The following is a 144,179-nucleotide window of genomic DNA, read 5'->3' on the forward strand; positions in this document are numbered from 1 at the left end:
CAAAAACTTGTGTGCAACAATTTTGTCTAGCCAAATCCTGGTTGATATGCCAGGGAGCAGCTGAATCACAGCTGCATTCCATTATAGTCAATGGGGTCCAGTGGGCCTGTGGCACTATCTGGCTATGCAAGATCCAGACTGCTGGATTTCTTCGACACATGTGAAAGTGGCCCAAGGCTGCTGCAGGAGCTCAGGTGGCAGTTCTGCATTACAAAACCCCCTGCCCTGCAAGAAAAAAAAAGTTCCTGTATATGAACAGAGAGACAGCTTTTTTTTTTCAAAACCTCAAGTTTCTACCTAGGTTTATTGCCAGCACAGTACCCCAACCGCATACTGCTGCACATTTTTTTTCAGTGCAAGCACATTTTATCCAGGCTATTAAATGTGTTGCATCATAGCAAAAGCATTTTACGGAATTAATGTCATTTTTATATTCGTGTTTTGAGTGTTTAGTTCAAAGACCTTTCACTGCAAAAACTGCATTGTTATATCCATCTTATCTAATGCACTACTGCATCAGATCGTGTATTTCACAGACATTCTAATCCCCTAGTGACCACCCATACGCGTTTTTACGGTGGTCAACAAGGCGCCTTAGACTAGGCCACAGGAGTGCCGATCCGGGCTGTTTAACACTTTATATACCAAAGGAAATGGCGCCCGCCTTATGTAAAGTGCTGACAGAAGGACTCTGTCTCCCATCGGCACCCCGCAAATGTGATCGTGGGGTGCCGATGTGTGTGAAGGCTGCATGTCAGAATAGCATTGCCATTAAAATGCAATGCACTATAGGGATAGTGATCTGCATTTTAAAAGCAATCAAAAAGCTGTCTGTTATAGTCCCCTTGTGGGACTATTAAGTGGTAAAAAAAAAAAGTTCAACTCCGTAAATAAAAAAAATATAAAAAAAATACAGAATTGATCATTTATTCTTAGTTGCCATCAAAAAAACATAATAACAAGCGATCAAAAAGAGCCATTTACTACAAAATTATACCAATGAAAAATACAAGTCGTTCCACAAAAGTCAAGCCCTCACACAACTCAATAGACAGAAAAAAAAAAAAAAAAAGTTATGGGTCTTGGGAAGTGTTGGGGCAAAAACCTCAATGCCAGATGGACGGTGGACTCCAAATTAGAAGTTATGAGTACTCAGAGAAATTGATAACAGGCGCAGTGTTGTGTATCAAGTGTTCCAACTCTATTGAAAGTAATTATTAGCGATTTACCGTTTTGTTTTTTTTTGGATCATTTCCAAAGTGGGAGACATACAGATGTAGCAGGGTTAGCACTCAAGCTCTTAACTCAAATTTCTTAACTCATCGCGTTATCTTGAGATAAAAGCCATTGAAAAGTAATTGAAGGTGTTTGCTTAACGCATTTAGTTTAGACAACACATCTCATAAATCATAATTGTTAACTCTACTACATCCATAATAAGGCATTTACATCATAACTCATTAAATCACAATCTGAGATAAGCATTTCTTGGCTATGCACCTGAAGTGACTCCTTAATCTTTAATGTGGGTGTTTGTAATGGTCTCGTCCTGCTAATTATTGTACAAATTCCTCAAAGGGACAAAGTTGGAGGGGCTAGGAGCGACCTGGAAGTCAAAGTAATCTTACACAGAGAAATTCACAGTTTATATCATAGATTCTACACCCATAGACGTAAGGCTTATAACATAAAATGGCTGTACAAGGCACAACATGGAGTCTCAACCCTCACAATTCCCCCATTTTGAGATATTCACTCATTGCGGGTGACAGATACACATACTTCAGCTGGACAATCCCCTTGTTGCTGGTTTTCCCAGATTCTGCATATCTGTATCTGCGTCAGGAATCATCTCAACATGTCTCATAGTCTCTTCTACTTCTGTTCTTGTTACACACTCTGTTTAAGCACATCAATGTGAGCTTAACTTCAATGTAGATGAGCGCAATAATCAACAAAATCTGTATTATTCCCTGTATTATGCCCATGAGCCACTCACTCGCTGGGTTCAAGAAAGAAAAAGTATCTGACCACCAAGAATCTTTATCCGCACTATGCTCATATAGACATTTATCTCTCATCTCTTTCATTTTTCCAATACCTGCCCTTATTTGTAGGTTACCCTGTGGATCTACCTGTTTCCTGCATGTCTTTCTGAATTTTCAGCTTTATTGTCCCATTCACGCGTTCGATAAGGCCGCTGCTTTGTAGGTGGTATGCCGTATGGAAGGCTTGGGTCACCCCTAAGGCTTGCATAATCTCTCTCATCACTTCACCTGTAAAGTAGAGTTGAGCGGACACCTGGATGTTTGGGTTCGGCCGAACTTCACTAAAAAGTTGAGTTCGGGACCCGAACCCAAACCCCATTGAAGACAAAAAAAGTCATGGAAAGGGCTAGAGGGCTGCATATGGCATAAAAATGTGGTTAAGAGCATGGCAACTGCTCTGCAAACAAATGTGGATAGGGAAATGACTTAAAAGAACATAAAATACATAAAAATAAACAATAATAATCTTGGGAGCTGTGGATGTGGCGATGTAGGTGGAAGCGGCAGTGGAGGAGGTAGCCAACATTGGTTTTTGGTTTAAATTAGTTTTTTGTTTTGTTTAAATTAGGGTACACCCAAAAACATTGGGAAATATAACCTGTGATAATCCCCTCCAGCCATGCTAAACAAACATTCAGACAGTACACTGGCTGCAGGGCAGGCCAGCACCTCCAAGGCGTAAAGGGCAAGCTCAGGCCATGTGCCCAATTTGGAGACCAAGAAGTTGAAGAGGGTAAACCCATCAGTCAGTACGTGTAGGCGCTTGGACACATACTACTCCACCATGTTGGTGAAATGCTGCCTCCTGCTAAGATGTTCCATATCAGCTGGTGGTGCTGGTTGTTGTGGCATGCTGACAAAGCTTTTCCACATTTCGGCCAAGCTAACCCTGCCTTCTGAGGTGCTGGTGGTGCCCCAGCTGCGTTGGCGACCTCCTCCTCGTTCTTCCACTGTGCCCCCGCTGTCAGGTGTGCGCTTGTACTCGCGCATCTTACGATCACGCTCCAGTGACGGAATTAAGGACGGTACGTTGTCCTTGTAACAGGGATCCAGCAGCCACCCAGTAATAAGCACAAGTTAGAATGTGGGCAACTCGGCGGTTGTTGCGGAGACACTGCAGCATGTAATCGCTCATGTGTGCCAGGCTGCCCAGAGGCAACGACAAGCTATCCTCTGTGGGAGGTGTATCGTCTGTGTCCTCCGTATCCCCCCAGCAATGCACCAGTGATGTCCATGAGCTTGTTTGGGTGCCACCCTGCTGTGAACACAGTTCCTCCTCCAGAACTGTGCCCTGGCTGGACAATTGTGTACATGGCATTTGTGGGTACAGGATCCCACCCTCGGAGCCACTTGTGAATGATTGGCCTGAAACGATCACTCTTCCTCCCTCTGTGCCACATCCTCTTCCATCATCGCCCGTGCATGCTACAGCTGAAACTCCAATATCGTCTGCTGCTCGCACAGTCTGGCCAGCATGTGCAAGGTGGAGTTCCACCTTGTGGGCACGTCGCATATGAGGCGGTGAGCGGGAAGGCCAAAGTTACGCTGCAGCGCTGACAGGCAAGCAGCAGCAGGGTGAGGACACCAAAAGCGCGCACAGGTGGCCCGCACTTTCTGCAGCAGCTCTGACATATCGGGGTAATTTTAAAGGAACCTATGCACCACCAAATTCAGCACATGTGCCAATCAAGGGATGTGCGTCAAACTGGCTAGGCCCAGAGCTGCTACGAGATTTCGCCCATTATAGCACACCACCAAGCCGGGCTTGAGGCTCACTGGCACCAACCACTCATCGGTCTGTTGTTCCATTGCAAGTCCACATCTCCTGCGTGGTGTGGGATTTGTCCTCCAAACAGATAAGTTTTATAACTGCCTGCTGTCATTTACCCCTGACTGTGTTGAAGGTGTTACGCTGACCAGATGAGGAGGCGGTAGAGGATGAGGAAGCGGAGTAGGAAGCAACAGGAGGCAAAGAGAAGCGCCCTGCAATCCTCGGTGTTGGAAGGACATGCGCCAAACTGCTATCCGCCTCAAGCCCAGCCGCCACTGCATTTATTCAGTGTGCTGTTAAGAAGATATAACGTCCCTGACTGTGCTTACTGGTCCACGTATCCGTAGTTAGGTGGACCTTGCCACAGATTGTGTTGTAGTGCACACCAGACTTTGTCCCCCACTTGATTGTGCAGGGAAGGGATGGCTCGCCTGGAAAAGTAGTGGCAGCTGGGCACGACGTATTGTGGTACAGCCACACTCTCCGTCTCCACCAGACGGAATGACAGCATTTCAAAGGCCAGTAATATTGAATTGCTCGCATTCAGGGCCAGGGATTGTGGGTGGGTAGGGGGGTATTCCTCTTTCGCTCCAGTGTTTGGGAGATAGAAAGTTGAACGCTTCCATGGGACATTGTGGAGATGCTTGGTGACCCAGGTGATGGCATGCTGGCAGATCCTCTGTTGGCGGGGTGGCAGATGCCACTGTCACTCCAGAGGTGGATGAAGAGGCCGAGACAGCAGCAGAAGAGGAAGCAGGAGGAGCCAGAGGTTCTTGAGGTTTCTACTCCACTGCAGCTTGTGCATTGCACTTAGATGCCTGGCCATGCAGGTTGTGCTCAGGTTAAAATCGTTTATGCCTCAATTCAGGCTCGTATCTTGTCGTCAGCGCATTGTCTGAAAAACTGCCACACCAGGGAACTCCTTGGGTTTGGTGTGCTCTGACCCTTGCTGCGGTGGGCAGTAGCAGACATACTGTCTAGGGGATGGCTGCTCCGCTTTTGCACCCTGCTCCCTCTTCTGCTGTGCTGGTGGCTCTGTGCGACCACCACCTCTTCCTCCGAACTACACAGGTCACTCGCATGACCTTGATTCCATGTAGGGTCGAGGACCTCATCGTCCTCCGGATCATCTTCCACCCAGTCGTCACCCCTGCCTCCTTGTCGGTCTGCACACTTTCGAAAGCCCCAGCAGTTGGCACCTGTGTTTCGTCATCATCCGAGACGTACTGCGGTGGTCCTCCCATGAATTCATCCAGAAACATAAGTGGTTGGGCATCGGTGCACTCAATCTCTTCCACTTCTGGGGCAGTGTTATGTGGATGGCCCTGTGAAACCCTGCTAGCAGAGTCATCAAAAAGCACAAGAGACTGCTCCATGACTTGGGGCTCAGACTGCTTGGCTGATTTGCAAGGGGGTGAGGTGAAGGACTGATGGACATGGGCTGCAGATGCCAACTCTGATCTTTCAGCAGGAGACAATGTGAAGGAACTGGAGGCACTGTCAGCAACCCAATCTACTATCGCCTGTACTTATTTTAGCCTCACTATTCGTAGAGCCGCATTCTGCCCTACCAAATAACGCTGAAGGTTCTGTCGCCTACTCGCACCTGAGGAAGGTGTTTCACTTGTGCATGTAGCTGGCACAGATCGACCACGCCCTCTCCCTGCAACAGGAGCTCCACCAGCAGCACCACGACCGGGGCCACGTCCCATATTTGACGCTCTCCTTATTCTTTGCTTTCACCCACCATACTAACAGATGGTTTATGTCAGGCAACAATGTAACCGCCAATAGTGAACAATTAAGTTCACTGAGAGTAAGGCAGTGCCGGTGTCATAAAGAGGAAAAATTTCTTGAGGTCAAACAACAGTGTGCCAGGCGAATTTTATACAATTACTTGACGGTCACAATTTTTTTAAATTTGTCAACCAACAATGTAATTGCAGCATTGACTGGTTGTATTTGACTGTGACAAATGCAGCAAAGGCCCCAGATGTAGGGTCTTGCCCAAAATGGGTGTTTTTTTTTTTTTAAACCAGAATATAACAGCAGTATCTAACACTAGTATTTGACTGTGACAAATGGAGCAAAGGCCCCACATGTAGGGTCTTGAAAAAAATTGGGTGTTTGTTTAAATATAACTGCAGTATTTAAACTTTGTATTTGACTATCACAAATGCAAATATGCTTTACTGGTACACTGAACTTGCATAAAATGGCCGCCGTTGACCACCTAACTAACAGACGGATAAAAGTTATTTTTCTGTGTCACTGGGTCCAGAGCAGGGTAAAAAAAAATGTGTTTTTTTTTTAACCAACAATATAACTGCATTATTTAAACTTTGTATTTGACTGTCACAAATGCAACAAAGGCCGCATATGTATTATCTTGCCCAAAAATTGATGTTTTTTTAAAACCAGAATATAACAGCGGTATATCACGCTTGTATTGGACTGTCAGAAATACAACAAAGGCAACAAATGTATTATCTTGCCCAAAATTTGTGTTTTTTTAATACGAGAATATAACAGCACTATTTAACGCTTGTATTTCACTGTGACAAATGCAGCAAAGGCCCCAGATGTAGGGTCTTGCAAAAAATGGGTGTTTTTTAAACCCAGAATATAATTGCAGTATTTCAAGCTTGTATTTTACTGTGACAAATGCAGCAAAGGTCCCAGATGTAGAGTCTTGCCCAAAATGGTTGTTTTTTTTTAAACCAGAATATAAAAGCAGTATCTAACGCTAGTATTGGACTGTGACAAATGCAGCAAAGGCCCCAGATGTAGAGTCTTGCAAAAAATGTGTTTTTTTTTTAAAACTTAGAATATAATTGCAGTATTTCAAGCATGTATTTCATAAGAAAAAGATAGGAGGCAGCGCCTTGTGTGTAGAAGCTTATGGGTACTTATAGTAAAAATACACTGATTGTGGTTACCAGATGGGGTTGTGATAAGTCACGACGACTATGAATCGCCTTGCTGGATTAATTCCGTCCAGCGTGCGGGAAAGTCTGCGTCTGCTGCCAAGGTCTATGCCCTTTTCCGTTGATAACGGTTTTGGGGATAAGGAAGGATGCGGATGAGAGGGAATTCAGACCTTTCCGAACGGCGCTGATGCAGAAAGACTCAGGACCAGGATGGTACCGGGGAAGGTAATCTTTATTCAAAGTGCTGTCATTGCTGTCAACGCATTTCAGGGGCGAACGGCCCACTTCATCAGGACAATAAAACTTCCATAAACAAACAAATCATTTGCCACTGTTCTATTTATGCACTCTGTTTGAGCATGATGTGTTCGGACAATAAGGGACGGGAGGGGGGGGGGGGGGGGGGGGGTTGGGGCGGGAAAGCATGGGGAGTGTCTAGGATACGGTAACCTCCTTCCAGTTGGTTGTCAGCCAATCGCAGGGTTTGTGTTTGTTAGAATGCCTAACGAGTAAAATAAAAAAAGAAGAAACAGTAAGGCCCCTTTCACACAAGTGAGTTTTCCACACGGGTGCAATGCGTGAGGTGAACGCACTGCACCCGCACTGAATCCGGACCCATTCATTTCTATGGGGCTGTGCACACAAGCAGTGATTTTCACGCATCACTTGTGCGTTGCGTGAAAATCGCAGCATGTTCTATATTCTGCGTTTTTCACGCAATGCAGGCCCCATAGAAGTGAATGGGGCCGCGTGAAAATCGCACGTATCCACAAGCAAGTGCGGATGCGGTGCGATTTTCACGCACGGTTGCTAGGGGACGATCGAGATGGGGACCCGATCATTATTATTTTCCCTTATAACATGGTTATAAGGGAAAATAATAGCATTCTTAATACAGAATGCATAGTACAATAGGGCTGGAGGGGTCAAAAAAAATAATATAACTCACCTTAATCCACTTAATCGCGTAGCCCGGCTTATCTTCTGTCTTCATCTTTGCTCTGCACAGGAAAAGGACCTCTGAGGACGTCACTGTGCTAATCACATGGTCCGTCACATGATCCATCACCATGGTAAAAGATCATGTGATGGACCATGTGATGAGCACAGTGACGTCATCAAAGGTCCTATTCCTCAAAGAAGAAGACAGAAGAGATGCCGGCTGCGCGAACAAGTGGATTAAGGTGAGTTAAATTATTATTATTTTTTTTTACCCCTCCAGCCCTATTGTACTATGCATTCTTTATTCAGAATGCTATTATTTTCCCTTATAACCATGTTATAAGGGGAAATAATACAATCTACACAACACCTAAGCCAAACCTGAACTTCTGTGAAGAAGTTTGGGTCTGGGTACCACATTCAGTTTTTTATCACTCACGTGCAAAACACATTGCGCGATAAAAAATGAACAACGGAACGCAATCGCAGTCAAAACTGACTGCAATTGGGTACCTACTCGTGCGGGTTTGCCGCATAGCATCCAGACCTTATCCGGACATGCTCGTCTGCAAGGGGCCTAACAGAAAAACATTTAAACCTAATCACACAATATAACACCTCAAATAAAGCTATTCGTGCAACTTTAGCAAAGCATTAGCACATTCTGAGACAGAACCCCCATTATAAAAAATATCTCCCTAAAAAACGTGTGATCATCTACAGGATAGACCCTACAATAAGAAGCACTTTAGCCCCCAGTAAGCCGAAACAGCATACCAAAATAGGTAATAAAACAATAAAAGTACCAGCGGGCAGCTTCAAATGTGGTGTAAAACGCTGCCTTTGCTGTAATATGATTACACATAACAGTAAAACCTTCAGCTCAACAAAAAACTATGCCATCTTCACAATAAAACAAAGTCTAACCTGTCAAAGCAGCTATGTTATATATTTAATCGAATGGGCCTCCAGTATGTGGGCCGCACAACACAGGCCTTGCACTGCAGGGTTAATCAGCATAAACACAGTATACAAAAACTATGCCTCAAACATACTATCTCGAGACACTGCTCAACCACACCTGAAAAAAAAAAAACACGCAGTAAAAATGACCCTAATTCACGATATACCAGACAATCCATACAACAGGTTTAGCAGCCTCCAGAGAAGAGAGGTATATTGGATTTACCAACTGGACACTTTGACTCCATACGGATTAAATGAGATCAGTGAGACTGTACTGTAATTCATGCTACTATATAGAATCTGCCCCCCCCCCCCCAACATGCCTGTAGACAGATATATTAAGTACTCGACTTCTCTAACATGTAGAAAAAATACAAACATACCATATAGACACAACTAATACTGCAGGCTAAAATCTGTGTAAAATCTTTAGGGCAATCTATGCCCAACCCCAATAAAAACGTCCATTTACAGCACATATAAAAACCCTATTGTATCTGGCATATAATAAATAAAAAACTAGGGATATCACCACAACTGTCAAAAAGTAAATTCTCTAGTGCAACACCAAAAATAATACTAGAGTCCCACAGACCAAATAGAAAGGTAAAGGAATTCTCGAAACCGGGCTGAAGTTTCTATGCCCTAACTCTAGTAACTTCATATAGACCAAAATTTGGAATTTTAATTGCTATTATTTATGCATTTATCTATTGGCACCATATTGCGACCCATGTATACTTAAGATGAGACTAATACTATGTGTAACCTATTTAATACCCTAGAACAGTGATGCCCAACCTACAGCCCACGGGCCAAAATCGGCCCGCGAAGCTATGTCATACGGCCCGTGCAGTGACCGAAGGCAGAGCTTGTGGCGCTGTCAGCTATACAGGAGGTGCAGTGCCACTGGCATCAGGCAGCAAACTATGAGTGAGAGCGCATCTCGGCCGGCCATTACCGCTGGCTAGATCCAGTGCTCCTCTCTAGTCCTCCTGAAAACGGCTATGTGCCTTGTAGTGAATAGAAGTGACCACCAGTGTTGTGTGTCAGTGTGTGTGCAAATATACACTGTAGCTGAGCTGAACCTACTGCTGCTTCAGTAAAAAAAAAAACTAAAAAAAACTGTACAGTATCTATGGACACCACACACTCTGCAGGTTTTAGTCCAATCTGGATTCTGAGTTCCGCAGGTTCTGCAAACCCATCCCACCAGTCCCTGTGCAGGGGCCGTGGGAGAAGCATGTGCCCTTAGAGGATTTTTCCGTTTCCTCTTCAGGGGGTTTGTAGTACAACTTTCCCCTGAAAACTTGTGGCTTCCAACCTTCGTTTTCTATCTCTCTTGCTACCTTAATACAGATGCTAACTACATCTTCACATGCATGATCCCTAATCCACCCATTGTGGGTGTGCTTGAACCTTTCCCAAACCTCTAAATCGAGGTTTCCATGCTCCATACCTGCTTTTTCCAACACTTTGTCAACTTTCTTTAACCCATCTTTGCAATCTCTCTTTTCTACCAGTTGTTTAGCTGTCTCATAATCTTCGGGAACGCTGTTCTGGTATCCCATGGTCTATTCCTGAATCTGTGCTTACTAGGCGGAACCTAGGCGTCTATTTTCTCCACAAAAGCTTCCCCACCCTATGCTCAGGTGTACTTCTGTGCTACTTTAAAGCCAAAGCCTCTCTGAACTTCTGGCCCTTTCCCCTAGCTTCGTGCCAGATTCTACACACACAAAAAACAATGACAAATACGTAGACAGTTACTCCTAAAACAATCCCAAGCAATTCCCAGCTAAAATCCTGGTGTGAATCCATCCACCATTCATGCGTTCTTTTGCTAGCCCTTTACCAGGGTCGCAGATTCTTAAACATAAACTAAGCATGACTGTAAAGTTACCTTATACTCTGCCAGATCGTCGAACAAGACAAATGCCAGACAGGGAAGTACAGACTACTTGTAAGAAAAAGCTCTTACATCAGCGCTGATTTTATTCTGTTTGTCCCGGTGTGGCACGTCCAGGCGTCGGGGGTCTCAGCAGGAAGGACTTAGTCATGCCCCACATTGGGGACCAAGTTTCTGTTGGGGCAAAACTCCCAATGCCTGATGGGCGGTGGACTCCAAATTAGAAGTTATGAGTACTCCGAGAAATTGATAACAGGCGCAGTGCTGTGTATCAAGTGTTCCAACTTTATTGAAAGTAAGCAGAGATTATTTACCTTTTTCGGGATCATTTCCAAAGTGGGAGACATAATTTAGCATTCACATCATAACTCATTAAATCACAATCCGAAATAGGCATTTCTTGGCTATACGCCGGAAGAGTCTCCTTAATGTTACATGTGGGTGTTCGTCACGGACTCATCCTGCTAATAATTGTACAAATTCCTCAAAGGGACAAAGTTGGAGGGGCTATTGAGTGACCTTGAAATCACAGTAATATTACACAGAGAAATTCCCAGTTTATATCACACAAAGGTTTAAGGCTTATAACATAAAATGGGTGTATAAGGCACAACATAGAGTCTCAACCCTCACAGAAGCGGCAATGCAAAAAAAAAATATAATATGCCTGGCCATCAAGTGGACACTCGAGTCTCTCCGCTATTATCTGTTTCGGAGAAAGTTCCGTCTAGTGACCGACCACTACCCTCTCAAGTGGATGAGCGAAGCCAAAGAGAGGAATGCTCGGGTCACCAGGTGTTTTTTGTCTCTACAGAACTTTAAGTTTTCCGTGGAACATAAGGCAGGCAGGTTACAGGGAAATGCAGATGCCCTGTCCCAGATAAACTGTATGGCAGGTGTTCACCCCCTCAGGGTTGAACAAAGGGGGGAGGTATGTAGGAATGCGCAAGAGGCCGTCATTGACGGAAGATATGTGTCAACGAGGTTCCTGGCTTCTTGTCAGCGGCAGATAGTGCTGACTGTCACTATTGGTTATTTAGTGTGGCTGTAAAGCTGATCCGGGCCGGCTCTTACTGGGAGCAGCCAAAGTGCAGGGTGGGTGGCTGTTCCCCACTTTCCAGGCTGGGTTTTGGTTTGGGATGTAAAAACCCGGCCAGCACTCTCAGTGAAGCTGTGGAGACTCTGTGGTTTTGGGATCTGCATGAGGTGTGCCGTGCTAAAGGGCCGAGAACCGCATTGTTGAAAAACATGCCCCCTAAAGCCTGCTGTGGATGGCTGATGAAAAACTGCTAACAAGGTGAACGTTTGTGTTCTGTGGGCTTTCCATGGTGAACATACACCAACACTGTGAACTGTTATTTTGCTTTGCCTTCTGTGTGAATAAACACTGAACTATTTAAGTCAAAGACTTTGTGATTGCCTCTATACTGCGTCCGCTAAGCTGCCTATCAGAACGAATCCCCAAACGGGTTAATATTAAAATGTCATTGTTCAACCAGTGATATTAAACACATAAAGGCTCGTTCACACAACCGTATGGCTCTTTCAGTGTTTTGCGGGCCATTTTTACTGGATCCATTTTTCAGTTTTTTTGCCTCAGCAGTGTTTCTGGTTCCGTTCCGTTTTTCCGTATGGCATATTCAGTATACAGTAATTACATAGAAAAAATTGGGCTGGGCATAACATTTTGAATAGATGGTTCCGCCAAAACTGAACGGATACGGAAGACATACAGAGTACATTCCGTATGTGTTCCGTTTTTTTTTTGCAGGACCCATTGAATTGAATGGAGCCATGGAACGTGATTTGCGGGCAATAATAGGACACGTTCTGTCTTTGAACGGAAATATGGAAACTGAATGCATACCATACATTCCATTTATTTTTTATTTTTTGTGCGAATCCATTTAAATGAATGGTTCCGTATACAGAACTAAAAAAAAGGACCGTATACGGAACGCTAAAAAAAACGTTTGTATGATCGAGCTCTAAGGGAGACTGGCTTAGTTGGCCCATAGCAACCAATCAGATTCCACCTTTCATTTTCTAAAGCTGTGAAAAACGAAAGGTGGAATCTGATTGGTTGCTATGTGCAACTAAGCCAGTTCTACTTCAAACCAGATTAATAAATCTACCCCATGTTTTGCCTTAAACATTGTATTATTCCTGCAAGTAGAGTTGTAAGTACCAGTGTGCAGTGTGTTTGTAGGGGGGGGGGGGGGGGTCATTTAATTACAGAAAACTCACTTACAATTTTGTCAGTACCACTTAATAATATTTTAGAAAACCCATGGACTTTTATTTATAGGAAATCCTTGACTTTTCATTTATAGGTCTCATAAAGAAATTATCAGCAAAAAGGAAAAAAGTGCAAAATGAAAGACCCCTTCCTCATCCTCCCAGAGTCAGAATATGGGTATTAACAGCAGTACACTGCAAGAATTTGGTGCACTACAATGGTAAATGCAATTCACAATATATGGCTAAACCCTCACTCTGAGAGACCTTGACGAGGTCCTCAGGCTCTGGTATGTTCTTGATATATTGGCGAAAGTCAAATTTTTAATATCAGAGTGAGGGTTTAGCCATATATTGTCAATTGCATTGACCTTTGTAGTGCACCAAATTCTTGCAGTGTTATATTTTATATAATCAATCACACCCACACATTTAGCTATCCTGTATAGGATGTTCTTGTGGCACATGTGGTCCGCTGCAGGCATCCTCCATTGTAAGCATTTTTGCTGGGGATTGTTGTTAGCAATTGATCACATGGGCAGGATCTGCTCCTCCAGTTATAAATGTGCAACAGCATTTGGTGTTTTGAGCATTTCTCTGCCTTTTGAGACCACTTTGCTTTTTTAGTTTGTTTGTATATTAACAGCAGTACCAGCATCAGCCATCCAGCCAGTAGCAGTACTAATAGCCCACAGTTCTTCCTGCCTTCCAAAAGGCACAAAATTATTATTGAGAACAAATAGCATGACATTGTGGACTGGGTGGCTCTTTCTTCCTCTCAGTAACAGCCGGATGATGTGGTGTTTACCCTTGGGTCGGACACTGTGCCATGGAGTCAGGGGTCACAGTATTTGTACTGCCCCTCCTACTTCACCAGGCAGGTTACCTAAATCTTGCCCCAGATATCTAAATAATATGTAATACCTCAAATCTAACTTTTATTGATCCATCTAAAACCTACATATTGAGCTATGAGCGACCAAGTTTTAAAAATCGCAATTGCCTGTGCTCAGTAATGATACCAATGAAAAGCTACAGGACTGAGTGGTGTGCACAAATCAACCCAGTGTTTTTTACCACTGTCTGAAATACTGACGTTAGTTCTATTCACTGACCCTATTGTACAAATAAGCACCAGACACTAGACCACTAAAACAAATTAGCTGTCCCCCAACATTTCGCCAGCAACCCAGCTTCATCTGTTTGGCTAAGCAGAAAGAGCTGGCGGATGGGGCTGATCTGGCTGGCCAGGCGGATGGGGCTGATCTGGCTGGCCAGGCGGATGGGGCTGATCTGGCTGGCCAGGCGGATGGGGCTGATCTGGCTGGCCAGGCGGATGGGGCTGATCTGGCTGGCCAGGCGGATGGGGCTGATCTGGCTGGCCAGGCGGATGGGGCTGATCCGGCTGGCTAGGCGGATGGGGCTGATCTGGCTGGCCAGGCGGGTGGGGCTGATCTGGCTGGCCAGGCGGGTGGGACTGATTTGGCTGGCTAGGCAGGTGGGATTGATCTGGCTGGCTAGTCTAAAATAAATAAATTGGTCTACGTATTCATAAAATAATCACTGAAACCATTTTATGAATATATAAAGCTATTTATTATTTTAATTTATTTTACAGTTATTATATAGTGATTATAAACTTAATGTATGTGGTACCCTGTTAGGGTTAATAATGAGAATTACATACATTCTTTTATTTCAATAATACGTGGGTAAAATACTGTTTTTTATGCTATAATAAATCATTATTTTAGTGTTTTACACTAACATCTAAGTGTGTTTAGTCTTTTAATATTCTAATGTTTTATAGCAAGTTACTAACCATTAACCAAAGGGTCAAAATGGCCAGATTTCCATTTTTTTATTGCTTCTCTTACCCCAATTTTTTTTATAAAATGTGATCAAAAAGTCCTGCACACTCCAAAATGGTATCAATAAAAACTACAGATTTTCCCACAAAAAAATTAGCCCCACACAGCTCAGTAGATATAACTATAAAAAAGGTTATGGGGGGGTCAGAATATTTATTTTTTACACTATTTAGACATAAAAAACCTATACATTTGTGATATCATTGTAATCGTACTGACCCAGAGAATGAAGTGTACAAGTCAGTTTTGCCGCAAACAGAACACCAAGGGAACAAAACCCAATTCCAATACATTTGGAGTTTTTTTTCCTGCTTCCCACTACATTGTATGCCATATTAAATGGCGGCATTAGAAAGTACAACTTGTCCCTCAAACAATAAGCCCTTATACAGCTATGTGAACGGAAAGATAAAAAAAACATTATGGTTCAAAGAATATAAAAATTAAAATGAAAAAATGAAAAAAAAAAAAAGTATCCTAAGGGTTAAAGTAGTGTTTTTTTATGTCAATCAATTCAAGACACGCCCCCTTATTTTAGTGTGCCGCGGAATCCATCATCTGAATAAAGTAACCCGTTTTAATACTTTTGCATGTACATACCTTTTACTAAGTTGAGCAGCGGATCCTTTTTCTTTACTTCTTTTTCATTGAAAGAGGTAAATTTTGGGGTACATGTAGAGAGAGGGAAATTTCTTAGATATGTGGAGAATGGATTTAGGAAACATACTGGCCACAAGGAGTGTAATTTCTTCACCACATCTTGTTCTTGTGAAGGGGTTCATCACTGGTTCTTCTCTACGATAAATGTTTTTAAAAATATGTTTACATTTAAACAACTGTATTTAAAACGTACGGTGGATCTTAGGTCTTTAAAGATGGCAACTGCTTTGGCGCAGAGCAAGCACCATAGCCACCGGGCACCTGCTGTTTCCCACAGCAGATACCCAGTTCTAATCACTGTGATCGGCAGTAATGCTGATCGTGGACATTCAACCACTCAGATGCCATGGTCTAAAAGGCAAAAATCCTAGATGCACGTGGTTTCCAGGCACGGGTAATTCCATTACTTTATACAAATTGCAATCTAATTGAATGTTGGGGTCCACATGGGGGCCTAAAAAAAGTAACAAAAAGGTTAAAAAAAAAAATCAAACCATTCCCCCTTTCCCTAAAATAAAATAAAAAAAAAAACATCATGGGCATCGCCGTGTCTGAAAATCTGCACTAATAAAATGAAAAAATGTATGGTGAATAGCATAACAGAAGAAAAAAAAACAATATGTCAGATTTTATGTTTTTTCATTGCTTCACCTCCCTTTTTTAATGATTACAAAGTCATACACACCCTACAATTACTAACTATATCATTACAAACTACAGATCATCCTGCAAAAAATGAGCCCTCACATAGCTCTGTGGACCTTACCATAAAAAAGTTATGGGGATCAGAATTTGGAATGAAAAGAAAAAAAAAAAAAAATCCAAAGTTTTTATTTTTTTTTCAGTATTAAAACACAAGAAACACTATATAACTGTGGTATTGTTGTAATTGTACTTACCCAGAGACTAAAGGGAACAGGGCAGTTTTACCACACAGAAAACAGTTTAAACACAAAACCCATAAAACTGTGGCAGAATAGCTTTTTTCCCAATTCCACCACATGTTTTTCCAGCTTCCCACTACATCATTTGCAATATTTAATGGTGGCATTAGAAAGTCACGCAAAAAAAAAAAAAAAAGCCCTCATACGGCTATTTGATTGGAAAAATAAAAAAAATATGGTTCTGGGAAGGCAGGGAGTAAAAAACATAAACAGAAAATCGCGATATCAGGGAGGGTTTAACCCCTTAAGGACCTCTGCTATATATGTATGGCTGAAGTCTGGCCCCTAAACATAGCGCCAGCTCACATGTGCAGCAGGCACCATAGCCGCCGGGTTTCTGCTATATTAAATAACAGAGACCCGTGGCACATGCATGAGATCAGCCATAATCTGATCAGCCCGGAAGTGGAAGTTGCGTGCTTCCGCTTCGGTAACAGCATTCCCTGACTCAGATCGAGGAATCTGTTACATCTCTGAAGTAGCCCAAAGCCTCAAGCAGGCTTCGGTATCTATTTCAGGAATATGTCAATACAGGCCACTAGGTGGCAGCATTGTATTGTTATAGTGCAAATAAAGTTCTCAATGATGGCTATATAGCCATCAATGAACACAATGGACAATCTAATGATTGCCAGTTATTGTAAATTAGTATATCAGGCCGAAAAAATACATTTGTCCATCCAGTTCGGCCTGTTATCCTGCAAGTTGATCCAGAGGAAGGCAAACAAAACAAAAACTGTGTGGTTTAAGCCAATTTTCCCCACTTAAGGAAAAAAAATTCCTTCCTGACTCCAATCAGAATAACTCCCTGGATCAACGACCCCTCTCTAGTAGCTATATCCTGTAATATTATTACACTACAGAAATACATCCAGGCCCCTCTTGAACTCTTTTAGTGAGCTCACCATCAGCACCTCCTCAGGCAGAGAGCTTCCATAGTCTCACTGCTCTTACCGTAAAGAATCCTCTTCTATGTTTGTGTACAAACCTTCTTTCCTCCAGACGCAGAGGATCTCCCCTCGTCACAGTCACAGTCCTGGGGATAAATAGAGGATGGGATAGATCTCTGTACTGACCCCTGATATATTTATACATAGTTATTAGATCTCCCCTCAGCCGTCTTTTTTCTAAAGTGAATAACCCTAATGTTGATAATCTTTCAGGGTACTATAATCCCCCCATTCCAGTTATTACTTTATATACAAGTAATTAGAGAGGGCTCACCTATAAGCTCAAGAATGGAAATGGGTGCACCTACCAAAAGGATTCACCCAATCCTCAAAAAACAGTAATAAAATTAGAACAGAGAATGGTAGGGCACACCAATATTCGGTACTACACAGATGATTATACAAATGTTTTATTAGTGATATACACTGTTAAATGAACTTGCATACAATATAAAATATAACACTCCTAAAATTACTGGACTAAAATACATTCATATACTAAAATACTAAAAGACCATTGAATACATTCAAACCCAATAAAATCGAGTAATATTGGATAATTGCATAATTTAGTTGTATGGTATAAATAATGTCCTTCCAGATGGGTGCTTATCACCCAATCAATACCCCAAAAGTGGAATTGGGGCTACACCTGTTTCTAAAGTCCTTTTGATTGAGGGCTTTTTTAATAGTCACTGCTGCTGTTGCGACTCAATGGTCGTTATATATGTTATCGATACACTCTTGCTGCTCAATAGTACAAAAAGAGCCGAAGCAATTATACTCACAATTGTAACGTAGTATTGTCGGCTTTAGTTAATCACAGGTGGCGTCCCACGTGTGGTAAATGATACTTGTACAAATTGCAGCAAATAGGAGTGATGCGGTTTTGGGATCCTTGATATTGTTCATATAGCCGTACTGTGTTTGGAGATCAGTCGGTGATGTATACCTTCTATCTTTGGATGCTTTACAGAAGTGGACTCTGCCACGAGGCCGACTCTCCAAACAAACAGATATCCGGCTTGCCTTGAATTTTTCAAGTTGAGAAATCAGCGATCCCTTTTTTTTTCTTTATGTTTCCTTTTTCTTTTAGCGCTTTTAGGTCCTCCGGTATAGTACTTTATTCCATGGGGAAGTTACCAAACATGTTTCGGAGTTAACTACGACTCCTTCATCAGTGGCTGAACTGCCCATGGAAAAGGGCAGTTCAGCCACTGAAGAAGGAGTCGTAGTTAACTCCGAAACATGTTTGGTAACTTCCCCATGGAATAAAGTACTATACCGGAGGACCTAAAAGCGCTAAAAGAAAAAGAAAAAGGAAACATAAAGAAAAAAAAGGGATCGCTGATTTCTCAACTTGAAAAATTCAAGGCAAGCCGGATATCTGTTTGTTTGGAGAGTCGGCCTCGTGGCAGAGTCCACTTCTGTAAAGCATCCAAAGATAGAAGGTATACATCACCGACTGATCTCCAAACACAGTACGGCTATATGAACAATATCAAGGATCCCAAAACCGCATCACTCCTATTTGCTGCAATTTGTACAAGTATCATTTACCACACGTGGGACGCCACCTGTGATTAACTAAAGCCGACAATACTACGTTACAATTGTGAGTATAATTGCTTCGGCTCTTTTTGTACTATCTAGCAGCAAGAGTGTATCGATAACATATATAACGACCATTGAGTCGCAACAGCAGCAGTGACTATTAAAAAAGCCCTCAATCAAAAGGACTTTAGAAACAGGTGTAGCCCCAATTCCACTTTTGGGGTATTGATTGGGTGATAAGCACCCATCTGGAAGGACATTATTTATACCATACAACTAAATTATGCAATTATCCAATATTACTCGATTTTATTGGGTTTGAATGTATTCAATGGTCTTTTAGTATTTTAGTATATGAATGTATTTTAGTCCAGTAATTTTAGGAGTGTTATATTTTATATTGTATGCAAGTTCATTTAACAGTGTATATCACTAATAAAACATTTGTATAATCATCTGTGTAGTACCGAATATTGGTGTGCCCTACCATTCTCTGTTCTAATTTTATTACAGTTATTACTTTAGTTGCCCTCCTCTGGACCCTCTCCAGCTCTGCTATGTCTGCCTTCTTCACAGGAGCCCAGAACTGTACACAGTACTCCATGTGTGGTCTGACTAGCGATTTGTAAAGTAGTAGGGTTATGTTCTCATCACAGGCATCTATGCCCCTTTTGATGCAATCCATTATCTTATTGGCCTTGGCAGCAGCTGCCTGACACTGGATTTTACAGCTTAGTTTGCTGTTCACAAAAATTTCTAGATCCTTTTCCATGTCAGTGTTACCCAGTGCTTTACCATTTAGTATGTACGGGTGACTTGCATTTTTCCTTCCCATGTGCATAACCTTACATTTTTCAGTGTTAAACCTTATCTGCCACTTATCTGCCCAAGCCTCCAATCTATCCAGATCCCTCTGTAACAGTATACTGTCCTCTTCCGTGTCAATTACATTACACAGTTGAGTTTCACCTGCAAAGTTTTACTGTGCAAGCCTTCAACAAGATAATTAATAAATATATTGAAGAGAACAGGGCCCAATACTGACCCCTGATGTACTCCGCTAGTGACAGTGACCCAATCTGAGTGTGTACAGTTAATAACCACCCTCTGTTTTCTATCACTGAGCCAGTTACTTACCCACATACAGACATGTTTTCTCAGTCCAAGCATTCTCATTTTATATACTAACCTTTTATGCGGTAAAGTGTCAAATGCTTTGGAGAAGTCCAGATATATGACATCCATTGATTTGCCGTTGTCAAGTCTAGAAGTTACCTCCTCATGACCGATCCCTCATGAAGCCATGCTGATATGGCGTTATTTGCATTGACATACTCCAAGATAGCATCTCTTAGAAAACCTTCAAACAGTTTACCCACGACAGATGTTAAACTTACCGGCCTATAGTTTCCAGGCTCTTTTTTTGGACCCTTTTTTAAAATTGGGACTACATTTGCTATGCACCAATCCTGTGAAACACTCCCTGTCAGTATAGAGTTCTTAAATCTCAGAAAAAAGGGTCTGGCTATGACATTACTTAATTATTTTAGGATACGGGGGTATATGCCATCTGGTCCTGGCGATTTGTCTATTTTGATCTTTTTAAGATGCTGTTGTACTTCTTTCTGGGTCCGACAGGGCACTTTTAGTTTTTAAAACATTTTTATTGTAAATACGTCTGTAGCGATACAGGTTAGTTTACAATACAAAAGCATACTGTATAGAGATTTGGTTTTCGAGACATGTTAAATATACATATATATCATATTCACACATACATTTTTCTTACAAGCACCAGAAAGACAACACACCGTTTGACAATCCCGGTGTTTGTGACAGATCACCCTATCTGTACCACTAATAATTGAGTCTTCCACTACCAGCACCTGTCTGCCCTGCCCTGCACTCCTGGTCCCCTGCGTACTGGAGCTCATCTTCCCCTGACTGGCAGAGGAAGTGTCCGGCTGCAGCAGTGCTCTCCCTAAACTGACATCCCCCTCATCTGCCAACCGTGCAAACTTGTTGAGGTGTGTCAGATCAGGGCTAGCCTCCCTGGCACTTTTCCCTCTACCCCGCTTTCTAATTGTTACCTAGCTAGCTACCTCACTTTACTGAGCCTCCTCGCTAACATCCTCCCCCACATCTACCCCATCGAGTACTTGCTCAATGAGCAGCAAACTCTTTTCCAAATTGTCAACACTTCTCAGTGTTGAAATTCACCCGTTTAAATACTCGATGTGCGATTCTAAACGGGCAATTTGCTCACATTTTGAACAAAGATATGCACCCTTGGAACGGATGTTCCAGGACTGCATACATTAGACAAGATGTGCACTGGACTGCACTGTCAATAATGGAACACATGGGGCGTGGCCTGACTGCCGATGTAGGAAGACGCATGGCGTAGAGCTCCTGGGAAGAATCCTGATTTTCATGTCTGCTCACCTCCTGCCTAACTCCAGAGACAGCCGACAGCACACCGAAGCTTCCCTGGACGCTGGGGTGAATCCCGGTATTATCATGACCCGGCAGAAGCAGAGGGAAAAGGAGGGTAGAGACGGCGGCACGGACACTCCGTCCAAACAAGATGGCGCCGCACAAGCTGCGAAGCTCACTGATGTGGCGGTAAAGCTTGAGAGGTTCGCCCGCACCCCGGCCGCTGCGGCTACTGATCCGGAGCCTGAGGCTGAAGTGTCTGATGAGGTGAGGGGAGCGGAGCCTCCGGAGGCAGCCACTTATGCCTCGATTGTAAAACAGAAAGGGGGTCCAGTATTGCTACCGGAGACGGAGCCTGTCCCTGAACCTACCATTGCGGACGTATACAAAATGGTAGCGCAGTGCAGCGCAGCTCTCACATCACTGAATGCTAATATGGGAGGCCTCAAGGAGGAAGTTTTATTAATCCGCCAAGATATGCGGCAATTTAAGGAGAGAGTGGGAGAACTCGAGGGTCGCGTCAGCGATATGGAAGATCAGTTGCCACCTGTTAAGAGAGACTTGCAGCGAGTTATTCATAATGTGTCATTACTGATAGCCAAGTCTGATGATATGGAAAATCGTCTGAGGCGCAATAATGTGCGCTTTATTGGGATACCGGAACGCACTGAAGGTTCGGATCCGGTTTCGTATATGGAAAAGTGGCTGGTGGACACTATTGGCAAAGAAAAGCTATCCCCACTTTTTGCAATAGAGCGGGCCCACAGGGTGCCGTTTCGGCCTCCACCTCCGGGAGCGCCTCCAAGACCTCTCCTGATTAAAGTTCTGCACTACAGGGACCGTGATGCCATTCTTAAAGCTGCCAGGGATACTCCTGACATCCAGATTGCTGGTAGCAGAGTCCTGATGTTTCCGGATTTTTCTGCAGAAATTCAGAAAAGGAGGGCGAAATTTCTGGACGTAAAGAGGCGTCTGAGGCTTTTGCAATGGCCTTACTCCATGTTATACCCGGCTAAACTTCGGGTTGTGGCGCATGGGTCCACGCACATGTTTGAGGATCCGGTTGAAGCGTGTCAATGGCTGGACATTCATGAGAAGGATCAGCGTGGCAACAATACCTGAGGACTTGGTGATATTATTGATAGAACTTTTTCTATTATAATGTTTACTTACTGATAGTTTTTACTGCCAGTTATAAATGTATGGTACTCTGTTGTTTCCGTATATGATAGGGCGGCTATATATCCTGACTTAAAGTCGGTTGTTTTTTCTACTCTGTTTAGGTAATTATAGGGCAGGGTAGGAGGATGAGTAGTTTGTTCTTATAGTTATCCAGGCTGATGCGTCACTAAGTGATAGGAAACTACACTTCTGTATTCTTGTGCATATACCACTAACCGTGGCAGTTAGGTTCACTTTGTGTATGTATGGTGTACCCCTATACATCAGATTTATAACTTACAATATGTTTACGAATGTTGGGGGGGAGGGTGGGATTCTGGGAGCAGGCTCTATTCTTACATTTACCTCAGAGTCGAGGTTAATATGGATCTATCGGCACTGGTTCTTGTATCTGATTTTATATGCTCGCGATGTCTTCTGTTAACATAGTAGCCTGGAATGTGCGGGGCATGTCACAAGCTTCTAAGCGTGCAGCAATATTTCATGCCCTGAGGGATGTACAACCAGCTATTGTTTGTTTGTCTGAGACCCATTTAAATGTTGATAGGACGCACTTGGCGCATAGAGCGTGGGTAGGTTATGAATGTCACTCTACTCACTCCACACATGCTAGGGGGGTTACCATCCTGGTTCATAGATCTATACCATTTACTGTGTTTGACTCATATATTGATGATGGTGGGAGGTTTGTGTGTCTGAGTTGTAGTATTTTTCAATTCAGGATTGTTTTGGCGGCGGTGTATGTTCCCCCCCCATATTCAGCTGAAGTTATGAAGCTGATTATCTCCTTCAAGTCTAAGTTCCCATCAATTCCGCTGCTGGCAATAGGGGATTTTAATATGTATCTTAATGGCTCCTTGGATAAATTCCATAATGGGCTGGGAACATGCTCCGCTGCTTCTACTTCTCTGGCACGGTTGTTGTCAGAGGTGGATCTATGTGATATATGGAGAACTTTGTATCCTACACAACGTCAATTTTCCTGTCATTCCACCACACATGGTTCCTTGTCCAGAATAGACTTGGCTATTGGATCCTTATCTTTAGTGACCCTGACAAAGAAAATTTTGTATCTACCTCGTAGCATATCTGACCATTCTCCATTATTGATAACTCTGGAAGTGGGTCCCCAGACACATGCTGTAAGACCTATATGGCGCTTGAACCCATTCTGGTTGTCAATAGTGGATACTGGTACTGTGATATCCGGGGCTGTGGCTGATTTTTTGTCTATTAATGTGGGCTCGGCGTCGCTAGATGTGGTGTGGGATGCTATGAAGGCATATGTGAGGGGGCTCTACATTAAACATATCAGCGTTAAAAAATCTAAAAGTCGTGCTCTGGACAAGGAACTCTCGGATCGGGTTACGCATTTAGAGGCCGATTATGTTGCACGGCCCACGGTAGCTGGGGAGCTGCGATGGAAGGAAGCCCAGAATCTTCTGAAGGAACATATACAGGCTAGAGCGGAGGATAAAAGGTTGTTTACGACCCAAAGATATTTCGCTGAAGGTGAAAGTGCAGGTCATTTGTTAGCTGTGATTTCTAGGGCTCAGCAGGGTCCTTCCTCTATCACCTCACTTAGGGGAGGGAATGGACAAATGGTGGTGGGAAATGAGAACATTCTGGAAGAGTTCTATGTACACTTTAAAGAGGTTTATAGGTCCAGGCTGGTCGCCACTGATTCCTGTAGGTCTAGATATTTGGAGGGCATTGAAATGCCTGTCCTGTCTGAGGAAAATAGGGCGCTCCTTGAGGAGGATATTACGTTGGAGGAATTGGAAGAGGCACTAAAGTCTTTGCCTAATGAGAAGGCACCGGGTGGAGACGGTCTCCCTGGGGAATTCTATAAAAAACATGGAGAACTGCTACTTCCGCACCTGCTTGCAGTATTTAAGTATGCTTTTGGTAGTGGTATTTTGCCTTCCTCCATGAGAGAGGCTATAGTTGTAGTAATACCCAAACCGGGTAAGGATCCAGCTTTGGTAGATTCATATAGGCCCATTTCTCTCCTGACGGTTGATGTTAAACTCTTGGCAAAAATTCTAGCTAATCGATTAAACAGAGTTATTCACACCATTATTCATGATGACCAGTCCGGTTTTATGCCTGGTAAATCCACGGCTTTAAATCTTAGGAGGCTATTCCTGAACCTCCAGTTGGAGGGTAGGGATGTGTCGGATAACAGGGCCGCGGTGGTCTCTCTTGATGCTGCCAAGGCTTTTGACAGTGTTGAGTGGGATTACTTGTGGGCGGTCATGGCTAAGATGGGCTTCGGAATGGATTTTATGAAGTGGGTTAAACTTTTGTACTGTGAACCCAGGGCTAGAGTTCGAGTTAATAGGCATTTATCGTCAACTATTGCTTTGGAGAGGGGGACAAGACAGGGCTGTCCGCTGTCTCCGTTATTATTTGCGATAGCCATTGAACCCTTAGCTTGTATCCTGCGTTCTACTTCTTCGGTGGGTGGGTTATTGCGGGGCTCAATGGAGGAGCGAGTATCGTTATATGCGGATGATACATTGATATATGTGAATGATCTGGAAAAGTATATGGATGCAGTAATACAGTCATGTGAAAAAATTAGGACACCCTTTGAAAGCATGTGGTTTTTTGTAACATTTTGAATAAAAGGTTATTTCATCTCCGTTTCAACAATACAGAGAGATTAAAGTAATCCAACTAAACAAAGAAAACTGAAGAAAAGTCTTTTCAAGATCTTCTGTAAATGTCATTCTACAAAAATGCCTATTCTAACTGAGGAAAAAGATAGGACACCCTCACATGTATTCCCTCTTAAATTGGCTCAGATCTCACACAGGTATATCACACCAGGTGCACATAATTAGTAGATCGTTACTCTGCATGTTGAATGAGGCTTGCCCTATTTAAACCTCAGACATTTAGTTTGGTGTGCTCCTGACTGTTGAAGTGAGAGTGAGCACCATGGTGAGAGCAAAAGAGCTGTCAGAGGACTTCAGAAAAAAGATTGTAGCAGCCTATGAGTCTGGGAAGGGATTTAAAAAGATCTCAAAAGATTTTGAAATCAGCCATTCCACTGTCCGGAAGATAGTCTACAAGTGGAGGGCTTTCAAAACAACTGCCAACATGCCCAGGACTGGTCGCCCCAGCAAGTTCACCCCAAGAGCAGACCGCAAGATGCTAAAAGAGGTCTCCAAAAACCCTAAAGTGTCATCTCGAGAACTACAGCAGGCTCTGGCTACTGTTGATGTAGAAGTACATGCCTCTACAATCAGAAAGAGACTGTACAAGTTTAACTTGCATGGGAGGTGTGCAAGGAGGAAACCTTTGCTTTCCAAGAGAAACATCGAGGCCAGACTGACATTTGCCAGAGATAAAGTTGACAAAGACCAGGACTTCTGGAATAATGTTCTTTGGACAGATGAGTCCAAAATTGAATTATTTGGACACAACAGCAGAGGACATGTTTGGCGTAAACCAAACACAGCATTCCAAGAAAAGAACCTCATACCAACTGTGAAGCATGGAGGTGGAAGTGTCATGGTTTGGGGCTGCTTTGCTGCAGCAGGACCTGGTCAGCTCACCATCATAGAATCCACGATGAATTCTACTGTGTATCAGAAGGTGCTTGAAGAACATGTGAGACCATCAGTTAGAAAATTAAAGCTGAAGCGGAACTGGACCATGCAACATGACAATGACCCAAAACATACTAGTAAATCAACCAAAGATTGGCTGAAAAAGAAGAAATGGAGAGTCCTGGAATGGCCAAGTCAAAGTCCAGATTTGAATCCCATTGAGATGCTGTGGGGTGACTTGAAAAGGGCTGTACGTGCAAGAAACCCCTCAAACATCTCACAGCTGAAAAAGTTCTGCATTGAGGAGTGGGGTAAAATTTCCTCAGACCGATGTCGAAGACTGGTAGATGGCTACAAGAACCGTCTCACTGCAGTTATTTCAGCCAAAGGAGGTAACACTCGCTATTAGGGGCAAGGGTGTCCTATCTTTTTCCTCAGTTAGAATAGGCATTTTTGTAGAATGACATTTACAGAAGATCTTGAAAAGACTTTTCTTCAGTTTTCTTTGTTTAGTTGGATTACTTTAATCTCTCTGTATTGTTGAAACGGAGATGAAATAACCTTTTATTAAAAATGTTACAAAAAACCACATGCTTTCAAAGGGTGTCCTAATTTTTTCACATGACTGTATCTGTGGTGTCTCAGTTTGGCGACCAGTCTGGATTACTAGTAAACTGGGATAAGTCAGTGATTCTTCCAGTATCCTCTCAAGTACCGTCACGCACTGCTGCCTTCTCCGGACTTAAGGTGGTGCAATCCTTTAAGTATCTTGGGGTAACAGTGTCCATGAACCCTGCAGATTATATTACCAGTAACCTCCTACCCTTGTTGGAGAAATTTAAAAATAAGATCACAGTGTGGCATAAACTGCCTTTGTCAGTGATAGGAAGGGGAAATTTGTTGAAAATGATCCTTATGCCGCAATTGCTTTATGTCCTGCACAACTCCCCTGTTTGGATTCCCGTGCATTACTTTCACAAAATCTTACGATTGTTTAGTTTTTTTTCTGTGGAAAAGTAATAGGGGAAGGATAAAGTATGAAACGCTACAGAGGAACAAAGATGCAGGGGGACTTGCTCTGCCCAACCCTTTACTTTATTTTCTATCGGCCCAGTTGCAGCATTTTAAAGGGTGGGGAGTGGGGGGTAGCCCAGGCATGAAGAGTGGACGATTGATGGAGTGGGCATCGAATAGATCTCCCCCGTTGACGGCCATTGAAGGTAGGGTAAAGGAAGATGTAGGGCGTATCCCAATACTAGTGCTCATGAGGAAAGTCTGGTGTAAAACCAAACATATCTTGGGATTAGAGGGATATGTCAATATCTCGCCTATTTGGAGGAACCCAGCACTGTCAGAGTTGGAAGGTCTAACTGGGTTTTCTGGGTGGAATAACAAGGGAGTATGGAATTTGGGCCATATCTTCTCAGGTGGGGTATTAAAGCAATATCAACAGCTATGCTCGGAGTTTGGGCTTCCTTCCTCGCAGTTCTATAGATATCTTCAGCTCAGGCATGCACTAGATGCTCAGGCTAAAGTGGCCCCAATAGTATTTATGTCCACTCATGCGCTGAACACAGTGGTGGCTGCTGGTTCGGTGAAAGGGGCAATCTCCGTGATGTATCAGGCCTTACTAGAGGATTTTCTTAAAGGATACCCGCTAAAATGTAGACAGCAATGGGAAAGAGATTTGGGTGGGCTTACAGATGTGCAATGGTCAGAGGTAGTAGCGCTTACTCCCAATCTATCTCTCAGTGAGGCGGCACGTCTCTCCCAGCTGTATCTAGTGCACAGAGTATATAGGACTCCGGTATTTCTACATAAAGTGGGTTGCAGGGATAGTCCCAATTGTCCGAAATGTGGTAGCGCCGAAGCTGATCTTCTGCATATGTTATGGTCATGCCCTTCACTGACCTCTTATTGGAGATCAATACTACATCTTGTTAATAAGGTACATAGTACTAAATTTAAAATGGATCCAAAAATTTGTATTCTGGGAATACTGCCAGAGGAAAATTTGCAGTCTACAGTAGCTATGGGAATAGAAAGGATGCTTTATCAGGCGAGGAAGACTATTGCAGCAAAATGGATACAGGGGATACCCCCGGAAGTACCGGAATATGTTGCTAGAATGAATGTGGTAGTGCGTCTTGAGAGGGGTGTATACCAGAAAAGAAAATGCTTGACTAAATTTGAGGCTATCTGGGGTAGCTGGATAGATAGGTCGGGATGCTGTAGTCCTTGGCTAGCATTGACGAGGAGTGCTCTGAGTGCCCGGTAAGGCTGATCTGGGGAAGTGACTGTGTACAATCTGGTGATAGGTGGAATGTGTGGTGTACGATTGTTGGTGTCTGATGTGTGATGTGTGACCGTGGACTGAGTGCCATAACTGTATGGGAGTTTACTTACTTGGGGCTCATTGCTTGTAATGTATATTGAGATCAATCGAACAGGTGCCGATATGATGAGGAGAAAAGGAATTTGGAGGTAGTTATGCTCTTATTGCAATGATGTCCTGCTCTTGGAAAGATTGGGAGGGGAGGGGGGGGGGCTGTTTATAGGGATGTTTGTTGAGGGAGAAAACAAATAGATAAATAAAGGTCTAGATCTATTGTGTAAATTCCTACGATGTCTTACGGTCATAGGATGTATATTATGTACAATGTGCATGTGTAATATTTTGTACTTTTACCCTTTGTACCTGATGTCTTTTTGATGATTGGATATTTGATTTGACTGTCATTTGATGATGAAAAAGAAAAATTCATAATAAAAAATTATCTGATTCAAAAAAATAATGGAACACATACTAAGTGGGGATTACGCAAGAAAATAGAAAAATACAATATAATGCAGTGATAAGAATCTAACTTACTGTAGTCCCCTCCTAAGGCTACTTTCACATTTGCGTTCAGAGCGGATCCGTCTGAGACGGATCCACTCATAAAATGCAGACGACGGATCCGTTCAGAACGGATCCGTCTGCATTACATTGTAAAAAAAATTCTAAGTGTGAAAGTAGCCGCAGACGGATCAGTCCAGACTTTACATTGAAAGTCAATGGGGGACGGATCCGTTTGAAAATTGAGCCATATTGTGTCAAATTAAAACGGATCCGTCCCCATTGACTTACATTGTAAGTCTGGACGGATCCGTTTGCCTCCTCACAGCCAGGCGGACAGGTGTCTGCCTGCTGAGCGGAGCCCAAACGCTGCCAGACTGATGCATTCTGAGCGGATCCGCATCCACTCAGAATGCATTAGGGCTGGACGGATGCGTTCGGGGCCGCTTGTGAGAGCCTTCAAACGGAACTCACAAGCGGAGCCCCGAACGCAAATGTGAAAGTAGCCTAAAGTCACTTAATACAAACACACACTTAAAATCAAACACGTGAATGCTCACAAACTTGCGTTATTTGCCTGCTTGTATAAATGCAGCTCTCAAACCAGCCTGCTTTTTTTTCCTCTGCATTGTCACCTAAGGTGACCTAAAAAAAAGGTGAAAAAAGTAAAAAATTGTTTTTTACAAATAAAAATAAAAAACCTAAAAGTTCAAATCATCCCCCTTTCCTTAAAATAAAAATACTTAACCAATAAAAAAAAAAATATCATGGGCATCGCCAAGTGCGAAAATGCCCATACAATTAAAATATAACAATATTAATGGCATATGGCAAATGGCGTAACGGGAACAGCCAATTTGCCATTTTTCTTTTTATAAAAAGTGATCAAAAAGCCGCACACACTTCAAATTGGTATCACTAAAAAGAACAGATCGTCCCACAAAAAATGACTCACACAGCCCTTTACACATAACTACAAAAAAGTTATAGAGGTCAGAATATGGTTATAAAAAAATCCCACAAAGAAAGGTTTACATTTGTTTTTAGTATTAAAACGCAAGACAAATTATACAAGTGTGGTATCGTTGTAACCGTACTGACCTGGAGAATTAAGATAACAATAAAAAATAAAAAAACTGTGTTTTTTCCCAACTCTACCCTATTTGGAATTTTTTTTCCCGCTTCCTACTACATGGTATGCAACCATAAATGGGGCCAGGCGGAGAGTGAAAAACGAAAACATAAAAATGGAAAATCTCAGGGTCCTTAAAGGGAACCTGTCACCTAGATTTTGTGTACAGAGCTGAGGACATGGGTTGCAGATGGCCGCTAGCACATCCGCAATATCCAGTCCCCATAGCTCTGTGTGCTTTTATTGCGTAAAAAAAACGATTTGATACATATGTAAATTAACATAAAAGAGTCATATCTTAGGCCTCGTTCACACTTCAGTGTTTGGTCAGTGATTTGTGAGCCAAAACCAGGTGCGGCTCTAAACACAGAACAGGAGCAGATCTTTCCCTTCTACCTCATGTCTGTGGAGGCTCCACTTCTGGTTTTGGCTCACAAATCACTGATGGAAATCACTGACCAAACACTGAAGTGTGAACGAGGCCTTACTTGTGTGACCAGAGAAGAGTCATATTTTCAAGCTCTGACTCATCTCAGGTTAATTTGCATATGTATAAAATCGTTTTTTTACACAATAAAAGCACACAGAGCTATGGGGACTGGGTATTGCGGATGTGCTAGCGGTCATCTAGCAACCCATGTCCTCAGCTCTATACCCAAAATCCAGGTAATAGGTTCCCTTTAAGGGGTTATACAGATTAGTCACACCCTATTATGTAAGTCTTGCCCTCTAATGGCCACTTCCATTTTCACCTCCGCCTGCTCAGCATGTATCACCTTGTGAAGGGCTTTCCCATATTGACATCTCTGCCATATACAAGGTTTCCTGAGAAATACTGCTGCTTTATTTGCATCTCAATGATTTTTTCACCCCACCAAACCTAGATAAAAGGTTTCTGATCCTTGGCCAGGCTTTCACATGAGAGTCCTGATAATGCTCTCATCCTTGGAGCTCACTGATCATACTGTACTGGTTAGTAGGTATATACTGTGACTAGTATAACCAGTGGGTGGCAGCATAATCAAAGGCAATGATACTCCTGCTCACACAAGCCTCCAGTGGGGACAAGAATCCTCTGGAGGAAGTGAGTAAAGCAAGCAAAGGGACAATGGCCTATGGAGGACACTCTCACTCCCCCTCACACATGCGCGCTCACCCCAGTGTTGTGAATGAGCGGGGAGAAAGCCATGGACAAACATGGCATGGCGGGTGGATTATTTCCCTGAGAACAGGATTGTGACTATTGAAATTTAATGTGCCAAATCCTTCTTTAGGGCTCATGCACACGACCGCGTTTTTTGTCCGCCACCAATCTGCATTTTTAGTGGGTCGATGTGGACCCGTTCACTTCAATGGGGTTGCAAAAGATGCAGACAGCATGCCATGTGCTGGTCCGCATCCATATGTCCGTTTTGTGGTCCCACAAAAACATAGAACATTTCCTATTTTTGTCCGTTTTACGGACAAGGATAGGACTGTTCTATAAATGGCAGGATGTTTGGTTCCGCAAAATGTGGAATGCACATGGCCGGTATCTGTGTTAAAAACAGTTATGACCATGTGCATAAGCCCTTTCTCCGACATTTACTGCTGAGGGAGTCAGGAGGGCCTCATACATATTAGGCTAAGTTCACACTTCAGTTGTTTGATCAGTTATTTCCAACAGCTAGGCCTCATGCACACGACCGTGCAGTTTTTTGCAGTCCGCAAAAAACGGAAGCCACCCGTGTGCCTTCTGCAATTTGACGAATGGAACGGGTGGCCCATTGTAGACATGCCTATTCTTGTCCGCAAAACGGACAAGAATAGGGCATGCTATATTTTTTTTGCGGGGCCTCGGAACGGAGCAATGGATGCGGACAGCACACTGAGTGCTGTCCGCATCTTTTGCAGCCCCATTGAAGGGAATGGGTCCGCATCCGAGCCGCATAAACTGCAGCTCGGATGCGGACCATAACTACAGTTGTGTGCATGAGGCCTTATTCTGAGACAAAACCAGGTGTGGTTCTAAACACAGAACAGGGGCAGATCTTTCCCTTAGGATAGGTCATTAATATCAGATCGGCAGGGGGTCCAACACCAGAGAACCCCTGCCAATCAGCTGTATGAGTGCGTACGTGCTGTCTCCCTTACTGTCCACTGCTGCTGTCTATAGTCTTTGCAATAGACAGCAGCGGTGAGCAGGAAGAGACGAGAGACGTACGCACTCATACAGCTGATTGGCGGGGGTTCCCTGGTGTTGGACCCTCTGCCGATCTGATATCAATGACCTATCAGGAGGAGCTCAGTTCAGTCATTGTTGTGCCCCTGTTTATAATTTTTAAAGATTCTCTAGGTACTGGTACAGTGCCTAGTGATTGGCGCAAGGCAAATGTGGTGCCCATATTCAAAAAAGGATCTAGGTCCTCCACAGGTAATTATAGACCTATAGGCTTGGAAAGTATAGTTTGTAATTGGATTAAAAACTGGCTGAAGGACCGTGTCCAGAGAGTTGTGGTCAATGATTCCTATTCAGAAAGGTCCCGGGTTATAAGCGGTGTACCCCAAGGTTCAGTGCTGGGCCCTTTATTATTTAATTTATTTATTAATGATATCGAGGACAGGCTTAATAGCACCATCTCTATTTTTGCAGATGACACTAAGCTGTTTAGTACTGTGCAGTCTATGGAAGATGTCCATAAACTACAAGCTGACTTGCATCAACTTGGCAAATGAGGTTCAATGTGGATCAATGTAAAGTTATGCATCTTGGTAGTAATAATCTGTGTGCTTCATATGTCCTAGGACTCGGTGATGTAACACTGGGGGAGTCACTTATAGAGAAGGATTTGGGTGTCCTTGTAAATCATAGATTATATAACAGCACACAATGTAAATCAGCTGCTTCTAAGGCCACCAGGATATTGTCATGCATTAAACGAGGCATGGACTCGCTGGGCAGGGATGTAATATTACCACTTTACAAAGCGTTGGTGCAGCCTAATCTGGAATATGCAGTTCAGTTCTGGGCACCAGTCCATAGAAAGGACTCACTGCAGCTGGAAAAAGTACAGAGGGGAGCAATTAAACTGATAAGGGGCATGGAGGGTCTTGGTTATGAAGAAAGAGTAAAAGAATTGCATTTATTTAGTCTTGAGAAGAGATGTCTAAGGGGGGGGGCATGATTAACCTATACAAATGGGCCATACAAAAAATACAGAGAAAAACTGTTCCATATAAAATGCCCTCAAAAGACAAGGGGGCACTGCCTCCAACTGGAGAAGAAAAAGTTCAGTCTCCGGAAGCATCAAAGCTTCTCTACTGTGAGAACTGTGAATCTGTGGGATAGTCTACCTCAGGACGTGGTCACAGCAGGAACAGTGGACAGTTTTAAAAAGGGTTTAGATGAATTCTTAAAAGTAAATAACACTAAGGTCTCTTGCACACGACCGTGGTTTGGTTCTGCTTCCGAGCCGCATTTTTTGTGCGGACCCATTCACTTCAACAGGGCTGCAAAAAATACCGGTGTTTCTATACCACCCTGGTCACGTTCCTGAAACGGGGGCGTGGTGAGGAGAGGGCAGGTCTGGCATATTTATCTTAGCGATTTTCTCAACAGAAAGGATTATTATCCACAATATGGACTATGATAACAGGTTCCAAAATAGGATCCACAAAAACCACTGATGAGTGCATGGCCCCACAGAAATTAATGCATACCTCCCAAATGTCCCTTTTTTGGACCCATGTCCCTCTTTGATTCTTAACCACCTCCCATCTGCCCATAGACTATAAACGTTCGGGAGGTGGTTCTCTATTTCTGAATGGACGTTCCAGAATGTCCATTCAGAAACTGCAGCTCCATGCTAATCGTGCAGCTGCTGATCGGGTTGCCCGCTGACAGCAGGGCAACCCAGAGAGAAGGCAGGGACAGTGCCCAGATGTCCCTGCCTTCTGGATCGCTGCATACACAGCGCTCACCGAGCGCTGTGTATGCAGAGCAGGAAGCACTAGGCACTTCCTGTTCCAGCCCGGCGGTCATGTGATCGCCGGGACCGGAGAGTGCAGGAGCTGTGTGAGGTCTTTCAGAGACCTCGATCAGCCCTGCTCTGAGGCTGTACAGCGCTGTATTGCACTGTACAGCCTCTCTGGGGGGGTGCATTTCTCCTGTAACTGGGGCTACTATGTCAGCCCCAGTTACAGGAGAAATCAACAATGAAAAAAAATAATAAGTGAAGTAAATGTCCCCCAGAGGTGTTGTATGGCCTTATGGTGGACGAAAAGTGTCAAATATAAAATAAATAAAAAAGTGTTAAAAAAAAAATGGCTTCACATGTAAAAAAAAAAGTATTCCCCAAGTAAGGAATAAAAAAAAAGTTAAAAATAGAAAAAATAAAATAAAATAGACATATTTGGTATTGCCGCATCCGTTAAGGTCGGCTCTATAAAATATCACATGATCGACCCAGTCCGATAAACACCATAAAAAATTAATAAAAAATAACTGTCAAAAAAAGTCATTTTTCTCACCTTACATCACAAAAAGTGCAACACCAAGTGATCAAAAAGGTGTATGTCCAACGAAATGGTACCAATAAAACCGTCACCTCATCCCGCAAAAAATTAGACCCTACATAAGAAAATATCTCAAAAAATAAAAAAAACTATAGCTCTCAGAACATGGACACATTAAAACATAATTTAAAAAAAAAATGCTATTATTGTGTAAAACTTAAATAAATAAGAAAAAGTATACATATTAGGTATCACCACATCTGTAACGATCTGCTCTATAAAAATGTCACTTGACCGAACCCCTCAGGTGAACGCTGTAAAAATAAATAAATAAAAACTGCTAAAACAACCAATTTTTTGGTCACCTTGCCCCATAAAGTGTTATAATGAATGATCAAAAAATCATATGTACCCAAAAATAGTACCAATAAAACTGGTACCTTTTCCCCTAGTTTCCAAAATGAGGTCACTTCTTGGGAGTTTCTACTGTAAGGGTGCATCAGGGGGGCTTCAAATGGGATATGGCATCTAAAAACCATGTGGAGTTCCTTTTCTTCTGCGCCCTGACGTATGCCCATACAGCAGTTTATGACCACATGCGGGGTGTTTCTGTAAACCGCAGAATCTGGGTAATAAATATTGAGTTTTGTTTGGCTGTTAACCCTCAATGTGTTAAAGAAAAAATTGGATTAAAATAGTAAATCTGCCAAAAAAGTGAAATTTAAAAATTTGATCTCCATTTTCCTTTAATTCTTGTGGAACGCCTAAAGTGTTAACAAAGTTTGTAAAATCGGTTTTAAGTAACTTGAGGGGTGTAGTTTCTACAATGGGGTCATTTATGGGGGTATCCACTATGTAGGCCCCACAACGTGACTTCAGACCTGAACTGGTCCTTAAAAAGTGGGTTTTGGCAATTTTCTTAAAAATTTGAAGAATTGCTTCTAAACTTCTAAGCCTTCTAACGTCCTAAAAAAATAAAATGACATTTCCAAAATGATGCCAACATAAAGTAGACATATGGGGAATGTTAAGTAATAAATATTTTATGAGGTATCACTTTCTGTTTTAAAAGCAAAGAAATTGAAATTTAGAAAATTTGGGGTAAATTTGGGGTTTTTTCATAAATATAGGTGAAATATATTGACTCAAATTTATGACTATCATGAAGTACAATGTGTCTTGAGAGAACAATCTCTGAATGACTTGGATAAGTAAAGGTGTTCCAAAGTTATTACCACATAAAGTTAGATATGTCAGATTTGCAAAAATTAGGCCTGGTCAGGAAGGGGGGGTAGCGCAGAAGGGAAGTGGTTAAATGTCCCTCTTTTTGACCTGGGGAATTAGTGCATAAATTTGCATTAGGCCTCTTTCACACTTGCGTTGTCCGGATCCGGCGTGTACTCCACTTGCCGGAATTACACGCCGGATCCGGAAAAACGCAAGTGAACTGAAAGCATTTTAAGATGGATCCGTCTTCAAAATGCTTTCAGTGTTACTATGGCAGCCAGGACGCTATTAAAGTCCTGGTTGCCATAGTAGGAGGGGGGACCGGTATACTTACAGTCCGCGCGGCTCCCGGGGCGCTCCAGAATGACGTCAGAGCGCCTCATGCGCAGGGATGACGTGCCATGCGATCACGTGATCCATGCACTTGGGGCGCTCTGACGTCACTCTGGAGCGCCCTGGGAGCCGCACGGACGGTAAGTATACTGCTCCCCCGCTCCCCACTACACTTTACCATGGCTGCCAGGACTTTAGCGTCCCGGCAGCCATGGTAACCATTGAGAAAAAGCTAAACGTCGGATCCGGCAATGCGCCGAAACGACGTTTTAGCTTAAGGCCGGATCCGGATCAATGCCTTTCAATGGGCATTAATTCCGGATCCGGCCTTGCGGCAAGTCTTCAGGATTTTTGGCCGGAGCAAAAAGCGCAGCATGCTGCGGTATTTTCTCCGGCCAAAAAACGTTCCGGTCCGGAACTGAAGACTTCCTAATGCATCCTGAACGGATTTCTCTCCATTCAGAATGCATTAGGATAAAACTGATCAGGATTCTTCCGGCATAGAGCCCCGACGACGGAACTCTATGCCGGAAGAAAAGAACGCAGGTGTGAAAGAGCCCTTAATAAATTTACTAAATTGTCCTTACTATACTATCTGCATGGTTTCTACCTGTATATTAGGCTATCACTTCATTATTTGGTGCAATTTGGACCTTAAATTATCTATAATGCCATTAATTACGTGATAATATTTAAATTTATATTAAAGAGCAAGAGGAAAAAAATTGTCCCAGGGGCTCCACATACTGTAAAAAAATAAAGGAACTTACACTCACCTAACCTGATCCCCAGCTAATGCAGTTTTGACAGTCAGTAATTATGCTTTGGGCAGAGTTAGGCCTCTTTCACACTACCGTATTTTTTTTTTCCGTTTTGCGTGCCGTTTTTTGCGTTCCGTATACGGAACCATTCATTTCAATGGGTCCGCAAAAAAAAATTGAATGTACTCCGTATGCGTTCTGTTTCCGCATCTCCGTTCCGTGCAAAGATAGAACATGTCCTATATTTGGCCGCAAATAATGTTCCGTGGCTCAATTAAAGTCAATGGGTCCGCAAAAGAAATGGAATGCATCCGGAAATGCATCCGTATCCGTTCCGTCTTTTGCGGAACCATCTATTGAAAATGTTATGCCCAGCCCAATTTGTTCTATGTAATTACTGTATACGCCATACGGAAAAAAGGAACCGAAACGGAAACAAAAAAACGGAACAACGGATCTGTGAAAAACGGACCGCAAAACACTGAAATAGCCATTCGGTAGTGTGAAAGAGGCCTTAGAAGTATGGCCTAGTATGAAAACAGGGCCTTGATGCGCGCCGCACATGTTGTCCCTCTTTGGGTACTTTCACACTAGCGTTATTCTCTTCCGGTATTGAGTTCTGTCCTAGGAGCTCAATAACGGAAGAAAAAATGCTTCAGTTTTATCCTAATGCATTCTGAATGGAAAGCAATCCGTTCAGTATGCATCAATTCAGTCCCTCTTACGGTATTTACCACAACACTTGCCGAAACACATTCATTTCCATTGAAATACATTAATGCCGGATTCGGTACCTAGTGTTCTGGCAAAACGGATCCGGTTTCCTGGTCTGCGCATACGCAGACCTTTAAAAATGCTAAAAAATAAATAAATACCAGATTTGTTTTTTTCAGATGACACCGGAGAGACGGATCCGGAATTTCAATGCATTTGTCAGACGGATCCGCACCTGGAACCGTTTACAAATGATATCTATTTGCAACGGAACTGCCTGCGGATCCTCACAACGCAAGTGTGAAAGTTGGGAGGTATGTGAACGGGTTAAGAAAACCCTACATAACACACTCGTTACGAATACAGTCGTGTACACGAAGCCTGAAATGTTGTTCACATTCAGGTTTGTTCACATTTCAGCATAGCATGCATGCGTTTTTCTGCGCGCGCTCACCCGACTATACCTAGTACTCAGGAGAAAACGAAATGAAACTTCGACAGCCCAGAGCCTGACTCCTCCCACACATGTGACAGGTCACATGATCATGACATCACCAAAGGTCCTTGAGCTCAGCAGGATCTAGCATCTACGGTAAGTTTTGGGAAGCTGGGCCGGTGAGTACAAGACAGGTGTAGACCCCGGAGTATGCTGTGCCCTTTGTGAATCCGGTACAGGGGAGGCGTATACCTGTACAATGGCTGGCCGCCGGGCGGGACGTGAGCAGCCAGTGCCAGTTTCTGGAATACTGTTTGTTACAGTCACCCCTTAGACGTTATGGTTTGTTCTATAAAGGCAAGGACTTTGAAGTATGGACTGATCCAAAAAAGCGCTATATGGGGGAGGCTAATAACTGGGTTTCTAAGTAATGATAGCACTTTAGTGTGAAGCCTGGATCTAGTAAGTGTAGCTAGCCACAGGCAGGGTGGCAGTGTGACCAGTGTTAGGGCGCTGCTTGTAAAGCTTGTGCTCTGTTATAACGATGTTTCTTTGTTTAACTACCAAGTGCTTGCTGCTTTCTCATGGCCTGTATATCTTCACACCCCAGGGCAGTGATCTGTAACCTGTGGCTCCAAAACTACAACTCCCAGTGTGCCCTAAGGGCTGGTGTCTGGGACTTGTAGTGTCACAACACCTGGATGGCCTCAGGTCCCTGATCACTGCAGTTTTGTCAGTGTGTAATATGTGTATTGTATCCATAAAGTGACACAAATATGGCCTCAAAAGGGAGTGTATTGGACTCCGTTCAGACCTGGTATTTATGCCATCCTCTACAAGCCCAGCGTAGAGATCTCTGCCATCCAGATGCATACAAGACCCACTGATGCTTCTCCCATGCCCATTGTGCCTAATGGGGACAATGATTGAACTGGATTATGAGTGTTGAAGGGGTTCTCCGGGCTTTGGTCAAAATCCTCCTGGGTGCGGACCTGTCTCGGGAACATAGTCTCCTGAGGACTGGATGCAGGCTCTTCCACTCAGGTCAGCACCAGATGTAGTCCTGAGTCTTCCTGTTCAGCTGCATGTACAGCAGAGGTCAGCAACCTCCGGCACTCCAGGTGTTGTGGAACTACATCTCCCATTATGCACACTCACTTGGCTGTTGTCTAAACTTTCACACAAGTGGAAGGAGCATGCTGGGAGTGCCGATGGTTGCTGATCCCGGATTTACAGTATGCAGGAACACATCTGGTCGGGACCCAGCTGCCAGTCCCGGTGGTCACGTGAGCACACTATTTTTCCCCAAACCCCTTTTAAGTAGTAGTCCGGCCTAGAAGCTGAAAATTCCTGTGGTCCTAACGTGTGGCCCATAACAAAACAAAAAACCACACACCAGGAAGTGGCCTTGTCCCGTGACCACTGCAGTGAGTTCCAGTCCTTAGTGGTCACCAGTGATGGCCAGTTTGCAATGTTCGCCAGCGAACACATGCGGGCTGCCATCTTAACTCACAAGTCCGGCGATGCACAGGTAAGCCCTTACCTGTGCCGCGAGCAGGTCTGAAACCAATGCGGTCACTGGGAGTGGGCAGTTCCGAGAACAGCCCGATGAAGGCCCCCGGCGGCTGTTCTCGGAACTGCCTGCTCCCGGTGACCGCATTTGTTTCAGACCTGCTCGCGGCACAGGTAAGGGCTTACCTGTGCATCGCCGGACTTGTTAGTTAAGATGGCAGCCCGCATGTGTTCGCTGGCGAACACTGCAAACTGGCCATCACTGGTGGTCACACCTGCTTGAACGCTATGGCGCTGTGACCTATCATTCAAGCAGATGTGGCCACTGAGGACCAAACGAGCCACACGTTAGGACCATGAGGATTGTTGGCTCCTAGGCTGGACAACTCCTTTCAAGCCTCATGCACATGACCGTGTCCATGTTTCCATCAGATACTTTCCATGTGCGCTGTGCATTTTTCTCACTCCCATCAATATAACTGACTGTTCTCATGTGCGATACGGGCCAGAATAATATATGAAGCGGATGTACGGATCTTTTTTTTTTTTTTTTTTGTGGACCCATAAATAAACGTGTGTTATCCGCAAACAATGTAGATGCAAAATACGGTCTTGTGCATGAGGCCTAGAGCTCGTATAAGATCCAGTCCTGAAGTAGGAGTGAAATAAAAACAAACAATATAAAGAATTTTTTTTAAAAGCTATCACACTGCTCAATCACCAGAACAGATAAAACGTAAAAAAATGAATATACACAGAGTGCATATGAAGTATGGGGGCGCCAAAGAAATGCCAATCCTAGGTGTGTTAGCTAGTGAAGAATTACAATAAATCCCCTTCCTCAGGAGCAAGATATACAAGCTTCTACATCTTTCTCCTGAGGAAGGGGATTTATTTACATCCCCGAAACGCGTCGAGCTCATTTTAATTGGAATAAAGTAACCTTCTGATGCTACATCCTGTGAGGTCCCTGTTTTACCACTCTGGGATAAGGAATCCATTACATCTGTCAAGCCATCTCGGTAAGGGTACGAGTGTATTGAGTTTATCTCGTACTTCGCTCCCTGGTAAAGTAAGTGGTTAATATACCATTTCAAAACCAGTTTATCTAGCTCACTCAGAAGTAGGTAGATTTTATCTTTTACTTTGTAATTCTTCACTAGCTAATACACCTAGGATTGGCATTTCTTTGGTGCCCCCCACACTTCATATGCCCTCTGTGTATATTCCTTTAAGTTTTATCTAGCTCTATATTGACAGTTCACCCGTTTGGCGCAGCCTTAGGCCGCATTTACACATACGTGGATTTTCACGGACCACAGTCTGTGAAAACCCGGCCTGCCACCCTGCTGAGTGCACAAGCGCACGGCGTCCTTGGTTGCTATGACACCGTGCGCTTCGTGCCGCCACCACTACATCAACTAGTTCTTTCTATAGTTGTGCTGAGCTGCAGAATGAAGTTAAAGGGGTTGTCCTATCTTTGTATTTATGGCTTATCTAAAGGACGTGTGTGAGTCCCACCACTGGGATATGCCATGAATGTCCAGATGGGCATACCCCTTTATCATATCATTTATATTGTACAGTGAAGTCCCCAAGATTAGGCTACTTCTGCCCCCCCCCCCCAAAAAAAATGGCTTTTTGGAAGACAGAAAAAGTTATGGCCCCTTGGAATACGATGATGGGGGGGGGGAACATAAAACACTGTGGTGCCCTGAGGGCCAAAACAGGCCTTGTTCACATTTCCGTGTCTATTTCATGTCTGTGAAAAAATCAGGCCGTGTGACACCCATTAGGATCCGTGTGTCCATTTTTTACCCTCTGTGTGTCATCCATATTTCACGGATGCTGCTCATCTGAAAATCAATTTCCAGAGCATCTCCTATCGGTGGTCAGTGAAAAACGGACACGACAAGGATGCTATTGTAGAATTCAATAGGTGTGTTTGGTCCACATCACGGACCAAAGTAGTGCATGTCTCTGTTATTTTTTATTTTTTTACTGACCCGCAATCAGTAATAAAATACTGATATGTGCACAGACATATTAAAATAAATGGGTACGTGTGCTGTCCGCATTTTCCACATCAGTGGAAATGTGAATGAGGCCTTCGAGGGGATTCTCTGATAGAAGAGTATAGCGTGCTCATAAAAACAATACCTTTATTATACATTATTGGGTAAATGGAGCAGAAAACTGCTCATATAGTGATCAAGACTTAACACTGTTTGGTTTAACCCTGGGTTCACACCTGAGCGTTTTACAGCGCGTTCCTACGCGCTGTAAAACGCACAACAAGGAGAAACCAATGCTTCCCTATGGGAATGGTTCTCACCTGGGCATTTTACAGCGCGTACGATCGCGCTGTAAAACGCCCGACGCTCAAAAAAGTTCTTGAGCTTCTTTGGGGCGTTTTGTCGCGCGTTCCCGTACATAGACTTTTGTGTGTTCGCTTGTCTCTGTATGCGCGATTGTAAACGCCAGTACAATCGCGCATACAGAGCGCTCCATCGCGAACGCTCAGGTGTGAACCCAGGGTTAGTCTTTTTTTTCAAAAAAACTCCTACTCAGATTAGGATGCCACAACACAACACGGCCACATCAGCTCCCTCCTATTATTATTCAAACAAGACAGTGGGATTATCCTGCGCAGCTATCCACCTACTGACAGGATTTAATATCCTCACACTCCCACTGATCAGCAATAGGAGCTAAGTATCAGATATTTATACCTCTTATATCATTTTTTGTATTATTCTTTTCTTTTGCCCTACAAAATAGGGTTTGTCTATCACCCCCTGATGATCTGCCGGGCGCAGATGAAACGCGTCGGGGTCCGTTTCATTAATATTTATTTTTCCAACCTGTTATTATCTATATAGGTAGGGTCTTTTTAGGTTAACTATAGTCATAGGTACGGGGACAGGGTATCTCTACCTTCTGGGGATATCCCTGGGCTGAGGGCCTAGGTTGTCAGGGATATCTAGGGAGAGTGAATCCCCTCCCGCCTGATACCCCTCATTACCTGTCCATGGATCTAATACCTGGTTGACTGTAGATTTCCTTCTATCAGGTTACTTAATAGTGTTGTGGCATCCTAATCTGAGTAGGAGTTTTTTGAAAAAAAGACTTAAACCAAACAGTGTTAAGTCTTGATCACTATATGAGCAGTTTTCTGCTCCATTTACCCAATAATGTATAATAAAGGTATTGTTTTTATGAGCACGCTATACTCTTCTAGATACGCTTAATACTAAAGACGTGTTGACTGTCGATTATATCATACTTATTTTCTTTTCTGAACGGAATTCTCTGATAGTTTGTAAAATTAAAAAAGATATATATATATATATATATATATATATATAATATATATATATATATAATGAGGCAGCACTTCCAGCTTTTGGTGATAGGGCAACGACCAAACTTTATTCCCAGCAACGTTTCGGCCTACTCAATGAGGCCTTTGTCAAGCTATACAACAGTGCTTACTATGGGGTATATATACCCACAATTCATTACAAACTCAGTGCAATCAGTGAAAACACATGTTAACAATAAGATCACATGATCAGCAAACATCACATCATCACATGACTTTCTGTGTGTACTACTTATTCACATCAAAATAGTAATATATATATATATTACTACCGCCACTCCAATCCCTGCTTGGCCTGCAGCGGCCCAGTGGGCCAGCGACTGTAGGAACTGCATATGTAACGTAATCAGTTATTTTGCTGATGAGATAGACTTCAGGTTCGGATACTTTTTAGGCCTCTTGCACACGACTGTATGGCTTTTTCAGTATTTTGCAATCCGCAAAAAATTCAGATGACGTCCGTGTGCATTCTGTTTTTTGCGGAAGGGAACAACTGGTCCCTGATAGAACAGTACTATCCTTATCCGTTATGTGGACAATAATAAGACATGTTCTATCTTTGAACAGAAATACAGAAACGGAAGGCATACGGAGTACCTTCCGTTTATTTTGGGGCGGATCCATTGAAATGAATGGTTCTGTATATGGAACGCAAAAAAAAACTGAACGGAAACAGAAAAAAAACGTTTGTGTGCAAGAGGCCTGAGGCCTCTTGCACACAAACTTTTTAGTTCAGTTTTTTTAGGCCTAAGGCCTCTCCCACACAAAATTTTTTATTTTTTTATTTACGTCCCGTTTTTTGTGTTCCGTATACGGACCCATTCATTTCAAAGCCATACGGTCGTGTGCAAAAGGGCTTAAAGAGAGACTGTTAGGCTACATGCACACGAACGTATTTTGTTTCCTTGTCCGGTCCTTTTTTTTTTTTTTGTTTGTTTTTTGGCGGATAGGATGCGGACCAATTCATTTCAATCCGTGTGCTGTCCGCATCAGTATGTCCGTTCCGTAGCTCTGCAAAAAAAAATAGAACATGTCCTATTCTTGTCCGTTTTAGGCATTGTTACAATGGATCTTCAAAAAACAATAACATACGGATGACATCCGTTTTTTATTTGCGGACCGCAAAACACATATGGTTATGTGCATGTAGCCTTAACTGAACTAGAGCTATACTTCAAAGGAAGGTTTATATCTTATAAAATAATAATAGGTAGTATATACATATAGCAATATAATCTAATATATAAAGCTGATTGTATGTATGTGTGTATGTCCGCTAAAGGAATCTGCACCGTCGCATTTACAATCACGAAATTTGGCACACGGGTACATCAGGTGTCGGAAAGGTTCTAAAATAAATTGAGTATAGCCCAGTCCATGGGTTTTAACTCAGTCTGTGACAATTGAAGCCGATGATGGAGTATGTTTTAAAGCTTTTTTTGTGTTCTTTACGTCCCACCACACGCTTCAGGTGGATGAAATAAAACCAACAATTTGGACTATTGTCGGTCCGGCACCTCTTTAAAATAACCATTGCCGAATAAAACCACTGAGATCCTCTGCTAAAGCAAAATCCATTTTTCTAAACCCTATACCTTACATAGTTGTCTGTATATTAAGAAATATACACATATTCTCAACTCAACATATAATCAACTGGTAATAATTCTTCAAGCAAAAACAAACCGATATATTTAGCAATTTACACTTCATAGTGGTCATCTTCATTCTTCACACACTAAACAAACAATGGCAAACAATTGTCTTCCAATAGACTTGGATGGCCTTTGTCATGTTCCTTTTTAGTTCCTTTTTTTAAGTTTTAGTTCTAATCAGAACATAATGTGGTGTAAGAGAAAAACACATTTTCTTTACTATAAACCTTTCAACCACTAACATCAGTCTAATCAGATGTCCGTAATTATTATAAGCTGTTTGTTTATATTTTTTAGACGGCTGGGCAGATGCTTTCACCTAGCAGTGTTCCCGGTGATGTCGCCGGCACTGATGGGCGGACTTTAGCACTGCCCTAGCCGTTTTACAGACTAGGGCAGCGCTAAAGCCCGCCCAATAGTGTCGGTGACGTCACCGGGCTCACTGCTAAGCAGAAGCCTCCCCCTAGCATTCTTTGTGGAGAGCCCGGGACGTTACCGGATCTCCAGAAAAAAGCCTTTGCTGTGCGTGATTCAGCACACGGCAAAGGAGTGCTCATATCAGAGGGGCTGCCTGGGTGAAAACGGGGATATGTCCGGGTCCAGCTCTGAACCCGAACAACGCCTTTTACTTTATATAATACAAAATGTAGTCCAAATGATCAGAAACTACATCTTCACGCTTTATCAGTGTGGGACCAGACTGGCATGTAATATATTTTGCTAAGTATCCAAAAAACACTAGATATGACTGGTATACAGTTATAGCCAGAGAACCGTTGCAGAGGAATTGCTGATAATAGCTGAGTAAAATGGGACATCACAGCACAATGGAATTTTTAGTGAGTTTGAGCACGGGCATCCGTTTTCACGGACGATGGGTGTGTTTGGTCCACATCACGGACTGAAGCTGTGTATGCCTCAGTTTTGTTTCAGTGGAAAACCACTGATTTCTGAATAAGCATATTCAAGTCAATGGGGTAAACTTCAAAAAAAAAACTGGGGTAATGGAAAACCCAAAGCAACCAGATTCTACATTTCATTTTCCAACAGAGCGCTGAAAAATGAAAGGTGGAATCTGATTGGTTGCTTTGGGTTTTCCTTTACACCAGTTCTGAGAAATCTCCCCCAGTGTATCCATGTGCTGTCCATGGACGGCACTCATCCAGACTAAACTGACGTGTAATAGAGGCCTTAGACACGTAGGACAGACCACGGTTTTGGCAGTACTTATTTTTGAGTTTCAAGGTGTATGATGCCTTCCTGTGCTTGGTCGTGACTTCTTTTACTGCACGACAGGCCTGTCCGGGGTTGTGTGAAGGAGGAGAAGCATGTAAATGCATGTACTGTGCGTTGACATTTTGTGTGTTGCCAGTATTATGAGTGCTTTGTTATTGTTTTTCGGCAATGATTAACTGAGCGGTAGGCCGAGGCACGGCACAAACATTTACTTTAGCTATTGCTGACCTGTGAGGAATGCTACTGGGCTCTAGCACTGAGCTGCATGTTTCCTTTAGGTGCACCCGTATACCAGCATGCACGTACATGAAAGGAACACGCACACACCTAGAAATAATGAACATGGGGTCTCCGCACATATCCCCTTGGAATCATAAAAAGGCTTCATACACTTGATCCTATTACAGCTCCATTCCGCTGCTCTATGGTCCAGACATGTCTGTAATTGTATTCCCCATCCTACATTGTGGATCATCGCAGTCTGGGGGGGCTCGTAGGCAGTCTCTTCAGTCAGTTCTGCTAGTGTCAGACTGTGCAAAGACTAGGAGAACGGTAAAACATTTCTAGGAGAAGTAATAGAGGAACCGATGAACCAGCTTTATGAGCAAAGTATTTGCTGTATCGGGCAAGGCAGGTACTAATGTTATCTTATGCAGATTTCCACACCTGTGTAACACTGTACCTTTTGTTTCTGGGTTTTCCACAGTCAGAGGCAGATCATGGCCATAATCTGGACCCCCCTCCCCCACCTTCCTGCACTTCAAGTTAGGCTACTTTCACACTAGCGTTATTCTTTTCCGGCATAGAGTTCCGTCCTTAGGGCTCTATACTGGAAAAGAACTGATCAGGCATATCCCCATGCATTCTGAATGGAGAGCAATCCGTTCAGGATGTCTTCAGTTCAGTCTTTTTGCCTTTTCAGGATGGAGATAATACCGCAGCATGCTGCGGTACTATCTCCATCCAAAATTCCGGTACACAAGCCGGATCCAGGATTTTTTTCCCATTGACCTGCATTAATGCCGGATCCGGCCCCGAGTGTTCCAGAAAAACGGATCTGTTTTACGGTCTGTGCATGCTTAGACTGCAGAAAAAGTGCAAAAAAATAAATGCTGACTCAGTTTTTCCGGATGACACTGGAGAGACAGATCCGGCATTTCAATGCATTTGTATCCGCATCCTGATCCGTCTGACAAATGCCTTCAGTTTGGATACGTTTTGAAGGATCCAGCGACGGAACTGCCTGCCGGAATCCTCTGCCGCAAGTGTGAAAGTAGCCTTAACTGAACAAATAAAAAGCATAGTCGACATTGCCTACCTATTCAGTTGTGGTGTGAACAGAGCCTTTCATTCAATATGCATAATGGATCAGCCTCACATTTTGGCTTTTATCAAGCCTTTATAAAAAAAATTACACATTTGGGTCTGAATTCACACTTGTGATTATTATTATTTTGTGTGGTGCTGTGAATCTGCTACGTGTTTTTTTTTTTTTTTAAGCAGTCTGTGGACGAGATTAAAGGGACACTCCTTGTCTCTGCATGAGCTTACGTCTACAAAATTATACCGGAAGAGTTATAACTCATCATCATACCGTGCACTCCTGCAAAACCAGCAGTGTCCATAACGGGAATGGCACACGGAGCGTGATTCCTGCACAGGGACCCGCTCGTTCACATTTCTGTCAAGCAGGTCCGGCACTCTCCGGCAGAGAACAACCTGCCAGATTTTGCCAGATCCGACATTGCCGCATTCTCTAGTTCACCGCTGGATCCTTATTGACTGTAATGAGGTCCGGCAGTGATCCGGCCACTGTCATATATGGCGGATCTCGGCAGGACAAAAACCGTTGCACACACATTTTTTTTTTTTTGTACATTTGACAGCTGCCGTTTGTGCAGGATCTGCTTGACGAAGATGTGAACGAGGCCTAAAGTGTGATGCTCTAAGCCACTCATGCCCATAATGATGGGCGGATTGAGAAAGTCAAGTGAAGCTGACATTAAGAGCCTGGACAGGAAGTAGAATACGTGGCGTTACGTCCAGAAAACCATAAAAAAAATTTGAGGATTTACACATAGGCTGTTAATATGTAATAAAAAAATGTTTATGGGGTGTCCCTTTAAGTAAAATCTCATCACTTTGCTGTAAAATGCTGTGGATTTTCCTCACAAAATTATGCAACAAAAAATCTGCGGTGTATTTGCTACGTGTGAACATGCCATTAGCGTTCGACTACAGTGTGCAACATTTTTGTGTTTCGACAACAAACAAAATTTTCATGCGTGGCTACTTACGAGACTCTGCTGACGGCCATTGCAATCGATCGTTCTTGCTAGTTTTTCAAACGGCAGTTGGATGACATCGTCGACTCCTGAAAAGTCTTCTCTCATGTGTATGGCCAGCAGAAGTGCTGCGTGTTTGCATCAGATTCTAAAAGGTGAAGCCTGCAGCGAAAATCCGCAGCACAAACTGATTCCGCAGAGCACTTCAAACTATGTGCAGGTTTCATTGCAGAAAAGTTACACTGTGTGGACGCTCTCTAAGCCTGGGATGCCCAACCTGCGGCCCTCCAGCTGTTGCAAAACTGGTAGTTGTAGTTTTGCAACCGCTGGAGGGCTGCAGGTTGGGCATCGCTGCTCTAAGCTAAAGACTGGACACCTGATTCTGCAATACTGAAAGATTCTGATGAAAGCATCTGCTGCCTTTGGTCTGTCCTCATTATAAGCTTAGGTGCGTTCAGGGTACGGCCACACCTTCAGGTTGTTTTATGCATATTTTTTTTCCAAAATCAGGTGTGGATAATAAAAGGAGAGAAATTAAAAAGGACAAATAGTTTATTTGAATCAATAGGACTCTCTTGACCTCAGCAGAGGAGAGCCTATGGGTAAGGCTACTTTCACACTGCCGTTTAGGGGTCCGCCTGTGAGATCAGTTTCAAGGATCTCACAAGCGGGCCCCAAACGGATCAGTGCAGCCCCAATGCATTCTGAATGGATAAGGATCCGTTCAGAATGCATCAGTTTGGCTCCGTTCCGCCTCCATTCCGCTCTGGAGGCGGACACATTGGTGTCCACCTGGCGGTGCGGAGCCAAACGGATCTGTCCTGGGTTACAATGGAAGTCAATGGGGACGGATCCGTTTACATTGACAATATATTGCTGCAATTGTAAACGGATCCGTTCCCCATTGACTTTCAATGTAAAGTCAGGACAGATCCGTCTGCGTACACTTAGATTTTTTTTTTTTTAACTAAGTGTATGCAGACGGATCCGTACCGAACGGATCCATCTTTTGCATTTATAGGTACGGATCCGCACCTAACGCAGGTGTGAAAGTAGCCTACGTTTGGCATGCATTATGTTTCCCAGGAGTGATTAGAGCTGGGGCCTACCGATATTTGCTCTGGTGTTCATATTTCTATACACAAATATTCCCTCATTACTGTAGCCTAATGATGGCAGCGTTCCAGTGTATGAGCTCTGTGTTGAGCAACGCAGACAGTGTGGTAATATCGTGCTCGGTTCTCTCTTGTCTTCTCAGCGTGTGACAATTTAATTTGTAACCTGTCTAAGGAAAGTATAACTTTAGGCCAAATTTCTCCTTTACAGCAGATATGGCTATGACTGAGCAGACTCCATGTTTCCCTATGAGCAACCACACAAAGGAGCGTGTTACCATGACCAAGATGACGCTGGAAAACTTCTACAGTAACCTCATCGCCCAGCATGAAGAGCGAGAGCTCCGGTATGTGGTGCATTCAGCCTATGTATGTGTGATGTGATAAATCGGTCCTTATATGTAACAATAATTAAAGGGGTTTTCTGGGACTTTAAAGGGCATCTGTCAGTAGATTTCTGCCTAGGACACTGGCTAACCTTTGCATGTGCGCTTGGCAGCTGAAGGCATCTGTGTTGGTCCCATGTTCATATGTGTCATATTGCTGAGAAAAATAATGTTTTACTATATACAAATGAGCGTTTGGGAGCAACAGGGGCGTTACCATTACTCCTAGAGGCTCCGCTGTCTCTGCAACTGCCAGGCCTTTTGTACTTTCATTGGCAGGACCAGGCAGTGAAAATGTCATCAGGTCTGGCCCTGACTTCTCCTAAAGTCAATTAAAGTGCAGAGCGTGTGGAAATTGCACAGAGAGCAGAGCCTCTAGGTCTAACGGCAACACCCCCATTGCTCTTAGAGGTTCATTTGCATATATTAAAACATAATTGTTTTCAGCAATGCGGACACATATGAACATGGGACCAGCACGGATGCCTTCAGCTGCCAACAGGTCATCCGGTTTTATAGCTACACATCTGGTGATACATGCCTTTTAATACTGATAGCCTCTTATTAGGGCAGTCCAGTGTGAGATTGGTGAGGGTCTGACTCCCGGAATCCCCACTGATCAGCAGAATGGAAGGGTAGCTTCACTCTAGTTTGGTCACCACAACCAACTTTTTTTTTTTTTTTTTTGTATGTCGACCTCGCTGTGCTTGTTTTTTTTGCAGAACAAGTTGTACTTTTTAATGGCACCATTGAATGAACTATATTGCAAAAAAATATATATATATTTTGTGTGGTGGAATGGAAAAAAATACACACTATTCTGCCATTTTGGGGGGTAGGTTAGTTTTTATGGCATTCACTATCCGGTAGAAGTGGCATGCTGATTTTATTCTATGGGTCAGTACAATTACGGTGATACCACATTTATGTCGTTTTTGATTACTACTAATATATTAAAAAACTTTTTTTTTTTTTTACAAAATAAAGTTCCAGGCTGCAGTAGCAACCGCTCAGCGCCCACAGTTTTATGAGATGGGGAGGCTGCAGCATCTAGGGAGTTAGGCCCCTGTCTCAAGCGTGACGGATTAGGTCCGGATGCGTTCAGGGTGCGGTCAGTGAAACTCGCACCATTTTGCAAGCAAGTTCAGTCTGTTTTGTCTGCGATTGTGTTCAGTTGTTCAGTTTTTTCCGCTCGGGTGCAATGCGTTTTGATGCGTTCTTCACACACTTGGTTGCGGATGCAATGCTTTTTTCATGCAGCCCCATTCACTTCTATGGGTCCAGGGCTGAATATAGAACATGCTGTGATTTTCACGCAACGCAGAAGAGATGCGTGAAAAACAACGCTCATGTACACAGACCCATTGAAATGAATGGGTCAGGATTCAGTGTGAGTGCAATGTGTTCACGTCACGCATTGCACCCACGCGGAAAACTCGCTCATGTGAAAAGGGCCTTAATGACCAGGATCAGGGTTCTCTCCAATCCTAGTCGTTGGTGTTAGCCGGCACCTGAGGCCTTTCCATATTTCTCTTGGGCTTTCCCACTGTACAGCAGATGTCGCCATGGTTTAACCCCTTAAAGGGGTTGTCCGAGTTATTTTTTTGTTCTTTGTATGTTTCTAACTAATCAAATGTAACAGCTTTACCATGCACTTACTGCATCTGTAGTTGCTCCTTTCTCAGATTTCACTCCCTGCTCTGATAATGTTTCGTGCACAAAGCCTGAGAGAGCAGTAATGAGTCTATACACCAGAAGTCGCCGTGCTGGCCACGCCCCCCTGCACTGCCTCATTGCTCTCTCCCTGGATTCTTAACCCCTTTCAGGAGCACAGACTCATGGCTCAAGGCTTTACTGAGTAGCTGCAAGCAGTGAGGAGACAAATGCTGGGCACAGGAGCTGACAGATGAGTTCTGCAGAGCATTGCACAACAGTTAGGGGGAAGATCCTGTGTGTATCAGCACTGTCATTATACAGCTGGGACCTGTAGTCCTACACATACAACATGCTGCTGAGTATCCCAGTAGTCAGACATGTCACTCAGGGCAGACTTATTCACTCCCTTTGCAGGGGCAGAGGTTGTTGTTATTGCAGGTAAAGAGAGGGCTAGAAGAGAACCAGAGAAATGAGGAAATAGATTTTATTTTATTTTATTTTTTTACCTAAAACTTGCTTAGCTCAGTTATATATTGCTGCCTATCAGATTTACAGTGCTATAAAAAAAAAAAAATCATAACTCAGACAACCCCTTTTTTCTTCCTTTTTTTTTTTTTTTCTTCTTTTCATTTTTGAATTTTCCACCCCACATTCCTGTAGCCATAACTTTTTAACCCCTTAACCTAGGGGTGTCAAACTCAAATACACAGTGGGCCAAAATGTAAAACTTGAACAAAGTCGCGGGCCAGCATTGAACAAATTAACCTTTTAACATGGACCCAAACAAGATTTGCTGTAACATTGAATATGGAACAAGCATATTCATTTATTAAATAAGATTTAAATAATAATAAATAATAATAATTTTTAAAATAACAATAATAAAATCAATCAACCATTCAAGCCCATGTCTTGGAGTAGCAAGAAAAAGTGCATAAAGAAAACATTCACTATTGCTCAGTTTGCTGCACACTGATCTAATCTGATGTGCCCAAGCCAGATACCTGGCATCTCTTCTTGGATGATAGTTCATCAATGTCTGGGCTCAGGCTTTGAGCTGAGGAAATCCTCAGTATCGAGCGAAGGTGTTCATCAGTCAGACGTCTCCTGTGAGATGTTTTGGTCATCTTCATCGAGGAGAAAAGTTGCTCACATAGATAAGTGCTGCCGAACATGGAGAGCATCTGAGCAGCTTGGTTCACCTGCACAGTTCTCTTCCTGCATCTTCTCCCGGACCCTGCCCACCAGTCCACTTGTTTTACCGCACATCGCTGGCGCACCATCTGTCGTTAGTCCCACGAGTTTATCCCACCACAGCTTTATTTCAGTTACGCATTTGGAAACCTCCTCAAAGATTTCCTTTCCTGTGGTTGTGCCATGCATTGATTTGAATCCCAATAGCTCCTCCGTAACACAGATATTTGAGTCCCCTCCACGGATGAAGACTGACAGCTGAGCAGTATCAGATGCGTCGCTGCTCTCATCCACAGCAAGGGAGAATGCAACGAAATCTTTTCCCTTTTCCAAAAGCTGGTCATACAGATTGGTGGCAAGATCACATGTGCGATCAGCTACTGTGTTTCTGCTCAGGCTCACTTTGAAAAGGCTTGCTTTTTCTCTGGGCACACGATGTCACAGACTTTCAACATGCACTTTTTCACAAACTCTCCCTCATTAAAGGGCCGGGCTGATTTTGCGATCTCTACTGCTACACTATAACTAGCTTTTACAGCAGCCTCACTTTGTGATGTGGCTTTTTTGAACATATTCTGTTGTGAAACCAAACTTCTTTTCATCTCCTCCACTTTCTGTCTCTTTTGAGTCATGTCCAGGTCCTTGTACTTGTCATGGTGTTTTGTTTCATAGTGTCGTCGAATGTTGTACTCCTTAGTTATAGCCACGTTGACTCCACAAATCAGACAAACAGGTCTGTCTTTTACATATGTAAACAGATATTCTGTCTCCCACCTGTCCAGAAAGTTCCTGTTGTCTGCCTTTTCTTTTTGCCATTTTTGGGAAGGGGTTTCACAGTGACAGTTGTAGCTTGAGATCGCTATGACTTCTGTCACACAGGAGAGGGCGTTTCTGGGACCTGTCCTTATTGACGCGCAAGGCATTATGGGATTTGTAGTATTAGCGATGAATGAATGCGCTGTATAATACCGGCGGGCTAGCTCTAGTAGTCATTTGGTATAGCCTCACTGGCCAAATATAATTACACTGCGATCCCATGTAACAGGCCCCAAAGGGGGCTAATGGTTATAAAAAAAATAATAATATATACTATATACCGTATTTTCCGCTTTATAAGACGCACCCCAGATTTTAGAGGAGAATAAGAAAAAAATATTTTTCCTAAGATCATACCCCCATAAATATCAGGACATCACATCAGAACACCAGATCAGGACATTATATCAGACCCCCATAACAGCCCTCCATGTCATACCCCCATCAGACCTCAAATCAGCCCTTTATTTCTGACCCCATCAGACCTCAGAATAAAATAAAAAGCTCCTCTTCATCTCCGGCAGAAGTCGTGCTCCCCTGTCTTCTCCGGCCCGCGCTGCACTGTCACCTGACAGCGTGCCGCATCAGGTCATAGTGGGCGCACTACGTCCTGATGCTGTATAGGGTCAGGACAGTGCAGCGCTGGCCCCAGCAAAGAAGACCAGTGATGGTGAGTACCGGAACCACTTGCAGCGCTTCTTCCCAGCTCCTGGCACCTAATGCATACCAGTGAGCGCTTTGCATAATGGAAGCACTCACTGGTATTCACTTTCTAAGACGCACAGCCATTTTCCTCCCACTTTTTTTGGGGGGGGGGGTGCGTCTAATACAGCGAAAAATGCGTTATATTAAAAGTTGAAATCACCCCCCCTTTCCCAATTTTACATATAAAATATATAAACAATAAAAAAAAAAAATATTAGGTATCGCCGCATCCAAAAATGTCTGAACCATTAAAAAATGTTTTTTTTTAAACGCTGTAACGGGAAAAAAACGTGATTTGCCTTTTTTATTTTTTTCATCCTGTCCCACCCAAAAATTTAATAACAGTGATCAAAAAGTCTTACATACTACAAAAATTGTACCAATAAAAACTACAGTTTGTTACGCAAAAAACACACCCTCATACAGCTCTGTAGACCGAAATATAGAAAAGTTATGGTTGTCAGAATATGGTGATGCAAAGATGATTTTGATTTTTTTTTCCAAAGGTTTTTATTGTTTTAAAAGTAGTAAAACCAAAAAAAAAACTATTCAAGTTTGGTATTGCCGCATTTGTATTTAGCCGCAGAATAAGGACGTCCGGTCATTTTTAGTACATTGTGAACGCTCTGATGTCAAAACCCCAAAAACCTTGCCGGAATGCATTTTTTTTCTTTTCAATTTTGCCCCACACAGATTTTTTTTCCCATTTTCTAATACAAGACATGGTAAATTAAATGGTGGCATTAAAAATGCATCGGTCCTGCAAAAAATAAACCCTCATATAACTATGTGAACGGAATAATAAAAAATTTATGTCTATTGGAAAATGGGGAGGAAAAATCTAAAAAGCATTTTTTAATGGCACCATTTAATTTACCATGTCTTGTATTGGAAAAAAAAAATTAGGTTTTGAAAAAAATGCTATATGAATTTTAATTGTGTAAACTGCTCCTAAAGGCCGCTTTACACTGGCCAAGCATTGGCCAGATAATCGCTAATGAACGTTCCTACGAGCAATCTGCCTGTTTAAAGGGGCCACGGAAATCTCATTCAGTCAGTAATAAGATTGTTTATGTGGTCTAATTCGGCTTTTGCCGGCAGAAGATCGTGCTATCTTAAAGGGAGTCTTTCAGCTCCATATTGCCATATAAAGGTGAAACTCGAAAAATTAGAATATCGTGCAAAAGTCCATTTATTTCAGTAATGCAAATTTAAAAGTAATTCCATTAATAAAGCTTAAAATTAGAATTTTGTGAAAAGGCTCAATATTCTAGGCTCAAAGTCTCACACTCTAGTCAGCTAATTAATCTATATCCCCTGAGCAAAGGGGACCTCAAAATTGTGACTTTGGGGTTTCATAAGCTGTAAGCCATAATCATCCAAATTATAACAGATAAAGAGGCTTGGAACATCTTGCTTTGCATGTACTGAGTCTATCTCATGTTAGTTTCATCTTTTAAGCTGCATTACTGAAATAAATGAACTTTGCACGATATTCTAATTTTTCGAGTTTCACCTGTACAGTGCTTACATTGTCCTATAGCACACCTATACATGAATGTTATGGTACCTTTTGTCTTTTTCTTTACACTTGCTGAAGCTGCAAAAACAAAGTTTAATTCATATGCAATTGAGCACTCGAAAGTGCCCAGGGTTAGGGCCCAGGCTGCTCTGCCTTTTTTCATTGTTTCCCTGCCCCAGCCTCTGCCCGCCCTCATATTCCCCTGCCGAGATCCCGCGCCTGCACACTGCCTCACATTTGCATATGAATTGAACTTCCTGCTGGTGCAAGTGTAAAGAAAAAGACAAAGGTACCATTACATTCATGTATAGATGTGCTACAGGACAATGTAAGCGCTGTATATGGCCATATGGAGGTGACAGACTCCCTTTAACAGCCTCTGCTGTCGGCAAACAATGATTGTGTATGGGGATGAGCTGGGAGAAATAAGTCATAGTTATGTTCTGCTGACACTAGCACATCAGCCAGCTACATAACGATTTTTTTGATGACCGATACCCTTTAAATCCAGGCAGCAATAAAACCGCTGTGTTGCGAGTGAATGGGGTGTTAGGCTAGTTTCGCATCTGCGGCAACAATTACAGCAGCCTGCCTCTGGATCTAGCACGGCTGGATGCAACCAGAATGCCCGCCGTCCACATTAACTATAAATGGGTCCAGCGGAGATTAGGCCGCGATCCAGCAGAAAATGCTGAGATTTGGCCAGACGGAAATTGCTGCAAGCTGCAGTTTGTGTTTGGCTGATTCCCGACATTCTCTGCCGGAAACTGGGGTCCGGATCACAATTCTGCAGACGTTAAAGTAACCTAGCATACCCTATTCAAGTCTGGGTAGACTATTGACCATGCTATAGTTTTTGTTTGTTTTTTAATCCTCTGCATGTTCATTCATGTGGATTCTGTACAGAGAAGCAATCCCTGAAAATACAATACTCTACACCAGGGATCAGCAACCTTCGGCACTCCAGCTGCTGTGAAACTACAACTCCCAGCATGCAAACATGCTCAGCTGTTCTCACAACTCCCATAGAAGTGAAGGGAGCATTCTGGGAGTTGTAGTTTCAGAACATCTGGAGTGCCGGAGGTTGCTGATCCCTGCTCTACACTGATCTTTCTTGTGTCAAAATAGGGATAAACACTCCAGAGATGGCATTTAATTCATTGTGGCCTGAGAAACTTCATAGGGGCATTGATGGTACTTTTCAGCAGAAGTATGATTGTATTGTGGGAAACGGCTTTGTGTTCATGGCCACCACCCAAACAGTTGGATTGTCTGATCGTGGCCACATCTTTGTGTATGGACTTTTAGCGCCTGTCTCTTTTGCATTAGCCGATGTGAAGTACTTAAAATAGGCCCCAGAGAATGCCGCAGTGCGGGTCTCTGGGGCCGATTTCTTCTGGATTTTTGCTGTTGATTACAGCCTTGCATACTTTGGGATCTGTAATGGAAATTTTCCGCCATGTCTGAACAGTACAATTCTGTCTCGAAAAATCCACCATGGAATTCGTGGCAGAAATCCGAGGCTGACCCATGTATTTAAAATTTTTCAGTAGGGCTTGCTAAGCATAGCCCCATTAACACTAGCTAAGCCAGTTTTTCCACCTGTTTCTGCATGGCACAAACTTCTTGTTGACAAAAATGGGAGGTGGATTTCCTCAATTAAAGGGGTTTTCTCACTTCAGCAAATAGCATTTATCATGTAGGCAAAGTTAATACAAGGCACTTGGGGCCGATGCGCAAGTAACCTATGATGCTGTGCGATCCCGTGCGCACAATGTATGCAGCTCCGGGACATATGGCCCGCTCACGGACCGTATGTCTCGGAGGGCATACGGTCGTGTGCATGAGCCCTTACTAATGTATTGTTATTATCCATTTTGCTTCCTTTGTGGCTTGATTTTTCTGTTACATTATACACTTCTCATTTCCATGGTTACGACCACCCTGCAATCCAGCAGCGGTGGTCGCGCTAGCACCCTATAGGAAAAAGCGTCAGCCTCTCTGGTGGCTTGGACTGTGGGAGTTCACATGGTTGTGCGTGCGCAGCAGCTCCTCTCCCAGGCACCTCATGTCTGCGCTGCAGTGGTTGCCATAACCGCTGGAAACGAGCTGTGTATAATGCGATGGGAATTTTTTTTATCAAGCCAGCAATATAAATTATAACAATACATTAGTAAGTGCCTGGTATTAATTTTGCCTGCATGATAAATGCTATTTACTGAAGTGAGACAGCCCCTTTAAATCGCACTGAAATCTGCATGGAATATCCGCCATGGAAACCTACCTTACTGCCTTGCTGACTGTTATCGGAAGGATTGGATTTCTGCAAGTTATGCCGTTTGTGACTTATTTTATCTTAGGTGAAATATTATTTTGTAAATTGTCTTCTCAAACTGTGGGACAAAGTTTCTGCACCGGTTTTTTACGCTACTATTGCTTCTGTTTTTAGACAGAAGAGGCTAGAAAAAGTCATGGAGGAAGAAGGCCTCCGAGATGAAGAGGTAAATGTATAGCAACAGCATTGACTTCATTATAACTGACTGTGATAAAATCTGTATCCCAGAAACAGTGACCCGCATGGCAAAAGGGTCTTCTCACTGTGATAAAAATCATCATGCTCGTCTCTCTGCATTAAAATTCATCCAGTTCTCAGACTGCATTTGTCAACACATGTTTAGACTTAAGTTGTGTCCACTCACAACTAACTTTTTTGCATCTAAAATAAAAAAAATGAAGCAAATTTGCAAATAATATGATTAAAAAAAACTGCTTTTTATTTTTCTACAGTATCTATGTGGTGGTCCGATCCTGCTGTCACACTCCTGTGTCATCTCTCCCCTACTTACTAGCATAGATTTGGTAAATTGGCTAGAAGTAAGGTATGGATGGGAGAGTATGACTGACTGCAGAATCAGACTTTTAATTGAGATTATTTGCACTATTTTAAAAACCAAAACCTTTCTTGCACTTTTGATATACACAAATAATACCAGAAATACAAAAATATAAAAAATTGTTAAATTTATTTCCCATTTATATAGAGAAAGTTAATACAAGGCACTTACTAATGTATTGTTATTATCCATATTGCTTCCTTTGCTGGCTATACACGGCTCGTATCCAGGAGTTACGCCCACCCTGCAAACCAGCAGTGGTGGCCATGCTTGCACACTATAACAAAAAAAAAAACTACCAGCCTATGTTCATTCCTATGGCCCCGGCCAGCACTTTTTTCTATAGTTTGCAAGCACGGCCACCACTCATGGATAGCAGGGTGGTCATAACCATGGAAAAGAGCAGTGTATAATGTGATGGGAAAATAAACCCAGACAGCAAAGGAAGCAATATGGACAATCACAATACATTAGTAATATTAACCTTTACACTATTATATGATAAATGGCATTTGCTGAAGTGAGACTACCCCTTTAAGTTAGAAATTAAAACGGAGCCTGAAGCTGGTCATTGAGACATTTATCAGTAGATTGTTTTTGCACACAGATTATTCTGGTAACATCTAGTCTTGGGGTAAATTTATCATGAAGGGAATTCAGTTCGTTTTGCAGGAGCCTTTATTGCTGTAATTTCCGCCAAATTGATGAAATGTTGCACAAGGTTTGATATATTTGGTGGATCTTTAAGTCTAACACTTCTGTCTTGATGGTAATGCATGTTTTACTCCTGCCTTTCCAATAGTAAGATGACGACAGTCTTTGCGACTTTAAAAATTAGCAGTTGATAAATCTGGCATTCGTTCCATGCTTTGGGGACTGCAATTTGCGGTCCATAATGCACGGGCAACCTCCGTGCGGCCGCCGGGACAGATCCAGACCCATTCAACTTGAATGTGTCGGCATCCGTCCGTTCCGCAAAAATATAGAGCAAGTTCTGTATTTTTGCGGGACGGAAGTACAGAACGGAACCCACAAAAGCACTCCGTAGTGTTCCGTTCCGTGCTTCAGTTCCGCATCTCTGGATTTGCGGACCCATTCAAGTTGATGGGTCCGCATCCGTGATGCGGAATGCACATGGAATGGTGCTCGTGTATTGCGCATCCGCAGTACGGCAACAGTACACCTAAGTTCACGTGCAGGAGGCCTAAAACCGACGAGGCACCATGCCTGCTGTCCCAGTCACTTCTCAAAAGGGAGTGAGTGGAGTAACAATGCATAATGTTGATGCAGACAAGTCCAAAAACCTGTTCTGCAACTTTTTAAAGCCAGAATTGTAAAGCGCGGGGCTTGACAAATTTCCCCCTTAATTTTTTGTGTTTGGCTACACAGATTGTCGGCAGATATTGCCAAATTTTGCTTGATCTGCAGATTGCTATCTCCTGTATGGCTGCCCATGCACATTAGGCCGAATGCACATGGCTGTGTTCCACGGCCGAGTGCGGGCCGTGAAAACCCTGCCGGGATTCCTGCTGACTGCTGGAGCGCACAGCGTCATGGGTTGCTATGACGCCGTGCACTTCATGCAGCCGCTGCTGGACAGTAATACACTAGTAGTGTATTACTGTACAGGAGCGGCTGCTTGAAGCGCACGGCGTCATAGCAAACCATGACGCCATGCGCTCCAGCAGTCAGCAGGAATCCCGGCAGGGTTTTCACGGCCCGCTCTCGGCCGCAAACACGGCCGTGTGCATTCGGCCTTAGATAGCTGTTGGCCAAATGTCCCTTCAGCCGCCAGCTCTCTCTCTTTCATCCCCTCCATGCATGTCCAACTTGGCCGTGTCCTGAATGGAGAGAAGTAAAATGGCTGCTGCCAGACACCTTTGGCAGCTGCTTGCCCCCCCCTCCCCTCTAGAACCGATTCTCATCACCCCCGCTATTGTGTGATTAGATGTGCCACCGCTCATCTCGCCACCTCGGAACATATGCAACCTACAGAAAATTTCAGCAAATTTCTGCAACTCTCCCATTCATCTGAATCGAGTTTGCAGAAATCTGCACACATGCTGCAGAAACAACCTTTCGGGCACAGAAATGTTTCTGCCACATATGAGTACTGTGCCAAGGAGAGAGCGGTGATGACATGTATGTAATTTACTGTCACACAGAGAAGTACATGAGGGTACAGAGAGAGCTTGTGGCGATTGTAGCGCGTGCAGACAGACAGCTATCTCTTTCTACACCGCGTATATTAGTTTATAGCTGCCACACCTTTCTAAGAGTATGAGGAAATGAAGGCATCAGATGTTATGCAATGCTGGCACACGCTTCCTCTGTGCCCTCAGAAGTGTGCCACAGACCAACTCCTTTTCATCCCTAGAATATTCTTTCAGACGGAGTGTATTGCATAAATGGCATTTGCTATGTCGCAAAAAAAAAAGTTGTAAATGACATAGCAACAGCAAAAGATTGAAACTTGCCATCCATTCAGAATATTTGTGTATTTTGGTACTGGAGATGAGGTGGTGATTATTTCAAGAGATGACTGGTTGTGTCAGAGGTCATCCTTTGCCTGTTGATGACGTGCTGTGCTCTTTTATGGGGGTAATCCCACCTCACCATTCATGGCTGAGTTTGGAATACCCATTTTATGCAGAGGCCAGGTTGGCTGGAGTTACAGAGACAGCTGAGTGAATGGGAGCTACAGAAACCGAGTAGCACAACCTGCTCAGCTGCCCCCGTTCCTCAGAGGGAAGGCTAACAATCACTGATGGGACTGCCTTCTTTTAGAGGGAAGGCTAATAATCACTGATAGGAGCGGCTCCTCATAGAGGGAAGGCTAATAATCACTGATAGGAGCGGCTCCTCATAGAGGGAAGGCTAATAATCACTGATAGGACCGGCTCCTCATAGAGGGAAGGCTATCAATCGCTGATAGGACCGGCTCCTCATAGAAGGAAGGCATTCAATCACTGATAGGACTGCCTTCTTTTAGAGGGAAGGCTAATAATCACTGATAGGAGCGGCTCCTCATAGAGGGAAGGCTAATAATCACTGATAGGAGCGGCTCCTCATAGAGGGAAGGCTATCAATCACTGATAGGACCGGCTCCTCATAGAAGGAAGGCATTCAATCACTGATAGGACTGCCTTCTTTTAGAGGGAAGGCTAATAATCACTGATAGGAGCGGCTCCTCATAGAGGGAAGGCTAATAATCACTGATAGGAGCGGCTCCTCATAGAGGGAAGGCTATCAATCACTGATAGGACCGGCTCCTCATAGAAGGAAGGCATTCAATCACTGATAGGACTGCCTTCTTTTAGAGGGAAGGCTAATAATCACTGATAGGAGCGGCTCCTCATAGAGGGAAGGCTAATAATCACTGATAGGAGCGGCTCCTCATAGAGGGAAGGCTATCAATCACTGATAGGACCGGCTCCTCATAGAAGGAAGGCATTCAATCACTGATAGGACTGCCTTCTTTTAGAGGGAAGGCTAATAATCACTGATAGGAGCGGCTCCTCATAGAGGGAAGGCTAATAATCACTGATAGGAGCGGCTTCTCATAGAGGGAAGGCTATCAATCACTGATAGGACCGCCTCCTCAGAGGGAAGGCTAACAATCACTGATATGACTGCCTCCTCCTAGAAGGAAGGCATTCAATCACTGATAGGACTGCCTCCTTTTAGAGGGAAGGCTAATAATCATTGATAGGACTGGCTCCTCATAGAGGGAAGGCTATCAAACAGAGCGACGGGCTATGAATAAGTCATAAGAAGATAAATGCAGGCTGCATAAGACAAACTCTTGACAATCTTTAACACAATTACAAACATGAATTTTATCACATTCAATTGGATATAGAAAATACATTTAAGGTATACATAGCCTATAATAGTGATGGCGAACCTATGGCACGGGTGCCAGAGGTGGCACTCGGAGCCCTCTCTGTGGGCACCCACACCCTGGAAAACATCTATGGTGTACCAATATGCCTTAGACTTCTCCTGTCAGTCATCAGCACAGGGCACACTATGATTGGCACAGGAAGCACCTTGAATGTAGGCCGGCTATTATAGATAAATTATAAAGTACATGGAAGATATACTATATTGGACTGTAGTATTCAAGGTAAATTGCCGTGTTGGCACTTTGCGATAAATAAGTGGGTTTATGTTGTAGTTTGGGCACTCGGTCTGTAAAAGGTTCCCCATCACTGGCCTATAACCTGTTCTAGGTTCATATGAAAGGTTCTAATGTCACTGAAGCAAATGTTTGGCTTTGTCCCTGTAATTTGCTGAAATTTTTTTTATGGTTTGGTAAACCACAGCCCCATAAAATACAAATACCTTCTGTGTGCACTAATTTTTCAGTCCTAAATAAAAATGACTATTTTGATCCACAATGCATACCAGGGGCGGACTGGGAACTTAAAGTGGCCCTGGAAAAAATATGAAAAGTGGCCCGTTTTGTAGTTGGGTTCAAATTGATGGAAAGCAGGGCCAGCAATACCATTATTATCTATGGTCAATCCACCTCTGATGCATACAAGAATAGGACATGCCCTGTAATTTGCTGAAATGCCGCATGAATCCACAAAAAACAGATGTGTGCAAAGTCCCATAGAAATGAATGGGTCAGTGTGCCATCCACCAAAAATGCGGATAGCACGTGGATCAATTATGGTTATGTGCATGAAGCCTTATTGAGCCAATTTAGTATCATTTTGTATTTTTCATTAAAAAAAAAAAAAATAAATTCAGTTGCAGGTTTTTTACAACCCAGACTCTCTCTCCAGTGCTAGTTATCAGACATTCTGTTAACAATTAGCATGCCTAGAAAATCGTCCTAGGAATTCTAATTATTGGAAAATAAATGAGTACAGTCTTCTCGGCAGCAATTACCACGAAAAATGAAAGTGTACTATTCCAAGAGGGTATTGGCGCGGAGTTTTTGTTTATCCATAATTCAGTACCATTAAAAGTTGCTGTATATTTACTGCCGATAACTCGACAATATCTCGTCCTTTGAGATCAGTAATGCCTTTCCCAATATACTGACCTCGCACAGGTTTAGGATCAGATCGCTTCATTAGTACAAACTGTGCGACTCCTGCACACTGTGCACTGTACCTAATTATGTATCTGCTTAGGTAGATCAGACCATCTAACGTTGGTAAGCATGGGACTAATTTTACCCTGATGAGTTCTCAATAAATAAAAAAAATAAAAAATCTGAACTGCATACATGAAGACAATAACATGACATTTCTGGATCCAAACAAGCAAATTTATTAAAAATTTTTTTTTGTGATATATCTGCACCAAAATGTACAGATCCAGCGTTATCCCCTCTAGGCCATGTCTGATGCTTCTAAGCCATGGTCAGGACATACCTGGTTTGCTGTTCAATAATCAGCATGTCTGAGAAATTTTTCCTTTGACTATTCAATTGAATTTAGAATTTACATTGGCCGCCTTTTCAGCCAAAACTAGTGAGAGGTAACACTTTCCCTCCTGGCTTTGGCCCCTTTAGAAACAAACTGCACCAAACCCCTCTATGAAAATCTGGCTTTAAAGGGGGTTTACAGGTTGTAACAATGAGTTTTAGATTTCGTATACCGTATTTTTCGCCCTATAGGACGCACCGGCCCATAAGACGCACCTAGGTTTTTGGGAGGAAAATAAGAAAAAAAATATTTTTTACCAAAAGGTGTGCTGTGTGTTTGGTGGGTTTGGAACTAATGGTGGTCCGTGGATGGCACTATTACTGGGGATCTGTGGATGACTGACACTGTTATGGGGGAGGGGATCTGTGAATGACTGACACTGTTATGGGGGGGGGGGGGATCTGTGGATGACGGACACTGTTATGGGGGGGGGGGAGATCTGTCGTTGATGGTCACTGTTATGGGGGGGATCTGTGGCTTGCACTGTTACGGGGGGGGGGGATCTGTGGCTGGCACTGTTGTATATGTGCCATCCACAGACCCCCAGCCCATAACAGTGGCCGGCGCGTCTCACTGACGTCACAACATGGCCAGCGCGTCTCACTGACATCACTTGCCTGCGCCGCCTGCTTCATTCATAAAGTAGGCGGCGCAGGCACGTGACAAGAGTTACGCTGCCGCCCGCCCGGCCTGCATGAATTCAACAGCAGCGATTAGGATGTAAGGTAGTAATAGGAGTGAGGGGGCATGTTTGATAATTATTAATTGAATATGACATCGTATATTAGTATACCAGAGCGGCGGGGCGGTGCTATACTACACTGACTGCACCGCCCCGCCGCTATTGCCAGCCCCCAGACCCTCCTCCCAGTCCCTCCCCGAGTCCCCGCTCGCTCCTACATCGCTGCCAGCGATGTAAAACTGCAAGCATTCGCCCCATAAGACGCAGGGGCATTTCTCCCCCATTTTGGGGGAAGAAAAAGTGCGTCTTATGGGGCGAAAAATACGGTAATGTGAAAATAAAAAATGTGTAATCTACTCCTCTTAGGCTACTTTCACATACAGTACAGACCAAAAGTTTGGACACACCTTCTCATTCAAGTTGTAGATTCACAGTGAAGGCATCAAAACTATGAATTAACACATGTGGAATTATATACATAACAAAAAGGTGTGAAACAACTGAAAATATGTCATATTCTAGGTTCTTCAAAGTAGCCATCTTTTGCTTCGATTAGTGCTTTGCACACTCTTGGCATTCTCTTGATGAGCTTCAAGAGGTAGTCACCTGAAATGGTTTTCACTTCACAGGTGTGCCCTGTCAGGTTTAATAAGTGGGATTTCTTGCCTTATAAATGGGGTTGGGACCATCAGTTGCGTTGTGGAGAAGTCAGGTGGATACACAGCTGATAGTCCTACTGAATAGACTGTATTATGGCAAGAAAACAGCAGCTAAGTAAAGAAAAACGAGTGGCCATCATTTCTTTAAGAAATGAAGGTCAGTCAGTCCGAAAAATTGGGAAAACTTTGAAAGTGTCCCCAAGTGCAGTCACAAAAACCATCAAGCGCTACAAAGAAACTGGCTCACATGCGGACTGCCCCAGGAAAGGAAGACCAAGAGTCACCTCTGCTGCGGAGGATAAGTTCATCCGAGTCACCAGCCTCAGGAATCGCAGGTTAACAGCAGCTCAGATTAGAGACCAGGTCAATGCCACACAGAGTTCTAGCAGCAGACACATCTCTAGAACAACTGTTAAGAGGAGACTGTGTGAATCAGGCCTTCATGGCAGAATATCTGCTAGGAAACCACTGCTAAGGACAGACAACAAGCAGAAGAGACTTGTTTGGGCTAAAGAACACAAGGAATGGACATTAGACCAGTGGAAATCTGTGCTTTGGTTTCATAGTCATGAAAATAAAGAAAACTCTTTGAATGAGAAGGTGTGTCCAAACTTTTGGTCTGTACTGTATGTGTTTAAACTGTCCGACAGGCTGTTCTGTCAGAGTTCATCGTATCCGCATAGCTGGATAGGGCCATAACACTGCCAGACCCCATTGACTAGAAGGGGACCTGGCAGGCCTGTTTCTGGCACTAGTGCAAGCACCTTTTATTTTTTTTTATATTTTTTTTTATATTTTTTTTTGTCCAATCCCGACACTCATGCTGGAAACCGGCCAGATCACCATGTCCAGTTCTAATCAATGGGGTCTGGCAGCCCTATCTGGCAATGTTGAAATACGGTGGGACGCAGCGGAGATCCAGCCTGCTTCCGGCATTACTGCAGGAATCACCTGGACAGAAAACTGTGCTTTTACTAGTTTTTGTCCAGTCAAATACCGTCAGGTCCCGCAAACAGGCCAAATCGCCTCCAGGTCTCATTCTACTCAATGGGGTCTGGTCGTGCTCCGGCCCTATCTGGCTATGTTGGATAAAGTGAACTCCGGCAGGCTGTTTCTCTGCCGGATAGTTTATATGCATATGTGAAAGTAGCCTTATTTAGCTATTCCATTCCTGTACCACTTTTTGACATCAGTCCCTTGGTTCCAAAACAAGGAACAGTTTTGTAGACTACTTTTCACTAGCTAACATATTTTTATTGCATACAAAACTAGAAAAAGATGCGAAGGTCGGCACATGCTCGAAAAGAAACAGAGTTTCTACGACTGAAGAGAACACGCTTGGGATTAGAGGATTTTGAATCCTTGAAAGTAATAGGAAGAGGAGCTTTTGGGGAGGTAAGAAGACAAAATGTATTGCTTTCAGTTATTAGTATAACACATATAGAAATATGAACTGATGGAGAAAATTAGTGTGAATCCTAAAAGAATCTAAGTGACTTTTTTTTCTTGTAGGTCAGACTGGTTCAGAAGAAAGACACTGGTCATGTGTATGCAATGAAGATTTTGAGGAAATCCGATATGCTGGAGAAAGAACAGGTAAGCAGAAGCATCCTGTGTAGCTTATTTTAGTTGGATACTAGAGAGAGGTTGTTGATCCAGGGAGTTATTCTGATTGTCGGGAAGGAATTTTTTTCCCCCCTCAAATGGGAAAAAATTGGCTTGTACCTCAGGTTTTTTTTTTGTTTGTTTTTTTTGCGCCTTCCTCTGGGTCAACTTGCAGGATAACGGGCCGAACTGGATGGACAAATGTCTTTTTTCGGCCTTATATGCTATGTTACTAAATCTGGAGATAAATACACTGCCTGCCCCAAAAAAGGCAAGTCGCCACCAGGATTTAACTAAGCAAATAGTTATAAGCCTCCTATTGGATAATTACTGCATGGACGATTATCTTTCAGCTGGCAATAAGTTATTTAACCCCAACTGGTGCAATGAGTTGCTTCTCATCTCTTAAACAACCATGTCTGTTTGAGAAGGGTCAAATTATTGGCATGCATCAAGCAGAGAAAACATCTAAGGAGATTGCAGAAACTACAAAAATTGGGTTAAGAACTGTCCAATGCATTATTAAAAATTGGAAGGATAGTGGGGACCCATCGTATTCAAGGAAGAAATCTGGCGGGGAAAAAATCCTGAATGATCGTGTAATCAAATCGAAGAAAAACAGCATTTCCACACGCACAATGTGAAGGGAACTCAAGGGAAGAAGAGAGGCAGATGAAGCGATGCACCCATCATGCCTAGTTCCTACTGTACAAGCCTGTGGGGGCAGTGTTATGATCTGGGGTTGCTGCAGTTGGTCAGGTCTAGGTTCAGCAACAGTATGTGCTCCAAGAATGAGGTCAGCTGACTACCTGAACATAGTGTATGACCAGGTTATTCCATCAATGGATTTTTTCTTCCCTGACGGCACGGGCATATTCCAAGATGACAATGCCAGGATTTATCGGGCTCAAATTGTGAAAGAGTGGTTCAGGGAGCAGGATACATAATTTTCACACATGGATTGGCCACCACAGAGTCTAGACCTTTAACCCCATTTGATAATCTATTTATTTTTTTATTATTTTTTTGGACAGGCAGTGTAGTTATCTATGACTGGGGCTGCAGCTATCGACTATTTTTGTAATTGAATATTTTATCAATAAATCGAGTACTCTAATAACAAAAAACTAATTAAAACAATGTTTTTCTTTATAAAAACTCATCAGCTGACTTCAGCACTTTACAGACATTATCATCACTTGCTGTAGTATGTCTACAGAGTATGGAAGGAAACCAGATTATCTGGAGTAGACCCAGACAAGCATGGGGAGAGCATGCAGATCTTGTCTGAACCTAGGACCCCAGGGCTGCAAGGCACTAGTGCGAACTACTGAGCAACCGTGCTGTTCATAAAAGTCATATCTCTGGAGGTCTAGCATGGGATCTGTAGTGATGTTAAGAAAGAGTTAGTCTTGGGTTGTTTTCAGAGAAAAGATCGCTATTCATACTCCTAATCATGTCCCACACCCCAATCGAATTGTCATTATTTCTTACTGCAAACAATGATTGACTTGCAGGACCCTTCCCTGATAAAATCTTTTTTTAGAACATTGTGGGACCTTTTATTAAGTGATTTGTGGCATAAAAAGTCATAAATTTATGGTCTTGACTTTTCTTTCCCCTTAGTGAAAAAAGTGGGCAGGGGTTATCCGAGAGGGGCATAGCTGCCATTTTTCCATGAGATTTACCAATCCTAAGAACAGAAAGTGTTACAAATTGTAGTGCAAATTGGCCCCTGTCTTTTTAAGAGCCAGATTTATTAAGCGTGTGCCATTGTCCACTGACACTGTAGCTCGGTGAAGCTTATCTGTGACCGTCCAACTGTGGTAATGAAAAACGATTGTCAAATGAATGGGTGACCAAGTGAGGGGAGTACACCTCTGTCCCCCACTATGATGTCCACATAGCCCCCTTGAAGCTGATTAATTCTTCTTTAGTGGATGATTGTGCAACTTGTGCCAATGTTAAAAGTTCTTTATTACCGTGATGATGAAATTGCCTTTCTGTACTCCGTTATGTCTTCTCTAGTATGTCTTTGAAGGCTGCAGTTAATTCTTCCTCAAAGCGATAGAGATGTGTTGGAAGGGAGTGGGTTAAAAGGAAGTAGGGAAATGGGTGTAGCAGTTTAACTATGATGATTTCAGAGTCTGCACCACAACACAAAACCATTTACCGTTTTCTAAAGCACAATGAGATTCAGCACAGAGGGAAGGAGCCCCTTCTCTACATCTCTAAGTTTCTAACCAATACTGGTTATTTTTGGGGTTCTTTTTTTCACCCACAATATTTTCTTGTATTGTATCACACCAGTGTAATGCAAGGCATACATAGCTCCTCACATTTATGCATTGCAATACTGCAGTGCATATACCATGCAGGTTTTTTTCAATGGATACCCCACTAACCCATTCATTTCTCTGGGGTCATGCACACATCTACATTTTTCACAATTGCAAAACTCCTATTTGTGAACTACATTAGCCCTTTCTATTGATGGGCGTGGGTTTGTTTTTTGCGGACCCAAAATCTGATGTGGCCATGGGCATGAGGTCTATTAATGTGTTATACCTTAGTTTTCTGACATATGATATTTCTTCTTTGTCCTTACTAATTTATTCTGCAGATTAGGGTTTGCACCAGGTATCGAATTATCAATACCCAATCGATTCAATACCGGGATTTGCCATTTACCGATACTAGGCTGCACTACTGTGCTGCCTAGTATCAGAGAACATGGAGCACGCTGCTCTCAGTGTGCACTATGTTCCCTCAGCAGCACAGTGGAGAAGGAGTCACACTCTCCCCCTCACCCCTGTGCCGCTGCCACCAATGACAGGAGAGAGGGGCGGAGGAGAGGAGGCGCTGTGTCCACTGCGCCACCAATGAAGAGAAGTAACTCATTAATACAAATACAGGAGGTGGGTGTCAGCTTCAGAAACACAGCCGGCACCTGACCTCTATGACAAGGAGCTGCAATCAGCGGCAGTTAACCCCCTCAGGTGCGGCACCTGAGGAGTTAACTGCTGCTGAGCGCAGCTCCTTGTCATAGAGGTTGGGTGCCGGCTATGTGTTGCCGCCGGCACCCGCCTCCTGTACTTGTATTTAATGGTTTCAAAACATTGGTGGCACAATGCGCCCCCAACCCCCCCAGTATTAAAATCATTGGTGGTGCAGTGGCAGTTGTGATCGGAGCCCCAGCAGTGTAATCCTGGGGCTCCGATCGGTTTCCATGGCAGCGAGGACGCTACTGAAACCTTGACTGCCATGATAATCTCCCTGCTGTTGTGTGTACTATGAACAGGGCAGCAAGGAGAGTGTGAAGTCCCATTCACCCTGATCTGTATTAGGATGAATAGGACAAGGGATTAAAAGTAAAAAAATATATGTATAAGGCTACTTTCACACTAGCGTTCGGCTGTCCGCTCGTGAGCTCCGTTTGAAGGGGCTCACGAGCGGACCCGAACTCTTCCGTCCAGCCCTGATGCAGTCTGAATGGATGCGGATCCGCTCAGACTGCATCAGTCTGGCGGCGTTCAGCCTCCGCTCCGCACGGACAGGCGGACAGCTGAACGCTGCTTGCAGCGTTCGGGTGTCCGCCTGGCCGTGCGGAGGCGTGCGGATCCGTCCAGACTTACAATGTAAGTCAATGGGGACGGATCCGTTTGAAGATGCCACAATATGGCTCAATCTTCAAGCGGATCCGTCCCCCATTGACTTTACATTGAAAGTCTGGACGGATCCGTCCGAGGCTATTTTCACACTTAGCTTTTATATGCCAATATAATGCAGACGGATCCGTTCTGAACGGAGCCTCCGTTTGCATTATTATGATCGGATCCGTTCAGAACGGATCCGATCGAACGCTAGTGTGAAAGTAGCCTAAATCACCCCCTTTCCTACTTTTACATATAATATATAAACAATAAATAAACAAACACATTACATGTCGCCACGTCCGAAAAGTTCAAACTATCAAAATATTAAAAAATATCTCCTATGCGGTGAACGCCGTAACAGAAGAAAAAAAAAAAAAAAAGCGCGATTCACATTATCCCCCCAAAAATCAGGATAGGACTGTTCTATTATGGGCCGAACGTCCCATAAAATGCGTAACTGCTTTTTTGGTGATTTATTCTTTTGCATGGTATCGAGTATTCGATATCAAAATTTTGGTATCGTGACAACCCTACCTGGATCGATAAGATACCAGGATTTGCCATTTACAGATACTAGACTGCACTACTGCGCAGCCTAGTATCAGAGAACATGGCATGCTCTGCTCTCAGTGCGCACTATGTTCTCCTCGGCTGCACAGTGGAGAAGGAGGGAGTCCCTCCCTTCCCACTGTGCCGCTCCCACCAATGAGAAGAGAGAGGGGAGGATAACTAACCACCTATTAATTCAAACATAGGCGGCGTGTGTCGGCGGCAGTATTACATACCCAACACCCCGCCTCTCTGACAAGGCGATGCGATCCGCGGCAATTAACCCCTCAGGTGCCGCACCTGAGAGGTTAATTGACAGGAATTGCAGCGCCTTGTCAGAGAGGCCGGGTATGTGATGCTGCCGCTTGCATCAGACGCCTATATTTGCATTAAAAGGTTAGTTATCGTCATTGGTGGCGCAGTGCGCCCCCTCTAACCCCAATATTATACATTTTATAATCATTGGTGACCCCCCCCCCCCCCCCCCCAGTATTAAAATGACTGGTGGCAGTGACTATGGGGTACCCCCCATCCTCATTGGTGGGGAAGTCGTCGTGGTAGCTTCCGATCGGAGCCCCAGCATTGTAATTGTGGGGCTTCCATCGGTTACCATGGCAGCCAGAACACTACTGAAGCCTTCCATGGCTGCCATGGTAAGCTTCCTGCTGCCGTGTGCACAAAGCACAGGGAGAGTGTGAAGTCCTATTCACCCTAATAGATCTCTAATAGGACAAGAGATTAAAAGATCCTAGGTTCTAGCCCCCAAGAGGGCTAATAGTTATTAAATAAAAAGTAAAAAAAAAAAAAGTTTAAATCACCCCCTTTCCCAATTTTACATATAAAATATATAAACCATAAATAAACATATTACATATCGCCACGTCCAAAAAAGTCCAAACTATAAAAATATTACAAAATATCTCCTATGCGGTGAACGCCATAACAGAAAGAAGAAAAAAAATGTGCAATTTGATTATTTTTTTTTTGTCACTTTGACCCCCCAAAAATAGGATAGGTTTGTTTTATTTTGGGCTGGACGTTCCATAAAATGCGTAATGCTCACGGCTTTTTTTTTTTTTTTTTATTTCCACGTGGTATCTAGTTTCGCAATACTTATGGTATCAAAATCTAATAAAAATTTTGGTATCATGACAACCCTACTGCAGATACAGAGGGAACATACTCTAGGCATGCCATGCTGATGTTCTTGATCAAATTCGATTTCAGGACCCAAGGCAACAGTGCTCATCACTGAGCCACCACACCGCCTTGTTATCAATATTCCTAAATTACTGTATGCTGTGCAGGAACATGCAATGCCTCCTGGAAATCAGGCTTATTTCATGACTGCAACGTTTGCTGATATACTCAGATTTGGAATCTGCTCCATAATCTTTATCTAATCCGATTCCAGATATTGGTGTGGTGGAATCTGCTCCATAATCTTTATCTAATCCGATTCCAGATATTGGTGTGGTGGAATCTGCTCCATAATCTTTATCTGATCCAACACTTGATACTCTGATTTGGTTCAGCACTGGTCCAACCAAGTGCACGGGGTAGGGTAGTCTGATGAATAAGAGACAGCAGAAAGGTGAAAAAGGAGGGCACATGGTAATTTACCTTGAGCATGTTCTGTGAAATGTTGTGGAGAACCACAGGGTTTTAATTTATACCATTTTTAGGCTGTAGTAGTCATGTAGGCTACACAGTGTACAAAATGTCTTACAATCTTTAAAGGGTAACTGTCATATTTTTTTATTTCCTAGTTTATTAGAGCTAGGCATGTATATCTGAGTTAGTCTGTCAATGATTGCCAAAAGGTCTGTAATTACCTTATAATAACAGCTTTCATTAGTATCTCCCGTCCCTTTCCACTGCTCCCTTAAAAGACCATTGCTATGGCTTGTCTGTCTCCGGCTAAGAAGATAGGAAGACGGAGGGGCGGTCCTTCACACTGCATGCCTGCATTAGGCTTCAGAGTGAGGAGGCGTGTCTCTCAGTAATCCAATCTGATTGGCTGGCAGGGAGCTGCTGGCTACAGCAAGAATGTATGGGAAGTGAGGGAAAGCAGTTTTGGCCTCAGAGAACTGGCAGAGGAGCCATCTTGAGAAAGTCCTCATATTGTAAATGTTTAAACAGCCGTAACTAAGGTAAAAACTCAAGGAAAACAGTGGTATGTGGAAAAACTAAAGATTTCTTTATGCATAATGCTGCTGCAGCATTAACGTATGCTAAAATTGATTTGTTTTGATGAAAACATGACAGTTAACCTTTAAGAATGAGACCTGCAAGTCCGCCTTTTCAGTATGGTGCCAGCGGAGGACCCGTTATGGTGAAACAAGACTTCCATCCAAAGTCATGGCACACAACAGAATGTATGAGTTTACGTCATCTTTTACTTAATTTGTGTCAAGTGCATCCAGAAAAAATTCTGGCAATTAGTCAGCAAGTAGAAGAAAGATATCAAGTTGACAACTTTCTAAACACTAGAGATTTTGTTCCCTCTAGATCTTCTTCAACATTATGTCTTGTGGCTTCCTGCCAGTACAAGCTAACATGTAGTCTTACAGGGAGCCACAAGTTATACCCTTGAGGAGGGTACATTTTAGGTATTTGTAAGCATATCTTTCAATCCTCTGAGTACATCTTGAGCCACGTCTCCTGCCAGAAATTACAGCAGGGGACACATCAGAGAGGGCAAGTAGACCTGGTGCCTTTGCATTCATACACTGCTGGGAGGCTCTCCTAGTGATCTTTACAGTACAATTGCCTAGACATCCAGACTGCTCTGTCTGCTACATGTCGCTCCTTCACCTTTATACTTCTGGCTGGAGATGCAACCAAACGCCTTCCTGTCATCAGAATCAACCCTACTTCTTTAGGCATACTGCCTGGTAGGGTTGATCCCAATGATTAAAATTATACATATTCTTGTGAAAACATGTTGCGGTGTTCCTGAGAAAAGAGACTTTTGTTCTTCATGCAAATCCGGAACAGGGTCCGTACAGGAAGCTGAGGTGCACAGAGGGTCTAAGCCCCGCCCCTCAGTGCACTAAAGCCCTCATTTGTATACAGCTGGCACCCGCTGTGTATGGAGTGGTTTCAGCTTGTGAGCTTGCGCCTTAAATACCCTGTGCCTGTATGCCATATATATCTGTCCTAGCACAGAGGAGTTGAAAGCATTGTCTGAGATAATTTTGAAACCGTGGACAAGCTTTGGAATAGTTTAAAGTAAAAAAAAATAGGTTATATTCACCCTTTTCTCCATTGCCATTCTATGTGGTACCGGTCTAGTCCTCCTGCCACTGCTGGATTAGAAAACTGCCTTGAGGAAGTGTTGGTATATGTCTTCAGCAGTGACATGTACCTGCAGGTCACAGTGTCATACTGCTACAACATATAAACAAGCAGCGGCGGGGTACCAGACCAGTACGGTAGTAGAGAATGGCCCTGGAGAAAGTGGTGAGTACGGCTTATTTTCAGATATTGTAGGGCTTGTTTGAGATTTTTAATTACCTCAGACAATCCTTTTAATTAAGTCTGGTAATATTAGTAACCATAGTCCCCATACAGACAATTGAACTTCTCCTAGGATAATTATCTGTTCTGTACCTTTTCTATGTCTGTTTTACCTCTTAGCTATGTGAAATCACTAAACATTCAGATCTGAATACTTTGCTGGACCAAACATTCCCTCTTTATTTCCTTCTATATTTTACTTTTCACATACAGACTTCTCTACTGAGGGACTTCTTGGGTAGTTCCGTTTCTTGCAGTACTCTGTCTCCCTTTTCTGTAAAATGTAATGTAGTGTAGTGTGGGCCAAGGGCAGCAGAATGGATGCGTAGTTTCTCACCAGACAGAGGATACAGATGTATACAGTTCAACTTCTCCAGATCACCACCTCTTTCATAAGACAACTCCTGTGGCTGCCCATGATGAAGTTAGCTGAAAATCTATACTGGCTATAAGGGATGAGCGAATCGACTTCGGATGAAACATCCGAAGTCGATTTGCATAAAACTTTAAATACTGTACGGTGCAAGCGCTCCGTACAGTATTAGACTGTATTGGCTCCTAAGAGCTGAAGTTATTACTTTGCGAAATGGTAACGCCCATCTGGATCCTCTTTGTAAACTGCTAGTAATTCATTCATAACGCTTTTAGTTGGTATAAATAAAGGAATGGTACAACACAGAGTCATAGGAACTTCTGCTACAAGAATCACCTGGGGAATGCAAGTTGTTACTAAAACAGACATTGCAGTAGAGGTTACAAGTCCTCTTTAAATTAAAGGGGTTATCCCACAAAGATAATAACAGATGGTGGGGACCAGTCTGCTGGGAACTCCTGTGATTTCAAAAATAAGGAATCCTCTTGTCCCCTCCACGAATGGGATGTATTTCAGCTGCCCCCCAAAAGTAAATACCCTTCACTTATTTTGTTAACAGATGTTAAACAGTTTTCATGAGATAACCCCTTTAAGGTTTTCAGCTGTACACAGTATGTAGCTGTTCAGAATGGAGCATGCCATCAAAGCAACATTGTCTAGGATTAGTCCTCCGGATGTCTTGCCAAGATAACACAGTAATCAGGAAGTCCATTGCTCAAGCACTTTTAGCAAAGTCATTTTTTTGTTCTCACAGTTCAACTGTCTAATAACCCTGAACCCGATGAAACCGCTGCCTCTCGCTTTTCTACCATATTGGCAAAAATGTATTAACGACAGGTGTAGTTAATACATAAAATGCATAAAAAAGTCACAAAGGAAAAAAAAATCCCTCCCTTTGTGGCTCCCCCTTTCGTTTTCTTCCAGTTTTGTCTTGTGTGCAATTACAGCTAAGAAACTAACTGACGGTAAGAGCAATACCTGCAGCCGGAGCCCCCCTCCGCTCTGAAGTATGACATAAAGACCAAGGGGCGGGCTGAAAAGAAGGCCTCATCAGCTCAACCGCTTACCGTTTAAAAATGGAGGGTATCAGCAGGAAATTAGCCAGGGATTCTACAAGGCTTTATTTCAGGGACATGCAGAAAATCCTGCAGACTAACAAACGGGGCGGGGGGGCAAGTTTGTTTTCTTACTGTTTTCATTAATTACAAGGTTGAGTTCCTGTAAAGAGGATTTCCACCATGACATGCTCTTATGGCCGTTTACGTATCTCTTCATTTAATGGAGTGTGACCATGCATTTTTCATTTTTTTTCTCCCTGCGCTCTGGATCGGAGTCGGGAGGGACATTGTGTCCACCAAATGGTCACCTCGTTTTCCATCTACATCATCTACCCTTCATTCCTGAGTTGAGGAACAGAAATAGAAATAGTTTATGCTCTTCTTTACATTACAATGTACTATGAAAGTCTTGCTTATCTAGGGCAGCAAATGATAAAGGTAGTGGACTTTGTGGTACTTTGTACTTTGTTTTTTTGACCTAACTTGCAACAATATGATATACAGGATTGTATTTTTGTGCTTTAAAGTGGACCTGTCACCAGTTATGTAAAACTGACTACTTGCCCTAAAGGGGTTATTCAATACTATAAACTGCCCCCTCCCCTTAGGCCGGCCCCCCTTTCCACGGAATATACTTAACTCACTCCCTTTGCCGCTCCTGGTCCCCACACCGCTGCTCTTTCTCCCCATCCGTACGCCAATGAAAACATCTGGTGTCTGGGGGGGGGGTGGGAAGCAGCCAAAGGCAGGCGGGGTGATGCTAGGGACGCTAGTTTGATAAATATCCCCTAATGAGTCTCTTATCATTTTTTTTTTTGCATTAACATGTTAATTTTTCTTAGTGTGAGCTGCTTGATTTTCTTTTTTTTTTATTATTTTTAGTTGTCTATCAGATATAGTTGATCACGGATTTCTGTAATTGGACACCTTTTTGTTAAAAAAAAATAATAATTCTATTTTAGTTTTTTAAGTTAAGAAAAATCACCTGAAACAAAGGACGTTACATAAGAACATATTCTAAACACTTAGGCTTCGTTCACATCAGCGTTCAGCTTTTCCATTCTTCTGCTCAGTTTAGGAGTAGGAGAACGGAAAAGACGGATTCGGCACATAACGGAGCCGAATGGAACCTAAGGACCCCATAGACTATAATGGGATCCGTTAGGTTTTCGCTCAGAAGATGATTTTTGAAGCGGAGACAAAAGTCCTGCATGCACAAATTTTGTCTCCGGTTTCCGCTCAGAAGAAAATTTGGGAGCGGAGACAAAATTTGTGCATGCAGGACTTTTGACTCCGCTTCAAAAATCATCCTCTGAGCGAAAACCTAACGGATCCCATTATAGTCTATGGGGTCCTTAGGTTCCATTCGGCTCCGTTATGTGCCGAATCCGTCTTTTCCGTTCTCCTACTCCTAAACGGAGCAGAAGAACGGAAAAGCTGAACGCTGATGTGAACGAAGCCTTAAGGCAGACTGCAGGATCTGTTAGCTAACCCTATCTTAGGCCCCGTGTACACGGCCGTATGCATTTTGTGGTCCGCAAACCCCTAGTAATGAGTGGGTTCGCGTGCGGTCTGCAAAAAAAGTTTTTATTTGAATTTATTTGACGTTTGTTTTGTTTTTTTGCTCATGTGAAACAATAAAATAAACCATACACTCCTAAACCAATTTTACAGAAGCTCCTGTTCTGATGGATACTGGGTCCCTGTTTCCACCTCCCCCTCCATATGCAGGAAATTCCAGCATAGTCAGTCATTGGGTGAGGTGGGAATACTGCAGTCATTTCCTGTGTGTCGAGAGCAGCGGAGAGCATGAAGCTTCTGAAGTAGCAGAAATGATTAATTACTTATCTGCTGTAATTATTATCATCACATGGTGTCTGTTTTACTTTATAAAAGGGCGCAGCCACATTTTTTTTTTCATGGGCATTTTTTGGGGGCTTGTAAAAAAAGCTACAAAAAGTTGTGCATTTTTACAAGCCTTTTTTTTGTATCAGTTTTTAGAGTCAAAAATTTCTATTGCATTTTTTCAGGCCTTTTTTTTCACCTCTTTATTAAGAAGTCTAAGTCTAGGAAAATTCTGAGGGGGGAAAAAAAGCCACACGCAGGGCATTCTTCAATTTAAAAATTTATATAAAAATGGCAAGGAAGTGGCCTAAAATGCCACTACAAAAAAAACTATTGGCCAACAAGTAACACCTGGCTGCAGCATTTTTTGCTTAAAAAAACAAAAACAAAACAGCCTGTTGAAAAAAGGACGAAGTGTAAAGCCTCCCTAAAGTTTTTTTTGTAAGACCATGCAACAGCTTTAAAGGGAACCTGTCGCCGGGATTTTGTGTATAGCGCTGAGGACATGGGTTGCTAGATGGCCGCTAGCACATCCGCAATACCCAGTCCCCATAGCTCTGTGTGCTTTTATTGTGTAAAAAAAAAAACTATTTGATACATATGTTAATTAACCTGAGATGAGTCCTGTCCCTGACTTATCTCACATACAGGACTCATCTCAGGTTAATTTGCATATGTATCAAATCGTTTTTTTTACACTATAAAAGCACACAGAGCTATGAGGATTGGATATTGCGGATGTGCTAGCGGCCATCTAGTAACTCATGTCCTCAGATCTATACACAAAATCCTGGTGACAGCTTCCCTTTAATAATCATCTTAAAAGGGGCTCCAAACTAATGTGAATTTAGGGTACAAGGTTTGAGTGGTTTTTCCACAGGGATCATTTTTACTTACCCTTTCTCCTCACCTTCATGATGCATAGAGCAGTATTCCTGTGTTGAATGGATATGCATATCCCCGCTGGGTACTACAGGGAGTGCAGAATTATTAGGCAAGTTGTATTTTTGAGGATTAATTTTATTATTGAACAACAACCATGTTCTCAATGAACCCAAAAAACTCATTAATATCAAAGCTGAATATTTTTGGAAGTAGTTTTTAGTTTGTTTTTAGTTTTAGCTATTTTAGGGGGATATCTGTGTGTGCAGGTGACTATTACTGTGCATAATTATTAGGCAACTTAACAAAAAACAAATATATACCCATTTCAATTATTTATTTTTACCAGTGAAACCAATAGAACATCTCAACATTCACAAATATACATTTCTGACATTCAAAAACAAAACAAAAACAAATCAGTGACCAATATAGCCACCTTTCTTTGCAAGGACACTCAAAAGCCTGCCATCCATGGATTCTGTCAGTGTTTTGATCTGTTCACCATCAACATTGCGTGCAGCAGCAACCACAGCCTCCCAGACACTGTTCAGAGAGGTGTACTGTTTTCCCTCCTTGTAAATCTCACATTTGATGATGGACCACAGGTTCTCAATGGGGTTCAGATCAGGTGAACAAGGAGGCCATGTCATTAGATTTTCTTCTTTTATACCCTTTCTTGCCAGCCACGTTGTGGAGTACTTGGACGCGTGTGATGGAGCATTGTCCTGCATGAAAATCATGTTTTTCTTGAAGGATGCAGACTTCTTCCTGTACCACTGCTTGAAGAAGGTGTCTTCCAGAAACTGGCAGTAGGACTGGGAGTTGAGCTTGACTCCATCCTCAACCCGATAAGGCCCCACAAGCTCATCTTTGATGATGCCAGCCCAAACCATTACTCCACCTCCACATTGCTGGCGTCTGAGTCGGACTGGAGCTCTCTGCCCTTTACCAATCCAGGCACGGGCCCATCCATCTGGCCCATCAAAACTCACTCATTTCATCAGTCCATAAAACCTTAGAAAAATCAGTCTTGAGATATTTCTTGGCCCAGTCTTGACGTTTCAGCTTGTGTGTCTTGTTCAGTGGTGGTCGTCTTTCAGCCTTTCTTACCTTGGCCATGTCTCTGAGTATTGCACACCTTGTGCTTTTGGGCACTCCAGTGATGTTGCAGCTCTGAAATATGGCCAAACTGGTGGCAAGTGGCATCTTGGCAGCTGCAGGCTTGACTTTTCTCAGTTCATGGGCAGTTATTTTGCGCCTTGGTTTTTCCACACGCTTCTTGCGACCCTGTTGACTATTTTGAATGAAACGCTTGATTGTTCGATGATCACGCTTCAGAAGCTTTGCAATTTTAAGAGTGCTGCATCCCTCTGCAAGATATCTCACTATTTTTGACTTTTCTGAGCCTGTCAAGTCCTTCTTTTGACCCATTTTGCCAAAGGAAAGGAAGTTGCCTAATAATTATGCACACCTGATATAGGGTGTTGATGTCATTAGACGACACCCCTTCTCATTACAGAGATGCACATCACCTAATATGCTTAATTGGTAGTAGGCTTTCGAGCCTATACAGCTTGGAGTAAGACAACATGCATAAAGAGGACGATGTGGTCAAAATACTCATTTGCCTAATAATTCTGCACTCCCTGTATTTGTGTTTCCATTTATTGGCTAAAAGCTTGTGCCATCCTAAACTACTGGGTCCTCTTGATCTCCAGTCTGCATCTCCTGCAATGGATTCTACATTTCTGGCCGGAGTCATGCACACACGTACTGTAGTCGGAACTACATTTTTAATTTCTACAGCAAATATTTACGCGTGTTTAATGTTTGAAGAACTCTAACTGGTTGTTTGCGGTTTTTCTTGACCTTTATGGAGTTGATCCATTTTTTCTTTTTTAGGTTGGACACATTCGTGCAGAAAGAGACATCTTGGTGGAAGCGGACAGCTTGTGGGTGGTGAAAATGTTTTATAGCTTCCAAGACAAGCTAAATCTTTATCTCATCATGGAGTTCCTACCTGGAGGTACCTATACAATGAGTGGCCCCAATATTGTAACATGTAGTGGTTCAGAATGGAGCATTTGACCAACAGTAGTAGAAACAAAACCAGGTGCATGAGATTTATTGTAGGCCATGTGCGCTGCCCTGCTCCATGAGGAGCCAGGTTGTTACTTGTCACCCTGAGGAGCCTGGTCATAACCTGGAAAAACACCCAGGTGACAAAAATAGTTTGTGTGATCAGTAGTCAGAAGAGGGATTATCTTCCAGCTCCGTTCTCAGAGGTCGCCCTTTTCAATGTGAATACTCCACTATCTGCTGGTTTGCAGGGCATAGTTGTATAAGGCTACTTTCACATCAGCGCTTTTCCTTTCCGGTATTGAGATCCATCATAGGATCTCAATACCAGAGGAAAACGCTTTAGTTTTGTCCCCATTCTTTCTCAATTGTGACTAAAGCAGCTTTTTTGAGTGCGACATGGGATGCGGAGCAAGACTGATCCGGCATGAAACACAATGTAATTCAGTGGTGCCAGATCCGTTTTCTCGGACGCACGTTAGCTATTTTAGAGATAATACAACTGGATCCGTTCATAACGGATGCAGCCAGTTGTGAACTAATTGAAGGGTTTTTGCTGATTCATGACAGATCCAGCAAAAATGCAGATGTGAAAGTAGCCTAAACCTGATGGCCAGTTTAGGTTAGAATTAATGTCTGCTAACTATTTTTCTGACCTGTGCCAAAGCTGTACCTCATGCCCAGGTTTACTATTATGTCTTACTCCATCTATTTGGCTTAAAGGCTATGTACACCTCTGGGGGTAGTTTTTTTTAATTTTTATTATTGCATTGTACTCATTTTGAGCTAAAAATATTTTTTTTTTTATGGGTCTTCATTAAAAATATGGCGTCCTTCTTTTTTTTTTTTTTTTTTTTTTTCTGTACAGAGCTGAGATGCTCTAGCCCTGTGATGGCTAACCTCCAGCACTCCAGCTGTGGTAAAACTACAACCCCCAAGATGTACACTTGCTTGGCTGTTCTCAGAACTCTTCTTCACTGTGTTTTTCACTGAAGATTGCTACCAGTCACACAGCTAGAAGAACAGTTAACCCTCTATGACAGAACGGCTCAATATTTGTAATAAAGGCCAAATGAAAAAAATATTTTTAGCCAAAAATGAGTATAATGCAATCATAAAAAAAATGCCTCCAAAGGTGTTCATAGCCTTTAAAGCGTTTGTGCTATAAACTACATTTCACTCTAAAGTGTATTTTTGCCAATTTGGATTTTTTTTTTTTCTTTTTTTAAACTTCATTTCAGTTTTCTCTTATGCCCCATTCTTGAATCCTACTTCCTGGTTTGTCATGTGTCTGCTGTCTCACTGCCCAAAGGCATGATGGGATCTGACGTCAGCAGATCATGTAACGCTAATCACACCACTTGTTTTTAAGCAACTAAATATCAAAACAGATTTGTAATGACAGGTTAATAACTTTAGAATAAGGCACTTTTGATAAATGATGGTATTTGGGGAAAGGCATAAAAAATCAATATATTTTGGTTGAGATACATTTATATTAGTGGCACAAACCCTTTAATTCTGGCATTTCTTCCTATATCTAGTAAAAGTTACGGGTTACTTTTATGTGCCTCTCCCCTTTTTTGAATTAATGTATGCTATACTCACACTGGCATCATGGTTTCAATTTATGTGCCGGACCCATTATACAATGACTTCAAACCCTGCATCTGCCTCTTTAACCACTTCAACCCCGCTAGCTGAAACCCCCTTCATGACCAGGCCACTTTTTACACTTCGGCACTACACTACTTTCACCTTTTATCGCTCGGTCATGCAACTTACCACCCAAATAATTTTTTCCTCCTTTTCTTCTCACTAATAGAGCTTTCATTTGGTGGTATTTCATTGCTGCTGACATTTTTACTTTTTTTGTTATTAATCGAAATTTAACGTTTTTTTTGCAAAAAAAACGACATCCATATATAAATTTTTCGCTAAATTTATTGTTCTACATGTCTTTGATAAAAAAAAAATGTTTGGGCAAAAAAAAAAAATGGTTTGGGTAAAAGTTATAGCGTTTACAAACTATGGTACAAAAATGTGAATTTCCGCTTTTTGAAGCAGCTCTGACTTTCTGAGCACCTGTCATGTTTCCTGAGGTTCTACAATGCCCAGACAGTACAAACACCCCACAAATGACCCCATTTCGGAAAGTAGACACCCTAAGGTATTCGCTGATGGGCATAGTGAGTTCATAGAACTTTTTATTTTTTGTCACAAGTTAGCGGAAAATGATGATTTTTTTATTTATTTTTTTTCTTACAAAGTCTCATATTCCACTAACTTGCGACAAAAAATAAAAAATTCTAGGAACTCGCCATGCCCCTCACGGAATACCTTGGGGTGTCTTCTTTCCAAAATGGGGTCACTTGTGGGGTAGTTATACTGCCCTGGCAATTTAGGGGCCCAAATGTGTGAGAAGTACTTTGCAATCAAAATGTGTAAAAAATGGCCTGCAAAATCCGAAAGATGCACTTTGGAATATGTGCCCCTTTGCCCACCTTGGCTGCAAAAAAGTGTCACACATCTGGTATCGCCGTACTCAGAAGAAGTTGGGGAATGTGTTTTGCGGTGTCATTTTACATATAACCATGCTGGGTGAGAGAAATATCTTGGCAAAAGACAACTTTTCCAATTTTTTTATACAAAGTTGGCATTTGACCAAGATATTTCTCTCACCCAGCATGGGTATATGTAAAATGACACCCCAAAACACATTCCCCAACTTCTCCTGAGTACGGCGATACCAGATGTGTGACACTTTTTTGCAGCCTAGATGCGCAAAGGTGCCCAAATTCCTTTTAGGAGGGCATTTTTTGACATTTGGATCCCAGACTTCTTCTCATGCTTTAGGCCCCTAAAAAGCCAGGGCAGTATAAATACCCCACATGTGACCCCATTTTGGAAAGAAGACACCCCAAGGTATTCAATGAGGGGCATGGCGAGTTCATAGAATTTTTTTTTTTTTTTTTTGCATAAGTTAGCGGAAATTGATTTTTTTTTTTTTTTTTTTTTTTTTTTTCCTCAAAGTCTCACTTTCCGCTAACTTAGGACAAAAATGTCAATATTTCATGGACTCAATATGCCCCTCACGGAATACCTTGGGGTGTCTTCTTTCCAAAATGGGGTCACATGTGGGGTATTTATACTGCCCTGGCTTTTTAGGGGCCCTAAAGCGTGAGAAGAAGTCTGGAATATAAATGTCTAAAAAAAATTTACGCATTTGGATTCCGTGAGGGGTATGGTGAGTTCATGTGAGATTTTATTTTTTGACACAAGTTAGTGGAATATGAGACTTTGTAAGAAAAAACTAACAAAAAAAAATATATATATTTCCGCTAACTTGGGCCAAAAAAATGTCTGAATGGAGCCTTACAGGGGGGGTGATCAATGACAGGGGGGTGATCACCCATATACACTCCCTGATCACCCCTGTCATTGATCACCCCCCTGTAAGGCTCCATTCAGACGTCCGTATGATTTTTACGGATACATGGATCGGATCCGCAAAACACATGCGGACGTCTGAATGGAGCCTTACAGGGGGGTGATCAATGACAGGGGGTGATCAGGGAGTGTATATGGGTGATCACCCCTCTGTCATTGATCACCCCCCTGTAAGGCTCCATTCAGACGTCCGCATGTGTTTTGCGAATCCGATCCATGGATCCGTAAAAATCATGCGGACGTTTGAATGGAGCCTTACAGGGGGGTGATCAATGACAGGGGGTGATCAGGGAGTGTATATGGGTGATCACCCCTCTGTCATTGATCACCCCCCTGTAAGGCCCCATTCAGACGTCCGCATGTGTTTTGCGGATCCGATCCATGTATCCATGGATCCGTAAAAATCATGCGGACGTCTGAATGGAGCCTGACAGGGGGTGATCAGGGAGTGTATATGGGTGATCACCCCTCTGTCATTGATCACCCCCCTGTAAGGCTCCATTCACACGTCCGCAATGTGTTTTGCGGATACACGGAGACACGGATCCGCAAAACACGGAAAGCGGCAATGTGCGTTCCGCATTTTGCGGACCGCACATTGCCGACATAATAGAATATGCCTGTTCTTGTCCGCAATTGCGGACAAGAATAGGACATGTTCTATTTTTTTGCGGAAACGGAAGCACGGATGCGGAAGTGCGGATCCGCAAATGTGGATGCGGACAGCACATTCCGTCCCCATAGAGAATGAATGGGTCCGCACCCTTTCCGCAAAATTGCGGAAAGGATGCGGACCCATTTTGCGGACGTGTGAATGGAGCCTAAGGCTCCATTCAGACGTTCGCATGTGTTTTGCGGATCCGATCCATGTATCCATGGATCCGTAAAAATCATGCGGACGTCTGAATGGAGCCTTACAGGGGGGTGATCAATGACAGGGGGGTGATCAATGACAGGGGGGTGATCAGGGAGTCTATATGGGGTGATCAGTGGTTCATAAAGGGTTAATAAGTGACAGGGGGGGGGGGGTGTAGTGTAGTGTAGTGGTGTTTGGTGCTACTTTAGTGAGCTGCCTGAGTCCTCTGGTGGTCGATCCAAACAAAAGAGACCACCAGAGGACCAGGTAGCAGGTATATTAGACGCTGTTATCAAAACAGCGTCTAATATACCTGTTAGGGGTTAAAAAAAATCACATCTCCAGCCTGCCAGCGAGCGATCGCCGCTGGCAGGCTGGAGATCCACTCGCTTACCTTCCGTTCCTGTGAGCGCGCGCGCCTGTGTGCGGAAATCTCGGCTCTCGCGGGAGGACGCGTATATGCGTCCACCCAGAAGAGCAGGGCCGCCGGCAGGACGCAATCCTGCGTACGGCGGTCCTGGATTGGTTAAAAGGGTTGTCCGACTTATGAAAAAAATAAAATATAGCACTGTAAATCTGATGGGCGGCAATATATAACTAAGCTAAGCAGGTTTTAGGCAAAAAAAATATATATTTCCTAATTTCCCTGGTTCTCTTCTGGTTCTTTTTGTTTGTTTACCTGCAATAACAAAAACCTCTGCCCCTCCCCCTGTTCTGCAAAGGGAGTGAATGCAAGTGCTGCCCTGAGTGACATGTCTGCCTGCTGGGAGACTCAGCAGCATGTTGTACTTGTAGGACTACAAGTCCCAGCTGTACAATGACACCACTGATACACACAGGATCTTCTCCCTACCTGTTCTTGTGCAATGCTCTTCAGAACACCTCTAGTCTGTTAGCTCCTGTGCCCAGCATTTGTCTCCTCACTGCCTGCAGCTACTCAGTAAAGCCTTCAGCCCTGAGTCTGTGCTGCTGAAGGGGTTAAAGTTTTTCCTGAAGAATCCAGGGAGAGAGCAAACAGCAGCAGGGGGCGTGGCCAGCACAGTGACATCTGTGTACAGACACATAGCTGCACTCTCAGGCTTGTGCATGAAACCTCATTAGAGCAGGGAGAGAATCTGACATCACAGGTCATGTGACCCTCAGTGAAATCTGAGAAAGCAGCAACTGTAGATGCAGTAAGTGCATGGTAAAGCCTTTACATTTGATTAGTTAGAAACATACAAAGAACAAAAAAATAACTGGGGCAACTCCTTTAACTTCTGATGGGATCTGTTGTTATTCCACCAAGGCTTCCATCCATTCACTGTAAATAGTAACTGATCCCCAAACAGCAATATATAAAGAGCCTTAGCAGAAATATAGAAAATTCTGAAGGGTCCTCAAACGTTCAAGCACTGCTCTATATTGTATTGGTTTGGGTATGTAAGTTTCAGACTACTTTTCTATTGCGGTCTGTAAACCCTTTCAGCTATAACTTCATTCATGGTACGACTGGTCTGTTCTGAAATATAGATATTCTAGTCTTAGTGTATGATTTGCTGCATTTCTTTCTTTTTCCTGATTTCAGGTGATATGATGACCTTGTTGATGAAGAAAGATACACTTACAGAAGAAGAAACACAGTTTTACATTGCCGAAACAGTGCTGGCAATAGATTCAATCCACCGGTTAGGATTTATACACAGGGATATCAAGCCCGATAATCTTTTGCTGGACAGCAAGGTGAATATGGATGTTAGACAGTGTCACCTGAAAACAAGGGTACTGTTGCAGTGACTCCTTCTCCCTATTTAAAGGCCTCTTTACACTGCCCGAGCATTGAGCAGATAATCCCTAACAAGTACCGTATTCGTAGGAACGTTTGTTATTGATTACCCGCCGGTGTAAAGGTACCACTGATTACCGGATCAACGAATGAAACACTCATTTTTCGGGTAATAAGATCATTGTGCAGTCACCTAAATTATGGCGGCAAACAGTGGTTATATATGGAATTAGCGATCATTCATCCTCATACTGTGGAGGAGATCGCTGATGAGCCGATGATTGCTGGGAAGGAACGCTTCCTTCCCGACAATCATCCACTCAATTGAGCAGTGTAAAAGGGCCTTATTTAGGGGACTTTTACATGTACAGATGATCTGGCAGATTATTGGGGATGAGTGTATAAAAGCTTGTTCTCCCTAATCTGCCTGTGTGAAAAAAATCATCTCTGTGCAGCAGATTGTACTGTCTAAAAAATGATCTGCTGCATAGGAATAATGATTCTCTATGGGGACAAGTGATCGCTGTATCGATCGCTTGTCCCCTTACTGTGGAGGTGATTGCTGCATGTAAATACAACCTTCATCTCTGCTGACGATCTGACCGTTATCAGGAAAGTTTACTTTGTTCCCGATAAGCTGCCAGATAATCCGTACATTTAAGAGGACCCTTAGTGACAGCAACCTTAGGCTGAGAATAAATGTTTTTATCTCAAAAGTATTGTTGTTGGATGACTGAAAGCTAACTTTTTTATTTTCTTCCTGAAAATGATTTAAGGGGCATGTAAAGCTGTCTGACTTTGGACTGTGTACAGGGTTGAAGAAGGCCCACAGGACAGATTTTTACAGAAACCTTAACCACAGTTTACCAAGTGACGTTAGTAAGTATACACATTTTTGTTTTTGTAATTTGTAATGTACACTCCTTTTACTCAGAGGTAGTGTTGAGTGAATCGATGCAGAATTCGATCCCAAGTTTAGGAAAAATTTGATTAGCCGCAAAGCTGAATTTCCTCGCGCTTCATGGTAAAGAATCCATTTTTCCTAAAATGGTGGCTGGAAATTAAAAAAATAAAATAAATTATACTCGCCACTTGATTACGGAGAGGCCATCCACTCCGTCTTGACTGAAGAAATCGGTCATCAGTGATGATGTCACCGTGCGTGGCCAGCGTGATCACGTGTGACATCATCACACTCGCCGCAGGTTTTTTGGTGGGTTTTCTTCAGTCAAGATGGGAGTGGACAGCCTCTCCGTAAGATGAGGCGAGTAAATTTTATTTTTATTTTTTCTAACACCCCCCCCCCCCCCCGAGGACCTGAATGTGAGTTTCAGATGCTGTGAACAGCATTGAACATTTGAGGGGTTAAATGACGGGGGTCGCCCCGCTCCATACAATGAAAAGCAATTGGTGACATAGTAATTCGTAACAAATCTTATTTCTTGACGGAGGTTCGGCGAAGCTGGCAAATCGAATTTTTTTAAACTTCGCTCATCACTAGTCAGAGGCATATACAGATCTCATAGGGTCCCATAGCAAAACTTAGTATGGACCCCCCTATTCTACCCAGTATCCCACTAAACGCATGTCAGACACCTCCAGACAACACTGAATGCAAAGCACGACGTCCGAGATTTCTGACAAATTTATTAAGTGAAAAAATTGTAATAAGAAAAAGTTCACCCCTTCACCTTACCTACTTTATTTGACTTCTATGTCGGAAAAAAGGGAGCAGGTACTTGATAAATACGGTGCTTGGTCTGAACACCGTGTTCCTTAACACATTTACACCATAAAACTAGTATAAATACATCACTAAATCTCCTGCTTGTCTTCACTTAGTATATTATAAAATTGTCTGCCTGCAGTCACCTCTAAGGATAGAGGAGTGTGTAAGAATTTATACAATCCCCATTGACTGCAATGCAAAAAATGTCTTTGCGCTTTGCTTCCTGTAGTGGTGGCTGCATGAAAATGCAGTGCTTTTATGTTTGGAAGAGAATAAGTTTAGCGCTATATACGAGGATACCAATGGAGGGAAAACTTTGGGGTGATTTACCAGACTGGCGTTTTACGCTGGTCTTTAAAATCTCCTTCAATCATGGAGAATGCGCCCAATTTATGACGAGGAGCACTCCAGCAGTCTGTGTGCCAGAATGAAAGCTGCCATAGATTTCTGTCTTCATTTGCGCTCTAATAAAACTGTATATTTTTTACTCCTTGAAAACCCCTTTAAAAAATAGCGCTTCGTAAGATGATGCTTTGTAGGACGCATTTACATTATTATATCGAACCTCTTTTAATGCAACATTTACTACCACAAGACGTTTTGTATTTTATAATCTACAGTGTTTTTTACATTCTTACATTTTCATTTTATTGTAGATTTTCAAAACATGAACTCGAAGAGAAAAGCAGAGACATGGAAACGAAATAGACGACAACTGGTATGTTAACTGGTGAATTCATTGTTTATTCCGATCACATGTCAATTCATATTATTGTCCCTCCAGCTGTTGTAAAACTACAACTCCCACAATGCCCTGCTGTAGGCTGTTCGGGCATGCTGGGAGTTGTAATTTTGCAACAGCTGGAGGGCCGCAGTTTGAGGATGCCTGGCTTAGACCCTCGAAAGCAGATATATGTTGCCTGCGATCATTCTCTCTTAGGCCTCTCGCACACGACCGTATCCGTATGGCTTTTTCAGTATTTTGTGGTCTGTTTTTTGTTTCAGTAGTGTTTCCGTTCCATTTTGCCGTTCCGTTTTTCCATTTGGTTTCTGTTTGTGATCCGTTTTTTGCGGATCGCAAATAGAAACAGACGCATACAATAATGTTTAAACAGTAAGTACATAAAAAAATTAGACTGGGCGTAACATTTTCAATAGATGGTTCTGCAAAAACGGAACGGATACGAAAGACATACGGATGCATTCCGTATGCATTCCATTTTTTTTTTTTTTTTTTGCGGACCCATTGACTTGAATAGAGCCACGGAATGTGATTTGCGGGCAATAATAGGACATGTTCTCTCTTTATACGGAAACGGAATGCATACAGAGTACCTTGCGCTGTTTTTGCGGACCCATTCAAATAAATAGTTCCGCAAACTGAATCCGCAAAAATGGAACAGAAATGGAAAAAAATAGCATCTGTTAGATTTCAGTTGCCCTCGAACATTTCAAAGAAACATTCACAAGGTCAACAGAACGTCCCACTGTGTTGTATCTCTTTTCAATTACATGATGTTTTGTTGGCCGTTCAGACAGAAAGGTTACCGGGCTTCTCCACTTTGGACAATCCCTACTTGTAAGAAGGGTGTCTTGATCCTAACGCCCCCTTCCAAAGATGAGGGTCCTTGCAATTAATTGTAATCTGTGGTAAAACCTGGCAGTAAGAGTTTGATTTCCCTGCAGCACCACCACAGTGGAAATGAAGAATTAGACGATGTCCATTGGCATCTATGGGCTGTCTAAGTAAGAGCGAGAGGCACTCTTTATAGCCACTCTTCACAGTGAGATAAGGGTCTTGAACAGGAGATCCTCTCTCTGCCCCCCCCCCCCCTCCCCAATAGTGTATGAAATAGGTTTTCTAAATTAAAACGAGAGCAGTGCGTTGTGGAGCTATAAACCTCTGTCTGGTCCAGACGCAACCAGCAGAAGATTGAACGTTTTTTTTAAGGTTGTATCAATTTCTATTTCTATTCCATTTTTCCTTGTTGTCCTGCAGTGTGCACCTCGGCATTCACATGGCCCCTTCACCCGGTGTACAGCCCTCGAGCCAATAGACAGTAGCATTTCAATGAAACACAATATTATTGGGACAGCACTAGAAAACACATTTTCTTTTGGTGTTTAATATATTATTTTTATCTTTTAGGCATTTTCGACTGTGGGCACTCCAGATTATATAGCACCTGAAGTTTTCTTACAGACTGGCTATAACAAACTCTGCGATTGGTGGTCGTTAGGAGTCATAATGTATGAGATGTTAATTGGTAAGTCTTTAAAGTGCCTTAATGTTTAAAGGGGACATACTTTCCTTGTGATAGGTACTGCCCGCATCAATTAGTAAAGCCGATCGTTTGATTAATGAAGGTGATTCTAAAGGTCACTTCACTTGGGAGGACTTCATCCTGAAACGAGCACCTTTCAGCCATGAAAAGTTGATAGGTGCTCCTTTGAAAATCATTTAAAATGAGCTGATGCAAACTGTAATGGGGACAAATGATCGTTCGCATGATTGTTCACCCCCCATGTAGTTTGCAGCACATCTCCAGTTTATACTGGGAATGTGCTACTGACCATGATGATTTCTAGGCCCACATAAAAGATGTGATCAGTCGACAAACCAGCATTTGCTCTTTTGTTGGTTAATGGCTGCGCTCAGCTGATTATGGCCTATGTAAAAGGACCTAAATCTTTTGCTACATTTTTTTTAAAACCTATGGATATGTGTGAAAAAGAATATTTGTAATATACTTTATTATTTAATTTAAAAAAAAAAATTTTTTTTCCCCCTAGTGAAATTGTACTCTGCTGTATATGAAAGTATGGATACCCCTGGGGGCACACAGCGCTGTACAGGCTGAAGCATTGCTGCGCCTTCCTGTATCGGCCCTGCTTTACTAAAGCTTGGCATAGATGTGCTACAGTATGTCAGGCTTTAGCAGAGCAGGCACAGGCAGAGAAGCGATGCAATATGTAAGCTCCTGCTCTCGCTCCGCTTAGCTAATTGCCTGCACAACCACATCGGTGCAGGGTATTAGCAGCGCGGAGCAACCGCAGGGCAAGTGCTCACATAGCACATCGCTCCTCCTGCCTATGCCCACTCTGCTAAAGCCTAGCATAGGCTACTTTCACACTAGTGGCAGCCTTCTCCGGCCGGCTGTTCCGGCGGGTGAACAGCCTGCCGGCTCCGTGTCATAGTTTTATTCCGGCATGTTTGCCAGGCTGCCGCCATATCTCCGGCTCGCCCTAGTTATAGTCAATAGCATGCATGCACTAGCGGCAGCACTGATCCGGCAGGCTGTTCACCCGCTAGTGTGAAAGTAGCCATAGTCTATCTATGCCATGTTTTAGAAGACGACCTGGATCCAGGGCAATCCTTACTACACATTGCTATATGAGAGTACGGATACTAAAATGCAATGGGTATCAGAATTTCGCTAGGAAAAGTAAAAATAAAAAAAAAATTAAAATAAAAAACATTAGAAATATTCTTTTTAGCACATTTTTGGTACACGTTAAGGGTACTTTCACACTTGCGGCAAGCAGTTGAGTCGCCGTGCCGGATCTGGCAATCCGGACGCAAACTGATAGCATTTGTCAGACGGATGCGAATCTGTCTGACAAATGCATCGAAATACCGAATCCGTCTCTCCAGTGTCATCCAGAAAAACGGATCCGGTATTTATTATTTTTACATTTATAAAGGTCTGCGCAGACCAGAAAACCGGATCCGTTTTGCCGGAAGACTTAATGCCGGATCCGGCACTAATACATTTCAATGGAAATGAATGCCGGGAAGTTGTTCACAATTTTTGTCCGTAGATGAAACTGCAACATACTGCGGTATTTTCTCCGGCCAAAAAATGTAAGCGGGACTGAACTGATGTATCCTGAATGGATTTCTCTCTATCCACAATGCATAGGGATAAAACTGATCAGTTATTTTCCGGTATTGAGCCCCTAGGACGGAACTCAATGCCGGAAAAGAAAAACGCTAGTGTGAAAGTACCCAAAGAGGTGGTTGGCCAGAATTAGACCATTACTGTTCTTTAATGAATTTATTAAATGCATTGTATGTTGCATATTTACTCACAGGAATTCAGAAAAGTTTTTTGTTCACAAATTATATTCCAAAAATATGTTGTATGTGCTATCAAAGCAGCCTGATTTATATGATGATGAAAATGTGATGTCACCCTTATGCTACAATACGTGTGTTATTGCTAATTATTATACATGTGCCACTTATGAAGGATTCGGAAGTTTAGCTTACTGACCCCACAGCCCTGAGGAGACGAGGCACATTTACCTTTTCTTTCTTCTTATAAAGGCTATCCTCCATTTTGTTCTGAGACACCCCAAGAGACTTATAAGAAAGTTATGAACTGGAAAGAAACATTAACATTTCCTCCAGAAGTTCCAATATCAGAAAAAGCAAAGGACCTTATCTTAAGGTAACTGGTCTTCAGAAAGGATGTATTTTTCCATATTCCTTTTCTCTTTGACACCGTATGTGTGAAGGACTACTAAGTAATGTACCTTTTTCTCCTTTACATTGCCCTTATTAATATTAGTTAATATTGTGTTTCAGATTTTGTTGTGACTGGGAACAAAGAGTTGGGGCCTCAGGTGTAGAAGAGATAAAAGCAAACCCTTTCTTTGAAGGTGTTGACTGGGAACATATAAGGTATGTTTTTTGTTCTTTTAAAAGGAACCTGATGCTTTGAGTGCAGTCCAATCCTCTAGTCTCATATCATTGAGCAGGGATACATTATATGGATAAACTTATTTGGACAAATACACTTTACACTTACAGGAGCTTTTATGACATTCCATTCTAAACCCATAGGAATAAATATGGAGTTCGTTCCCCCTCTTTTTCAACTAAAACAGCTTCCACTCTTCTAGGAAGGCTTTCTACAAGACTTTGGAGTGTGTGTTTGGAGGAATTTTTGTTTGTTCATTCATTCAGAACATTTGTGATGTCAAACACTGATGTTGGACAAGGTGGTCTGGGTCAGTCTTCATTCTAGTTTATCACATAGATATTCGATGGGGTTGAGGACAGGGCTTTGTGCAGACCAGTTAAGTTCTTCTACACCAAACTCTTCCAACCATTCCTTTATGGACCTTGCTTTGTACACTGGGGCGCGGTCATTCTGCAACAGAAAAGGGCCTTCATCACAGTGTTACCACAGAGTTGGAAGCATACAATTGTCCAAATTTCTTGCTATGCTGAAGAATTTATATTTCCATTCACTGGACCTAAAAGGGTCCTTTTTGCTGCCAAGAGCCATTTGGATATCTGTAACATCGGTCAGGGGTTATACAAAATTCTCAACGTAAAAATTTGATGGCTATATTTGGTCAAATGTATAAGTGACTTAAAGAGGACCTTTCACTAGAATAAAACATCTAAACTAACTATACAGACATGGAGAGCGGCGCCCAGGGATCTCCCAGCACTTATTATACCTGGGCGCCGCTCTGTTCTCCCGGTCCACCCAGGGGAACCTGCCGGCGTCTCATTCTCCCATGCTGTAGCGCTGGCCAATCACAGCGCTCAGCTCATAGCCTGAGAGGCTTTTTTTTCTCTCAGACTATGAGCTGAGCGCTGCGATTGGCCAGCACTACAGCATGGGAGAATGAGACGCCGGCTGGTTCCCCTGGGTGGAGCCTAACTATGAAGATACCGGAGGCTATACCGGGAGAACGGAGCGGCGCCCAGGTATAACAGTAAGTGCAGGGAGATCCCTGGGCGCCGCTCTCCATGTCTGTATAGTTAGTTTAGATGTTTTATTCTAGTGAAAGGTCCTCTTTAAGGATAAGTTTCAGAAATTGCACTTCAATAAAAATAAATAAATCTAGAGAGCTGTATTTTTGCAACACAAAATTGCACCTGTACTATATATTACAAATGGTACAGGCGCCATTTTGACCACATATAGCAGTCTAATTTTTAAGTTGAGCCTCAGATCTGCCCCCCACCTCCATCAGCCACCTATCAGACCCCCCCCAGCCTACATCAGGCTCAGATCAGACCCTCCCGATCCTTAGATCAGACCCTCCCCATCCTTAGATCAGACCCTCCCCATCCTTAGATCAGACCCTCCCCATCCTTAGATCAGACCCTCCCCATCCTTAGATCAGACCCTCCCCATCCTTAGATCAGACCCTCCCCATCCTTAGATCAGACCCTCCCCATCCTTAGATCAGACCCTCCCCATCCTTAGATCAGACCCCCCTCCCCTGCCTCAGATCATCTCCAATCAGACCTCAGATCAGACATTTAAAAAAAATAAAAAAATAAACTTACCTCTCCAGCTCTGAACGGCGCTGCCACTTGGCAGATTCACTTACCCTCCCTGGTCGTTTTCTTGCTGCACTGTACTGTGACCTGACAGTCATGTCATAGTGTGCGTCTACGTGCACTACGTCATGACACTGTACGTGTCAGCGTGGGGCTGGAAGAAGACCGGGGAAGGTGAGTACAGCTAGCAATGCGCTGTTCTCACCTTCCTGTGCCTCCTGCTTGCTAATGACCGGTCATTAGCATTTTCACAATATGTTTTGGCAGGGGGCCGGGGGCCACATGAAATTGTCCCGCTGGCCGCAGGTTCCCCACCTCTGGTTTAGGCCAACCCCTAAAAGACAACCCTATGGCATTATCCATCTTCCACAAAACTTTATAGTTGGCACAGTGCAGTCAGACAGGTAACGTTTTCCTGGCATTCATCAAACCCAGACTTGTCCATCAAACTACCAGATAGAGAAGCTTGATTTGTCACTCCACAGAATGTTTCGATTGCTTCAGAGTCTGGTGATTGCATAGTTTACACCACTCTATCAACTAATTTGGTGATTTAAGACTTTTATGCAGTTGCTTGGCTATAGAAGCCCATGCCATAAGGCTCCCGCAACAGTTTTATGCTGATGTTAATGCCAGAGGAGGTCTGCAACAGTTAGTCCGCAGCGTTGGTAACTTTTATGCACTTGGTGACCCCACTCTGTAAATGTATGTGGTCTTTTATTATTGGCTGAGATTATGTGGTTTCGTAACACTTCCACTTCTCAATACCACTTACATTTGAACATACAATACCTAGGAGGAAGAAATTTCTGAAACTGACTTATTGCAACAGGGACATCTTATTACAGCGCTACACTAGAAGTCAGTGATCTCTTTAGAACGACCCATTCTTTCACAAATGTCTGTAAAGGCAGACTTCATGGATAGGAGCTGGATTTTATGCTCCTGTGGTGAAGGGGCTGGATGAAACGCCTAAATTCAGTGATTAAGAAGTGTGCCCCAATACTTTTGTCCATAAAGGGTATTTGTAGAAGCAGATTCTATATAACTTGTAATTTATTTATTGAAAGAGAACCTGTCAGCTCCTGTCATATCTGTTTTTAGATATGCTTGCATTCTCCATGTAATAACAATTCTGGAGCATCTTTTCATATAACTCTATTTCTATATTATTCCTTCTAGAAGTTTATAAATTAAAGGGGCTGTCCGTACTAAGAGCTGAACCCGGACATATCCCCGTTTTCACCCAGACAGCCTCCCTGATATGAGCATCTGAACATTTCATGCTCTACTTTAACTTTAATCATTGCTTACTCTGTCTTTGCTCCGGTAACAGCAGGCAGTGCGGGCGGGCGTCGCTCACTCACTGACGTCCCACTAGGCGGCGCAGGTGCGTGACGTCAGTGAGTGAGCGCCGCCAGCCCACACTGCCTGCTGTTACCGGAGCAAAGACAGAGTAAGGTATCCAGTAAAGAGATCAGCAACGATTAAAGTTAAAGTTACTGATTTGTTTATAAATGTTCTCCTGTGAGTGGCGCGGCCCTGTATATTCTAATCCCCAGGCAAGAGGTTAGAATATACCATCGGATTTGAGTTTTCACGATCTCACTGAGATCGTGAAAACTCAATGATTTACTGTCAGTCCCTCCCCTCCTCCTCTGTTCTCATTGGTGGTCAGCGGCAGCCGCGCACAGTGGGGAGGGAGGGACTCCCTCCTTCTCTACTGTGCCGGCTCAGGAGAACATGGTGCGCGCAGAGAGCGCGACCATATCACGGTCCGTCGATATAGGCGATATGCACAAAATCCATATCATGGCACAAATTTATATCGCCTATATCTCCTATATCGCCCACCCCTACTCTGATGCTTTCCTTTGCCCAGCACTGAATCATGCACGGAAAAGGCATTTTTTGGCGATCCAGTGACGTACCATTCTCCACGGGGAAAGCTAGGCTGAGGCTTCCGCCTAGCAGTGAGCACGGTGACGTCACCAGCACAAATGGGCGAGCTTTAGCACTGCCCTAGCCTGTAAAACAGCTAGGGCAGCATTAAAGCCCAGCCATTAGAGCCGGGGATGTCCCTGGCAACACTGCTAGGCGGAAGCCTCAGCCTAGCAGTGTAAAAACATAAACAAAAAATGCTCCAATGCTTTTATCGGGGGGCTGCCTGGGTGAAAATGGGGATATATCTGGTTCAGCACTGAACCTGGACAAACCCTGTAGTTGCCAGCTGTCTGCAATAAATGTCCATCTGGGAGTGTGTCCCCTCACAGTCTGATAACACGCAGATGGACCTTTTATTGCAGACTGCTGGCAGTTCACTCATAAACTTTTATGGGGAATAATAGAGGAAGAGCACAACATAGTTATATCAAAAGTTGTTGCAGAATTGTTATTACATGAGGAATGCAAGTGGTTACTAACACAGGCATGACAGGAAAGATGGCAGGTCCTCGTTATATCTCTGGTCATTCTATGTTTGAGTCCACTGGACAGGCCCACTCAGTAATTGATGGCTATCTCTATGCACACTCATTGAGTCTGCCCATTGGATTACCAAGCCCAGGTGATCAGAGATTTAAATTTATAAATTGCACACTATTTCCCACAAAACCATAAATTTTGTCTGATCAGCTCCTTCTGCTCTATAACGTGATGTATGGAGACCAGACGCTGCTCATCCTGACAGTTCCCTTTAAAGTGGTTGACATTTCGATACTGATGACGTATCCTTTGGATAGGTCATCAGTATGTGATCGGTGAGGACACCCCGAATCCCCGCTGAGTGAGGACACCCCGAATCCCCGCTGATCAGCTGTTTGCCCCTGTAAACACCACGGCCTTCTCACAACTTTTCCTAGGCCATTGACAACACATTCATCGGTCATGTGGCCTAGGAGCAGCTCAGCCCCATAGAAGTGAATGGGGCTGAGCGCGATACTAAGCCACTGGTATGGCACTGTGCTTGGTAAGCTGCGAGAAGGCTGCAGAGCTCACAGGAGTGCTGGTGCCTTCTGATACAGCTGATCGGCGGGGGTCCTGGGTATTGGACCCCCACGGAGCAGATACTGATTAAAATATCAGAAAACCCTTTTAAGTTTACATACATCATTGAATATCTTTAAATATATCTTTGAGTCATGTCAATAGATATTATTGATGAGGTTATGTCAGCAAATAGGGGCGTGATTTTTATTATTTTTTTTTTTTCCTGATCTAAAAGACCTCAGCTTCTCCAAATTACTTTCATACTGTTTATATGAAGATAAAGTCAGATGACTGCCAGCAGCCACCACTAGGGGGATCTTACTGAAGGCTAGTTTATTGAGTTCATTGGGAGCTGTATAAAGGCATCCTCGGTAATCTTCCCCCTAGTGGCATGTCTCAGTGAGATGATAAGGAGCAGAACATTGAGCTTTACACAACAAACTTGTATTTTAGTTTCAGGATTATTTTAAAGGAAAATATGATTATTATTTTTTTTAAGGAAAAATGAACTGTTAATGTAAAATAATTTAAAATACATTTTCATATTTTCATCCACAGGGAAAGACCTGCTGCAATACCTATTGAAATAAAAAGTATTGATGACACCTCGAATTTTGATGAGTTTCCAGACTCTGACATTCTTAAACCCATGGGTGAGTTTCTAGGATGCAGGTAGTGTCAGTAGGTTTTCAGTTAGCAGTTAATTTTATTTAATGGTTTTATATCTTTAGATGAACATTCAAGCAAGCGCCACATTGTCATTCTTCCAGAATCTCTACCCTTCATATACCGATTGCTCTTAGTGTTTTTGCCAGCAAGTGCAAACAGCGGCAGGTTACAAAAACATGTAAGGCCCCTTTCACATGGGCGAGTTTTCCACGCGGGTGCAATGCGTGAGGTGAACGCATTGCACCCGCACTGAATCCGGACCCATTCACTTCAATGGGGCTGTGTACATGAGCAATGCTTTTCACGCATCACTTGTGCGTTGCGTGAAAATCACTGCAAGTTCTATATTCAGCATTTTTCACGCAACGCAGGCCCCATAGAAATGAATGGGACATTTTGAAAATCGCAAGCAATTGCGGTGCAGTGCGATTTTTCACGCATGGTTGCTAGGAGATGATGGGGATGAGCAACCCCGGACCCCATTAAAGTAAATTCACTTTATTATTTTCCCTTATAAATAATAGCATTCTTAATACAGAACCTGCAAAAGGACCCTGGATGTCGTAATCGCGGTTATCGCGTGGTGACGTCAGCGCAGGGCCTGCTGAAAGAAGATAGAAGAATCTTCTAGCTTCATTCAGCAGGCCCTGCGCTGACGTTACCGCGCTCACCAGGTGGTGAGTGCGATTACATCATCAAAAGTCCTTTTGCAGGTCCTGAAAGAAGACGATGCCGGCTGCGCGATCAAGCGGATGAGGTGAGTTAATATTTTTTTATTTTTTTACATCTTTCAACCCCTCAATCAACATTTTAGTAACCATTCTGTATTAAGAATGCTATTATTTTTCCTTATAACCATGTCATGAGGGAAAATAATAAAATCTACAGAACACCGAACCCAAACCGGTTCGGGTCTGGGTACCACATTCAGTTTTTTATCACGCACATGCAAAACGCATTGCATCCGCATGATAAAAACTGAGCAACGCAATTGCAGTTAAAACTGACTGAAATTGTGTGCGCACTGGGGCGGGTTTCCCGCAATGCACCCGGGACACATCCGGAGCAAACCCGGGACGCCCGTGTGAAAGAGGCCTTTTTGTTTTTAACTGAATACTTTTATTTTTTTATATATGTGTGTTTTTTTGGTTTTTGTTATTTTTTAAAGGGGTAGGCCCATCTCACACATTGGTGGTATATCACCAAGATATGCTACTAATGTCAGATAGGTGCGGGTCTGAAAGGTGAAAAACTCACCTGTCTCTAGAACGGGCATGCCAAAGCAAACGTTTGCGGGCGTTCTCTCCATTCACTTCTATGGCAGTTCTGAAAAGAGCCAAGACAGCACTCTGCTACTTTCGGCACTCCCATAGAGGTGAAAGGGGGATGGCTGCGCTTGTGCGGGGTGCTCTAGTATATGTTGGAGGCTTGTTCTAGAGAGAGGTCTGGGTCTTGGAGGTGGCACTCCCACCTTTCTGACATTGGTGACATATGCTAGTGATATACCCACCAGTGTGTGAAATCGGCCTACCCCTTTAACATTTGCGCTGTCTGCCATTTTTGCATTTAAGTGTGCGGCGAAGAATCAGATGATATTCGTCAATATTAAAAAAGGGATTTGTGAGCTCATTGTCATATATTATGTATAGGATAATAGCAGCAAATTAAGATGGCATCCAAGCTCTTCACACTGCGCTCCACCTCCTCAAATAACCAGTGATTTTTGGAAATGGAATAGACCCAGTAGAACTTGCACCTCTTCAATATGTTAGAACATAGTGCAGTGATCAGCAGATCTCTTTAGAGGTTTGCAGACATGCCTTTAATTATACTACCAAACATTTAAAAATTCTGTTAGCTTATCAGTACTCTAAAAAATGCTAACTTATTTTAGTGTCTTTAACAGCCTGTAGTAGTGAATTCCATGTAATTGTTGGTGGATCTGATTGGTAAAGTGCACCAGTACTTAAAGAAAAATCTTGACATATGGAAGGTTTTGATCGGTGGGGGTCCGAGTGCTGCCCCCCCCCCCCCCCCCAGCGATTGCCAAAACAAGGAGATGGAAGCGCTCACTCAGATCACTGTGTCCTTGCTGAAGATGGGCTCATAGACTTTCTATTGAGTGTGTCTTCAGCAGCGAGGAGAGACAGCGCTGTGTGTGATCGGTTTAGTTATTGGTAGGGCACTCTGCACTCAGAATCCACCAGTCCAAACCTTTGATATGGCACTATGCCCTATCAGAAGCTTTTTTTATATAAAGTACAGTTGCACTTTAGCGGTGATATAAAACCCTTCCTGTGGAGTGGCAGTTTTGCATACTGCAAGTGGTTTTTAGTTGATGTGCTAAAATAAAAGTTTTAATATATGCAAGGGCCGTTGCCATTACACCTAGAGGCTCCACATTTTCGGCAGCTGCCGCTCCCTCTGCACTTTGACAGGACCAGGCGTGATGATGATTTTACTGCCTGACCCTGTCAAGCAACGTGCACAGCTGTTGTAGAGACCGCTCAACCTCTAGGTGTAACAGGAACACCCCCGTTGCTCCTAGAGGCTCATTTGAATATATTAAAACTAAATTTTTCTCAGCAATGCGGGCACATATAAACATAAGACCAACACAGATGCCTTCAGCTTCTAAGCGCACATGCAACAGGTCAGCCAGTGTTATAGGTACAAACCTGCAGATTGCAGTACTGCACAGGGGCCTAGGTTTACTTATCCTGTCTAATTTGTAGACTTAGACTTTAAGTCTAAAGACTTTAGACGTAGTCTAAACTTAGAAAGTCTTAACGTGAGCGACATTTGTTATAGTGGCTGATGGCAGATGATAAATCCAGCACATCTTTAAAACGGAAGTCTAGTTTATACTACAGATTTATTAGGGTAGCTTATGGTGAAAATCTGTCCACGTACCCTGCTAATTTTGTTCCAATGCACAGAAATTCTGGCCACCAAAAACTTAGTTGGTCTAATCTGCACTACTTTTTTGGACCAGAATTGTGGATTATATAAATGTATCTAAAGGGTAGACAAAAGCTCGGCAGTTTAAAACCAGGAAATGACAGGGATGTTGTATCTGAATAATAAACACATCTAAAATGAGATGCTCCAAAATTTTGGCAATAAACAGCCTCACGTGGTGCACTTAGCATACTTAGCATAGTAAGCGTGCGCTATTGTTCTTACTTCTTTTTTTGAACAGTGGAGGTATTCAAAGGGTATTCAAGAGGCTATTTGGGGAGTTGGGCTGAAGGATAATTTACCTGGCCATCTTGTACCCTAATACCACTGGAGCTTGACAAGTAATGCAATATTAAATTCCATTTACATGTGGACGCCCTCAACTGCCCTCTTGTCGCTGACTATGAAAAGTGGCTGGAGGGTGACGGTGCCCACATATTATGGGTATTATCCGACTGGTTACGCGCTGCAAGTTCTGTATAGCTAACACAAATCCATGTATGTGACAGAACCCTGAAATCCAAATGTCTGTCCCTACAATGCTCCCCTCAGAGTGGAGGCCTTATATTATTCCTTAAGTCCTTGATTTTTTTTTGTTAAATGATGCATTATGAAGGATTTCCTAAAAAATACCACCATGCTTTTCTGAGTGTGAAAAGGAATTGTGAAATAATAATGGGTCCATTGCGCCATATATTACATTCACCATCACAGTCATAGCCTAACTTGTGTGGGTAATGGGAGAGTCTGTTTCAGCATTGGTTTATTCTGATTTCTCTCCAAAGGTGTTGCAAGCAACCATCCTGACTCTGACTTTAAGAACAAGGACTGGGTCTTCATCAACTACACTTACAAGCGCTTTGAAGGGCTAACAGCTAGAGGAGCTATGCCCACCTTTAACAAACCCAGGAAATGAGTCTATCCCGACGTGGCCTGATACTCCTCTTAAACTTGCATTTTCTTGAAATGCTGGCATGGATGGTGCTGTTGTTGCTAGAAGTGCACCACTGGAAAATCCAAGCTTCCACATTTTTATAGCCTCTGTCTCTTGGAGAATGCAACAAACTGTGAATGATCACGGAAGGGAGTCATGCTGCAGGTCATCATCCACAACCCAGTATTGGAACATTTGCCTCTTAGCACCGCAGGTCTCATCTGCAGCATTAAGGAATAGTTGAATTGTCTTGGCTGTGCTCTTCAAGTGATATGGAAGGAGGGTTACTTGGTACTCAATGAAAGTTTGACTTGACTGTATTCTGTGTGTACCTGTATGTGTCTATAGCTTTAAAAGGGTTGTGCAAGAATGGGGGAGACCTTTGGCGACACACACTTGGCAGGACCTGTAAAGGAAATATTACGTACCCGCTTTGCCACTCCTTCTCCTTCATGTCTGTAATGGGCTCCTTCAATGTAAACATCTGATTTGACATCGCTGCAGCCAATCATTGGCCGTAGCGGAGGCTTGATAGCCTTGTGTCATGGGAACTTTTGTCATGATGTAAGGGGAGTTGGTCACTGCAGCGGCCAGTAATTGGTTGCAACAATGTCCTACCAGAGGGAGCCCAGCGGGAGCATCGCAGGCCTGGAGGAGAAGGAGCGGGAAGCAGGTAAGTCATTTTTCATTTACAGGTTCAGCCAAATTGAGGGGTCTTGCCCCTCCCTTCCTCATACTTTCACAGCTCCTTTGAAGGGAAACTGTCATGAGCTTCAAAGAGTATAAAATACTGACAGGCTCCCTGTTCACAAACTGCTTCATCCGTTCAGAAAAAAAGTTTAAAAATGAGCTAGACAAGAAGAGACATGGGTGCGGCTCTCTGCTGGCTTTTCCAGGCCGACTTGATTGACCGGTCTCTCTCTATGCACAGATAATGAGAGATCTGTTAATCAAGCCAAGCTATTCAGGGAGTCGCCCCTTGTCTCATCTCCCTGTTCTCGGCTAGTTTTCAAACTATGTCTTCTATGACAGGCCACAGTATTTGAGAGTAAGAAGTAGTTGATTGTGAACCTGGAGCCTGTCGTTATATAATGCGGCCTGTGGTTATTGCACCATGAAGGTCCTGACAGGTTCCCTTTAAGAACGATGTTAGCTCCAGCTTTATTATGCACTTATACAGCGGTAACTTGCGTAGGTATGTATGATCCTTTAAGTCAACAAACTTGGTATTTGGGACCCTATTTCATGCGAGTGTGTTTTTGGACTTGGCCTATTTATTTACAGTCATTTGTATATTCAAGAAATATGTTCTTAGACATAATCACGTGTGAAATATTTGATTTTTTTTCCCCTTTATTTCTTTAAGAATGTTGTTTGCTATAAAATGGCATAAAAGTTCTTTTTTTTGTTCTTTTTCCAGTGGGATGCACAATCTGAATGTGGTGCCTTACTCATAAAAGGGCTTCGTTTTCATACGGCTGTATTTTCATTGTCCTTATGGTCTCTTTTCAGTGGATCTGTGCTATTTAAATGGTTGTCAGTGATTTCATCTCTAAGAAAAGATGGTGTTAGGGTTGTTCTAGAGTTAGAACTTTTTTGGGGGGAGAATGTGGTTGACAAATTTTTTCAAGCCTTAAAGCAAATGCATGCTGATGTTTCTCGTCAGCATCAGCAATAGATTCGCACTCAAGACCAGGGGAACCTAGTTGACTTCAGGTCACCGGAGAGATTGGTAGCCAGCGTGGGAACAAAGCCACAGTCCTAGAAGTGATCGGTAGACATGCCCATTGATCGACATTAGTACTTACAACATAAGGTTGTACTTTATTCTTAATATTCTTAAAGAGGACCTATCTCCTCTCCTGACATGTCTGTTTTAGTAACTATTTCTCTTTCCCCATCTAATAACAATTGTGGGCCATCTTTTTTTTAGAACAATACGTTGTGCCATTCTTATGTTCCTATTAGAAGTTTATGAATAAATGTCAAACTGGATGTTAGCATTTTCTGGTGTGTCCCTGCACAGTCTGCCATTGTACAATCGTTGCTGTCAGTGGCATGACTGTGCAGGGGCATACACCAACAGGTAACACCCAATTCCACACTTATTAATAAACGTCTAATAGAAATGGAATGGCACAACTTACAGTTATAAGAGAAAATGTCAGGAGAGGTGACGGTCCCTCTTTTTAATATGTTTTTGATGATCAAAGGTTTATGTTTCCTTTTTTGAGAAACTATGCTAAGACATTGGTCATACTTATCACTAAATATGTTTAAGGCTACATTCACACAACCGTATGTGTTTTGCGGTCTGCAAAAAAAAACAACTGATAATGTCATCTGTTTTTTTTTTTTTGCAGATCCATTGTGACAATGCCTATCCTTGTCAGCAAAACGGACAAGAATAGGACATGTTCAATATTTTTTGCGGGGCTACGGAACGGACATACGGATGCGCGTAGCACACAGTGTGCTGCCTGCATTTTTTGCGGACTTGTTGAAATGAACGGGTCTGCATTCCATCCCCCCAAAAAAACTGAATGGCTCCTCCTGACTAGCCCAGCTAACGTTTCACGATAAATAAAATAATATGCTATAGCATGCTTTAAAGGACATCTTGTCTAGGTAAGTGCAGGGTACTGGAGGTGATACATAACTCTGTCCTTGCTGTAATCAATAGAGTGCTGCAAAAATGAACTTTGAATGTAGTGAGCACTGCTTCCTCAATGTACTGTGTAGGACCACAGGCTCCAGTGCTTGAAGATTGGTGTATCAGCAGCTCCACAAACCCTCTGTAGTGTCCGACCTGGAGACCACCACAACAGTCACAGAAAGGCTGTGGAGCTACTCCTACAATGATCCTGAAGCATTGCAGTCTGAGGGCCTGCTCCTACTCCACTTGTGGAAGTGGCACCCGCTGCATTCAGCGTTCATTATTACAGCACCCGATTGATTAAAAGCAGGGACAGTTATGCGTAAGCTCCTGTTTTCTGCCCCTACCTATGTCTGTCAGCAGTTTTGCATCAACAAAACTCCTGACAGACTCCCTTAAAGGGCATCTGTTAGCAGATTTGTACCTATGAAACTGGCTGACCGGTTGTGCTTGGCAGCAGAATGCATCTGTGTTGGTCCCATGTTCATATGTGCCTGTATTGCTGAGAAAAATTAAGTTTTTAAATGAGCCTCTCCAATTACACCTAGAGGCTCTGCTACTGCCGCGCCATCTCCAATTTCATTGACAGGGCCAGGAATGATAATGATTTCACTGCCTGGTCCTGTCAAAGTGCAGGGGGCACAGCAGTTGCAGAGAGAGAAGAGCCTCTAGGTGTAATGGCAACACCCCTGTTGCTTGTATATATTAAAACTTAATTTTACTCAGCAATGCTGGAACATATGAACATGGGACCAACACAGATGACTTCAGCTGCCAAGCACACATTTAACAGGTCAGCTAGTTTCATAGGTACAAATCTGCCGACAGATGCCCTTTAAGCTGGTCATGGACATTAGAATTCTGACGGAGGATAACACAGGTTTTGATGGTATCTGCTGTATAATATTTCTGGGACAGCTCATAGATTATGAGATGGATTTTTCCTGTCCAGTCCTTAAAGGGGTTGTCTCATCTTACTTTTACTAATGCAAGATGAGACAAAGTCTCGACCACCAGGTGACCGGGAAGCAGCGCAGCGGGACCGCGCTATGCTGTTTCAGTAGCTCCCATTGCAGTGCATGGGAGCTATGGAAACAGTGTAGCACAGCCAGCTATGCTGTTTTCTAACTCAGAAACCACATTGCTTGTGGTGCTATGATTTTTCCTTGGCTCCCATGCACTGCAATGAAACAGCAGAGCATCGGCCCTCTGCGCTGTTTCCCGGTCGCCTGATTGTTGGGACTTTCTCATCTCAGCCTCAGCCTTAGTAACGGTGAGATGAGACAACCTCTTTAATTTTCCTCTAGAGATGAGCAGAAGAAGAGGTGACCAGAAGGCGCTCATCACCCCGACAGACTGCATTCTCATGTCTAGAGCTAGCTGTTGAGACAAATTTACTCTCTGGTTGAGTTGAATGTAAACTCTGTTACGGATCTCATGTAGGAACGGAGAAATTACCCAGCTTTATCACCTCTTTTGTAATACGTTCCTGGATATTTCAAATGTGTATGCTGGATTCTTGTATTGTCTATACAATCTTAACTTTTTACAAACATCCTACTACTTCTATCTTGTATACACCAGGTTTTCATCCTCTTAAGTTCCAGCTATGCATTTGGCAGTGCCTCCCACTAAAAGTTTAAAATGGATCGTAAGAGATGCAGGTAGTCCAGAAGCCTCTTCTGCACTAAAGAACAATGTACCACCTGCCCTCCTCTTGTCTTTTTCAGACTTGTGGCAAGAGACGCTGCCAAACACATAGTTGAAACTAGCATTCAGTGACCCTAATTTCTAAATAGTGGGGCAAATAAAAATATTATTCAGCAGATCATCAGAAACCAGCCATACTTACAGTATACCTGTGGATTCTACAAGAAGTTGTCTACATGAGGTCTCTATAGCATTAAAGGTGTATTCCCATCTTAAACATTTATGACCTATCCACAAGGTATGCCATAAATGTCTGATCACAGAGGTAGAACCCGCATCTATCTCCTGAATGGGAGTCTTCCATATTCACAGGTAAGTTGGCTGCCAGCTGATGCATCCAAGTAAGGAATCAGTGGAGAGGTGACTACACATATCTGCAGGTCTCTCGATTCACTTCTGTGGGAGCCAGAAGTAGTACCTTCATCTGTGGATATGACATTGATGTCTAAAGTGGAAATATCCCTATAAACTAATGGTAAAGCAGCTGTATAAGATTGGCTTTGACAGACCAAGATAATTTTGAATGTTTTAAAGATTTTTTGGGGGGGGGCACCAGATATTGATGACCTATCTTCAGGATAGGTCATCAATATTGGATCAGTAAAGAACTGGCACTACTTCTGACCAACCGTTTGTTCCCTGCCTCCTCAGGCATAAGGTCGCCTCAAGCACAGCTCCACTCAGTGTAGTGGCTAGGTCACTTGAATGGGAGCTGAGCTGCAGTGACCAGTCATGGGAACTACTTCTTGTTCCATTCAAAGTGTTAGATCAGGCACAAGAGGCTGCAGGGAACAGCTGGTTGGTAAGGGTGCTAGGTGTCAGACCCTCACTGATTTTGATATTGATGTCCTATCCTAAGGATAGGTTATTAATATCTGGAGCCTGGAAATTCATTTAATTAAAATGTATGCATTTATGCCAATAAGTAAATGTATTCACTGTGTATTAAAGTTCTGGAATGTTCTAATACTCTTTCTTGGGAATTAGTCAACCAATAGCTGGTGTACATTTGACTTTTAGGCGTGTGGGGAGGCAAAGATGCTTCTAAAATGTTATGAAGTCATGTTTTTCTAAAATTGGACAACCCCTTTAAAGTCTCCCTCTAGGTTTCAATTCTTCATTTTCAAGATCCCTGTTTGCAGTTAGTAAATGTGAACATTAAGTATTTCCAACCACAGAATGACAACCTTTCCTTATCTGGCCCAGCTAGCGTATCTCCCGGACTCTGATACAACTAATCAGCCATGCAGCTCCATCTCTCGAGTATAATTTTCAGCCTGTGGATGGGAACGGTGAATGTTTGCTGACCACAAGCAGACACATTGAAAATTATGAGGGCTTGTAAAAAAAAAATATATATATATTTGTTGTATAACTTTTCATTATACAATGATTCAGCTTTACTTATATATTAGAGATTTATCACTCCATTTATCTGACGCCATGGCATTGCATATATAGAATTTGCACAACTTTTTGCTTTTGTACATGATGTGGTCATACAGGTGGAGGAGCCTGAATATAATATGCCTAGTATGACGGCTGCGTGATTCCCTTTATTCGAGAGTTGTTTCTCCTTTTTGGCCTTTAAGTTTTTATTGCACTTTCTTAACTAAATAGACATTTTTACCCTTTTCTACTGCTAGGATCCTTTCTTACTCTTTCATAGTGCTGAAAAAAATGTATGAGACAATTTTTTTGTATATTTAAGTGTGTGGCAGACCAGACGTTAGCAGTACGTTCTAAAAGAACGGCTAAATATCTGGTTTGTGCGAGTACATGTGTATATATGTACATGCTCATGTCGCAAGTATATCATATGGCAAAATAAACTGCTTTTCTAGCTTCTCAGATGCAAGGCAGACCAAACTTTTTCTATAGAATTAATTTCTCATTCCCAGAAAGCTAGTATTAAATTCTAGTTTTCCAGTGTCTCCAATTTGATCTGTTTTTCTAGTTGTACTGTATGATTGCCACAAACTACCTAATTTTGGGAAAAACAAATGTAGACACTTCTGATCTGTGTTTCTCTGCACATAATGTCTGTCATTTTTAAAAATAAAATTTGTACAAAAACAACTTGTTTCGATTCTGGCAAAGTAAATTAGAATGTGATTAGGTAATATATAAAATGATCTAGGAATATTTCTTGGATAGTTATAGAAAAGCTATGCTAATTAGCCCTAATCCAGAAGAAAGAAACCTGTTTCTCTAGTGATACCTATAGGTAGCTAACCAGTACCCAGAACCCCACTATGTATGGACTAGAAGTAAGAACAGTGCTGTCCAAGGATGGCTGTCTTGGGTGTGATTGATATTTCCTAGTCATGTTTCAAGGTTCTTAAATTTAACAAAATTTGTAAATTTTCCACACTTGAATTTCTCTACTTTTAGGACGGTCAATAGTGTTGAGCAAATCGAACTTCGGATAATAGATCCGAAGTTGATACATTCTAACACTTTGTTTTAATGCTATACGGAGACCTGTCTGACCTTTCAAATTAGCAATCTAAAGTCTGGTTTGGTACCAATTTACTAGCAATTTACCAAACCCGACTTAGGATTCCAAATTTGAAATGTTTTTAAAAATGCAGAACTGAAGACCGAATTCATTCACTGAAGTCTTACTCATCTTCGGCTGAAACGAGAGGCAATACATTTTAATGTTGTACGGAGACAGGTCAAATCGATTTCTGAAGCTCGATTCACTCAACACTAATGGTCATAGCTCACAAAAAGTTAATATTTACCATATTTCCAATTTATGTTGGCATCATTGTTCACTTGTACTTACATTTTTTGGGGAGGTTAAAAGGCTTATAAGTTTGGCAGCAATTTTAAAAATTTTCAATCAAATTTCTAAATCCAATTTTTTTATTTTTTAGGAACAATTCAGTTCTGAAGTGGCTTTGAGAGGTCAGCAAATCACTATTTTTAAAAACTTCACACTAGAGTATTTAAAATGACGTGTAGGACGTTTTTTACCCCCTTAGGTGTTTCACAGGAATTAATACAAAATGTTCCATCTTTGGAACACCGCAGGTAATAAAATAGAACAAATACTTCAAATTTATTATATTGGTTCTGGAGCTTTTAGAAACATCCCTTATGTGGCCCACCTTGTGGATTTTAAAGGGAACCTGTCATGTGGATATTTGATTTATAATCTAACTAATTCTATACAATCATTAACTACTAAAAAGTACCTTATATGTATTCACTTACTGGTGTGACAGATGGTTACCTCATAATATACACACAAAGATGCCGCATACTAATGAGCTGATTTGAGTCCAGCGTGATGTCATGGAGTCCAGCGTATATTTAATTCAGAGCTATAGCCACTCCCCTGCCCACCTGCTGCTGATTCATATGGAAAATAACTGTCAATCAGCAGCAGGTAGGCGGGGAGAGTCAGGAGCTCATGAATATTCAGGACTCATCATTATCAGCTGGAGCTTTTCAATACAAGATGATGGCAGATTGACTGGATCAATTAAAGAAAGTGACCCAGCATTTTGCTAAGAGAATCAGTCACTTATTTATGTTGCCCTTAGTTAGGATACCATAAAACTGGTGACGGGTTCCCTTTAAGGTCTCAATTTTTCAGGCACCATTTCAGGTTGCAGAGGCCTTCAGGTGCTAAAACATAAACAACCCCAAAAGGCCCAATTTTGGAAACCACTCATCAAAGATTTAATATAGGGACGTAATGAGCATCTTGACCCCACCGATGTTTCATAATATTTATTAGAATTGGGGCATGAAAATCAAAAATTGTGTTACAAATTTGAACTAAAAACTACATATTTTTATGTTTTAACAAGGGTTAACAGGAGAAAAAGCACCCTAAGAAATTTTTACACCATTTCTTCCAAGTACAGCAATACCCCATATGTGGTCATAAGTTGCTGTTGGGGGGGACAGAAGGTAAAGAGAGCCATTCGGCTTTTAAAACACAGATTTTACTGGAAAGTGTTTGGGCACCATGTTGAAATTGGTACCAGTACAGTGGAAACCCTAAGAAATAACCTTATTTTTGAAACTACATCCCCTCAAGGAATTCAGCTAGGGGTGTAGTGATGTTTTAGACCCTACAGGTCTTTTCATAGAATTGGACCATGAAAATGAAAAATTACACTTTTCCAATAGTATGTTGCATTAGTCCCAAATTTTCCATTTTTGCAAGAGAAAAAACAAGAAACGAAACCAAATCTGTTATGCAATTTCTTCCAAATAAGAAAATACCCCAAATATGGTCATAAACTGCTGTTTGGGGACGTGGCGGTGCTCAGAAGGGAAGGAGCGGCATCTGGATTTTGTAACATTGAATTTGTTTAAATGGTTTGTAACAGCTATTAATATATATAATTTTTTTTTTTTTTTTACAGAGCTGTGTGATGGCTTGTGTTTTTTTTTTTGCAGTACAAGCTGTAGATTTTATTGGTACAATTCTGGAGTACATTTGGCCTTTTCATTGCTTTTTAATTTTTTGGGAGATGAGGTGGGCAAACATTGCAAGTTTGTCAGTGTTTATATTTTAAGGAGTTCACCATGTAGTATATACACAGTCCAGTTGCACTATTCTATGTCGGCAGTGTGTATCTCATGATATGTTAGCTGGCTTGGTGGGTATATAAGGTGTGCATAGGCTGTCTGCACACATATCCCTCATGGGTAAAAGGGGTGAGTTATCCGACTTTTCAAAAAGAAGAAATGTTTAGCTTTTAGATTATATTGAGACATAAAAGTGGTGAAAAGCTAAATTATATAAGCCGGTATCATTGTATCATCGAATGTCAATTATTTATCACTTGGGTTTGGTGAATGGCATGAAATAAAAATAAATAAAAAATTCCGTAACATAGTACATAAGGCCGAAAAAAGACATTTGTCCATCCAGTTCGGCCTGTCATCCTGCAAGTTGATCCAGAGGAAGGCAAAAATAAAACTGTGAGGTAGAAGCCAATTTTCCTCACTTTAAGGGAATAAAAAATTCCTTCCCGACTCCAATCAGGCAATCAGAATAACTCCCTGGATCAACTATCTCTCTCTAGTAGCTATATCCTGTAATATTATTACACTCCAGAAATACATCCAGGCCCCTCTTGAATTCCTTTATTGTACTCGCCATCACCACCTCCTCAGGCAGAGAGTTCCATAGTCTCACTGCTCTTACAGTAAATGATCCTTTTCTATGTTTGTGTACAAACCTTCTTTCCTCCAGACGCAGAGGATGTCCCCTCGTCACAGTCCTGGGGATAAATAGATGATGGGATAGATCTCTACTGTCCCCTGATATATTTATACATATTAATTAGATCACCCCTCAGTCTTTTTTCTAAAGTGAATAACCCTAATTTTGATAACCTTTAGGGTACTGTAGTTGCCCCATTCCAGTTATTACTTTAGTTGCCCTCCTCTGGACCCTCTCCAGCTCTATGTTCACTGGAGCCCAGAACTGTACACAGTACTCCATGTGTGGTCTGACTAATGATTTGTAAAGTGGTAGGACTATGTTCTCATCACGGGCATCTATGCCCCTTTTGACGCAACCCATTATCTTATTGGCCTTGGCAGCAGCTGCCTGACACTGTTTTTTGCAGCTTAGTTTGCGGTTTATTTAAATTCCTAGATCCTTTTCCATGTCAGTGTTACCGAGTGTTTTACCATTTAGTATGTACGGTGACTTGCATTATTCCTTCCCATGTGCATAACTTTACATTTGTCAGTGTTAAACCTCATCTGCCACTTATCTGTCCAAGCCTCCAATCTATCCAGATCGCTCTGTAGTAGTATACTGCCCTCTTCAGTGTTAATTACTTTACACAGTTTAGTGTCATCTGCGAAAATTGATATTTTACTATGCAAGCCTTCTACAAGATCATTAATAAATATATTGAAGAGAATAGGGCCCAATACTGACCCCTGAGGTACTCCACTAGTGACAGTGACCCAATCTGAGTGTGTACCATTAATAACCACCCTCTGTTTTCTATCACTGAGCCAGTTACTTACCCACATACAGACGTTTTCTCCCAGTCCGAGCATTCTCATTTTATATACTAACCTTTGATGTGGTACAGTGTCAAATGCTTTGGAGAAGTCCAGATACGACATCCATTGATTCGCCGCTGTCAAGTCTAGAACTTACCTCCTCATAGAAACTGATTAAATTAGTTTGACATGACCGATCCCTCACAAAGCCATGCTGATATGGCGTTATTTGCTTCTTTCCGTTAAGATGCTCTAACATAGCATCTCTCAGAAAACCTTCAAACAGTTTACCCACGACAGATGTTAAACTTACCGGCCTATAGTTTCCAGGCTCTGTTTTTGGACCCTTTTTGAATATTGGCACCACATTTGCCATGCGCCAATCCTGTGGGACATTCCCTGTCAATATAGAATCTGCAAATATCAGAAATAAGGGTCTGGCTATGACATTACTGAATTCCCTTAGGATACGGGGGTGTATGCTATCCGGTCCTGGCGATTTGTCTATTTTAATCTTTTTAAGTCGCTGTTGTACTTCTTCCTGGGTCAGACAGGACACTTTTAATGGGGAATTTATTTCAACATTCGGCATGTCATCTGACAGTTTATTTTCCTCAGTGAATACATTGGAGAAAAAAATATTTAACAGCTTTGCTTTCTCCTCGTCGCTCTCTGCGACTCCCCCCTCATTACTCTTTATCGGGCCGGCACCTTCAGATTTATACTTTTTAACATTTATATAATTGAAGAATATTTTAGGGTTGGTTTTACTCTCTTTGGCAATTAATCTCTCGGTCTCTAGTTTGGACGCTTTTATTAGTTTTTTACATGTTCTATTTTTTTCCTTATAGTTTTTCAGTGCTTCCGTGCTACCTTCCTGTTTTAGATGCTTTCTTTTTGTCATTTATTGCTTTCTTTACAGTTCTGTTTATCCACATTGGTTTCTTTTTGTTAGTAACATAGTACATAAGGCCGAAAAAAGACATTTGTCCATCCAGTTCGGCCTGTCATCCTGCAAGTTGATCCAGAGGAAGGCAAAAAACCCCTGTGAGGTAGAAGCCAATTTTCCTCTATTAGGGGAATAAAAATTCCTTCCCGACTCCAATCAGAATAACTCCCTGGATCAACAACCCCTCTCTAGTAGCTATAGCCTGTAATATTATTACACTCTAGAAATACATCCAGGCCCTTCTTGAATTCCTTTATTGTACTCACCATCACCACCTCCTCAGGCAGAGAGTTCCATAGTCTCACTGCTCTTTCCGTAAAGAATCCTCTTCTATGTTTGTGTACAAACCTTCTTTCCTCCAGACGCAGAGGATGTCCCCTCGTCACAGTCACAGTCCTGGGGATAAATGATGATGGGATAGATCTCTGTACTGACCCCTGATATATTTATACATATTAATTAGATCTCCTCTCAGTCGTCTTTTTTCTAAAGTGAATAGCCCTAATGTTGATAATCTTTCAGGGTACTGTAGTTGCCCCATTCCAGTTATTACTTTAGTTGCTCTCCTCTGGACCCTCTCCAGCTCTGCTATGTCTGCTTTGTTCACTGGAGCCCAGAACTGTACACAGTACTCCATGTGTGGTCTGACTAATGATAGTGGTAGGACTATGTTCTTATCACGGGCATCTATGCCCCTTTTGATGCAACCCATTATCTTATTGGCCTTGGCAGCAGCTGTCTGACACTGGTTTTTGCAGCTTAGTTTGCTGTTTATTAAAATTCCTAGATCTTTTTCCATGTCAGTGTTACCGAGTGTTTTACCATTTAATAAGTACGGGTGACTTGCATTATTCCTTCCCATGTACATAACTTCACATTTGTCAGTGTTAAACCTCATCTGCCACTTATCTGCCCAAGCCTCCAATCTATCCAGATCGCTCTGTAGTAGTATACTGTCCTCATCAGTGTAAATTACTTTACACAGTTTAGTGTCATCTGCGAAAATTGATATTTTACTATGCAAGCCTTCTACAAGATCATTAATAAATATATTGACGATTTTGTTTCCTTAATATATAAAAAGATGTTGTTTCCTTAATATATAAAGATGAGAAAGTTATATGCTAAGTTATATCTTAAGAAAAAATAGAAATTTGGTATCCCTGTAATAGTATTAACCTGCAGAATAAAGTGAACATGTCAATTATAGTACTGGGTGAATCCTGTGGTAAAAAATGTTCTGTTCCAATTTATTATTCATTCTGCCTCTTATAAAGTGATCAAAAAGAACTACAGTATCTCTCAAAAGTAAGTTCACCCCTCACTTTATTTTCTAAATTTTTATTATATCTCTTCATGGGACAACACTGAGGATATGACAGTTTGATACAATGTAAAGTAGTCAGTGTACAGCTTGTATAACAGTGTAAATTTGGTGCGCCCTCAATATAACGCAACACACCGCTATTAGGCTAGGTCTACACGACGACATTTGTCGTGCGACATTTTGTTGCACCAATGTCGCGCGACAATTTTTATAATGGCAGTCTATGGTGTCGCACTGCAACGTGCGACATGCTGCGACTGCGACGCGACAGTCGCAGAAAATCCATTCAAGATGGATTTTTCTGCGACTGTCGCGTCGCAGTCGCAACATGTCGCATGTTGCAGTGCGACACCATAGACTGCCATTATAAAAATTGTTGCGTGACATTAGTGCAACAAAATGTCGCGCGACAACTGTTGCGCGACTTTTTGTCGCGCAACAAATGTCGTCGTGTAGACCTAGCCTTAATGTCTAAACCGCTGGCAACAAAAGCAAGTACACCCCTAAGTGAAAATGGCCAAATTGTGCCTAATGAGGTATTTTCCCTCACTGGTGTCATGTGAATTGTTAAAAGGTCACAGATGTGTTAAATTTGGCGTTATCGCTCTCGAACTCTTACTGGTCACTGAAAGTTCAACATGACACCTCATGGCAAAGAACGCAAAAAAAAAAAAAAAGAAAGTTGCTGCTCTACATAAAGATGGCCTAGACCAGGGATGCCCTACCTGCGGCTCTCCAGCTGATGCAAAACTACAACTCTGAGCATGCTTGGACAGTCTACAGCAGGGATGCTCAACCTGCTGCCCTCCATCTGTTGCAAAACTACATCTCCCAGCATGCCCGGCTCAGCATCATATACAGAGGTTGTCTTTTCAAAATACACGTACAAGTGCTGCCAGCATTCCTGTAGAGGTTAAAGGGGTGGAGGGTCAGCCTGTCAGTGCTCAGATTATATGCCACACCCTGCATCAAATTTGTCTGCATGGCTGTCGTCCCAGAAGGAAGCCTCTTCTAAAGATGATGCAGAAAAAAGCCTGCAAAGTTTGCTAAGGACATGGATTACTGGAACCGTGTTCTGTTGTCTGAAGAGACCAAGATAAACCTATTTAGTTCAGATGGTGGCATTGTACTCCTCACCTGGTTGCCGCCACACATGCTAGACAAGTGTGTTTTTGCCTACAGTCAAGCATAGAGGTGGGAGTGTCATGGTTTGGGGCAGCATGAGTGCTGCTGGCTGTGGGGAGCTACAGTTCATTGTGGGAACCATGAATGCCAACATGTACTGTGACATACTGAAGCAGAGCATGATCCCCTTCCTTCGTAAACTGGGCTGCAGGGAGGTATTCCAACATAACTACCCCAAACACGACGACCACTTCCTTGCTAAAGAAACTGAGGGTGAAGGTGCTGGACTGGCCAAGTATGTCTCCAGGCCTAAACCCTATTGAGCATCTGTGGGGCATCCTCAAACGGAAGGTGGAGGAGCATAAGGTCTCTAACATCCATCAACTCTATGGTCGTCATGGAGTGGAAGAGGATTCCAGTGGCACCCTGTGAAGCTCTAGTGAACTCCATGCCCAAGAGAGTTAAGGCAGTGCTGGAAAATAATGGTGGCCACACAAAATTCACACAATTTGGCCATTTTCACTTAGGGGTGTACTCACCTTTGTTGCCAGTGGTTTAGACATTAATGGCCGTGTGTTTAGTTTTTTGGGGGGCACACCAAATTTACACTGTTATAAGAGCTGTACACTGACTAATTTATATTGTATCAAAAGTGTCAGATCTTCAGTGTTGTCCCATTACAAGTTATAATAAAATATTTACAAAATGTGAGGGGTGTACTGACTTTGAGATACTGGTCATGTATCCCAAAACAATCCCAAAATGGTACTGATTAAAACTACAGCTGGTCCCTCAAAAAACCATGCCCCTACACAGCGCAGTTTATAGAAAATGTTCTCTATGGTGAACAAATTGAATACTTTGAAGTGTATTTATTGTGAAAATGTAGTAAACAATTGTGAATGCTGCGTATGTATAACCTAAAAAACAACAATGGCTACATTTCTGGGAGGGGGGTCCTAGAAGATTTAATAAAAGTTCATCAGTAAGTTATATGTACATCTCAAAATGGTGCCTTAGAAAAATACAGACCGCGCATGGAGTACTTTGTACAATTCTGGGATCCTGTGAACAATAGAGGCTTAACAAAGCTGGAGATGGTTCAGAGGAGGGCAACTAAAGTAATAACTTGAATGGGTGGACTACAGTACCCTGCAAGATTATCAAAATTAGGGTTATTCCGTTTAGAAAAAAGACGACTAAGGGGAGATCTAATAACTATGCATAAATATATCACGAGTCAGTACAGAGATCTCTCCCATCATCTATTTATCGCCAGGACTGTGACTGTGACGAGGGGAGATCCACTGAATCTAGAGGAATGAAGGTTTGTACACAAACATAGAAGAGTATTCTTTACGGTAAAAGCAGTGAGACTATGGAGCTCTCTGCCTGAGGAGGTGCTGATGGAGAGTTCACTAAAACAGTTCAAGAGGGGCCTGGATGTATTTCTGGAGTGTAATACATATTACAGGTTACAGTTACTAGACATGGGTTCTTGATCCAGGGAGTTATTCTGATTGGAGTCGGGAAGGAGAAAAATTGGCTTTTTTTTTTTTTTGCCTTCCTCTGGATCAAGTTGCCGGATAACAGGCTGAACTGGATGAATGTTTTTTCCCAGTCTTACAAACTACAGAATGTTACAGTGGATCCCCCAAAATCTAGTGGGAAAATACTGTAAAAGTTTTACAGGTCTTGAAATGGATGGAAAAATGAAAAAATTGCTTAGTCTTAAAGGCCCAAAAAAGTTTGGTTTGGAAACATAGAATGTGTCGGCAGATAAGAACCATTTGGCCCATCTAGTCTGCCCAATATACTGAATACTATGAATAGTCCCTGGCCCTATCTTATATGAAGGATAGCCTTATGCCTATCCCATGCATGCTTAAACTCCTTCACTGTATTTGCAGCTACCACTTCGGCAGGAAGGCTATTCCATGCATCCACTACTCTCTCACTACTCTCTCAGTAAAGTAATACTTCCTGATATTACTTTTAAACTTTTGCCCCTCTTAACGTTAACAAGTAGGTATCTAGGATTATTTTCTTTTTTTGTGTGTGGGAGTGAGAGGAATAAAAAAAATAATCCAAAGTTTACATCTTACCATTTAGCCGTCCATTCTTCTGATCCGTCAGAACAACAGAAAAATGAAAAACAGTTTGCACTAAAAATAACTGATTTGTCTTTTTTTCAGTTATGATCAGTTTGCATCCGTTTGTGTCACTTCCATCACAGATCAGTTATTTTTGGCAGGAGATAAAGTACTGCATGCAGAATTTTTTATCCCGTCAAAAATAGCTGATCTCTGATGGATGCATACTGATCATAACTGATGCTCAAAATTCTGAAAATAGCCGAGCTCACTGCTTAGCTATTTTCGACACTCCCATAGAAATGAAAGGAGGGTGGCCACACATGTATGGTCCACTTGCCTCTTGGCATCTTTTGAGAGATAGGTGCAGGTCCCAGAATTAGTGGATCTCCAACTAAAAGGATGAAAAGCAGGTCACCAAGTAAGTGTTCTATTCGTTCCCCAGCACTGAGCATGCGCAGCTGCCCTCCATTCATTTTCTATGAGGCCACCAAAAATTGCCGAGCACTGGCTCCGCTATTTCGGTCAGGCCTATAGAAGTGAATGAGAGCGGTGGCCCGCCATGCGCGGTGCGCTCCCATTCACTTCCAGCGGGAGTGCTCTTGGTGGTGGCCTGCTTAGAGTCCTTGCGGGTCTCTTTTCTCGATATAGGTGCGTGTCCCGAATACTTTTCTTGGTAGAAAAATCAAATTAAAATTCTGGTATTGTGACAACTCTAATCCTGAGGACTGGTCATCAGCATCATCACATTGCAATATGCCTTTAAGATTTACATAGGCTGTCTCATATGTCCTTTTAGAGCATTTGGTCCTCATAGCAAGACATCTCCTATTCAGGACTCACTCTATTAGTCCATAAAGAGTCATTAAGTAAGAGCAGCTCCTGCTTTGGTAGACTCTGATGAGTCATGGTCAACCATTCATTTTGGTAAAGCAATCCCTTTAAATTATAGCCACAAATGTAAAAAAAAAAAAAAAGACATTGATGTATTGCTGTTAAGCAAAGTTTATGAACATAATATTCTAGTATTAAAGTGCAAGGTGGCCTCTTAAATGGGACCCTACATTAATGGGTGAGGCAGGATATGGCAAATGCCACAACACAGCATTGGCAGGAGGTGGGTGGGACACAGCAGCCCAACAAGTTTCCCACTGCCAGATTTAAAGGGAATCTGTCACCATGATCTTCTTGGACAATTTCTGAGGTATGGTAATACACAAGTTGTACTGCAGATATGGAGACCAAATTGCCATTTTTTATTCTCCTACTGCCCTCAGTACCCCCACTGTCAGCACTCAAAATGTTTCAGCGAAGCTTAAAATGCTAATATTGGAAGAAGGGGGGAGCTGCGGTTGGTTCAATAGGGAAATAAACAATTGTGATCTGGACTCCTTATCTGAAGTAATACACGAGTAGTACTACAGATAATAGTCTAAAATCGTGGAGACAGGTCCCCGTTCCCCATCTTGGGGCTGGGCCACAACGCAACCCTACGGTCAGATTACTGCACCATGTGAACAGATCAAAAAAAGCTCACCTTTTCTGTATGGTCTCAGAAAATATATTGACAAATATGTGATTCCCTTATGGAGTCTCCTGCTAATTAACCTGTAGGATACCAGCACTGTAGATGTACGGTGCTGGGGACTGTACCTTAAAACCCAGCGCTGTACAGCTACGGCACCCTGATTGGGCAGTGCAGGAGCTGCGCCCACCCGATCAGCAGCAGGGATCTGGCAGTCACTGATAGCTGGGCCCCTGCTGTATGCGGCATAGGTGAAAACACAGATGCCGGCCCATTAACCCTCGCTATGACGCGGTCAGCGCGGACTGGGGCATGTGCGATGTCTCTGTCGGGTCCCTGCGCTGCGGTGACGGGGACACAATGGCTCGGAAGTCAGCCCAATGCCTTTCATAGGCATAGTGCTGCCTTTCATGTAAGCCTGTGAAACCCAGCCCCCTGGGTCTCACAGGCAAGGAGGCTGTAAGTGTATTACACTCTATAATACATTGTAGAGGGGATCAGACTCCATAAAGTTGAAAAAAAAAGAGAAGTTAAAAAAAGTGTTTTACATAATAAAAAGAAAAAAAATGTTCCAAGTAAAAAAAAAAATGTGAAAAAAAGAAAAGTAAACATATTGGATATTTCCACGTCCATATCGACCAGCTCTATAAAATATCACGTGAGCCACCCCATCAGGTGAACGCCGTAAAAAATAAATAAATGCCGAAACAGCCATTTTTCCATTTCGTCCTCCAAGACGGCATACCATGAGAAATGACCCTCCTCCAACCAGGTAGGGACAGGAAGTTTAAAAGTAGGCCCTCCTCCGTGTCACGTTCAGTGTCTTTCTGTCCCTCCAGGTGGGGAGAGGCCATCTCTCATGGCATTTGCTATGGGACCACTCAGGGGGCAGTGCTGGGTTGAGGTGAAGAAAATCTGACAACCTGCATGGAGGCAGACCGCAGCCCCAACCCCTAGCTAGGGTACCTGGTGGAGCGGGAGCGGTGCTTCCGGCCTGGCGTCTGTTCTGTCCTTCCTGAAGGCGCGTGCAGCGCCGGATACTCAAGTCCCTCCGGTTGAGACATGAAGCTCCCCCTGCCATCCATTAGGGTGGCTCTGTCAGGGATCCGCAGGGAAATCGCTGGAGATAAGGTCATGTGAATCCAACCTGCAGTGGCCTCCGGCGTGTAGCCGTGACGTGTGGGCAGGGCTAAAAGATTTGAAAAAAGCGCGCCAGACTGGAAGGAAGCCCAGCTGATCTGAGGTCTGTAAGTAGAAGGGGTATATATTCTGGCATCATTTCAGCTCCCTGCAAGTGTGAGGATGACTGATCTGGGAGCTGAAGCCATGGAGACCCCTGTGGGCCCTTCTGCTGTGAGTCTTTTAAGGGGATATGCACTATTTATTATGTACATGGTGTGGTAAAGTGTATGGAAAAGTCTTGGAAGGGGTGTATATCTCACCTGGGTTCCTCAACTGGGTGAGGTAAGTAAGATCCAGAAAAGCTAAAGTGTTTTCAGCAAGATGTAGCTTGCTGAGACAGTTTGTTTAAAAGTTCAAGGACTGGATTTTATTTGGACTGGGAAGGTAGGTTTAGTAGTGGGACCTCTCCAGTACACCCCCATTCCAGGGCAGGTTTTCCCCTAGCCTAAGGGATCCCAAGGTGTAGCCAGCTGAGATTGTTAGGGGAAAATGAAAACACATCCCAGGCTGTCAGTTTGGAAGAACTATGCCTGGAAGAATTCTAGGAAGCTGGTTGCCTTGCTGGCTAGAGACGCCGGAGTCTCTATGTGTGACCTGCACTCAATAGGTGACCTAGAAACTAATCTGTATTAGTCAGGAGTTTAATTTGTGTGGCTTTTTGTTTTGTGGAGCTGGAACGTCACTGTACCTCGTGAACTATAACTGGGTATGCCTGTAAACTGCCTTAGTGTCATAAAATAAAGCATCAATTTGAACTTTAATCCTTTTTTCTGCAAACAAATCTGTCATTGCCACCCTGCTTGAGAGAGCAACCCCTTACAATGGAAAAATTTGTTTTTAAGCGTATCTACCCATTTTTTCCTCTATCTCTCCATGTGTGCATGTAGAGTAATAGAGATAGTACTCATAAGTCTAAGACAACTGCTAAAATAAGGAAATTTGCAGTATGCTCTACTAAATTGTCAGAATCTTCCTCAAGCATATTATGTTGTAGGTGTACTAGTAACATCGCTAAAGATATTGTTGCTTCCCTTAAGAATGAACTTAGGAAAGTCATTAAACAAGAAATGCGGTGTGCCCTGGAAGGTTTTTCAGTTTCTGAGCCCTCTCCCTCTTGTCCGGTGAAAAAAAGAGAGAGTCCAAAATAGTGGTTTCTGACTCCTCGGACTCGGACTCAGATTAGGAGGTAGAGTCGGTTGACTCGGACGATTCATCCGAATCCGACTCTGAGTTTAAACACTGTTTTCTTCTGAGGACACCAGAGAGCTTATTAAAGCCGTCAGAACCACTACAAATCTTTCAGACGAAAAGATACATAGATCTATACATGACAAGATGTTTAGAACAAAAGAAAAGAAAGGTCTTTCCTGTTCGCAAAAACCTGCATGCTTTAATAAAACGTGTCTGGAATGTTCAGGATAGGAAACTTTTTGTTCCGAAAACTATTAGACGTAGACTCCCCTTTAGTGATGAGGACGAGACGTTACTAACCCAATGCCCTAAAGTGGACGTTTCCCTTACAAAGCTAGTTAAAAACTCTAATGCACTTCCCTTTGAGGATATGGGTTCACTGAAGGATCCCATGGATAAAAAGGTGGATGCATGCCTTAAAACAGGCATGCTCAACCTGCGGCCCTCCAGTTGTTGCAAAACTACAACTCCCAGCATACCTGAACAGCCTACAGCTATCAACCTTCAGCAGGACATTGTGGGAGTTGTAGTTTTACAATAGCTGGAGGGCTGCATGTTGAGCATGTCTGCCTTAAAAGATCCTGGGATGTTAGTTCTACAGCAACAAGTTTCAGTTGAGCTGCCGGCTTTTTCTGATGTAATCTTCACACAAAAAAGCTCCACAGTTAACTTCTGCAACACTCCTGATAGGTCCTATCAGGAGTGTTGCAGAAGTTAACTGTGGAGCTTTTTTGTGTGAAGATTACATCAGAAAAAGCCGGCAGCTCAACATTACAGAAGAAGACAGAGATCCGCAACTACGCGATCAAGTGGACTCAGTTGATGCTGCAAAAGACCGGAGTATCCTGTAAGTAAAGAGGACCTGGCACGCTGACTCACCAAGAACGCCGATCAATTAAGATCGCAGCACAAGGATATCAAGTATCGTGACTGCAGACAGAATCCAGCGTGGAGGCAGGTAAATTACATGCTTGGAGTACACCGGCTCTTCAGCGGTACGGAGCGGTGCCCAGAGCCATAGAGACCGGTGGCAGAAACAACCTGGGAGCAAGTTTTCTTCAGACACAGTGAACCGGAACCTCAGCAGTGGAAGACTGCATAAGTAATTACCGAACAGTGAGTAAGAGCGGGACGCCGCTTTAAACACTCATTGTGAAGTGGACTTTCAGAAACTCAGTAACTTTGTCCCTAATTAGCGGATCTAAATCTTTTATCAAGTGAATACTGGCAACAACTTAAAGGCTCTTATGATATTATATTATTAAATGCGATTAAGGGTTTTAGCCGCAGGATGATTAATATTGCTGTCGCACTGATATTGATTAATATTGTTGTCGCACTGATATTTATTAATCCACTATTTTAGGTAATTATTACATCATTTTTTAGGTCGTCCAAGCATTATATGTAGTAGTTGTATGCGCTCGATTTTGGGGATATTTTTATTCGTATATATGTTAAATGTATGGTTATGTCAATAAATCTATCAATTGAATATTAGGCATATCTCTTCTATCACATGGTTCTACTTATAGTGTGAGTGCCCAGTATATTTTTATCTCACTGTTAATTTTCTTAGAGGAGGGGCGAATCCTTTTACTCATCCACTCCTGTGCGTCTCATATTTATATCTTTATTACATAGTAAAATCAGTTTATGGGATTTCCTTCAGCCGTCCCCCTCCACTAAATGTATTTCAGATAACTCCAGTTCAAAAATCCTTTCTTCTTCAAAAACGAGTTAGAAAAAGGCATAGGAGCTTTTAGATCTACGCGCAAGTGCTCTGGTCCCTCAAGACCAAAGAGAAATTGGTTTCTTTTCCACATTTTTTATTTATTTTTACGAGAATACCGCCTCATAATAAATCTAAAAAAAAAACAAATTCATCAAGTATCACAAATTCAAGATGGAAACTATTACTTCCACATTGAATCTTCTTTAAAAAAAAAAGGGGACTTTATGGCGTCTCTACACCTGAGAGACGCCTATTACCACATTCCAGTCTGTTAGGCAGATCAGAAATACTTAAGAATGGGGGTAATCCATAATTTCCATTTTCAAGTCCTCTCCTTCAGAATAACGTCAGCACCCCGTGTGTTCATAAAAGTAATGATAGAGGTACTTGTCGCCCATTTAAGAAGGCAGAATATTATCATCGTTCCAGATTTGGATGATTTGCTAATTATCGGAAACTCTGCAGCACTATTGTAACAAAACCTGTTTCTGTTCTGTCAACTACTTTACCAGCTAGGGTTGCTGATAAACTGGGAAAAATCAATTCCAGTTACCTCTCAGCAGATAAAGTTTCTGCTGGTGTTCCTGGATTCCACCAAAGAGAACTTTTTTGCCCCTCAAAAAGTAGAATCTTAAAGGGGTTCTGCAGTTTTTTTTAAACTGGTGATCTATTCTCTGGATAGATCATCAGCATCTGATCAGCGGGGGTCTGACACAGAGCTTAGCCCTGCTCAGAACATCAATACTAGTCGTGACGTCACTGAAACTGCGGTAAACAGCGAGAAGGCCGCGGCACTACTGCCAGCACAGCTGTCTTCTCAAACAGCTGATCGCCAGGGGTCCCGGGTGTCAGACACCCTCCAATCAGATGCTGATGATCTATCCAGATAGATCATCAGTTTAAAAAAAGCTGCAGAACCCCTTTAATCTCCAAAGTATCGAGTTTCCAGAAACTCCCGTTCTACCCAGTCAGAGAGGTCATGTCCTTTCTGGAGTCACTGATAGAGTGCATCTCTGCCGTCAGGTAGGCTCATTTCCACACCTGTATTTTCCAGGATTGGTTGCTGAAAAGCTGGGACAGGGATCAGAACTCCCTGGAGGCACATATTGCCATTCCTGGTTGTGTAAAGGACTCCCTGCTTTGATGGCTGAATCCTGTCCACCTACAGAAAGGAGTTCCAAAGACCTAGTAGTTCTAACTATTGATGCAAGTCTTTTGGGCTGGGGGGCTCACTGCCTGCAATTCTCTTTTCAAGGTCAGTGGCCTGCCCTTCTGAATAGAAACATAGAAACATAGAATGTGTCGGCAGATAAGAACCATTTGGCCCATCTAGTCTGCCCAATATATCTGAATCCTATGAATAGTCCCTGGCCCTATCTTATATGAAGGATAGCCTTATGCCTATCCCATGCATGCTTAAACTCCTTCACTGTATTTGCAGCTACCACTTCTGCAGGAAGGCTATTCCATGCATCCACTACTCTCTCAGTAAAGTAATACTTCCTTATATTACTTTTAAACCTTTGCCTCTCTAATTTAAAACTGTGTCCTCTTGTGGTAGTTTTTCTTCTTTTAAATATGCTCTCCTCCTTTACCGAGTTGATTCCCTTTATGTATTTAAAAGTTTCTATCATATCCCCTCTGTCTCTTCTTTCTTCCAAGCTATACATATTAATGACCTCACCTCAAATCAAAAATCGACAGGGGGGTACAAGAAGCAGGGCTCTAAGTCTATTTTTTCCTGGGTAGAAACACATCTGAAGTCCCTGTCAGCGGTTCATCTAAAGGGGCATTTGAACTCAAAAGCAGATTTTCTCAGCAGGATTCAGTTGCTGTCAGGAGAATGGAGCTTACACCAGGAAGTGTTCCATCAGATATGCATGAAATGATATTGCCTCAGATAGATCTGCAAACCATCTAAATGCAAAACTTCCAAGATTCTTCTCCCTAGACCCAAGAGATGGAAATGTAGGAGTGGATGCCCTCTCGCAGACATGGAACTTCTCCCAAGGGCGCTATGCGTTTCCTCCCCTTCCGCTAATCCCAAGGGTGTTGAGAAAAATTTGTGAGGAAAAGGCCCAGGTGATCTTGATTGCTCCCCCTGTGGCCAAAAAAGGCATGGTTTCCGTTACTAAAAATCATGTCAGAGAGCAGCCCCTGAAGATCTTCATTCCCTTTTTTTGTGAGAATCCTAGGTCCTCTGGGGAATGTAGAATTTACTCCCTTGATGTAAGATGGGCAGTACTTCAGTACTTAGAATCTAAAGGTCCATTTAAAAAGTCTGATTTCCTTTTTATCCAGTTCCAGGATGGCAATAAAGGAAAAAAGCTACTAAAGTGTCTATTTCCAGATGGGTGAAATTTGCCATCTCTGAGGCATACAAAACTTTGGGGAAAGAGCCACCAGGTTTCCTCAAAGCTCACTCTACCAAATCAGTGGCAGCTTTATAGGCCAAAAAAAGCTGATGCTTCAGTTGAACAAATTTGTAGAGCAGCCACATGGGCGTCTTCACATACCTTTATCAAACACTACAGTGTAGATGTTAGTTCTGGACAGGATTTAGCCTTTGGCCGAAAGGTGATGCAGGCTATTGTCCCTCCCTAGTTTACTTTATCTGTTACGCCTCTCATGGTATGCTGTCGTAGAAGATGAAATGGAAAAACTGGATTACACTTACAGGTAATTTCTATTTCATGAATCCTCCACGATGGCAGGGGATTCCCCCGCCCCCCCAATTAAAATATGTTTTGTATATACCGTATTTTTCGCCCTATAAGACGTAGGTTTTTTAGGAGGAAAACCAGAAGGAGTGCTTTTGGTGGGTTTTGAACTAATGGTGGTCTGTCGATGACACCATTATGGGGGATCTGTGGATGACGCACTGTTATGGGGATCTGTGTATGGCACTGTTGTGGGGGATCTGTGTATGGCACTGTTGTGGGGGGATCTGTGGATGACACATATATAGCATCTTATGCTATATACACTACGTGCAGAATTATTAGGCAAATGAGTATTTTGACCACATCATCCTCTTTATGCATGTTGTCTTACTCCAAGCTGTATAGGCTCGAAAGCCTACTACCAATTAAGCATATTAGGTGATGTGAATCTCTGTAATGAGAAGGGGTGTGGTCTAATGACATCAACACCCTATATCAGGTGTGCATAATTATTAGGCAACTTCCTTTCCTTTGGCAAAATGGGTCAAAAGAAGGACTTGACAGGCTCAGAAAAGTCAAAAATAGTGAGATATCTTGCAGAGGGATGCAGCACTCTTAAAATTGCAAAGCTTCTGAAGCGTGATCATCGAACAATCAAGCGTTTCATTCAAAATAGTCAACAGGGTCGCAAGAAGCGTGTGGAAAAACCAAGGCGCAAAATAACTGCCCATGAACTGAGAAAAGTCAAGCGTGCAGCTGCCAAGATGCCACTTGCCACCAGTTTGGCCATATTTCAGAGCTGCAACATCACTGGAGTGCCCAAAAGCACAAGGTGTGCAATACTCAGACATGGCCAAGGTAAGAAAAGCTGAAAGACGACCACCACTGAACAAGACACACAAGCTGAAACGTCAAGACTGGGCCAAGAAATATCTCAAGACTGATTTTTCTAAGGTTTTATGGACTGATGAAATGAGAGTGAGTCTTGATGGGCCAGATGGATGGGCCCATGGCTGGATTGGTAAAGAGCAGAGAGCTCCAGTCCGACTCAGACGCCAGCAAGGTGGAGGTGGAGTACTGGTTTGGGCTGGTATCATCAAAGATGAGCTTGTGGGGCCTTTTTGGGTTGAGGATGGAGTCAAGCTCAACTCCCAGTCCTGCTGCCAGTTTCTGGAAGACACCTTCTTCAAGCAGTGGTACAGGAAGAAGTCTGCAAGGTAAGAAAAACATGATTTTCATGCAGGACAATGCTCCATCACACGCGTCCAAGTACTCCACAACGTGGCTGGCAAGAAAGGGTATAAAAGAAGAAAACCTAATGACATGGCCTCCTTGTTCACCTGATCTGAACCCCATTGAGAACCTGTGGTCCATCATCAAATGTGAGATTTACAAGGAGGGAAAACAGTACACCTCTCTGAACAGTGTCTGGGAGGCTGTGGTTGCTGCTGCACGCAATGTTGATGGTGAACAGATCAAAACACTGACAGAATCCATGGATGGCAGGCTTTTGAGTGTCCTTGCAAAGAAAGGTGGCTATATTGGTCACTGATTTGTTTTTGTTTTGTTTTTGAATGTCAGAAATGTATATTTGTGAATGTTGAGATGTTATATTGGTTTCACTGGTAAAAATAAATAATTGAAATGGGTATATATTTGTTTTTTGTTAAGTTGCCTAATAATTATGTACAGTAATAGTCACCTGCACACACAGATATCCCCCTAAAATAGCTAAAACTAAAAACAAACTAAAAACTACTTCCAAAAATATTCAGCTTTGATATTAATGAGTTTTTTGGGTTCATTGAGAACATGGTTGTTGTTCAATAATAAAATTAATCCTCAAAAAAACAACTTGCCTAATAATTCTGCACTCCCTGTATGTGTCAGTCACAGATCCCCCCCCCCCCCATAACAGTGTCCCTGTGTAGTGACCCCTAATACAGGGGGCGGAGGCCAGCAGCTGGTGTTGAAATCGCGGCGGGGCCCAGTCACTGTATTCTATTACAGCGGGCCCCGCACACAGCAGTATTTATATGTAAAGTGTAGAAATCCTCTGCGCTAGGGCAATCCACCTAGTACTCACTATGAAGCTCTGGTACTAGCCCACTTTATTAATGAAGCAGGCTCCGCCTGCTTCATTAATAAAGTGGTAGGAGCATGTGCATGACAAAGTGAGTGACCGGCCAGCCTTCCTGCTAGTGCGGGCGTTTCATACTAGGTGGATTGCCCTACCGCAGAGTATTTCTACACTTTACATATGAATACTGCTGTGTGCGGGGCCTGGTGTAATAGAGTCCCGCTGCGATTCCAGCAGTTGCCGGCCTCCAGCCACTCCTCCCTTACTGCTGATACATTGCAGGCCGCGCTGTGCAGCATCGTGGCCCGCAATGTATCAGTGTTAGCAGAATAAAAATGGCAGCATTCACCCCATAAGACTCACTACTATTTTCCACCTTTTGGGTGAAAAATGTGTCTTATGGGGTGAAAAATACGGTATATAAGTAAAAAAAAAAGTGGGCAGCACTCCATAAGATAAAAAAAGTACTAAAATCTTTATTAACCCAAACAGGACATGCAACGTTTCGGCTCTATGCTGGAGCCTTCCTCAAGCAGTGTATACAGACAAAGTGCTACGTATATATAGCAATGTGCCAGTTCATAGCAATTTACATAACGTGTAATCAATTCATAGCAATTTACAAACAATCATATAATAACACAGTGAAACAAGAGAAATAATAAAATGTAACCAAGACTTGTATAACAGTGATTAAAGTACATTAAAAAAATCCATCTTATGAGCAAAACTCCATATGTGTACATAATGAATATCAATATCATTATTAGTGCCATGTGTAATCAATAATATAAAGTGCTGAGTGCTTACTGGATGATATTGCTAAGGGAGGGTGAAGGAGGAGTAATGAGGCGAATGGCTGCCATCAGTAGTGTAGCATGTAGTCAGGCGTACCTAAAGCGCAACTGGGCATGTCAGGGTGACATATGTTTCTCATTTCCAAATTTCACCGCCCTCATTACCATGCAGTTGCGCACTGTGACCCAGACGCAGAGTCAACCATTTTAAGTGCGGGAATAACACATAGAATATCGAGCGCATGCGCACTAATACCGGTCTCACCTGATATACACAGGATGGAGGTTATGTTACACAACTCCGTGCAACAAATAGAAATAGATGGCTATGCGGGGTCAGATGTAGGCTACCACAACTTGTTAGAAATGGAGCCTCCATCTGTGACCACGGATCAATTGCGAGCCCGCACATCAATGCGGGGGTCACACTGTATCCATGATCATAGCCCACTTGTCACCACCTTTTCAGAGGGTTCTCAACTCAAATCCACCGTCCATGTGCATAACAGAATATGACCAAAGAAAAACATAAACGCTAAAGGACAAGCATCCTATAGAAGTTGTAAATAATGACTGCACGCCATCACTTGGTGTAGCCTCAAACTTCCTCTCTCCACACTCCGTGACATATAAAAAATAAATAAAAAGTGAAAATTCATAAAGAACATTTACTTTGTCCAATACAAAAAAATCACAAAAATACACAGAGACAGCACAATGAATAAAAAAATGGAAACAGGGCAAGCCACAATCCTATGTTACTCCAATTTTATAGTCAACATTTAGACCATGCGGTTTTAGAGAATTCAGTGTATGAATCCACTGTAATTCCCTTTTTTTATAAACTGGTTCTGTTACCACCTCTCCTGGGCATTGGTACAAAATCGATAATGCAGCATTTCATATCTTTCTCTGTATGCTTAAAATCAACAAAGTGCTTTGAAACTGGTAAATCAAGTTGTTTTTTTCCTTATGGTGTATCGATGATTGTTGAGACGCGTCTTGAAATCAGTGGTCGTCTCACCAACATACACCAGATTACATGGACATAAGAGCACATAAATAACATAGCTGGAATCGCAAGTCAGATAATGTCGTATCTGATATGCGATGCCAGTCTTAGGATGTACAAAGGTTTTGCCTGTAATGATATATTTACAGTTGACACATGCCAGACAAGGAAAACATCCTAAACTAGTTGTAGTAAGTGTTGTCTGCCTGATTGTTTTCCGTGTCCCCACATCAGCCTTGACCAATTGGTCCCTTATGCTCCTGGATCTGCGATATGACATCAATGGAGGGGAATGGAATTCCTCAATTGTATTATGACAACCTCCCAATATATTCCAATGGTGTTGAATAATATTCCCTATATCTAAGCTCCGTTCAGAGTACGTCGAGATGAAAGGAATCCTGACCACTTTAGACATGACAGGGCGTGGTGTCGGTACATAGACGACATCTTCCTCATCTGGACTGGTACAGTTGAACAACTCTGTAACTTTCATGTGTTTCTCAATGGAATTGATAGTGCTCTTCAATTCACATTGGTACATTCTCATACTGAAATGCAATTCCTAGACACCAATGTGATCTTGAAAGAGGGCAGGTTGCAGACAGAGTTGTTTACCAAGCCCACTGACAGGAACACGTTGCTGACATACAGTAGTAATCACTCTAGACCAATGGTTAGATCTTTACCTTACTCGCAGTTTCTAAGAGCTAGACGTATAGTCTCAGATCCCAGTGTGTTCGATAAAACTTTGGACACACTGGTGAGTAAATTCCACAGGCGGGGTTATCCAACCAAATTATTACAACAAAAAAAGGAAATGGCTATGAAATTGAATAGGAAGGATACTCTCACAAGTAAGACACCACATTCTAAAATGGTCAGGATTCCTTTCATCTCGACGTACTCTGAACGGAGCTTAGATATAGGGTATATTATTCGACGCCATTGGAATATATTGGGAGGTTGTCATAATACAATTGATGAATTCCATTCCCCTCCATTGATGTCATATCGCAGATCCAGGAGCATAAGGGACCAATTGGTCAAGGCTGATGTAGGGGAAACAATCAGGCAGACAACACTTACTACAACTAGTTTAGGATGTTTTCCTTGTCTGGCATGTGTCAACTGTAATATATCATTAAAGGCAAAACCTTTGTATATCCCAAGACTGGCATCGCATATCAGATACGACATTATCTGACTTGCGATTCCAGCTATGTTATTTATGTGCTCTTATGTCCATGTAATCTGGTGTATGTTGGTGAGACGACCACTGATTTCAAGACGCGTCTCAACAATCATCGATACACCATAAGGAAAAAACAACTTGATTTACCAGTTTCAAAGCACTTTGTTGATCTTAAGCATACAGAGAAAGATATGAAATGCTGCATTATCGATTTTGTACCAATGCCCAGGAGAGGTGGTAACAGAACCAGTTTATAAAAAAAAAAGGGAATTACAGTGGATTCATACACTGAATTCTCTAAAACCGCATGGAATTGTGGCTTGCCCCGTTTCCATTTTTTTTTTAATTCATTGTGCTGTCTCTGTGTATTTTAGTGATTTTTTTTGTATTGGACAAAGTAAATGTTCTTTATTAATTTACACTTTTTAATACTTTATTTATTTTTTATTACAGATGATATGTCACGGAGTGTGGAGAGAGGAAGTTTGAGGCTACACCAAGTGATCGCGTGCAGTTACTATTACAACTTCTATGGAATGCTTATCATTTAGCGTTTATTTTTTTCTTTGGTCATATTCTGTTATGCACATGGACTGTGGATTTAAGTTGAGGAGAACCCTCTGAAAAGGTGGTGACAAGTGGGCTATGATCATGGATACAGTGTGACCCCCGCATTGATGTGCGGGCTCGCAATTGATCCGTGGTCACAGATGGAGGCTCCATTTCTAACAAGTTGTGGTAGCCTACATCTGACCCCGCATAGCCATCTATTTCTATTTGTTGCACGGAGTTGTGTAACATAACCTCCATCCTGTGTATATCAGGTGAGACCGGTATTAGTGCGCATGCGCTCGATATTCTATGTGTTATTCCCGCACTTAAAATGGTTGACTCTGCGTCTGGGTCACAGTGCGCAACTGCATGGTAATGAGGGCGGTGAAATTTGGAAATGAGAAACATACGTCATCCTGACATGCGCAGTTGCGCTTTCGGTACGCCTGACTACACGTTACACTACTGATGGCAGCCATTCGCCTTATTACTCCTCTTTCACCCTCCGTTAGCAATATCATCCAGTAAGCACTCAGCACTTTATATTATTGATTACACATGGCACTAATAATGATAATGATATTAATTAAGTACACATATGGAGTTTTGTCCATAAGATGGATTTTTTGAAAGTACTTTAATCACTGTTATACATGATGCAATCATGAGACATATGAAGTCTTGGTTACATTTTATTATTTATTTTGTTTCACTGTGTTATTATATGATTGTTTGTAAATTGCTATGAATTGATTACACATGTTATGTAAATTGCTATGAATTGGCACATTGCTATATATACGTAGCACTTTGTATACACTGCTTGAGAAAGGCTCCAGCATAGAGCCTTAAGGTCACATGTCTTGTTCGGGTAAATAAAGATTTTTGTACTTTTTTTTATCTTTTGAAGTACTGCCCACTTTTTTGACTTTTATGCATTGGACTTGCTAATATTCATATTGGGCCAGCTGCACCCCCTTGTTTGCATTAGAGACGGTGCTGCCACTTTTTTCTTTATAAATATATATATATATATGATATTATACATGCTTGTTCACCTATGAACTAGAATAGGTATTTATCGATAAGTTTGGTTGTGGGGTGAATGATGAGGCTCTCTAGGCTTTGGTCAAGAAAGACACTGAAGGTGATATGGAGGAGGGCCTACTTTTAAACTTCCTGTCCCTCACAGTAAGCAGACACATTCCAGCCAATCAGCAGCATACCCTCCCACCTCCTGGACAGCATCCATTTTAGATTAATTCGGAAGCTGCGTTCACAGTGAGAGGAGGGAGAGTGTAGCTGCTGCTGATTTAACAGGGAAAGCAATAGTTAAGCTAGTGTTTTCAGTGTCCAGTCCAGTCCTGAAAGACTCATCTGATCTCAGCTGTAAGGACAGCACCCCAAAAAGCCCTTTTTAGGGCTAGAACATCAGTCTGCTTTTTTTTCCTGTGTAATCTAATTGCAGTTGCCTGCCTGCCAGAGTGTGTGTCAGGCTCACAGCGTATACTGTGCCCACTTGCCCAGTGCCACCACTCATATATGGTGTCACAGTAACAACACTTTTTTGACTGTAATATAATTGCAGTTAGTTGCCTGCAAACATGTGTGTCAGGCCTACAGCGTGTACTGTGCCAACTACTGCCAGTGTCACCAGTGCAACTCATATCTGGTGTCATAGTAGATTATATAAAAAATAATAATAATATTTTTGACTGTAATATAATAGTAGTTAGTTGTCTACAAGCATGTGTGTCAGGCCTACAGCGTCTACTCTGCCAACTTCTGCCAGTGTTACCAGTGCCACTCATATCTGGTGTCATAGTACATTACATTTAAAAAAATATATATTTTGACTGTAATATAATAGCAATTAGTTGTCTGCAAGCGTGTGTGTCAGGCCTACAGCGTCTACTCTGCCAACTACTGCCAGTGCACCAGTGCCACTCATATCTGGTGTCACAGTAGCTTGCACGCATAGTACAACTAAAATCATCTAAAAAAAATGTCAGGCAGAGGCAGGCCACCCCGCAGGGGCCATCGTGGTCGTGGTGCTGTGATTCCCTTTGGCCCTAGAATAATGCCCAGTGTCCCGAGGCCATGTACCCTGAACTCGAAAAGTTCTGAGGACATAGTTGACTGGCTAACACAGGACACCCAATCTTCTACAGCTTCCGCTCGGAACCTTGACGCACCATCCTCCTCCAGCTCAGCTTCGGGCACCTCTCAAGTTACCACTCACCCACCTGCCGCCACCACCAACACTACCACCACAGCTGCTTCACTTGATCTGTCAGAGGAGTTATTTACACATCAGTTGGAAGAAATGAGTGATGCGCAACCATTATTGCCAGAGGATGTAGATAACAGGCATATGTCTCAGTCAGGCAGCATTACACACATGGACATACGGTGCGATGATGATGTTGTACCTGCTGCTGCTTTCTTTGCTGAGTTGTCAGATACAAGTGAAGCGGTTGATGATGACGATGTGTCCGTGGATGTCACGCGGGTGCCCGCTCGAAGAGAAGAAAAACAGGGGGAAAGTTCAGATGGGGAGACAGAGAGGAGGAGGAGGTCGTTGCAAGGAGCTAGTGGCACAGTCAGACAGCATGTATCGGCACCCGGGGTCAGCCAGACAGCACGCCAATCAACGCATGCTGTTGCCACCACCAGAATGCCGTCATTGCAAAGCTCAGCAGTGTGGCATTTTTTTTGTGTGTCTGCCTCTGATAACAGTGATGCCATTTGCAACCTGTGCCAAAAGTAACTGAGTCGTGGGAAATCCAACACCCACCTAGGTACAACTGCTTTGTGAAAGCACATGATCTCACATCACAAACGCCTATGGGATCAACACATGATGATGAGTACAAGCAGCACACAAGCTCAAAGCCACCATCTTTCTCCTGGTCCAGCATCTTCAGCCACGTCAACCACTGCTGTCCTCCTTGCACCCTCTCAACCATCCGCCACTCCGTCTCTCTCAGTTCCTGCTCATATGCCCACAGTCAGGTGTCTGTCAAGGAAATGTTTGAGCGTAAGAAGCCAATGTCACAGAGTCACCCCCTTGCCCGGCGTCTGACAGCTGGATTGTCGGAACTCTTAGCCCGTCAGCTTTTACCATACAAGCTGGTGGAGTCTGAGGCCTTCAAAAAATTTGTAGCTATTGGGACACCGCAGTGGAAGGTACCCGGCCAAAATTTCTTTTCACAAAAGGCAATCCCCAACCTGTACTCTATTGTGCGAAAGGAAGTCATGGCATGTCTGGCACACAGTGTTGGGGCAAGGGTCCATCTGACCACTGATACCTGGTCTTCAAAGCACGGTCAGGGCAGGTATATCACCTACACTGCGCATTGGGTAAACCTGCTGACGGCTGCCAAGCATGGAATGCGTGGCTCTGCAGAGGAGTTTGTGACACCGCCACGACTTGCAGGCAGGCCTGCTGCCACCTCCTCTACTCCTCCTACTCCATCCTCTTCGCTAACCTCCTCGGCTGACTCCTCTTCTGCTGCTGCGTCTTGCTCCACATCAACTGCAGCTCCCCAGGGGCTATTCCACATCCCGGATATGACAGTGTCACGCCGTCTTGGCGTTGACTTGCCTGAAAGCAGAGTCACACCGGACCAGCACTCCTGTCCACCCTGAACGCACAGGTGGATCAGTGGCTGACTCCGCACCAACTGGAGATCAGCAAAGTGGTGTGTGACAACGGAAGCAATTTGTTGGCGGCATTGAATTTGGGCAAGTTGACACATGTGCCGTGCATGGCACATGTGTTGAATCTGATTGTACAACGCTTTGTGCATAAGTACCCAGGCTTACAGGACGTCCTCAAGCAGGCCAGGAAGATGTGTGGCCATTTCAGGCGTTCCTACACGGCCATGGCACACTTTTCAGATATTCAGCGGCGAAACAACATGCCAGTGAGGCGCTTGATTTGCGACAGCCCGACACATTGGAATTCAACACCCCATAATGTTCGACCGCCTGCTCCAACAAGAAAAAGCTGTAAACGAGTATTTGTATGACCGGGGTGCTAGGACAGCCTCTGCGGAGCTGGGTATTTTTTTGCCAAGTTACTGGACGCTCATGCGCAATGCCTATAGGCTCATGCGTCCTTTTAAGGAGGTGACAAACCTAGTCAGTCGCACTGAAGGCACCATCAGCGACATCATCCCATTTGTTTTCTTCCTGGAGCGTGCCCTGCAAAGAATGCTGGATCAGGCCGTAGATGAGCGTGAAGAGGAAGAGTTGTGGTCACCATCACCACCAGAAACAGCCTTATCAGCATCGCTTGCTGGACCTGCGGCAACGCTGGAATAGTAGTCTGAGGAGAGGAGTCAGAGGAGGAATGTGGCTTTGAGGAGGAGGAAGACCAACCACAGCAGGCATCCCAGGGTGCTCGTTGTCACCTATCTGGTACCCGTGGTGTTGTACGTGACTGGGGGAAGAACAGACCTTCAGTGAGATCAGTGAGGACGAGGAACGGGACATGAGTAGCTCGGCATCCAACCTTGTGCAAATGGGGTCTTTCATGCTGTCGTGCCTGTTGAGGGACCCTTGTATAAAAAGGGTGAAGGAGAACGACCTGTACTGGGTGGCCACGCTACTAGACCCCCGGTATAAGCAGAAAGTGCCTGAAATGTTACCGAATTACCGGAAGTCGGAAAGGATGCAGGAGTTCCAAAATAAATGAAAAAGTATGCTTTACACAGCGTACAAGGGTGATGTCACAGCACAATGAGAATCTAACAGGGGAAGAGGTAAAAGTAATCATCCTCCTACCACGACCACGCCAGCAAGGACAGGACGCTTTACAGACAGGTTGTTGATGTAGGACATGCAGAGCTTTTAAGTCCTACGCATCGCCACAGCCCTTCGGGGTCCACCCTCAGAGAACAACTCAACCGACAGGTAGCAAACTACCTTGCCTTAACTGCAGATATCGACACTCTGAGGAGCGATGAACCCCTTGATTACTGGGTGTGCAGGCTTGACCTGTGGTCCGAGCTATCCCAATTTGTGATAGAACTTCTGGCCTGCCCCGCTTCAAGTGTCCTGTCAGAAAGGACCTTCAGTGCAGCAGGATATATTGTCACTGAGAAGAGACGTTGCCTAGGTCAAAAAAGTATAGATTACCTCACCTTTATTAAGATGAATGAGGCATGAGACTGACAGTGGGCGATACATTTGACTAAAAAAGGCCCGATGAGATGAGCTGCCTTGGGCTAAAAATGGTCCACACGCTGCTGTATTTTATCTCTGTATGCTGGATGACTTGTGTGACTTCTCCGCCACCAACTAGGGTTCAAGCTGCAATGTTTTAGTGCACTTTCTGCCTGGAAAACATCAATTTTTCTGGCCGCTGCAACAATACCTAATTTTTCAGGCATGTGTACATGCCTAAATTTTCTGGCCTCTGGTGCTGCACTGTGGCTGCAAAAACATAAAAAAGGCACATACATGTGTCAATTTCCGTTCGTGATCGTTACCTTGTTGTGGTAAAGGGGCTTGCGTATCCCAATGAAGCGACCACCTCTATGAGTGTGTTGGCAATGGCAATGTTGGCACACCCCAGGTGATAAGGTTGTTGCTTCATTGTGAACAGACCAAAAGCGATCGGCTGAATAATTTTGCATAGAAAAAACATTAATTTTCTTTGTGATCATTAAAGCCTACTAGGTCAACAATGGGCCCACACTGCAGAATCATTGTTTTCTGGGTCACTTAACTGTCACTGATCTACCTCAGCACGACCATAGGCTTTGAAAAAAAAACATCGCCTGCAATCTCCCAAACATGCGCACGAGCACAGTCATCGCTACACCAAGATTGACGCATAGAGGAATAAAATTTATGTCATGAGTGTGTCCACTATTGACAACTCTTTGCGGTTGTCTAAAATCTATTCCATACACGTCCCCTGATTGGGGATGTAACAGGGATTAAACTGATAGGAATAGTACTACTTAAAGGGATTCTGTCATCAGATTTTACCCCTATAACCTAAAGATATCCTCATGTCCGGACTAAGAAGAAGAATCCTAAAGTGGCCTTATTAAACCTCACTGAGGCTCTATTTGTCCAAAAAACTGGTTTTTATAACCTGCCAATCACTTACTTAAGGTGCCCAAGGGGAGGTCCGTTAATACAGGGTGCCCGTCCGCACCCCTCGCCGTCCGGTGCCCAGCGCCGCCTTCCGTCTTCATCGCCGCCTTCCCTGTCTTCAGCGCCGCCTTCTACAGCTCAGCACCTCCTCCGCAATCCTCCCCGTCCCTCTGCCAGATCCCGCGCCTGCGCACTAAGCTCAGACAATCTGCAGGTCATATTAGGGTTGAGCGAAGTGCGCATCACTCCGGCGCATGCGCACTTCGCTCAATGAAGCCGCTGCCAGGAGTCCGCACGGGCGCATCAGGCCGAGCCTAGTGCACAGGCGCGGGATCTGGCAAAGGGACGGGAGGATTGCAGAGGTGGCGCTGAGCTGTAGAAGGCGGCGATGAAGACGGAAGGCGGCGCTGGGCACCGGACAGCGAGGGGTGCGGACGGGCACCCTGTATTAACGGACCTCCCCTTGGGCACCTTAAGTAAGTGATTGGCAGGTTATAAAATTGGCCTGTTTTTTGGACAAATAGAGCCTCAGTGAGGTTTAATAAGGCCAGTTTAGGATTCTTCTTCTTAGTCCGGACATGAGGATATCTTTAGGTTATAGGGGTAAAATCTGATGACAGAATCCCTTTAACACACCACTCATATCTGGTGGTACAGTACATTGCACGGTGCACGCGCAGTGCCCCAAATTGGAAGTAGGAGGACCAACCAAGCATCTTTTTCCATCTCCCGGTTCTTAAAATCTATTCCATAGACCGCCCCTGATAGGGGACGTGACAGGGATTAAACTGATAGGAATAGTACTACTTAAACACACCACTCATATCTGGTGGAACAGTACATTGCAAGCCGTACGCGCAGTGCCCCAAATTGGAAGTAAGAGGACCGACCAAGCATCTTTTTCCATCTCTCGGTTCCTAAAATCTGTTCCATACACCGGCCCCTGATAGGGGACGTAACAGGGATTAAACTGATAGGAATAGTACTACTTAACATACCACTCATATTGGGATTGCACAGTACATTGCATGGGCGCACGCGCAGTGCCCCAAATTGGAAGTAAGAGGAACAACCAAGCATCTTTTTCCATCTCCCGATTCCTAAAATCTATTCCATACACTGGCCCCTGATAGGGGACAAAACAGAGATTAAACTGGTAAGAACAGATTTTTTTTTATTAAAAAAAAAAAGGACAGCCTCTGCGGAGCTGGGTATTTTTTGGCTGCGTTACAGAACGCTCATGCACAATGGCTGTAGGCTCATGCGTCCTTTTGCGGAGGTGACAAACCTGGTCAGTCAAACCCAAGGCAACATCATCAACCTCATCCCATATGCGTTTTTTCTGGAACGTGCCCTGCGAAGAGTGCTGGATCAGGCCGTAGATGAGCATGAAGAGGAAGAGTTGTGGTCACCACCACCACCAGAAGCAGCCTTGTCGTCGTCGATTGCTGGACCTGCGGCAACGCAGAGAGAGGAGTCTGAAGAAGAGGAGTCAGAGGAGGAAGGTGGCTTTGAGGAGGTGGAAGACCAACCACAGCAGGCGTCCCAGGGGGCTTGTTGTCACCTTTCGGGGACCCTTGGTGTTGTACGTGGCTGGGTGGAGGAAGAGACCTTCATTGACGTCAGTGAGGACAAGGAACGGGACATGGCTAGCTTGGTATCCAACCTTGTGCAAATGGAGAGTTTGCGGTTGTGCAAATGGACTGTTTGCGGTGGTTAAACAGGGAGTTTGGTCTGTCAGAGTTTGGTCTATCACTGTGAAGCGGGCGTAACCCTTGCACTACCTGATCGATACAATATCATACCTGATCGTATACACACACTGGATGTTTTGAAGCATGTTATTCCAAACAATTTAGGAATGTTAGGTGATTTATGCCCTTTATGGATTAAAACCTGACTCTGCGTCAACTACGTAATTGTACATGGGAGTTTTGCCATGGATCCCCCTCTGGCATGCCACAGTCCACAGTCCATCACTATTGTGGCCAGAAAGAGTCCCTGTGGGTTTTAAAATTCGCCTGTCTATTGAAGTCTATTGAACATTTGCGAAAATCTGTGTTCGCCGTTCACGAACGGAAAATTTTATGTTCGCGACATCTCTACTGGTCACCTTGCCTCATAAAGTGTAATGGCAAGGGATCAAAAAGGTGTATATACCTCAAAATGGTACCAATCAAACCATCATCTCATCTCATCCAGACCCTATCTAAGACAATCGCCCAAAAAATAAAAAAAATATGGCTCTCAGAAAATGGCAACACAAAAACAAGATATTTTTCTTGTCAAAAATGCTTTTACTGTGTAAAACCTAACAAAAATAGAAATAATAGATACATTGGGTGTGAATCTGTAACAACCAGCTCTATAAAAATATCACATGGTATCAAAATGGTACCAATGAAAACGTCACCTCATGACGCAAAAAATGAACCCCCACATAAGACAATCATTCAAAAAATTAAACCCAATGGCACCCTTAAAACAATTCATCAAAATCTACACTGCAAAAGCCATATTGTGCTCCTTCCTTTCTGAGTCCTGCTATGTGCCCCCACAGCAGTTTACCACTACATATAGGGTGGGTGTTGCCGTATTCAGGAGAAAATGGGTAACAAATTATGGGGTGCTATTTCCCCTGTTAACCCTTGTTAAAATGAAAAATTTGGGGCTAAAGCAACATTTTTGGGGAAGAAATTCAAATTTTCATCAAGTGTTTCCAAATTCTGTAAAATGCTTATGGGGTCAAATTGCTCAGTACACCCCTTAATATATTCTTTGAGGGGTATAGTTTCCAAAATGGGGTCACTTTTTGAGGGGGTTTAAAATATAGGGGTATGTCAGGGTCTCTTCAAATACAAAATGTAGCAAAATGTACTTCTAAAAATCATATGGCGCTCCTTTCCTTCTGACCACTGCCATGTGCCCCAAAAGTAGTTTACTACCACATATGGGGTACTTCTGGCAACTGCTGGTCATTTAGGGGTGGTGTCCATTACATAAGCCCCGCAAAATCACTTTATAACTGAATTGGTGCTTAAAAAATGGTTTTGGAAATGTTGTTGAAAATTAAAAAAATTGCTCCTAAAATTCTAAGCCTTCTAATGTCCTAAAAAAATGAAATAACATTTACAAAATTATGGCAACATAACGTAGGCATATGAAAAATTTTAAGTAATAACTATTTTGTGAGGTATTACTATCTGCCATAAAAGAAGAGAAATTTATATTTAGAAAATATAGAATTTATTCAAATTTTAATAAAGGTAAAACATATTGACTCAAATTTATCACTAACCTAAAGTACAATATGTCTCAAGAAAACAATCTTAGAATGGCTTGGATAAGAAAACCATTCCAAACTTATTACCAAATAAAGTGACACATCAGATTTGCAAAAATCGGCCTGGGATTTAAGGTGAAAAGTGGCTCGAACTGAAGGGGTTAAAAATACCTGAGTTAAATGGGTGGAGTGCTAACACAAAAGGGAAAAAAAATAATAATATTTTTTTTCCCTATAGTTGTTGCCTTTAAATTATAGACGGGCAGAACCATGAGCAGTGTTCAATCATATATTTAACATTTCTTATGTTACACCTATACACAATGACAGCATTAACTGGAGAGTCCCGTACATTTAACAAAAAAATACCTAATCTCACTTCCTTAATACAAACCGGATTCCAAAAAAGTTGGGACACTAAACAAATTTTGAATAAAAACTGAATGCAATGATGTGGAGATGGCAAATGTCAATATTTTATTTGTAATAGAACGTAGATGACAGATCAAACGTTTAATCCGAGTAAATGTATAATTTTAACCCCTTAAGGACACAGCCTTATTACACCTTAGGACCAGGCCATTTTTTGCAAATCTGACCAGTGTCACTTTAAGTGCTGATAACTTTAAAACGCTTTGACTTATCCAGGCCGTTCTGAAATTGTTTTTTCGTCACATATTGTACTTCATGAAACTAGTAAAATTTAGTCAAAAAAATTATTAGCAAATTTCAAAGTTTCAGTTTCTCTACTTCTGTAATACATAGTAATACCCCCAAAAATTGTGATGACTTTACATTCCCCATATGTCTACTTCATGTTTGTAGCATTTTCGGAATGATATTTTATTTTTTGGGGATGTTATAAGGCTTAGAAGTTTAGAAGCAAATCTTGAAATTTTTCAGAAATTCACAAAAACTCAATATTTAGGGACCAGTTCAGGTCTGAAGTCACTTTGCGAGGCTTACATAATAGAAACCACCCAAAAATGACCCCATCTAAGAAACTACACCCGTCAAGGTGTTCAAAACTGATTTTACATATGTTGTTAACCCTTTAGGTGTTGCACAAGAGTTATTGGCAAAAGGGGATGAAATTTGAGAATTTCATTTTTTTGTCTAATATTTCATTTTTACCCATTTTTTACACTAACAAAGCAAGGGTTAACAGCCAAACAAGACTGTATCTTTATTGCCCTGACTCTGCAGTTTACAGAAACACCCAATATGTGGCCGTAAACCACTGTACGGCCACACAGCGGGGCGTAGAGTGAAAGGTGCGCCGTATGGTTTTTGGAAGGCTGATTTTTATGGACTGGTTTATTTACACCATGTCCCATTTGAAGCCCCCTGATGCACCCCTGGAGTAGAAACTCCCTAAAAGTGACCCCATCTAAGAAACTACACCCGTCAAGGTGTTCAAAACTGATTTTACATTTGTTGTTAACCCTTTAGGTGTTGCACAAGAGTTATTGGCAAAAGGGGATGAAATTTGAAAATTTCATTTTTTGCCTTATTTTCCAGTTTAACCCATGTTTTCCACTAATAAATCAAGGGTTAACAGCCAAACAAGACTGTATCTTTATTGCCCTGACTCTGCCATTTACAGAAACACCCAATATGTGGCCGTAAACTACTGTACGGCCACACAGCGGGGCGTAGAGTGAAAGGTGCGCCGTTTGGTTTTTGGAGGGCTGATTTTTATGGACCGGTTTATTTACACCGTGTCCTGTTTCAACCCCCCTGATGCATCCCTGGAGTCGAAACTCCCTAAAAGTGACCCCATTTTGGAAACTACGGGATAAGGTGGCATTTTTTTGGGGAGTATTTTTAGGGTAAATATGATTTTTGGTTGCTCTATATTACATTTTTGTGAGGCAAGGTTACCAAAAATTGAAATTCAGAAATTTCATCTCCATTTGCCATTAACCGTTGAGGAACACCTAAAACACTTTTCCTTTTGCGGCCTCCCTTTTACTGATACAGTAAACGGACTGAAATGGAAAAGTGCCAAAAATAGCGGTTTTGGCACCGTTTTTTTTTTTTTTTTTAACCGTGTTAATCTGGATAGTTAGGTCATGGGATATTGTTATAGAGGAGATTCTTACGGATGCGGCAATATCTAATAAGTCTAGACAATTATTTAGGTTTTTGACTATATTATCTTTTTTGATACAATTTATTTTTGGGTATCTCTAAAGTCTAAGTGTCATTTTTTTTATTTTCTTTTATTCAATTATCTTATGTGGGGGCTCATTTTTTGTGGGATGAGCGGACGGTTTTATTCACACTATTTTGGGGGCTATATGACTTTGTTATCGCTTGCTATAAAACTTTTTGTTATGTAAGGTGACAAAAAAATTATATTTTTGCACCTTTTTTTTTTTGACTGTGTTAATCTGGGGGGTTGGGTCATGGGGTATTTTTATAGAGGAGATTCTTACGAACACGCCGATACCTAATAAGTCTACTTTTTTACAATTATTTAGGTTTTAGACTATATTATCCTTTTTGATACCCTAAAAAAAAAATTGTATCTCTAAAGTCTAAGAGTCATTTTCTATTTTTTTTATTTTATCCGATTATCTTATGTGGGGGCTCATTTTTTGCGGGATGAGACGACGGTTTTATTGGCACTATTTTGGGGGCTATATGACTTTTTGATCGCTTGCTATTAAACTTTTTATTATGTAAGGTGACAAAAAAAACAACTTTTTTT

General features: G+C 42.8%; 1 protein-coding gene across 3 annotated transcripts; it reads left to right on the forward strand.

Annotated features, from left to right (window-relative positions):
* Positions 1–37,985: 37,985 nt before the first annotated feature.
* On the forward strand, positions 37,986–104,587 carry LOC122933398 (serine/threonine-protein kinase 38). Of its 3 annotated transcripts, none has more exons than XM_044288370.1 (14): positions 37,986–38,050; positions 49,294–49,429; positions 57,811–57,862; positions 66,316–66,438; positions 66,556–66,639; positions 80,439–80,562; positions 86,489–86,643; positions 87,463–87,565; positions 89,072–89,133; positions 90,565–90,682; positions 92,746–92,869; positions 93,007–93,102; positions 98,272–98,366; positions 102,129–104,587. In XM_044288370.1, the coding sequence occupies exons 2-14, from the start codon at positions 49,299–49,301 to the stop codon at positions 102,257–102,259; spliced, it is 1,398 nt and encodes a 465-aa protein (XP_044144305.1). In that variant the 5' UTR covers positions 37,986–38,050; positions 49,294–49,298; the 3' UTR covers positions 102,260–104,587. The 3 variants fall into 3 exon arrangements, with proteins under 3 accessions (XP_044144305.1, XP_044144306.1, XP_044144304.1); XM_044288371.1 differs by having other exon boundaries at positions 38,010–38,050; positions 49,297–49,429; XM_044288369.1 differs by lacking the exon at positions 37,986–38,050 and adding an exon at positions 38,068–38,251 and having other exon boundaries at positions 49,297–49,429.
* Positions 104,588–144,179: the final 39,592 nt, after the last annotated feature.

Source organism: Bufo gargarizans, chromosome 3, assembly GCF_014858855.1.
Source record: "Bufo gargarizans isolate SCDJY-AF-19 chromosome 3, ASM1485885v1, whole genome shotgun sequence".
Classification (NCBI taxonomy): domain Eukaryota; kingdom Metazoa; phylum Chordata; class Amphibia; order Anura; family Bufonidae; genus Bufo; species Bufo gargarizans.

Excerpts from the sequence above, each read along its gene's own strand:
- LOC122933398 (XM_044288370.1), top strand. The coding sequence starts at position 49,299 with ATGGCTATGACTGAGCAGACTCCATGTTTCCCTATGAGCAACCACACA. Across the intron at positions 66,439-66,555 it reads GAAGAGGAGCTTTTGGGGAG|GTCAGACTGGTTCAGAAGAA; the intron begins GTAAGAAGACAA and ends TTTTTCTTGTAG. Across the intron at positions 90,683-92,745 it reads AATGTATGAGATGTTAATTG|GCTATCCTCCATTTTGTTCT; the intron begins GTAAGTCTTTAA and ends CTTCTTATAAAG.